At 35.0% G+C, this 139,005-nt stretch overlaps 7 protein-coding genes across 13 annotated transcripts; 4 read left to right on the top strand and 3 right to left on the bottom strand.

Annotated features, from left to right (window-relative positions):
* Window positions 1–7,466: 7,466 nt before the first annotated feature.
* On the top strand, window positions 7,467–13,994 carry LOC107640165 (uncharacterized). Its single transcript, XM_088486789.1, has 9 exons — window positions 7,467–9,062; window positions 9,304–9,410; window positions 9,573–9,720; window positions 9,824–9,900; window positions 10,011–10,145; window positions 10,406–10,616; window positions 10,692–10,910; window positions 11,103–11,170; window positions 13,970–13,994. Exons 1-9 carry the CDS (start codon window positions 7,467–7,469, stop codon window positions 13,992–13,994), a joined length of 2,586 nt encoding a protein of 861 aa, XP_088342915.1.
* Window positions 13,995–31,000: 17,006 nt separating this feature from the next.
* On the bottom strand, window positions 31,001–38,212 carry LOC107640164 (kinesin-like protein KIN-7E). 3 transcript variants are annotated; one of them, XM_016343714.3, is made up of 15 exons: window positions 37,682–38,212; window positions 37,499–37,599; window positions 36,452–36,867; window positions 35,866–35,955; window positions 35,611–35,711; window positions 35,413–35,526; window positions 35,265–35,346; window positions 35,064–35,131; window positions 34,903–34,968; window positions 34,686–34,810; window positions 34,207–34,543; window positions 33,257–33,364; window positions 32,192–33,163; window positions 31,699–32,018; window positions 31,001–31,588 (listed from the first exon to the last, which is right to left on the bottom strand). In XM_016343714.3, the coding sequence occupies exons 3-15, from the start codon at window positions 36,660–36,662 to the stop codon at window positions 31,267–31,269; spliced, it is 2,916 nt and encodes a 971-aa protein (XP_016199200.2). In that variant the 5' UTR covers window positions 36,663–36,867; window positions 37,499–37,599; window positions 37,682–38,212; the 3' UTR covers window positions 31,001–31,266. The 3 variants fall into 3 exon arrangements, with proteins under 3 accessions (XP_016199200.2, XP_088344177.1, XP_088344176.1); XM_088488051.1 differs by lacking the exons at window positions 37,499–37,599; window positions 37,682–38,212 and adding an exon at window positions 37,148–37,405; XM_088488050.1 differs by lacking the exons at window positions 37,499–37,599; window positions 37,682–38,212 and having other exon boundaries at window positions 36,452–37,081.
* A 28,299-nt stretch (window positions 38,213–66,511) lies between these two features.
* LOC148563401 (uncharacterized) lies at window positions 66,512–72,133 on the bottom strand. Its single transcript, XM_088488660.1, has 21 exons — window positions 71,956–72,133; window positions 71,048–71,323; window positions 70,444–70,934; window positions 70,148–70,371; window positions 69,963–70,040; window positions 69,810–69,875; window positions 69,663–69,731; window positions 69,513–69,587; window positions 69,386–69,439; window positions 69,063–69,149; window positions 68,915–68,983; window positions 68,768–68,833; window positions 68,589–68,684; window positions 68,400–68,465; window positions 67,826–68,309; window positions 67,652–67,738; window positions 67,408–67,536; window positions 67,183–67,317; window positions 66,935–67,047; window positions 66,771–66,864; window positions 66,512–66,685 (listed from the first exon to the last, which is right to left on the bottom strand). The coding sequence occupies exons 1-21, from the start codon at window positions 72,131–72,133 to the stop codon at window positions 66,512–66,514; spliced, it is 3,111 nt and encodes a 1,036-aa protein (XP_088344786.1).
* A 1,156-nt stretch (window positions 72,134–73,289) lies between these two features.
* On the top strand, window positions 73,290–74,462 carry LOC107642938 (glyoxylase I 4). Its single transcript, XM_016346450.3, has 3 exons — window positions 73,290–73,506; window positions 73,584–73,701; window positions 73,778–74,462. The coding sequence occupies exons 1-3, from the start codon at window positions 73,343–73,345 to the stop codon at window positions 74,078–74,080; spliced, it is 585 nt and encodes a 194-aa protein (XP_016201936.1). The 5' UTR covers window positions 73,290–73,342; the 3' UTR covers window positions 74,081–74,462.
* Window positions 74,463–94,519: 20,057 nt separating this feature from the next.
* Window positions 94,520–96,859, top strand: LOC107642937 (B-box zinc finger protein 18). 2 transcript variants are annotated; one of them, XM_016346449.3, is made up of 6 exons: window positions 94,520–94,735; window positions 94,928–95,044; window positions 95,274–95,370; window positions 95,454–95,569; window positions 95,665–95,907; window positions 96,557–96,859. In XM_016346449.3, exons 2-6 carry the CDS (start codon window positions 94,952–94,954, stop codon window positions 96,560–96,562), a joined length of 555 nt encoding a protein of 184 aa, XP_016201935.1. In that variant the 5' UTR covers window positions 94,520–94,735; window positions 94,928–94,951; the 3' UTR covers window positions 96,563–96,859. The 2 variants fall into 2 exon arrangements, with proteins under 2 accessions (XP_016201935.1, XP_088342295.1); XM_088486169.1 differs by lacking the exon at window positions 96,557–96,859 and having other exon boundaries at window positions 95,665–96,111.
* An 18,481-nt stretch (window positions 96,860–115,340) lies between these two features.
* LOC107642936 (putative serine protease EDA2) lies at window positions 115,341–119,894 on the top strand. 4 transcript variants are annotated; one of them, XR_015883164.1, is made up of 15 exons: window positions 115,374–115,440; window positions 115,597–115,794; window positions 115,886–116,017; window positions 116,105–116,260; window positions 116,610–116,792; window positions 116,933–117,049; window positions 117,170–117,223; window positions 117,330–117,401; window positions 117,545–117,750; window positions 117,919–118,013; window positions 118,327–118,401; window positions 118,537–118,620; window positions 118,840–119,005; window positions 119,142–119,243; window positions 119,353–119,894. XR_015883164.1 is itself a non-coding variant. In XM_088486168.1 (13 exons), exons 2-13 carry the CDS (start codon window positions 115,648–115,650, stop codon window positions 118,953–118,955), a joined length of 1,437 nt encoding a protein of 478 aa, XP_088342294.1. In that variant the 5' UTR covers window positions 115,341–115,440; window positions 115,597–115,647; the 3' UTR covers window positions 118,956–119,134. The 4 variants fall into 4 exon arrangements, 2 of the variants coding, with proteins under 2 accessions (XP_088342294.1, XP_088342293.1); XR_015883163.1 differs by lacking the exon at window positions 115,374–115,440 and having other exon boundaries at window positions 115,511–115,794; XM_088486168.1 differs by lacking the exons at window positions 119,142–119,243; window positions 119,353–119,894 and having other exon boundaries at window positions 115,341–115,440; window positions 118,840–119,134.
* Window positions 119,895–120,714: 820 nt separating this feature from the next.
* LOC107642935 (PHAF1 protein At3g51130) lies at window positions 120,715–126,645 on the bottom strand. The gene is made up of 15 exons (XM_016346447.3): window positions 126,308–126,645; window positions 125,877–125,959; window positions 125,589–125,663; window positions 125,125–125,192; window positions 124,937–125,042; window positions 124,776–124,836; window positions 124,522–124,688; window positions 124,315–124,377; window positions 124,117–124,164; window positions 122,699–122,812; window positions 122,509–122,608; window positions 122,321–122,400; window positions 122,029–122,133; window positions 121,873–121,925; window positions 120,715–121,059 (listed from the first exon to the last, which is right to left on the bottom strand). The coding sequence occupies exons 1-14, from the start codon at window positions 126,402–126,404 to the stop codon at window positions 121,878–121,880; spliced, it is 1,215 nt and encodes a 404-aa protein (XP_016201933.1). The 5' UTR covers window positions 126,405–126,645; the 3' UTR covers window positions 120,715–121,059; window positions 121,873–121,877.
* Between the last annotated feature and the right edge of the window lie 12,360 nt (window positions 126,646–139,005).

Genomic DNA, 139,005 nt, shown 5'->3' with positions numbered 1-139,005 from the left:
TCGGCCTCGCTGCGATCCACATGACTGGCTCGGCGATTCCGTGGTTTCAAATGTCACAACGCTCCACTCAGTTTCGTTCATGGACGCAACTCAAGCGTGTGATTGAAATAGAGTTTGGCCCCTCCTTATTCGAGTCTCCCAGAGAGCTCATCTTCAAGCTGCAACAGCGGGGTTCTATAGGTGACTTCTACACTGAATTCGTAGCTCTTACTAATAGAACTCATATCGAACCTGCTGATGTGTTACGCGACTGTTTCATTAGCGATCTCCAGGACGATATTAGACGTGAGGTGAAAGCTCAATGTCCACCCTCACTGATGCGTGCTGTAAGCTTGGCTAGCTCTATAAAGACAAGTTTTTGACATCCCCGCGACACACTTCAGGTCTGGCAGCCTCTAAGTCCCTATCACAAAGCTCTTCTAAGTCCCACACCAACTCAGAAGCCAGCCCTACCACCACCTAAAAACCCAATTCGCCATTTGTCACCAGCAGAGATTCAGAGTAAACGAGGGAAAGGCCTTTGTTATTGGTGTGATGATAAATTCACAGCTGCTCATAAGTGCTCGAATCGACAATTTATGCTTATACAAGTGGCGAATGATGAGAAAAATGTAGTGGCGAATAGTGGAAAATATAGTTGTGTCTGAAGAAGATATTTTACAACAGTTCGATGCAGAGGTGATAGACCGTCACATTTCTTACAATGCCATCCATGGCACGTCGGATCAATCCACTATTTGAATCAAAGCTCACCTTGGTGAACTAGAAATCCAAGCGCTCATTGATGGTGGGAGCTTTGATTGCTTCATCCAGCCGCGGATTGAACAAAATTTTTGAATCTCTCCATTAAGCAAACTCTGGGAGTCCAAGTTATTGTGGGAACTTTTGACATTATGCAGGTTGAAGATCGCATTCCTTTGCTCGAGGTGATACTGCAGGGCTATAAAGTGTTGGTCCCTGATGTATTTGTTTTAAATGTTGCTGGTGGTGATCTTGTCATTGGAACCGCTTGGTTGAAATGATTGCGAGCCCATATTGTGGACTATGAGGCAGCTTATATTCGTTTCATGCATGAGGGTAGTTTGATTACGATACATCGGGAAAAGGCTAATGTTATAGCTCAGGAAGAATTCTACCATATCAGGAGACTTGTGCATACCAATTCTATTGCTGAGGCTTTCACATTACAGCTGCAACCTCAGGTTGAAGTTGCTCATTCTTCCTTGCCTCTGCCTAGCGACATATACACTGATTTGGTGAAACTACTGCACTCATATGTTGGGGTGTTTGCGCAGCCTTCGGGCCTACTCCTACAGCACTGTTATGATCACTGTATTCCTCTACTCAAGGACGCTGAACCTGTTAAGGTTAGACCCCACCACTACCCTCACAGTCAAAAGGCTTAGATAGAATTGATGGTCCACTAAATGCTAGATGACGGGATTATTCAACCGAGTCGGAGTCCCTTTTCCTCTCCAATATTACTGGTCAAAAAGAAAGATGGTACATGGCGCTTCTGTACAGACTATAGAGCCTTAAACAATATCACCGTTAAGGATAGTTTCCCAATTCCTACGGTTGATGATTACTTGATGAATTGTTCGGCGCTTCCATTTTCTCCAAGCTTGATCTTCGTTCTGGTTACCACCAAATTCTGGTCAGCCCTGAGGATAAATAAAAAACAGCATTCTGCACTCACCAAGGTCTTTACGAATGGTTGGTCATGCCATTCGGCCTCACTAACGCTCCAGCAACATTTCAGAACTTGATGAATGATGTGTTCCGACCTTACTTGCGTAAATTTGTCTTGATGCCATTCTTGTTTATAGCCCCTCCTTTACTTTACATTTACAACACTTGGAGACTGTGTTAAAGTTATTGCAACAGGAATGCCTTTATGCTAAGATGTCAAAGTGCTCTATTGGAAGCAATGGAATTGATTATTTAGGGCATACTATCTCACACAATGGCATCCACATGGAGAAAGCCAAGGTTCAAACTATTATGGAGTGGCCTCCACCAACCAATGTGAAACAACTGAAGGGATTTCTAGGTTTAACCGGGGACTATCGTTGATTCATTCGTCACTATGCCTCCATAGCTAGTCCTCTTACTGATTTACTGCGTAAAGATGCCTTTGCTTGGGATGATAGAGCCACAATTGCTTTTAAACAATTGAAAGCTGCCATTACATCCAAACATGTCTTAGCTCTTCCAAATTTTGAGCTACCATTTGAAGTTGAAACTAATACCTCAGGGACAGGGGTTGGTGCCGTGTTGATTCAAGAGAAGCATCCTATAGCCTTCTTTTCAAAGAAGTTGTCTCCTTCGCTGTAGAAACAATCAGCTTATGATAGGGAGTTCTATGTGATTACGAAAGCTGTAGCAAAGTTTCAACATTATTTGCTGGGAAAGAAATTCATAATTTGTATTGAACAGCAAAGTTTTAAGGCATTAGTAGGTCAAACTCTACATACACTTGAGCAACAAAAGTGGCTCCACAAGCTACTTAGGTATGATTATGAGATACAGTACAAACCGGGGGCATGAAAATATTGTCACTGATGCCCTTTCATGCTAATTTTTTGCAGCTTTGTCTCATCCCAATGCAGAATCGATGGGACTCTTAAATTGAAAATTAAGGCAGATGCGCAATTGCAAGAATTGTGGCAGCAATGTCTTCAAAACAAGCAGGTTGATCCACACTATACAGTTTAAAATGGTATTCTATTATGGAAGGATAGAGTAGTGCTCCCTGTAGCCAGCAGCCTCATTCCTCTTATCCTTCATGAGCACCATGATAGTTCAGGTGGGGGACACTCTGGTATCGCTAAGACTCTTTATTTGATCTGCTCCTAATTCTACTGGCTATGCATAGGGACATTCGAAATTATGTCCAGAATTACTTGATATGTTAGTAAGCTAAGGCCGAGACTACCAAGCTAGCATGGCTTTTTGTAGCCTCTCCCAAATATGGGATGATATTTGCATGGATTTTATTACATCCTTACCTCCTTATCATGGATACTCGGTGATCATGGATGTGATTGATAGACTCACCAAATTTGCCCATTTCATTGCTCTGCGTCGTGATTTTGATATTAAGACCGTTTTCGATGCTTTCATCAAGCATGTTGTTAAACTCCATGGTTTTCCCAAGTCGATTGCCTCCGATCGTGATGAAGTGTTTATTAGTAAATTTTGGCAGCAATTGTTCCGAGCTCAAGGAACCACTTTAGCGATGAGCTCAGCCTATCACCCGCAAACGGACGGCCAAAGTAAAGTCTTGAACAAGACTTTGGAAATGTACCTTCGTTGCTTATGTTTTGAGAATCCCAAGCGCTGGCTTGACATGCTTCCGTGAGCACAATTTTGGTACAATTCCACTTATCACAACAGCATAAAGATGGCTCCGTTCAAAGCTTTATATGGACGTGATCCTCCTTCCTTGGTCGGATATGAAATTTCAGTAAAGGATGAGATTCTATTACAGGAACTGTTGTTAGCTCGGGACAGTTTGATTGATCAATTTAAATCTAACTTGTTACACTTTCAAAAATTCATGAAGACTCAAGCTGACAAGCGTCAGCGATTCGTGGAGTTTACAAAAGGAGATTTAGTATTGGTTAAGCTCCAACCATACTGGCAGCACTTTGTCGCATTACGTCACAGCCAAAAGTTGGGATTGCATTATTTTGGACCCTTTCCCATCTGTAGAAAGTTGAGTTCAATAGCTTATCACCTGAAGTTACTAGCCGAGGCCAAAATCCACAATGTATTTCATATTTCTGCCCTCAAAAAAATCAGGGGCGAGCAATATGAGAAATACTTGTCACTGCCACTCCGGTCGAGTGAAGAAGGCCCTATTCTTAGTCCGCAAGCCATTGTGGACCACCGAGTCATCTTGAAACATGGCCAAGAAGTGCAACAATTGCAGATACAGTGGGGACAAGGTACATGGGCTGAGAAAACTTGGAAGGATGAAACAAAATTCCTCCAAGGTTACCCAGATTTCAACTTTGAAGACAAAGTTGAGGTTGAAGAGCGGGGTAACGTAACGAACAAGGGAGCAGTAACTAAATGGGAAAACAATATAGTGGGGCAAAATGACCATAATAGGACAGAGTTAGTTAGAGAAAGTGGACACGCAAAGCATGGTCCGGATGTTCAAGGTGTGAGACGCAACAGCAGAAGATGCACTATTAGTAAGAAATTGGAAAATCATGGACGATAGAAAATTGTGGTATTTGCCTCTCTTCTTTCTAAATTCTCTTTCTCCCTCTTTTCCTTCTTTTCTTATTATAAGTCTCTCTTCTCTTCCTCTCTTAAGTTCTTGTAAAGAGTTCATGGCTGCTACCCTTTTATTTGCCTCAATAATTCCAAATTTTCATAGTTTCTTAATAATTGTTTTACTTTCTCCTCCCTTACTTATGTTTTGTCCATTAATTCCTTCACTTATTAATACAATTTCACTACAATTTTAAGGCATATATCATTGTTAATTATTATATTGCATCTTATAATTTCTGCACCTTTTCATAAGTTGGCAAGGGGTTTAGAATGATTTTAAGGAAGTGAGATAAGATAATGGTTTTCTTTATAATAAAATGAAAAAAGTATATGAATGACAATTTGAAGAAATAATAGAAGATAGAAGAAATATGTCACCTAACATTTTTTTATAGGAAAGGGGAATATAATAAGAAAAGAAGAACTCAAATCGCTCTTAGGTATGTCCAAATTGTGTTAAAAGAATCTAACTCATGTTTAGGTGAAACATTCAATCTGAATCGTCACTTTACAATCCCTATAAAATTTTCTACGTTTAGGATTTGAAAATGAAGAATGTTAAAGAGTTATTAGAATTTATTATTTTTGGTCAGTAGTTAGCCATCAATGCTTAAAAATGTAGGCTAAAGTATGTTGTTGGTTTACTATACTAAAAAAATTGAGTTGATGGCTAAAAGTGATGGTCAAAAATAATAAATTCTGATAATTTTCTAGCATTTCTATTTGGAAATACCTATTAGATATAAATTTAGAGATTGGATAACTGTAGTTTGAGATATTTATGAAAAACTATTAGTATGTTAGACTGATTAGTTACAACGCGATTTTCTACTATGAACTTGTAACAGAGTTATCTACCTAATTAAATTTGATTATGTACTGAATTCAAAGAATATTCAAATCCAATAATTATAAAATTTATTATGATTATAATTTATATCTTAAAAGTTATTTATTGTCGGTTAAGAATTTACTAAAATTAATATTTTTAAATTTTAAATTAAATATATTAATTTTTTAACAGCATTATCTTTTAATTCTTTTTATTATGAATCTAAATTTTAAACTATTATAATTTTAATTAATTAATTATTAAATAATAAATATAATTAAAATAAACTGGGATGTTAGTATGTTACCACTAGCGTGGTAGAGGAAACCATCTAGGAAACATGTAGTTAATGTGGGCAGAGTGACAACGTGATTGATGAGTGTAGCGTTGTAGGCCATTCAATTTAACCATAAACATGTTACAGTTTGTGACAGAATTGAATTGCATCAGGTAACGTTTTATTGCTCCATTTTGATGAGCAAGTCAAAACAAAGTCTTTATTGGTGAACTGAATCATAACGGGGCATACCCAATAACTGAATAACACACAAATATCATTTAAGATTGGACCAGCTTCATTTGTATTGTTTTTCAGATATTGGAAGGGTTGTTGGTAATGGCATAGACCTGGGTCTTCCTAATACTGAAGCATCAAAAAATATAATGGAAATAGTGGACTGGAGCTTTGTGGAGAGAGCACCAATGGGACCAGCTTTCCATTTGCATCATCTCTCTCTTGTTCAATAATTATTCCCTTCAAGACCTTCCTTTTAATATTGTAAAGTAGTAGTAGTATTTTACTATTTTAGTATTTTTACATGAACAAAATATTTTCCGTCTGTAATTTATTAACATAAATATATAAAATGAGTTTTTTCAAATTTTTTTAGAAAAAATTTAAGAGTCAGCAAAATTTATTTTTTTACCAGTATTTTTAATTATTTATTAATTTTTTTAGTCTAATAATCTAACAATATATTTTTAGCTCACATTTTTAAATATTATTGATTAATTACTGACAAAAATAATAAATTCTACTGGACCTTTAATCATTTTTTAAATTTTATCTGTTATTTGTTGATAAAAAAAAAGAGAGATAATTTTTTACAATATTAATTAAATAAAATTAAAAGTCAGTTTTAGTTTTTTCTTTTTTCTATCTTGGTATTAGGTATTTTAGGGTTGTGTTTTTCCATTTGCAATAAATATATATATATATCATTTAAGTATTTAAAAAAAAAAATTCTTATAGTTATCTATTACATATGATATATAGAGATAGAAATAGATCAAATTAGATTAGATTTTATTTTTAACAGGCCAAATTTATCACATAGTTAATTAGTCTGAATTTGACGTATAATTTATATATAGACTTTTTTTATTAATACTAAATATGACGTGTTATTGAACCTGTCTTAGTCCAAAACTTTTGAAAAGGCTTGACAAAAATCTTTTTTAGTAAAATAAAAATAATTTAAAAATACTTTTTTTAGTAAAAATTATTTATATATAATATATCAAATTTAATGTTTATAAGAATTTTTAAATTTTTAAAGTATTGAAAATATAATAAATTTAAATATTTAATAATTTTATTAATAATAAAAAATTATTATATATTTATTTATATTTTAACATGTCTATCAAAACTAACAAACCAATCAAACTAATTAGTACATCTGAATCTAGCCTTTAACATATTTAGGCTTTTATAATAATCTGAACCTAAAGATATTTTGTAATAAGTCAAACCACATTAAACCAAATACAAATTAAGTTGTAGGCTCTTTATAAACGGTCTAATTAACCTATTTTCACCCCCTAGTTACACATTCTTGAATAAATAAGCCACAGTATAACTCTACAACACCACAAATCTTAAGGTCTTCAAGTAGGGGTGCTCAAGGCCCGGTTCAGACCCAAGGCATATTTTGCCTGATTTCAGGTTTGCCATTTTTTTTATTCAATGTTATTTTCGGGTCGGATTATGCTTCAAGTCATCTGGTCCGCTTAGAAGCCGTTCTTTATGATAAAAAAAATTATATTTTTGTATAAAATTAGTAATGTTATATTACATTTTATACTTTAATTAATATTTTTATATTATACGGTTTATTTTTGCTTTAAAATAATTTATCTAGTATAAATATGATATAATATTTATTAAATTTAATTTTAAAAATAAAATTTTATTACTTTAATATATAAAATTTACAAATTTGTATATATTAATTTTGCATCGAGTCAACCTGGTTTAATCTGATATATTTCGAGTCACTTTCGAATCAAATCAAAAATAAATTCGATATTATGTAACTTTTTAACTCCGTACTCAGAGAGAATGAGAGAAGGAGAGAGCGGGAACGAGTGTTTGAGGGCGAAACACAGTGAGGATGGCGGCCATGCCGTCGGAAGAGATAAGGGGGAGAGTGTGGGTGGGGGTGCATCCGGTGCCAAGAAGGATTTTTCACGAGAGGGTTTTTCAAATCCTACAAAGATCTCCTTTAGAGATAAAGTCATTGGTCCAGAGAAATCGAAGGCGTTTGCACTTGCAGGATCTCTATCTGGGGATAGTATAGCCATGGTGGTGGGCAAGCAGGGCGATTCCCAACCTCCATGTGTAAACTTCACTGAAGAAGCCAAGCTTTGTTTGGCAGAGCCTTATCGAAACGCTTTAGTGATCAAGGTTCTTGATAAAAATTATAGTTACACAGCTCTTTCACACAAGTTTCGGATGGTTTGGCGCATCAAAGGTGGCTTTGATCTGCTTGATGTGGGGTTTGGGTACTTCATGGTAAAATTCGATGCATGTAAAGATCGTGAGAAGGTCATGCTTGGTGGCCCGTGGTTGATTGAGGGGCACTATGTTACTGTAAAACCGTGGGATATAGATTTTCGGCCACGTAAGCAATCCTTCGGGTCTACGCTTGTATGGGTTCGGATTTCGGGGCTCCCAATCTGGTGCTATCAGGAACAGGCCATGATGCGTATTGCTTCTGCAATAGGAGTTCCCATCAAAGTGGACTTAGCCACTAAATTGGCTGAGAGAGGACGATATGCCCGAGTATGTGTTCAAATAAATTTAGGACTGCCAGTGATCAAGCATATCATTGTGGAAGGCGTAACTCATGTAGTGGAGTATGAAAGTTTAAATTTAATTTGTAACTCTTGTGCACGTTATGGTCATGATATGGCACAGTGCTTGGGTAGAGACTTTAGGGAAGGAAAGAGTGCTGATTCCGATGCCACCAAGCCACGGGACGGTACAAAGGCAATGCCACATCCTGAGACCAAAATTCACAATTCAAATGAAGTAGAACCTAATGTGGTAGGTGGTGTTACTGGCGAGAATCCTGCATCGAATTTGCAAGATGATTTGAAGGCTAATAATTTGGAAGGAAATAATGTTGAGGAGGCTTGCATGCATGATGAACCAGGCTGGGAGCAAGTTGTGAGGAAAGGTAAAACCAAGCTGGGTCAGAAGCAATCTAACAAGGTTCAAAGAGGCATTCAATCTAGAACCGATTCAGGTAGAGTAATCAGGCGCACCATTCACTTCTCTCACACGAATGGATCCAGCTCCTATCGCGCTAGGGTCGGGTCTCGAGTCAAGGTCGGACACAGCACTTCCCGTGTTGGTGAGACGTCGATCTCCTCAACCCCACACACCCCAGTGCCTTGCGGGTCCTCTCTCCGGAAACGACCAAGGCCGAGGTCCCTACAGAGCTCGCCAGTTGAGAAGAATGGAGGCACGGTGGTGGAAGCATCGTTATGTCTTCCTGCAACCGTGAAGGAGGGTGTTACCGTGGCGGTTCCATTGGAGAAGGAAGGCGCATTGCCGGCTGTTACTGCGTCGGTAGGCGGGATTAAGGAGATATTCCATGGAGATCCGGCAAACCTGAAGGTCACGGGAGTCACTTCCGCTGGGCAAGCCTCGGTTTGAGGTTGGTGAAGCACTTTGATTTCCTTGTTTTATATTTTTATATTTTATATTATGGATAGTTTAAATATAATAGCTTGGAATATTAGGGGTGCTTCTAATAAGTTAGCCCGGGTGAATTGTAAAGAGCTGGTTAGAAAATTTAAACCTGTAATTTTTATTGTGGTTGAAACTCACTGTCCTTTTCAACACTTGAAACTGTTCTGGGAAAGACTTGGTTATCGCCCTATTGGTATAGTGGAGGCGTCAGGACATAAGGGGGGTATCTGGTTCCTTTCTGCAATACAGGGTGTTCACTGCAAATGGGTTGATGCTTTCGATCAGTGTATTACAGTTGAGGTTCAGGTAAATAATGTGATTTGGAGGTGCAGTGGTATCTATGGTAGTCCTCAATTTAATACTAGAGTTCTGCTATGGGATTATCTTGTTACTCAGTCTTCGTCTTTCTGCGGGCCATGGATTGTTCTTGGTGATTTTAATGAAGTACCATTCTCTCATGAATCTAAGGGTTGCCTCTTCTCGAGTCGTCATGCAGATCAGGCTTGCTGCCTCTCTAGGGGATAGTAATCTGTTTGACTTGAAGACTATTGGAAGACAGTTTTCTTGGTACAGAAGGGTTAAAAATAGTGTTGAGGTGGCGAAAAAACTTGACCGGGTTTGTATCAACAGTGGCTGGCTATCTCTCTTTCCAGAGGCTTACGCAGAAATTTTAAATAGGTTTCAGTCTGATCATTGTCCTATCCTAGTACGATGTACAGGTCGTCCCCAACCGAAAAAGAATAGACCTTTTCGGTTTATTGCAGCTTGGGCAACTCATCCGGGGTACAGAGATATTGTGAACCAGTCATGGCAGGCTGGCTACAGAGAGATGCATGGCAAGCTTTCAGAAGTGCAAAAGAACTCTTTGGAGTTTAATTCTAAAGTGTTCGGCAACATTTTCGTTAGGAAATGCAAATTGGAGAGACAGATTAATTTCCTTCAGAAGCGACTTGACGTAATGGAAGATTTGTCTATGCGGCAAAAAGAAAAACAGCTGATTGAGGAATTTAATAACACGTTTGTGCAGGAGGAACCTCTATGGTTTCAAAAATCCAGAGAGCATTGGGTAAAACTTGGGGATAGAAATACCAAGTTCTTTCATGTCCAGACTCTTGTGCGGAGAAAGCATAATAAGATTCATGGTCTCTTTCTTCAAGATGGGGTGTGGGAAACGACCCGGATGTCCTTAGAAGGGAAGCTGAATCCTTCTATAAACGCCTATTCTGCCAGTCGGAGGATGTAGACTTAGGTTGTCTTGGTGATGTGCCGCTGCTTTCCCTGAATGATGAAGTCTGATGTAGCCTCACAGCACCAGTTACTCTGAAAGAAGTTAAGTCGGCTGTTTTCAGTATGCATTCTTTTAAGGCGACGGGCCCTGATGGGTTTCAGGCTTTCTTCTTTAAAGAATACTGGAAGATTGGTTTTGATGTTTGGACTATGGTTCGTCATGCGTTCTCTGGTTTGGATATGGATCCAAGGATGATGGAAAATCTTGTGGTTCTTATTCTGAAGGTAGAAAACCCAGTTTCCATGAAGGATTTTTGACCAATTAGTCTCTGTAATATGGTTTACAAAGTTATAATGAAGGTCCTGGTCAATAGACTTCGCCCCCATCTCAAAGAGATTATTGGGCCCCTTCAAGGAGGGTTTATCCCGGGGAGAGGAACCCCAGACAACATCATTGTAGCACAAGAGGTTCTCCATTTCATGAAGAAGACAAAGTCAAAGAAAGGCACCCTGGCCTTTAAGATTGATTTGGAGAAAGCGTACGATAGAGTGGATTGGGGATTTCTGAAACAAACCCTGGTGAGTTTTGGCTTTCTTCCTCCGACAGTCATTCTGATTATGCGTTGTGTCACTGCTTCCTCACTGTCTATCCTCTGGAATGAGGATAGATTAAATAGCTTTACTCCGAGCAGGGGTCTTAGGCAAGGAGATCCTATATCACCGTATCTATTTGTATTGTGTATGGAGAGATTGTCCTGTTCTATTAATCAGCAAGTTGATAAGGGCTTGTGGAAGCCGGTTGCGGTTTCTAGAGGGGGTCCAAGAATTTCTCATTTGATGTTTGCCGATGATTTGCTTCTTTTCTGTAAAGCTGAAAAACAGCAAGTTCAAACTGTAATGGTAGCTTTGGAAAATTTCTGCAGAGCCTCTGGGATGAAGGTTAATGTGGAAAAATCTAAAGCGCTATGCTCCAGGAATGTTTCAGCGACAAGAAAAGAGATTTTTACTGGAGTCTCCTCCATCAGATTCGTCCAGAACTTGGGCAAGTATTTAGGGGGTGAACCTTAATCACTCTCGGGTGACACGCGCAACTTTCAACGATGTTTTAGACAAGATTCGGGGAAGGCTAGCCAGCTGGAAAGGGAGATTGCTTAATAAGGCAGGCAGACTCTGTTTGCTCAACTCGGTAGTGACTGCGATTCCTACTTATCGCATGCAAGTATCTCTCTTCCCTATAGGGGTAACTAATAAGATAGAATCCATGATGCGAAACTTTCTATGGAAGGGTCAAGCTGATGGTAGAGGCCTGAATCTAGTTAACTGGAAAGTGTTGGTCACTCCTAAGAAGTTTGGAGGTCTGGGAATTAGAGATCCTTTTTATGCCAATATTTCTCTTCTTGAAAAACTAGTTTGGCAACTTTTTCACCATCCCGACAAGCTATGGGTTTAACTGTTGACGGAGAAATACCATTCTTCTAAGGATGATTGTTTTAGTCGGTCTCGAGGAAGGGGATCTTATGTTTGGAAGAGTATATGTCGAGCTTGGGATATCCTGAAGGAAGGTTTTAGTTGGTGCATTGGGAATTTGGAACAGAACTTTTGGTTTTCTAAATGGAGAAGAGAGGGGCGACTGTGTCAGGAGATGGATTATGTTCACATTTCTGATTTGGATCTCAGGATCTTGGACCTTTGGTCATCTGGACAGTAGAACCTTGAGAATATCTATTCTCCTCTGAATTAGTCTCTGCAGAGCAACATTAACTCTTACAACCCAGATGTTCAAGCTGGTTCAGAGGTTGGTTGGTGTTGGACTGGTACGACCTCAAAGGTTTATGATGCTCATAGTGGTTATTTGTGGCTCAGTAAGAAGATGTTTAGTTGGGAGGATAGGGGTAATTGGCTTTGGCTTTGGCGTCAACATGTTCCGAAAAAGCACAAATTTTTGGTCTGGCTATGTCTTCGGGAGGCTCTTCCTACTGCTGCATTTCGTTTTAGAAGGGGCATTTCACACAGTAGCTGTCCACGATGTTTCTCAGGTCAGGAATTGATTTTACATTGTATTCGGGATTGTCCAAAAGCCCAACTTGTTTGGCAAGCTTTAGGGATCTCCGATCAACCAGTGGATTTGATGAGTTGGTTCTTACATAATAGCAAACAGCGCCCCTTTAGATTCTTTTCTGGTCTCTGGTGGATTTGATGTTCGAGAAATAACGAGATCTTTCATCCTCACGAGAATTGGACCACAGACAAGGTGATTGGTATGGCTTTGTCCTTAGAAAAGGAGCTCCGAAATATTTTTGAGTTGCAACGACTATCTATCCCCTCAACCATTAGTGGCTCTTGGATTCTCCCCTCAGTGGGTATCTTTAAGATTAATTGTAATGCTAGCTATCCTGGCAGTGGTGCTCGAGTTGGTTTTGCTTGTGTTAGCAGAGATTGGAAAGAAAGGTGGCAATGAGGTTGTCTGGGAACAATTGAGAGTCGTAGCATTTTGCAAGGAGAGTTGTTTACTATTTGGAGAGGTTTTCTTTTAGCATGAGACTCGGGACAAAGAGATATTATATGTGAGACAGACTGTGTGGAGGCTTTTACTATTGTCAATAATTTACAAGATTGCTCTGGGTTTATTGATCCTTTGGTGTTAAAAATCCGAGATATCATGTCTTGGAAATGGCGTGCTGATCTTCGGTTGATCTTGAGAGATGCAAATACAGTAGCAGACATCATGGCAAAGACTGCAATGAGGACTATTTCTCCCCAAGTGGAGCTTCCATTGCCTTGGAAGAGGTTTGGGAGTAGTATTCAACAGGACTGCCTTTCTTAAGCAGTTTCTTGTTTTTTTTTTTCTTTCTTAGTTCTTGTTTATTTTCTTTTAAGTCACCAAAAAAAATTCGATAACCTTTTAGGACCGGAGTCAGAGATCCGGCCCATAAACAACCCTACTTTTAAGGTAGAATTTATGGCAAACATTAAATGAATTAACTAAACCATTTTAAATAGTCATAAAGTAACAAAAATAGAATTTTTTTTTAAGATTGAAAAGATGATTTAGAATAAAAATAAAAGAATACAACACTGTAAAATGGATTATAAAATTTTACTAAGATACATAATTATATTAATGTTATATATATAGGAATTTTTAAAATAAATAAATCAAATTTTATATTTATATTTATGTGTATTTTTAGAATGATTTATATTTATATTTTATTATTTGTCTTGTATATATGATATACGATAAGATAAGTAATTGCTAGGGGTGAGCATGGTCCGACCCGACCCAAAGATCCGGCTCGGTCCCGAACACTTTAGGGGCTAATTTGGTGTGATTTCACTGGGTTTAGGGTCAGGTAAGGGTCTAAAAAATGGACCCGGTCATTATTTCGGCTCAGGTTCAGGTTATGGCTCAGGTCACCTGAACTCGGCTCGGTGGTCCAGTCATCATACACAATTAATATTTTGTATTATTAGTGATGGATGATGGCTATTCTTATGTGGAATTTAAGTATTGTAAACTTTAATATTTTGTGTTATTAGTTATTATAAGACTATAAGCTAATGTTTTATGTTTAAAATGCATAAGATTTTAGACTAATGCATAATATTATGTTATTTGTATTGATTTAAATATTCAGTACTATTAGACAATATAAGTATTGATTATGGTTATGCTTTAATTTTAGAGAAGTGTTGGTTCTTGTTATATTTTTCTAAGTGAATTTTACCATGTCAAATAATGGTTGGAGTCTTGGAAATTTGGATATTTTCACATGCTAGCTTATAAGAAGGTATCAAGGTAATGTAATATTAACGGCCCGATTTTCACCCGGTTTTTACTCGGTATAATCGTGACCCGAAAGTGTATAGGTTTCATCGGGTTTAGGGTCGGGTTCGGGTCTAATAAATAGGCCCAGTATATCTTTCGGATCGGGTCTGGGTCACATCAAACCCGGTTTCACCCTGCCTATGCACACCCCTAGTAATTGCATTGTTTTGTAAAAAAGAAATACACTGTCTATTATAGGGACAAAGACAAAAAAAAAGGGGGGGGGGTGGAGGATCTCTTACTTTGATAAATACCAAATACTAGCAAAAGAAAAAGAAGAGATTGGGGATTCACAAAAAACAGTGCTCTATAACTTGAGTCATTCTTTGTTGGAGTTTCCTTACTGTTTCCACAATTACTGTTGCTGCCAGTTTCTCACTTTCAAAGACCTCCAAATTTCTCCTGTTCCACAACGCCCAATACAAAGATGCAAGAAGGGCCATAGAAGGTTGTCCTCTTTCAATGCCTTTACTTGCCATTTGCTACCAAATTGCAAACTCCATGGTTCTATTTTGCACTATAACATTCACAAAAAGAGAGAAAGACCAAACCTCAGGAGCAGGACCGCATTGCACCAAGGCGTGAAGGATGATTTCGTTGTCATTTCTGTATAGTGGGCACATTGCTGAAGTATTTGAGAATTTTTGGTTGATCAAATTGAGTACAGGTAATTTTTCATTAGCTGTTTTCCACAGAAATTTTTTTACTTTGGATGGTAATTTTAACCCCCAGATTGATTTCCAGAGGATTGAACTCGTCATCACCGTTGGAAGGTGCTCAACTGGTGCATGAAAAAAAATCATAAGCCACCCAATACTCCGATGCCACATCATACTGCTTTCTCTTATTCCAGGTTCATTCAACCTTGTCCTCACCATCGTCATTTAGTGGCAGGGAGAGAATTTGCGAACTGAACTCAGGAGAAAACACTCTTTCAACTAGCTTTTTATTCCATCTTCTGTCAACTGTAAGTAAATCATGTACCCAATTGATGTCTGTTACTAAATTGTTTTTGTTACCGAGTCTAAAAGGGTAGGGTGGGGTAACCATGGGTCATCCCAAATACGAATATTTGTGTCATATCCTATACTCCATTTCAAACCCTTTTCTACCACTTTTCTTTCTTCTAGTAGACTTTGCCAATCCTAGGAAAGTTAGTTTCCTTTATCTGCCAAAAGGAGGTTAGTGTATTTATAGTATTTTCCTTTGAGCATACGCCAAGTAGCGAATTAGGCTTAGTAGTAATTCGCTAAAACTGTTTCCCTAGCAAGGCTAGGTTCTGGGCTCTGAGATCCTTAAATCTCACTCTGTCTTTTTTGGGTCTGGTTATACAATCTCAACTAACCCAAGCCATCTTTCTCTCCATTCCCTTCTGACCCGACCAAAACCGTCTTAGAATGCTGTGTATTTCTTCTACTAGAGAAACTGGAAGCTTGAAATATGAAAGCATATATATTGGAATAACTTCTCCGACAGCTTTATTAAAACATGTCTGTCACCTGCTGATAACATATTCCTCTTCCAAACTTGAACTCTTTTATGAACTTTATCCTTTATTGCACCAAATGTAGTTTTTTTAGATTTCTAAATAATGGATGGAAGATCTAGATATTTATCTTGGACTTTCACATGTTTTATATTAAGTAACTCTGTTAGCTGTTGCCTTCTAGTGAGTGGGGTATTTTGACTGAAAAAAACTGTTGATTTGTGGAAGCTAACTTTCTTCCTGCAAAGCATCTCATATTCATTGAGTAGAGATAGGATATTGCTGCATATTCCTCATTAGCCTTCCCAAATAAGATAGAGTCGTCAGCAAAGAGAAGATGATTGGCTATTGGAGACCTTCTGTAAATCTGAATCCCTGAATAGACCTATTTTGATATGCCTTGTGTAACAGATAGGATAATCCTTTTGCAGAGAATGGAAATAGATAAGGTGATAAGGGATCTTCTTGCCAGATACCCCTTGTTGGCTTAAAAAATCTATAAAGTTGACCTTCTACAAGAACAGAATAAGAAACAGTAGTGACTAGTTCTCTGATCCAAGAAATCTATCTGGTTCTAAAACCCATTCTCTCCATGATGATTTATAAAAAATTTCACTCAACTCTATCATATGCTTTACTCATATCCAATTTAATAGGCATTTCACATTCCAATCCACACCTCTTAGTTTTGAGGTAGCGCATACATTCCTGAGCTATTAGAATATTGTTAGAAATTAATCTGCCCTTTAAAAACACACTCTGGTTTGGACTTATTAACTTATTCATAAACTCCTGAAGTCTACGTAATAGAATTTTAGAAATAATCTTATAAAAGATTGAGGATAAGTTAATATGTTTGACTTGTGACATGTCTCTAGCATCCAGGATCATAAAGATCAAGCAAATCTGTGTATGGTTAAATGTCTTGAGTATTTTACCTCCACCAAAAAAGTTACGAACTGCCTTAAAATCATCACCATCCACAATGTCTCAATAAAACTGAAAAAAACCGTGTTGTGAAGCTATCCTCACCTGGAGCACTTTGAGGACAAACGCTAAAAGTGGATCTCTTAGTTTCCTCCATAGAGATTGGTCTCATTAGCCTCTGGTTCATGAAATATGTAATCGGAGGACTGAAATAGCTGAATATGTCACCATATTCTAATAGGTTAGCAGATAAAAATATTTTCTTGAAATAACTTTCAGCACCAGAGTAATATTTTGTGGATCTGAAGCCATCTTACCATTGTTCCGAACTAGTCCTGAAATTTTATTTTTTCGGTTTCTAGCTTGGAACTTCTGATGAAAGAACTTGTGTTGCTATCCTCTTCTTTCAGCCACTTGTATCTTGATTTTTCCTTTCAAAAACATTCTTCTTTTGATAGCTCTTCTTCTAATTTTTTCTCTACCTCTAACACCTCTGTCCCACCAAAATAACTCGCTGTCCTCAACTGTTTCAACCTAAGATTTAGTTATTCAATTACCTTTTTAGAGTTAGATTTGTTATGATGTTGTCATTGCACTAGACGGTGTCTACAACACTTCAATTTCTATGCCAAAACGTACATAGGTGAACTATTAACTTTCATACTCTAAACTTCCACTATCAGTGTCCTTATATCCTCAATCTCACACCACCGCTCCTGAAATTTAAATCTTCTTTTGATAGACCATCTTGAAGGATTCGAATCAAGTAAGAGCGTGAGTTGACCATTTTCTGATAATCTTCTGACCACCACATCTACATAAGTCTCCCTCCAAGCCATTCTAGCCATAAAACGATCAAGCCTCTCTCTAATTAACACCTCTCCACCCCTCTGATTTGACCATGTGTCGCTGTCATATTCCCTCCCTCTTTTTTTTTTCATAATTTGTAATTATATTGAAATCACCTAAGATGATAAAGCTACCCAGGAATTGATTGATTCGATTCAGTTTATTAGTGCTCAAGTAAACTCCAACTAACCTCCAACTCACATTCTTATTCTCATATTTAACCGAAGCAATTATGGAAAAAGAGTTTTGAAATAGAGTGTGTACCTCCACATGATCTTTCCATGCTAGAGCCCTCCTGATATTTCATTCGGGTCCACTAATGTGAAACTTTGATATCTGCATGATCTGACTTTACGTTCTACCATTCGAGATTGATTTTTAGTTTCACAGAAAAAATTATCTCGGAGGAGCCGGATTGGCACATCCCTTTAAGATTGTGGACTGTCAGTGATCTCCCCAAACTCCGACAGTTCCACATTAGGACTCTCATGGTGCATTGGGTGCCACTAAACAACTGGCACCTTTCACCGTCTCTTAACCCATATCTCCAATAACTCCTCTAGTTAATGATTCTGAGACTATCTCTATTTCAGCTTCTGCCCTTCTTTTAGTTTCGGACATCTCCATCCTTCTATGGTTTGATCTAGCCATCTGTCTTAGCTTTTTATATTTGATGGAGTATTTAGCAGTAGGAGTACTTAGCATGCGGGTTTCAGTTAGGACCCCTATGTTAGTATGCTTCGTTTAGAAACTACTTGTTCCTCCCAACTAAATCTAATTCGAGCTTATAACCATAGCATCCTCTATACTCCTATCATTCTCCTTTTTCTCATCACGTCTTTTGTTTCTGGCAAGACTCTTGACTCCTTGGTTGTACCTTTCTTGTCTTTGACACTCAAGTTTAAAAATCCATCTATCAGGCAGTTGGGAGCGATTTTTTTCTGCGAAAGGGCTGACTCGCTTGATTCCACCCATATACCAATTTGATCAGCTCTGATCCATTCTCCTATCTTATCCTCCCTTAACATATTTTTCTTCATATCCTCCAAAAATATAACACATATTTTGTGGTCATGGCCTATAGTTGTACAGTACATACACACCATCCCTAGCCTTTCATACCGAACCGCCATTTCAATTGGAGGTCTCCAGTGACCTTAAGAGAGTCTTTTACAGCTCGGTTTCCATCAATAACCACCCTTGCTTTGATGATATGTGTCTCTCTCCCTTTAACATCAAACAGTCCCATATGTATCACCTTACCAAGCCCTTCACCAAGCTTTCGAGCAACTTCCAGCGTCTTAAATGTTTTAGAAATTCTCCAAAATTGGGCCCATATTGATATCTCATTGATTAGTTCTTCTCCAATGCACACCCTCACTTTCCAACGCTGGACATGAAGAGCGTAGCCCTTGAAGAGTTATGGGGTGCCTCTATCAATTCTCATAATATCCCACTCGTTATCGAAGAAAAATTGGAATTGATTGTGATCAATCTCCTTTACTCGAAACCCTACTAGTCTCCTCTAAATTGCTTTAAGCCCCCGTCCATGGTTCTGTTTGAAAAGGATTTATAAGCAAAAAAATCTTTCAACTAGACTATTAATGCAGTTGTGAATAACCCCCTATATATCTTTTTCTAACAATTGTATTACATCATCCCTTTTTTTATTATTCAAAGGAACAGAACTAATTAAATTTCCTCCACTTTCTACCATGATTCAGGGAGATAATGCTAAGAGAAAAGGATAGAGAAGAACCTATGTTATATGATAACTCTGAATTAAGAATGAAATTGTGGTATGTGTAAAAAACGTTGATTTTGATGACTCAGAAATTCTGTTAAGTTAAAAATCCTAATAGAATATATTGACTCTTGACTGCACTTTTCTAATTCTAATTCGTCTGTCACCTTGTATTTTATAAATTTAAATAGGCGTAGAAGGTAAAATAAATATAATTTATTTTTATTTAAATTTTATTAGTTTAATTTTCTCTTTTAATTTAGTCCATTTTATTTAAATTTTTATAGTTTATATTATATTAATTTAAATTTATTTTTTAATTCCACCAAATTTAAATTATTGTAATTTGATGCATCGAAGAGTTATATCAAAAAATTATCCAATTAGATTTGTGTTTATATAATTTTTAAAATAATAATTTTAAAAATTAATTATTTTTACAAACGTATCAATACATAATTGACTTTATATAACGTTTTTTTGTAGTGCATGAAAATTTAATTATTAGAAATATTAGCTCTAACTTATAGGATAATAAAATCAGAATATGCTGTGGGAATAGATAAAAAAAAAAGAATATGCTGTAGGAAGAAACGAAAAGGTGATTAAGAGAACTTTCAAATCTTGTTAACAAATACAACGATAATTGCATATTCTTTTAAATTATAGTAGTTAAAATTGAATTGATGATCGAACTGATCAAATTATTAGTTTATTAATTTATTAGTTTAATTGATGAGTCATTGATTAAATCAATAGAATTAATTTTATATAAAAAAAAATATAAAATAATAAAAAAATTAAAATTAAAATTTAAAATTTTTACTAATATTTTAAAACAATCAAGTTTTAATAAATTATAATCAACAAGTTATAATCTAATTACTATTAAATATATATATAAAATTATAGTATTTTTCATAATAAAAATTTTTTAATTTTATTTTTTATATTAAAGTAATTATTTTTTACTTTAATAACTAACTAATTAGTTTATATTCATTATATTATTATATATTATATGTATTTATTAAAAAATAATATTAATAAATATTATATAATCATAAAAAATAATTATATTGTAATTAATAAAAATATTTGATATTTTTATTTATATATATTTAAAATAATTATATTAATAATTATGAATAATAATAAATATAACTAATTTAAATATAAATGAGTATAAAATTAAAATAATATCTAAAAAATTATTGTACATTTTTATCATATAATTAATAATTAGCGTATAAAAATAACAATAAACAACATAGTTTAGTGGCAAGGAGAGTGTATAATCATGAAAGAAACTCAAATTTAAACTATATTTTCATTAATTTTTAAATTTTTTTCGAACAGTTTGATTGGACCAATTTTCTATTGATTTTTACCGGCTTTTAGTGGTTCTTGACTGATCCGATCCGCTTCTTACAACTATGTGTTAAACCCACAAAGTTTTAGAAATTTAGAATATTTTTTTTAAGATTTTTTTAGTGGAGTATACATGAAGCAATGGGCTCAGCCCAGGCCCGCAGGACGTCACAGGGAGAAAGGGGCGAAGCTGGGTGCGGCGGCTTAATAAGGAATGGTAACTGCTATTGGGTTGCAGAATTTACCTACAGAATCGGGACTTGTTTGGCGTTCATGGATGAACTTTGGGGGGTTGCGAAAGGTCTCTAGATGGTGTGGACAATGAGAGTGCGGAGGGTATTGTGGAATGTGATGTTGGGGGTGTGGTTAAATTGTTCAGTAATGGAAAGGAAATTGCAAAATATCTCAAATCCTGAAATTACTTGTTAGAAGGATAAGTGAGCTATTAAAGAGAGAATGAAATATTTTTTTGTACAAACATATATAGATGTTCAGAACTCCGCCTATGTTACACTTGCGGTACATAGCCGGTCCCAAACCCGGATAAAGGAGGAAGGTTGTGTTAGGTCTTCGACAACTAACATAAAACATAGTCGAACTCTCATGACATGAATCAAATATATTATTGCGCTAAAGCTAGGTCGTTGCTGTATGGCTCGAGTACGGTGTCAAATGAGCAAGAGTCGCTGCATCGGTGCCTGGATGTAGTGTTAAATGAGCAAGAATTCTCGCGTTTTCGTGAATGGACGAGGGTAAATAAGCTAGTTCACAAAGTAAAAGGTAAAGGTCGGAGCGACAGAAGGCTGAGATTTGGGACATGGAACATAGGCACTCTAATAGGAAAGTCCATGAAGGTGGTGGACACCATGACAAGGAGGAAGATTAACATTATGTGCCTACAAGAAACAAAATGGGTTGGTGCGAAGGTTAGGGAGTTGGATACTTATGGTTTCAAACTTTAGTATATAGGAAAGGTGAAGAATAGGAATGGGGTTGGTATTATTGTGGATAAGCAGTGGAAGAAGGACGTAGTGGATGTCAAGAGGGTGGAAGATCGGATAATCTCTATCAAACTTGTGGTGGAGGGAGGTGCTTTTCATGTGATTAGCGCACCGCAAGTGGGTTCGGATGAACAACACAAGATAAGGTTTTTAGAGGATCTAGAGAGTTTGGTCCAAGGCATACCTTCATCATATAAGATTTTCTTAGGAGGAGATTTAAATGGCCATGTTGGAAGAAAAGTGACTGGGTATGGAAGTATTCACGGAGGCCATGGTTTCAGGGTGATCAATGCCGAGGGTAAAACTATTTTGGACTTTTTCTCAACCTTTAACCTTCTCATCGCAAATACATGTTTTAAAAAGAGAGACGAACATCTTATAATCTATAAGAGTGGCATGACAAGCTCTCAAATCGACTTCTTCTTGTTGAGGAGAATCAACCAAAAATTTTACATTAATTGTAAAATTATCCCGGGGGAGAGTTTGACAATACAACATAGGATGCTCGTCATGAATTTTCGTGTTGAGCAAAAATTGAGGAAATGAAATCATACGAAGAACCCAAGGACGAGGTGGTGGCAGATGAAAGGTGGGGAACAAAGAAGCTTCCTAAGACGGGTAGGAGAAGAGGCAAAGTGGGATGGGAAAGGAAGTGCGGAAGAGATGTGGAGGGAGATGGCAGAATTTATTAGAAGAATAGCAAAAGAAAGTGTTGGTGAATCTAAAGGAATAGGACCAAGATACAAGGAGTCTTGATGGTGGAATGTGAGTGTACAAGAAAAGATAAAGATAAAAAGGGAGTGCTTTAAAGAGTGGTCTTTATGCCACAATGCAGATAATTGAAAAAAATATAAGGCGGCTAAGAAAGAGACAAAAGTGGTTGTAAGTGAAGAAAGAACAAGAGCATATTAGGGTCTTTAGTCTCTACCAGTCTTTGGGTACGAAAGAAGGAGAAAAATGTATATATAGAATCGTAAAGAGTCGTGAAAGAAGAACGAGAGATTTGGATCAGGTTAAGTTCATAAAGGATAAGGATGGAGAGGTGCTAGCTCAAGAGGAGAAGATTAATGAAAGGTAGAAGAACTACTTCTAGAGTTATTTAATGAAGGACGGAAGATTCTTCCGAGCCTTGGTCGGTTATGCACAAGGGAAGAAGATCAAAACTTTGACTACTATCGAAGGATTTGAGTATTCAAGGTAAAAGAGGCTCTAAAGAAGATGAAAAATGGCAGGACAGTAGGACCTGATAATATCCCGATTGAAGTTTGGAAGGGCCTTGGAGGGAAAGGCATCAACTGGTTAACCAAGCTTTTTAATGAGATTTTAAGGTCAAAGAAGATACTTGATGAGTGGAGAAAAAATATCTTGGTACTTATCTACAAGAATAAAAGGGATATACAAAGTTGCGGAAACTATAGAGGGATCAAGCTCATGAGCCATACCATGAAGTTATGGGAAAGGGTGATAGAACGGAGGTTGAGAAAAGAGACACAAGTAACAGAGAACCAATTTGGATTTATGCCAGGCAGATCCACCACCGAAGCGATATACCTGTTAAGAAGGATGATGGAGAGGTATCATAGTAATAAAAGTGATCTACATATGGTGTTTATTGATTTGGAAAAAGCGTACGATAGGGTGCTAAGGGAGGTTTTATGGAAGGTTTTATAAAAGAGGAGAGTAAGGATCACATATATTCGTGTAATTAAAGACATATATGATGGGGCCACAACTAGTGTGAAGACTCAAGGTGGTGTGACAGAAGAATTTTATATTGGTATAGGATTACACTAGGGATCATCGTTAAGCCCATATCTTTTCACATTAGTCTTGGAAGTACTCACAGAGCACATCCAAGAGCCTGTGCCATGGTGCATGCTTTTTGCCGATGATATCGTCCTTATGGGAGAGTCAATGGAAGACCTAAATAAGAAGTTGGACTTATGGAGAGAAGCTTTAGAAGTGTATGGTCTGCGCATAAGCCGTAGCAAGACGGAATATATAGAATGTAAGTTCAGTCTGAGAAGGAAAAATCCTAATATAGAGATGAAGATTAGAGAAAACATCCTACCAAAAGTTAAAAGTTTTAAGTATCTTGAGTGCATCATACAGGATAATGGAGAGATTGAACAAGATGTAAATCATAGGATCTAAGTAGGTTGGTCAAAATGGCGGAGTGCATCTGGTTTTATATGCGACAAAAAAGTGCCTTTAAAACTTAAAGGTAAATTCTATCGCACTGCTATAAATCGGTTATGCTTTATGGTACGGAGTGTTGGGCGGCCAAAGGGGAGCACGAACATAAGCTGAGTGTGGCAGAGATGAACATGTTGAGATGGATGAGTGGTCATATGCGATTGGATAAAATAAGGAACGAAGATATAAGGGAGAGAGTTGGAGTAGCACCCATTGTGTAAAAGATGGTTAAATCGCGTCTCAGGTGGTTTGTACATGTGAGAAGAAGACCAACAGAACACCCAGTCAGGAGGGTGGATGAGATGGAAGATGAATAAGGGGTGAAAGGCAGAGGAAGACCTAAGAAGACCATCCATGAGGTGGTCAAACGAGATCTACATGTACACGGTCTCTCTGTAGACATGATACATGACAGAGTATAATAGCGTCATTTGATTCATGTAGCTGACCCCACCTAGTGGGACAAGACTTTATTGTTGTTGTTGTATATATAGATGTACAAATTGTTTGGCTAGGAAAAATATAGAATTGGACCATGATTTTTTATTCTGAAATCACCCATTTTCCGGAGTTAGCAAAAAATCTTCCACGGGGACAGTAGAGAAACTACCTTACCCCGTTTTATATCTAGTTTGTTTAATTTTGTTCCTTTTGGCTACGTTTGGTTGATGTCTTGAAATAATAAAGACATAGACACAAATACACATGAGTACATAGACATAAAAGACACTCAATTTTTCATCTTGTTTGGTAACTTAGACACAATAGAATATACAACTTAAAATTTTATTAAAATGTCAATTTTATCCCCATCATTCTTCTCTATCACTATTTTTGTCCAATCCCTTCTTTATCATCAACATCAATACCACTATAATCTTCAACCAAATACAAAAATAACAATATGCCAATCTAAATTAAATTTAATAAAATCAACAAAAATTTTAATTTGTTGCATATCTGTAAAATAAAATACACAGATGATTTTTTTTTAATAAAGGGATAATAAAAGAGGAAAAGATTAGAGACGTTCTTTCTGAAAAGGATGAACGACGTTGGTTGAGAGAGGATGTGGAGGGAAGCGCCGTCGAAGCTTGAAGCCGCCGGCGAATCTGGATGACGATGGATCTGGACTCCTGTAGCCCAAACCCTTCGAGGAGCAGAAGCAACGGTTCTTGATGGAGGAGCAATGGCAATCGACGGCAAAAAAAAAAATGAACGCAGAACATTCATCTACATAATAAAATTAATTGTAAAATCAGAATATTCACCTACATAATCCCATAACAAAACAAGATTTACAATATATATTCTGAAAAAATCTAAAAATAAAAATAAAGAAGCACAAGAAAATAGAAACAAAACAATGGTAGTATAATGATACTCACATTAACATTAATCAAATTACAACAAATTTAGTATCAAAATTTAACAGTCAAACTAAACTCAAATAATCAAATCTGTGTTCAAATATTATTATCTAAAAGAGAAAAAATCTTTGAGGTAAAGTTGAAATAGATAGAACAATGGGTACCTGCAGCACCCACATTGACGGCGAGGAGGGAGGGGCGATGCGGTAAGACCCGTGACAAGGAGGGAAGGAGGCACGGCGAGATGCAGAAGCGCAGAGGCAAGAGGCAGAAGAAAGACAACACAGTGGTGAGAGGAGAGGTTGAGTCGGCAGAGTTCCAAGTGAGGGATGCGGCTAGCAATGGCGGCAAGGAGATTGAGGAAGGCCGGAGGCGAAACAGTGGTCTGACTTCTAAGAGAGAGAGGAAGAAGAAAAAAAAAGAAGAAGAAAGAAAGAAAGAAGGAAGAAGATCTGGTAAGAAGAAGAAGGGAGTTGAGTTACTGACGAAGGAGAAGAGAAGGGCCAAATGATTTGGATAAATCTAGAATTTTCAAAAAATTCTAAGGATAAATTTGTCCAAAACCTTAGTTTAATTTGTGTCTCAGAATGAAAATTCGTGTCTCATGATTTTGGAGAGACACAAAATACACGTATTTTATGTACTCTTATGTGTAACCGTGTCTCTCTCTTTTTTGTGTCTCACAAAACAAACAACACACATGTACTCCCGTGTCCATGTCTTTGATGAACAGGAACACTAAACAAACACTACCTTTGGGCTTTGTTATAATAATAAAAAAAAACACTTCATGTCTAGAGGTCAGAACTCCATTAAGATCTTTTTACCATAACTCATAAGCTTGTCGGTGAGTGGTGACTTTATTACAGTTCACTTGGTTGGTCTGTAAAAGACACTCCTTCGTGAACTTCCCACGGTTGATCCTCCAATCTCAATGCTGCATGCTTTTTTCATGGAACTAACCTAGTGTTGGTACCCACGGTTGAGTCGAATTTGATTTTGTTAATATTTTTTACTATTAGCTTCTGATTGTTTAATTTAATTAGGATAATCTTTTGTTAAGATCCAGAACTATTTGTTCTGCTCTACTCGAGATATAGTTAGATGTTTAGTATGCATAACCAAGTAGTCAATAATTTTATTTGATGCATGCAATAAGACTAAATTTATATTTAATATTGAGCAACATGCTTAAATTTAATTTTTGTTACTATTTTTTTATTAGTTATATATGTCATGCATATTTATAGATCAAGCGATTTATTTTTGTATAAATTAATTAATCAAAAGATACTTATGTAAGTCTTGAATTGTTTTCAATTTCATGCCTTATATTTTGAATAATAATTGACCTATATAACCAAGTCATTTAATCAACTAAGTCCAACCAAATAACTTTAACTTAATTCATCTCCACTCGCCACTACCTTTAACAAACTTTTGACTTAACGCGTGAATATATATAACTGTCTTTTTCATGCGGATTTCATTTTTCTTTTTGAATTTTTTCAATATTTTCTATATTCTCTAAGTTCTCTTCTTTCTGTGTGTTCTCTTCTTTCTCTACATTCTCTTCGTTCAATATCAATGCTATTTTATCTGATTTGAAGCTTTGAACAGGTATTTCACTTTTGAAAATAATGAATTATTCAAGTTTAGACTGTTAATTGAACCATGGCGAATTGAATTATTGTTTTGAATCAAATCAAGTGGATGGTTTAGGGGTGCACATGGGCCGGATGTAGCCGGGTTTGATGTGACCCAGACCCAACCCGAAATATACACCGGGTCTATTTATTAGACCCAAACCCGACCCTAAACCCGATGAAATTAACACACTTTCGAGCCACAATTATACTGGGTGAAAACCGGGCCGTTAACATTACATTACGTTGATACCTTCTTGTAAGTTAGGGTGTAAAAATATCCAAATTTCTAAGACTCCAACCATTATTTGACATAGTAAAATTCACTTAGAAAAATATAACAAGAACCAACCCTTCTTTAAAATTAAAGCATAACCACAATCAATACTGAAGCATAACCACAATCAATACTAATATTGTCTAATAACGCCAAATATTTAAATCAATACAAATAACACAATATTATGCATTAGTCTAAAGTCTTATGCATTCTAAACATAAAACATTAACTTATAGTCTTATAATGACTAATAACACAAAATATTAAGGTTTACAATACTAAAATTCCACATAAGAATAGCCATGATCCATCACTAATAACACAAAATATTAATTGTGTATGATGACCGGACCACCGGGCCGAGTTCGGGTGACCCGAGCTATGGCCCGGACCCGACCCGAAATAATGACTAGGTCTATTTTTGAGACCCTTACCCAGCCCTAAACCCGGTGAAATCACACCAAATTAGTCCCTAAAGTGCTCGGGGATAGGACGGGTCTTCGGGTCGGGCCGTGCCATGTGCACCTAATCCCTAAAATCACTTAAGGCACATATCACGGTATCGAATGGTATAAAGGGAGAATTAATATTAATAAAATTAAGGTCAAAGAAGCATGTTTTCAATCATAGCACCAAATCAAGAAGGAAAACGTAAAACATGCGATTAGTATGAATAAGTGGGTAAAGAGTTTATAAAAACCACTCAATTGAGCACAAGATAAACCATGAAATAGTGGTTTATCAGCACCCTACTATGGTTTGCAATTCGTTAGTAGTTTATGATTTTGTAGTTGAATAATTTTGTTTTTATTTGTAAAAACTGTTATTCATGGTTGATGGTTTGAATTTAAATGTAATGTAGGAATTCTGAGTCTGAATTATTATTTTGATGAATCTGTTTCGTTTCCAGTTTCAGTGTATTTGAAATTATAAATTGATTTATTTTGGAAATATTTTCAGTGTATTTTCAGTTTCTGTATGATGTTGAAGAGCATCTTGTGCCAAAGATTGAGATGACTTTTAACACGCTTGAAAAAACTGAAAAATTCTATAAAGATTATTCTAAACTTGCTGGTTTTTTTACGAACATTCGAAACACAAATGAAAAAGAAAATAAAATTAAGAACCAATTAATTATATGTAGTAGAAAAGAAAAATGAAAATCAAACATATCCCCAACTCAGAAACAAATCATTCAGCTGGATTAAATTGTCTTGTAAGAATTTATATACATATATTGAAGGACGTTGCTAATATATGATTTATTTTTTACATTTGAACCTTTTAAATAGTAGATCAGTGATACCATCAAATTCTGACCATTATTATGGACATATTATGAATTATTGATTCAGAGATTCAAGAGAATAAGATAAATTTCTCGGTGTTTATGTGAAGGCATTTCGGTGTTTTGTAACAATTTTGATGTAATCTATGTACTATTTTTTTTTTATGGAAATGAGGTTTACTTTTTATATTTTCTTGTTTTGTTCCATTTTATTATATTACTGTTTGTTTTGAAATTAGTTTCTTCAATTTTTTAAGGAATTTGTTTATTTTAAATATACAATACACAAACAATTCAATAGTTAAGCAGTATAAAAATTCAACCTACACAATTTCTATATCTTCTTATGAAAATTTATAGAAAAAATTCTAAGCATTCTCGATATTTATTTGAATAGTTTTCGGTGTATTCGAACTTCGATGTATTACAGAAATTATTCTTTTTTTGTACATTTTTATGAACTTGGATTCATTCATATTAACAGGATTTTAATACAGTACAGACATGTTTATAGAAGTTTAAATTTGCAAAAAAATTTTATGAAAAGCTTGGATTGAATATTTATAAAAATAGTGTTTGTTTTAACTATACATTGCACAGATAATTTCGTAGACAACTAGTATAAAAATTCTTAATAATTTACAACATTCAAACTATCTACTATCAATATCTCCTAATGAAAGTTTACAGTAAGGACGTAATAATGCAGCAGATGGCTTGGAGAGCATTATGGCTTCAAATTCTTGAACGGCTTTATCTTTTAGTTGATTTATTTCGTCAAAGAGAATGAGTGAAGCATATTTGACTCTGAAATGATCAATTTGCTCCTACAGTTTAAAAAAAAAATATTTATTAAACTCTATTAATTTAGTAATAGAGAGTTATCTATTTGTAACGATAATTACCTGTTTCTAATTCTTCCATGCATATTTTTTCTTTTTGATCTTTTTCGGATCAATTATTTCCAGTCATTTCATCACATATATTGCACAATTCCACCTAAAGACAAAAATGAAATAACACATTAAACTGGGACAGTAACAAGAAATACAGTAAATTAAGTTAATAGGTAACAACAACATCAAGTGCACCTCAATTCACACATGAAATACAAACTAAATACACCGCTATTATTTTTTTATTGCATCACACAATGTCAGTTTAAAAAGACATGAAACTCAATCTAACATGCACAAAATAATACCAAAAGCACTACAACAAAATTCTATGGACTAGTTACAACAAATCCATGAACAAAATCTCTCAAGATGGACAAAAACACATGCAAATCACTCAAACATGTACAAAATAACATCAAAAGTACTATAATATTCTGTTGTCTAGTTACAACAAAAAGAGGACAACAACACCAAGTGCATCTCAGTTCAGACAAAATACACTGAAATACAAACTAAATACATCGCTATTATTTCTTGATTGGATCATATAATGTCAGTTTAGAAGGACATGTAACTCCATCAAACATGAACAAAATGACACCAGAAGCATTATAACAAATTTCTATGGGTTAGTTACAACAAATCTATGAACAAAATTCCTCAAAAATGAAAAAAAAAACACATGCAAATCACTCAAACACATACAAAATAACATCAGAAACACTACAACAACATTTTGTTGCTTAGTTACAACAAAAAAAAGGACAACAACACCAAGTGCATCTCAATTCAGACAAAATACACCGAAAGTTATTATTGATTACTACACACGAACTTAGTTCAAAATATGCAAACACTCAAATATGCACAAAAACACATTCAATGCAATTATAAGTTAAACTATACGAGAAACACTACGTAATATTTTTACACCGATCTAATAATGTTATCACCAAATGAACAGTTTAATGAGAACAGTAATATGTACTTGAACGCAAGAACACAAAATGAATCTACTAAATAAACATAAATATGACTATCTAGTATTTCGCGATCGAAAATGCGAAAGAGAAAAGTGAAAAAAATGGATGATCAGTGAACAGTACCTTTAATAATCTTTCGTTTTCTATTTCTGTGTTTGTTGGTGAAGTTTTGGAACGTAACTTTAAAATTTTCTTGAGGTTTCACAAAGATTTTGAAAGATTGTTGAGAGATTTTGAGCGCTGTTTGAAATTTGATCGAGGGAGAAGAAGCATTTTTTATATTAACGTTCGCACTAGTGAAAAGTTGCGGGAGTGCGTGTTTATACGCTCTCTAATCTGAAATTGGTTTTTGTTGAGTTTGGGTAAATTTGATTGGATTTGGTTGTCAAAAAAATTTGTATGTGTAGCATAACTGGTTGAATAATTCTTGATTGGTTTAATTACTCTGTTGGTCCTATAATTTCGCAAAATTTTCAATTAGGTCCTTATACTTTTTTTCTTTTTAATTTGGTCCCTGCACCAAATTTTTTTTTCCAATTAAGTCCCTCTTAGTAGTAATTGGCTTCATTTTATAAGGACCTAACTAAAAAAAATTGGTGCAGGGACTCAAATAAAAGGAAACAAAAGTATAGGGACTCAATTGAAAAAAAATTTAGTGCATGGACCCAATTAAAAGGAAAAAAAGTATAGGGACCTAATTGAAAATTTCACAAAACTATAAGACCAACAAAGTAATTAAACCTTCTTGATTTGATAACACCATTTAGTAAAATAATAATAAATGATGAAAGAAGATAATGTGACAAAGGTGGTGCTAACATAGCACACAAAACCATACAACCTATTCAATATTTGTGATGTTCACCAGCACAGAATCTACAACAATTTTTGGAAAAAAAATTACCTTTGAGGAATTGCACATCCCTTACAAGTTACAAACCAATTTACAATCAGTTCAATAGGAATATGAGTTAGCAACATACAAGTGAAATCATCCTCTTGCCCCTGAAAGAACAATGTGTTATTTACATGGCCGTAATCAACCTTCCTAAAGAGTGATCCAAACTCACAAAATATTCCTCATGCTGCTTGTCCAACTAAGAGATTTCCTGTTTGTGGGGCTTGGGGCAAAGTTAAGTCCAAACATCTCCTTAAAAGCTTGCTCTGGCTGAACTGAACCAACCAGCTTTGCAACAATGGCTGCACTCTCTCTAACGTGCTCCATGTCCTTTGTGTCACTCCATAGACGATTCGCCAACTGCACTCTCCTATTCTTGGAACTCAAAAGAAGGCCCCATTTCAAGTAGAGGTTCTCTCTTTCAGACTTGGACAGCCTCCTCAGCATTTGCTTGCACAGCATCTGCCTCTCTTTTTTAATAGTTCTCATGCTGGTTTTCAAGAGAAAAAGCATTATTAATTGGCTTCTTGTTACAAAGAATTTAACATGACCTCAATCCTTATATTTCTTATTACTTGAAAGTTGAAATGATGTTGTTACCTTGACTGAGCTGTAAGAATTCTTCCATCTTCCACAGTGTGTTTGCCTTGGGAGAAAGTCTGCTTAAGATAGGATAGCCTTCTATGCTCTACTTCCATGTAAATAGAATCTGAGGGATCACCTTGGAATAGAAGGAAAAAGTAAGTCCTGTGAACCAATGAAACATAACAAGCATCCCAGAGTTCAACAATCTCTCTTTGCAGCCTCTTGAATTCTGAAGGCCAGTCTGGACTACTGTCTCCTTCAGCTTGCACTGGGTCCACACCAACGTCTTTGAAATTCTTTGCAGATACTGCAGGATCCAATCCTGTCTTGGACACCTACCATGCAGAAATGTGCTACTTATATAACTAACATGGTTAAACAGCAATGGTTGAAAAATAAAAACAAATGCTCAAATGGATCCGGTATCTGATAGTTGACCGTCAAGCTGATAAAAGACAAATAAAAGGAGAGAAAAGAAACAAATTTAAGAAGCATGATGGAAGCTTACCTCATGGTCAGTTGGTGAATTCATAGTTTTCAGATCTTCCTCTTCTTTTATTTGTGGAGTTGAAGCTTCAGGACAATTGCTCTTAGTTTCCTTGTCAATGGAGGATTCCACATTCTGTACATCATCAACGGCAGAAGTTTCCACAGAATTCTCACCGGCATTCCATGGGGGCAGCCTCTCCAAATAGGTGTTTTGGTCTAGGACATAAGCCTTGCTTTGAAGTTCATCAGGTCTTCTAGTGAAGTGTTTTTCATTCCCTATTGGGGTTGTGCTCTGAATACTTTCTTCGTCATCGAACCAATACGAAGATGAATTCCTCATGAGACTTGCTCTACAACTTCTACTTCTGCTAAACCTCAAGCTTCTAGAACTAGATGTACCGATTTCTCTGAGCCAGGGAGAAGCATAACTTTTCTCTGGGGAGGGAATAACAAAATCTTGGCGCAAGTGGTTCACCCTTTTGTTTTCCTGTAACCCAGGTGAATATGAATCCAGATCTTTTTTGTCTCTTCTATTATCAGTTTCAGCCAATGCTGAGGTATCTGTGTTTGCAAAAGGAGATGATGCAATAGAATCAGTGTATGTATTTAAGCTTGAAGCAACCACTTTTGGTTGTGTGTGTGGGTTTCTAATTAGCTCCTCAGACACAATGCACTTAACATCCTTGCAAGAATCCTCTTCTTGCTGATCATCGGCATCCTCTTCTTGTTCATCTTCAATGTTCTTCCGATCATCTCGAATGCCTATATGTGAGACCACGAGCGGAGCACTTCTCATTCGAAGATTCTTGTCAAGGTCAGGAAGTTGGAACAAGTTATCATCAGAGCAGATACTGTGTCCATCCGAATATGCAATAAAAGACCGTAAACTCTCCTCGCAGTCAACACTCAATGAACTTTGCTCCTCTGTTTGATTTCCAAAATCCCACACATTTCTCACACGTATTTTGGGATATTGAGAATACACACTATCCTGAATGTTTGGCAAGAAAATTAACAGTGAGAAGTTATTCCACCAATTAAATTAATACTTTAAATTCTTTAGCAGGATAGGCCATATACTCACAAATTCTGTTGAAGACTCGCCATCTCCAATTGCTTGGAGGATCATATCCTTAATTTGAGTTTGTGCAACGTCCCTCTGCAAAGTCAGCTCTTTCACCTCTGTCTTTAACTGCATGTACAATTAACATAGTTCATGTATATGGCCAAAAGAAATATATGCTCAAAGATATCAAACTATAAATAAATATTAAAAACAGTAGTCTCTTTTTATAGCTGAAATCAAAGTTAGCTTGAAAAATAGCTATTTTATGACAACAATAAAATGTAATGCTTTCATAAAGTGTTTAGCATATTTCAGTGAGCATGGAAAACATCAGCTGAAAGTCAAAATATTCTAAATGTACTGTGACTAAGGGATATCTTAAAAAGGAAAAACTACAAAAATAGAAACAAAAACAATTAACTCAAGCTTCTCTGAAGATTATGATGGATTACCAATGTGCCAAGTAATGACCATAAAGGCAGTGCCAGAAATGAAATTTAAGGTCCAATGGTTTTTTTTACTAAAGACCATCAAATAATCCGTCATCCACCACTGGAAGGAAGTAAGAAAATCTAGTTTTCAATCTATCAAATTTTTAGCCGAGGTAGATATATTCCATGAAAGAATATATGGTGGAATTTAATAATACAAAATGGTAGTTCAATATAAGTATAAGGATTGAAGTAGGTGTGACCAAGGAGACAAAACAATACAGGAGGTATGTGACCAGACCTGGATAGAAGAACAATACAGAACCAACAACAAATAGTTGAATGAACAATCCAGTAACATGTACTACCCTTATAAACGATACAAATTTTCCATATGTAACATGATGGTTGCTATAATTTATCGATTAATCTATCTAGAGTTTATTATCATTTACCTAGACGTGATGTCAGAATAATACAACATACTCCATCGGATCATAAAATTAAAAAACACAGGAAACAAGTCAAAAACCTTACCATCTCAATTTCTTGATCCTTTTCTCTCAGTAATGCTGCACAATCAGATGTAGAGTGGGCTGACCCTGAAGTTTTCAATTCACTTTGTAGTCTGGCCAACTCCTTTTGCAATTGCTTGACCAGTGCTTTGTCAGACACTACTACATTAACTTGTGCATTAGTTGACACTTCTTTGGCACAACTTGCAAATAAGAGAGTGTTTCTGGTTTGTTCAACATGAATCCGTGCAGGGCTCATGGTGCAGATGATTGCAGTTCTTGCATTACCCCCTAACGACGACTGCAGTATGCGGGTTAGCTTTGAATCCCTGAAAGGAATATGTCCATTTCTCCCCTTGCTGCAACCAAATTCAATTGCATGTGAGGCAAAAGATTATGATCTTGGCTCAAGACTCAAGAGAACTAAAAAGTTCCAGATATTATGTATACATGGTCTGGAGAATGTAACAAGACATTGAAACACAAACTTCACAAGCTAACCTGAGTTTGCGGATAACAGTTCCTAGAGTTAGTAAGCTGCGATTAATGTGGCAACCTTCTTTCAACCTTGTGCCAGCTGAATTTGTTTGGGAAGCGCGTTCACTTCCTGCAAGATCCACAAAATTCTGTGCCCCCCGCCCCCCAACAAAAAAAAAATCATTTGATTTCCTCATAGACATAATAATTATTTCCTACAAAATGAGCAAATTAATCATACCACTGAAGCAGCCAGAGAGCTAGACTTGTCATTTCCAAGGAATTCACATGCAGAACTTTCAATTGTCTGAAGAAACCACATTGTTTAGGAAATGTAAGAAAGGTCTACCATGAAATTTCACAAATTTTGCGGCCTTTGACAAAAACAATAACATATAATACCAGTCTGAGAATCTGATGAGATCTGGAGCTTGCTTCATTCAGTGATGTCTCCCCTATCTGCCTCTGAGCTGAAAAAATGCAATCAATTTGGATAAGCAATCAGCTCTAGCTGGATAAAAATTTTGTAACAGGGAAATAGAAAAATAAAGAAATCCAATCTAGGTAGTCCTTTGAAGCAAGAATAGCTCAAACCATCATTACCTTCACAGAAAGAAATAAGCTCTTTAAAATGGTTCCAGTCTCTCATAGTTGCCTCAGTCAGTCTTTCAATAACTGTCCCCCTCTGTTAAAATGATAAACTGTTAGTGACATGTACTTTTGCTACCTCTTTTGAGATGAAGACATGTACCTCTGGATCGTCAAGAAGTCTGAGAGGAGTACTATCTGTACTGAGGAGGTCCCTGACAGACTCATTATAAATCTCAATTGCCGAAAACTTTAAAACAAACTCTCTTTCTGTATGCTGTAAAAAAGGAAAAATCTAATTAAAAAAAATTAGTTTGGAGAAAAACACAGCATTGCAGGCAAGCGTTAGCAGTTCAATTACCTTTTGTATGTAATTAAAAATGTCAGCTACAGTGTATTCAGTTACACCGCTCATGGTATATGTCTTTCCGCTGCTTGTTTGTCCATATGCAAAAATGCTTGCTGATCAAATAGAATATTTAAGACCATAGCCACAAGGGATAAAGCAAGAGAAGATATCAACATTGAAGTTGAATGAATGCTGATGCTGATGAAGGAAGAAAAAGAAGATGGGAGAAATAAGATAAGAAAAGATAGAGAAAGAAAGAGAACTCACAATTGATGCCATTGACAACAGAAAGCGCAACTTCCTTAGCTGCTTCTTCGTAAACTTGCCTAGTGGAGGCATCTGCCCTAAATACTCTGTCTGCAGCGAAAAGAAATGTGTGGATCAGAACATGGAAGCAAATCTTATCACAGTCCATGTAACTGACAGTAACAAAAATAGGCTTAACATGATCTTGGCAGAATGAATTCAGTGACAAAACAAATTCACCAACTTCAACTGCATGCATGGATATTACCAGTTTCGTAACATACATTGTAAATATTTTCTGCCAAGAAGAATGATGATATCAACAAAAAGAGACCACACACACTGAATAATAATCTGGAAGAGACATAAAGCCATTGATTGATAGTAGCATTAACAAAGGGTATGAACAGCAGCAATTATGGTAAATTTCCACCTTATACTCCAAGACAAGAACATTCATTCATTCGTTAAACACTGAAGAAATAAATTGAAAATAATATGATAAACTCACGCAGACAGACAGGCATATAAAAACCACAGCTGCTGGCTGAATTTAAGTAAGAAGCTAAATCATTGTTTTTCAAATACAATAGTTATGTTTTCATACCAAATGTGTATGCTGTTGGGTACAGGGACCTATCAGAAGCTGAAAGATTGCTCCTGTATATGATAGTGGTGTCATTAATACATTCCCATTCAGGAACATCATTCCTTGCACGCTCCTTGTCATTGAGAGGTCGAAGGCGAACAGAAACAAGAATCCGCTCCTCGCGGTCTGCAGGATCTTGCATTGCCTCCTCCCCTCCCACAGAACCCATCCTCACCCACCTCCTCTAAACTCTAATTCCAACTATGAGAATGATATCACACGTCATTGAATTTGGAGCAACCCAAATGCTACTTTTGTATTCAGTTAATCTAGCACTAGTTTCTTTCTGAATGCTTCATGAAGCTTGCTGTGTTGCATTGTTGGGATGGTATGAAACACTAGGGCCACTCAAGATTTTTGACCCCAATTATTATCTGCAACAAAACAAAAAAAATAATAATAGTAATCGTAGGTTACAACTTCATTTTAGCAGAGAAAAAACATATTAATATTATATGCAAATTTATATTTAGAGGTGTAATTGACTAATATCACAAGGTCTTCCAATTATGAGAACAGAATGCGGTGGTTTCTGTATTCTAATATAAAAACTTGGACTTTTATGAAATGGTCCCCATTCCATGGAACAGACTGTCAAATTCTTCTTCACATGGAAATATAGAAAAACGTCCAATTTTGTTAAAGAAAATTTACCAGAGGTGATAAGGACTTAAGGATTCAGAATTTTTCAAAGGAACATTCTTCATCCTAATTCATTTGCAGATGAATTCAGAGACAGAGAGAAACAGAGACAGAGACAGAGACAGAGAGAAGATCTGAAAATTGGGTTGTCCAAAGTGACAACAAAAAAATGAACGGGTGCAATTGTTTCAACAAAAAACCCACTCTAAAGATATTTTTGGCAGTTTTTTCAGCTTCTCCTAATTTTAGTTTGTGCAACACAATGCAAACAGAACTCGAGAGAAGATTCCAGAAATAGAATATATGGAAGAAAAAGAAAAGGCAAACAAATTTTTTAAAAAAAGAAAAAGATATACTATATACCATTTTGAAGCTAGATTCTGGTGATGGAATGTTACTCTGACAGCAAATTCTGCTATCACATTTTCTTCATGAAACCAAATTCTTGCATTTTTGTTCCTTGACTGTTGATAACACAATGTGAGAGTTCAAAATTCAAATAAAGGAAACACAAATTGAACAAAAGGGGAACTAACGGTTTCTCACCTCATGCAGGAAATGAAATGCTATCTCAGAATGAAGAAAAGATCGAAGAGAACATTCTGAACTATGAAGTGCGATGCATTGCAAATGCAGTGAGGTGAGGAACATAACAATGATAAGCGAGCTTGAATGTAAAGAGAGAAAGCAGAAATGGCTTTTTCTTTCTCTGTCCAAAAGGGTTTTGTGTTGCTTTGACGTCTCCCTCCTAATTTTCTTCTTGTTACTTCGTTGCGTTGCGTTGTATATTGCATTGATATAAATAATAAATAATATTTTTACCGCGCTAAACACTATATTATATTTTGAAAATAGTAATGACTTAGACTCATGAAATTACCAATCTACCCAAATTGATACATAATTTAGAGGAGGGGGGCATACATGAGCTGAATTTATGAAAAGGTGAAGAATGCTTTAAACCATGCCACTTCAAATGGCGGTGTAGCACATGGTGCCTTTTCCCCCACTTTCCACACAGCTAACAAAGTGTACCATAGTCACTAACTACTACTGCAGTTTTCTACTTTTCTATTTAGAATGAAGAGGAAGAATAATGTTTTTTAAGATTCGCTCATCTATCTAACAACCAGATTGGTTGTGAATTGAATTGTGATTGTGGCATACTGGCATCATTTATTACTCACCTTTTCATTTGTCCTGTTCAAATTATATATTTATAGTTCTTACTAATGGATTTTTTTAAATAAAAATTTACTAAGACACACATTTAGATATTTACTCAATTATATTTTATTACTTATTCTATTATTAGATAGGACGAATTTATTGTACACATATTTTATTTTTGGAAAAGATTACATAGGTAAAAAACGATAATAGTGTATCTATTTTACAAACGAAATAAGACAACACGATCATTGTAAGTTTACCTCGCCTATGATAAGGATGAGATATATTCATATATGTATAATTATCTCGTCCATGATGAAGACGAGATACTTATTTAAAATGTTTATATTTGCGGACGTGATATATATACATGCGACAAGAATTTTCAGCTATATAAAAAGCTCATTTATGTCATTGTAGCACCAATTTTTTTTTAATTCTTTTCACATACTGAAAATGTCTAGTACTGATATGTTGTTGTAAGTGTTTATGTAAATAATTGTTTTAAACTCTTTCACTCGACACTCTGTAAAATTTGAAAAATCTAATATTCAGAGGAAGGTTACAAGAATTGGGTATAGATTTCTCGTGAATTTAGTAAATTGAGGCTTTAAGTTTAAGTTTTTTTGGGTTGTAGGTGATGAACACGTACCTGCGATGTTTGAGGCCATAGGAGAATTCTAGCACATCAAGTCATTGAGCTATACGTCGAGATCGTTGATATTGGCGATGGTGGAACTAGCCCGTCTACCCGCACCTAAGGCTGGAAGTGAGTCAAGCCAACTCGAGCTCGACTCGTTAATAGCTCGATAAGCTAAACTCGTGAGCTGGTGTGCCAAGTTTGAGCATGGAATTGAACTCATAAATTAAATAAGCCGAGCTTGAGCTTTAATAAGCTCAGCTCATTAGCTCGTGAGTTAACTCGATTATATATATATATATGCATTTAATCTATACTTTTAATATTATATATATACATATGAAATAGTAATATATAATTATATATATTAATTATTTTAATTATTTAAAATTTTATATTTATTTTTTATATATAACTTTGATGTAAGACATAAATAAAAAATTTATAATTTATTGATAGATAAAAAATATATAAAATTGATTTTTTTAAATATTTTTAAAATATATAAGTTATAATTTATTGATATAGAATTATAGATTATATTCCTATTATTTGAGCCAGCTCGTAAGCTCGAACTAGCTCGTGAGTTTTTGGTGAGTCGAGTTTGAGCTTAAAAAATAGGCTCGATTGTTAATGAGTCGATATGGGTGGCAATATGTACCCTACCCGCGGGTACCCAACCCGACCTCACCTGATCGGGTAGAGTTGCCAACCCGATCCGCAGCGGATACGGTAGGGTGCGGGTAGGGTTCTCGTGCGGGTCGGATAGGGTGCGGGTTGAGCCTCAACCCTACCCGACCAACCCGCACTCTATATATGTTTATGTTATATACTTATATAAAAATATGTTTTAAGTGGATGTTGAACCAAAGACCTCTCACTAAATGCAAAATATCCTTAACCACTAAAAGAAAATTATTAATTGATAATTTAATATCTTTTTTTACATAAAAATCAGTTCTATTTTAAATTATCATCAAGTTATATAATAATATTGTTTTTTTTTATAACCTGCGGGTAGGGTCGGGTACCCGCGGGCTAATAACGGATAGGGTTAGGGTTGGATCCAAACCCTACCCTATCCTACCCGTTGCCACCCCTATGAGTCGAGTTATGAGCCAAACTTAATTTTTGTGAACCGAACTTGAACTTGATCTAACTCGACTCAGCTCGGTTCATTTCTAGTCCTAGCCCTTAGACCGGGCACCAATTGTTACATCTCCGTTGCATTACGCTACACTAACTAATCACATAGAGGAGAACTCTAAGTCAAATAAGAAATATATCGCTAAGACCAAAAGTTCCTCGGATAGTTCTGAGGAGGATGAGTTTGCAGCAAATACTTTGGGATGAAGATTTGTCTTACCCGCACCATTGTTGTGTGCCTAGTTACTATTACACACTGGACCTTGATGCGATGGAAGAGGATCTATTTTGTGGCATCGGTGCAGTAGGTGATGATTACAACCTGAACTGGGCATTTAATTTCGAGTGAGCCACTGGTTTATTAGTAGAAAAGTTGTTCATATGAGGATGAAGAATTATAAAATTCGACGGGCTGTGGATTATAGAATAGAGGAGTCTGATTATACTAAATACCACTGTCAATGCAATCAAACTTCAATTGGGTTATACGCGTCACTTAGATAAAATATTGGTTATTGATAAATAATTAGTCTCTCTAAGGTACGATAATAGAACCTGTGATGGTGCTATGGTATAGTAGATTTGCCTAAGATAAAGTACCAACAGTTGCAATAGATATGACTGAACTTTAGTTCTGTAAAAGAACATGTGACATTAAAAAAAAAATCAAAACTAACGACGCTAATGAACTAACTAGGATTTTTTGGAATAAATAAAATAAATATAAAATAAAATATTATAAAAATATCCTAACTAACTATTTTGATTTCATTAAAAAAATAAAATAAATTTAAAAAATTCTAACTAACAATTTCGATTTTTCAAAATAACTTAAATAATTTTTTTTAACAATAGTTTATCATGCCACAAAAAATTTAAATAATTCAAACTAATTAGAATAAAGCTATTAAGTGAGATATAACTATCTACGAGATACGTGTAAAAAATAATTACTCCAACAAATGTTTATATCCGTAATTTTTATATTTTTTATTATTTTTAAAAATTCCGCTTCCTAATACATGTTTTAAACATATATTTTAATAGCATTATAAAAAATATTTTATTAAAAATTATTTAAATGTGTTATTAAGATGTAAGATAACTGCGCTAATGAGTAATAACTCAAATGGCATAATCTCTTCATACTCAATTAAGAGGGTTCGAGTCTCCTATCTTTAGTAAAAAAAAAAAAGATGTAAGATAACTGCCAATAAGTTATATCTCAAATGACATAGTCTCTCCATATTCAATTTAAGAGGTTGCGAGTTCGAGTTTTCTATCTTTAGTAAAAAAAAAAAATATAAGATAACTTATTTATTTTTGTCTCATAAAATTCTTATAAGATAGAAGATTATTGTTGTGGTCCCGGTTAGTTGAGTGACTATTATGTTATCATCTTAAATTTGATAATAAGAGGTAAGATATTCTCCTTGTGTTTGAAAAATGATGAATACCTTTGTTTGAGTATTACGTTCTTCAAAATTATTCTCAAAGGTGAGGAAACTAGAAAAAAGGCACTGGGGACCTTTGACCAAAAGAAGTAATAAAAAAGTTCATAATCTAAGATGATATCTTTTCAAGAACAAGCCATGTGCATGGTGTGGTGGAGTTGGAGGTGTAGTGATAATTTATAAAGTAACTGGGAGCTAAAGAGGCCCATATAATATAACTCTCATCATATGCATGTGTAGTTGTGTACTCACTCTCTCTCGTATGAGTGTCACATTATCGGCTCCATTGTAGAATACAAAACTACATTTTATGCATTTCGACGAGTTTTGGACTCGTAAGTCCTCAAATAGTATACTTACACGTGCATCTCTCATTGACTTCATCTCTCCGCTTTATATTTTTTTTCAACCGTTTTCTTCCTACTCAAATTATTATGCAGCCGACAGAAAAAAAAGAGAGAGATAGATTATATATATTGAAAGAATCTTCAAGCAACTAACAAATGCCTTCCATGGGTAACAATTTTTATTCTATAAATGTTAAATCCCTTATTAAAAAATAACTCAACAAGAGAAACTAAAATAATGCATTATATAACGGACCGAAGCATGTTTTGGAACTTAAAGTTTGGTCTAATACAGTATAATAAAAGATATTTTCCAGATCGGTAATACTAGGAATCTAAACTTGTGAATAAAATAAATTTAGATTATTTGAATTAATTTTTTTTATTTTCTCTCAAATATTATTTATTTCAAGCCATCTAACTAACTAGACATAAGGTTATAATTATAGGAGTCATTTAAATAAAAACGTGTAAAATGTTTTTTTTAATGTTTTTTAGTAACTAAAATTTAACACATATAATCGATTAAACCGTACGTGTTATTTTTATCAAAATTAGGCTAGACAAATTAATTTGACTGAAAAAATAGTGAATCAAATCTTGAACCATTCTAAATTAATATTATTTTTATAGAAAATAACTACAATATCTTTATTATAAAAAATGACTAAAATACTCTCATATATATATATATATATATATATATAAAAGAGCTAGAATTTAGGATTCTCAAAATTAATATAAATATAATAAGAGTATTTTAGTCATTTTTTATAATAAGGGTATTATAGTCATTCTTTATAAAAGATAATATTAATTTAGACCAATTCAATATTTGATTCACTATTTTTTCAGTCAAATTAATTTATGGGTTAAGTACGATTTTAGTCCCTAATGTAGAGGCCAAAAATTTATTTCGTCTCTGACCTTTTTTTCGCTACAAAATGGTCCCCAAGATTTCAGTTTGTTTTAAAATCGTCATTTTTTCTAAATTTTTATTTTTATTACCAAATTATCCTTAATAAAAAATAAAAAAATAAAAAAATAAAAAAAGAAAGAAACGCGTAGAGTAAAGGGGAAAGGGGAAGGGGTTACGCGAAGGGAGAAGGGTCCTCGCCGTCGCCGTCGTCGCCGCTGCTCTTCGCTGCGGCCGCTGCTCTTTGCCGTCGCTGCTCCTCATCGTTCGGTCCTCGTCGTCTTCGCTGGATCTCACCGCCACATCTCGCCGCTGTTCCTTTTCCTGGCTCGACATCGACGGCAACAGATCCGCGAGGGTGGACGTCGCGCGCCGCTCGCTGTTTCTGCTCCTCCTCCTCGCTTGGTCGCCGTCGTCGCTGCTCCTCGGCGGTTTTTGGTTTCTTCTAGTTCTGCTGCTTCTGCTTCTGATTATCAATTCTTCTGGTTTCTATTTTTTTTTTGTTGTTTTTCTGATTCTATTATCTATTGTTTTTTCTGAGTTTTGATGATGATGATGATTTTTTGAGTTCTGAATTTTTGTTGCTCTTTTATTGTTGTTCTTCTTCTATTTGTAGCTGCTATTGTTGTTGTTGTTCTTTTGATTCCATTGTTGTTCTTTGCTTCTGGTTATTGTTGTTGTTGTTTTATTGGTATTGCTTCTGTTATGCTTTTGTTCTGCTTCTGCATCTGTTCTGCTTCAATTTCTGCATTTAGATTATTTTGGGGGAGAAGGAAAAAAGGTATTTTTGTCTGAAGGACGATTTTAAGACAAACTGAAACTTTGGAGGACCATTTTGTAGCGAAAAAAGGTCGAAAACGAAATAAATTTTCGGCCTCTACGTTAGAGACCAAAATATCGTACTTAACCCTTAATTTATCTGGCCTAATTTTGAGAAAAATAACATAGTTTTTTTTTTTTTTTTGAAACAAAGGAAGCTCAACACATTAAAGTGGAGCAAATAAAAGAAAAAAGAAGACACATAACTAGCTACCAACAAATAAACCAACCCCTACTATCCCCAGTACTCTCATCCTCCCCCAGGATCACCACCACTCCATTCCGTGTAGCTCATCAACGTCCTTGTGTGTATGACCTCCAGGCTTGCTCTTGCATTCTTGAAGATTCGTGCATTCCGTTCCAACCAGATGTTCCAAATCACTGTAAAGAACACTGACATCCACATCTTCTTCCCCTGTTGTCTATTATGCATTCCATGCCAACTCTCAAACATTTCTTTAACAGTTCCGGGAATCACCCACTCCCTTCCTAGTAACCTCAGCCACTTGCACCACACCTGCCATGTTACCTCACACCTAAGGAATAAATGCTCAACAGATTCTAATTCCTTGGTACACAGTACACACATACTATCCCCCAGAATGTTGACTCCTAGTTTAGTCAGCCGCTCCTTGGTGTTAACTCTACCCACTAGCACAAACCACCCAAAGAGCTCAATTCTCGGAGGAACGAAACCTTTCCAAATGGAACTCGTGAAGCTATAACTCGTTATCTCAGCTGATAATGTCTCCGCTTGTATAGCCTGGATCACAGAACTAGTAGAGAAAATACCTTTATTTTCAAACTTCCACACCACATTGTCCTCCCTACCTGATGACAACCTCACTGGCCTTAACCTCTCATGCAGTTGATTGACAAGCTCCAGCTCCCATTGGAACAGTGCCCTCCTCCATTGAAAATTCCAAATCCAATCAAGCCCATCCCAAAAACCACACTCCCCGATGACAAGTCCTTGCTGACTGGAAATAGAGTAGAGTCTCGGATGACTTCCTTTCAGAGTACCACCTTGAACCCAGTTATCTTCCCAAAATCGAGTCTGCATACCATTGCCTACTTCCATTGCCAGTCCACTTACCACTTTATCACGAATTCGCGGTTCTTTTATATTCAGCTGACATATGTCCTTCCAAGGGCCATCCTTTACTGGTAAAGGCTGAGTTGCTAACATGACATCCGGGTTCAACTTATTACACGAACACACAATCTTCTTCCACAGCGGGCAATCCTCCTTTGAAAACCTCCACCACCACTTAAACAGAAGCGCTGTGTTTCTCAGCACTGCATCACCAACCCCCGATCCCCCAACCTTTTTTGGAGCCTGAACTATCTCCCACTTTACCATAGGTATACCATAGTTCCCGTTCTCCCTGCACCACATAAAGTTCCGTTGTAAAGCAATCAGCTTGTCCGCTACCGCCTTCGGCATCTTGTATAGACTAAGGTAGTAGATGGAGAGACTATTCAGCACCGATTTGATAAGGACCAGCTTACCTGATTTAACATAGATTAATTAATTATATGTGTTAAATTTTAATTAATAAAAAATATCTTTAAAAAAAGACATTTCAAAAGTCTTTATCTAAAGAACTTTCACAATTATATGCATAAAATTTTAGTATTAACACACGTGATTTAAAGTTTTAAACAAAAAAGAATAAAGACTCATCATGTGCAGTTATATTTTTATATAAAATTAATAATTAAAAATTATAAAATAATAATTTAATTAAATTTATTAAATTATTTAACAATTTTTAAATATCAACTTACGGTTTACACTGTATGCGAGTTTTCGAAAAAAAAAAAAGTCATTGAATTCTGTTTTAAATTCAAATTCCGCCTCCGCTCTTTTATTATTTTCCTCTCTCTAAAAGGTATGCATGAAATAGTCCAATGCATCTTATTCTTATGCAAAGCTACAAAATCATTTCAACAGAAGATATATGTCACATAAGTACATGGTCCATGACCTGCTCAAATCATGGCATGTATCTATCTTTATTGTAAAAGTCTTAAAGACGTGACCACAAGTTCTATAGATAGATGAGGGGTGGATGAAATTCATTATCGGATACAACATGTTGGAGAGTATGGTAAACAGCACAATATATATATTATGAAAAATGAAATTCGAATTATATATAGTATACCAGCAATTATATATTCGAAGGGTCATTAGCCCTGTGTGACCCCATTATATGAGACACCGTACCCCACAAAGTGAGAAATAAGTTATAAGTAACTGTTATCGAATTTATAATGACTGTGAAGCATGAACCTTCTTCTTTATATTCTCAAGGCTATAGAAGTTAGTATATTTAATTTTTTTTTATCACTTTTAATCATTAACTTAATTCCTTTAGTTTAATAATTTAATAATATATTTTTAGTTCACATTATTTTTTATTATTAATCCGTCACTATCTAACAAACAATTGATGACGCACAAATTAACGAATAATCATAAAATATTTGAACTTGAAAAAAACAACTGATTAATAAGATTTACGAAAATATTATAACTAATAATAAAAAAATTTTGCTAACTTATATCCTTAGAGCTAATCTATGTCCTTACGGTTAATTTTACCTATCGATTATGAATTTTTGAATTATTTAAGATATATTTGATCTACTTAATTAATATTATTATCTAATTTTTTATGACTAAATTGACCTTTAAAAATCTCCATAACATTGCTAAAGCTTTTCTCCAAAATTGTTAGGTGCAAAATTTAATTCTTGACATAGTTAAGCTCACGCACATGCAATTCTTTTCCTTTTTCTATCATTGCATAACATCTATAATCCATTTATACTTTTATAAATTACCACCTACGAAAAGATCTTTAAAATTACTGGAAAATAAACATAAAATTAGGAATTAAATCCCTTCAAATTTATTGTCTTCAATTTATCCAACAAAAAATAAATGAGTTGTCAATGAATTTAATTCTCTGGCCATCTCATGAAAGAAACCAACCATATGTCATTATAACATGATAACAAATAAAATTAAGACTAAATTTAATTTAATTAAGATTAAAGAAAAACAAAATATCTATGATTAGTTAAAAATGTGGTCAGATAATATTATCTTATCCTTTAAATAAAGGACTAGATTTATGCTAATACCTTTTGAAATGGTTTTTATAGGTATAAATCTAACAACCATATATTTGTGTAGAGCTATTTTTAATATCAATCCTCAAAATTAAATTCTTCAATTTATTCTTGTTGTTGTTATATATATATATATAAAAGTTAGCTAACATGTGATTTTGGAATTCATGTTAAAATTATTAATTAAAAATATATAAAGAATATAAAATTTGTTGTGATAAGGTAGTTTACGTGGATGTTTATTTTTAAGAGAGAATGAAATTAATAATGTTAAAAAAGTTAAACTTTTACAAGTATAAATAGGAGGCTTAATCAGAGGCAATACACACAACAATAAAACAAATTTTTTTCCTTCCTTATGTTACAAATATTTTTCTCTCTCTTATTTCTCTGTAGTTTTAAGCTATAATAATTATAATATTAGTAAATATATAAATTACTTATATTATAGTGAGATAAGAGCATATTTATATTTCTCTATTTTATATTTATTATATCTTCCTTATTTATTTCATAACACGTTATCAGTACGAGACTCTGATTAAATTTTAGGAAGACTCAGGTAACAAATTTTCATTATGTCGAAACTCTCTTATCCTGAATTTAATGTTCTTGATATATCTAGAAACAATTACTTATCATGGATACTGAATGCTGAAATCCATCTTGATTCACTGGATCTTGGAGATACCATTAAGGCTGAAAATAATACATCTCAAAAGGATAAAGCCAAAGCCATGATTTTCCTTCGTCGTCATCTTGACGAAGGATTGAAAAATGAATATCTCACATTAAAAGATCCTGCAGATCTGTGGAAAGACCTTGAAGAAAGGTATAATCATTAAAAGACGGTGATACTTCCTCAAGCCCGATATGAATGGACGCACTTGCGTCTACAGGATTTCAAATCTATAAATGAATATAATTCAGCAATGTTTCAAATCACCTCACAAATGAAATTATGTGGGAAAAAGATAACTGATACGATATGTTAGAGAAAATTTTCTCGACCTTCCACGTCTCAAATGTGCTCCTGCAGCAGTAGTATCGGATTTAAAAAATATTTTGAGTTAATTTCTTGCCTTCTTGTTGTTGAACGCAACAATGAGTTGCTTTTAAAAAATCATGAAGCGCGCTCAACTGGCGCCGCCCCATTTTCTGAAGCAAATGCGGTAAATCATTACCCCAAAATAGGTAAATGGCAAGGTTTTAGTAGCAAGAAAAATTATGGAAGGAAAAAGAATTATGTTCACAAGAAATGATCTCACCAGAAGTGGGATAAAGAAATAAACAATGGGCAAAATAAATCAACAGAAGATAAGTATTTTCCGTTGTGGTGGAAAGGGTCATTGGTCGCGTACCTGTCGTACCCCAAGGCACCTAGTGGATCTTTATCAAGTATCTTTGAAAAAGGATGATAAAGGAAAGGAAACAATTTTCGTTTCAAATGATGCTAAAAATTCCACCACTCATTATGACGTATCTGATTTCTTTGAGGATCTTGAAGGAAATATTGGTCATTTGATCAATGATGGAATAGTTTAATATGTGAGATTGTTAAGTATTCATGTAAATAGATAAGGGAAATTATAATGTACAGATCCCCAATTTTTAAAGATTTACAGATTTTGGATGGAAAGAAGGCAACGACAACACGTGTCCATGAGCCATGCAAGTGGGTGCAGCGTGAAATTGTGTAGAGAATGATTTGTGCCCACCACAGAGCCGAGCTTCCTTCGTTGAGGCAGGGGAAGGCTCGTTTGGTTTTAAATTTTTTTTTTTTTTTGACAAGCTTCATATAAGTGGACCAATACAAGCCTTTGCAATGAATAGGTCTGGAGACAAAAAAAATGATCAAATGATGTTATACGAAGAACATATAATTGAAGGGTTTCTGACCCAAATTAAAATACATATATATATATATATATATATATATATATATATATATATATATGATAAAAAAAATTATTAATTTAATATAATAAATATGAGTTAAACAATATTTAATATGTGTTCGGCACTGTTATATTAAAAATAGATGTATGACATAGTCAATTTTGCCAAAAAATTGTAATGAAAAATTCTTTTAAAGGTAATATACTTTAGATTTTAGAATTCAGAGTGTAAGGTTTAGATTTTGAAAATTAGTGTGAACGAAATCAGCGGTAGAATTGAGAGTTTAGGATTTAGAAACAAAAATTAATTTAATATTTGGTTTAATTATTCTGTAGGTCTTTATAGTTTCACCAAATTTTCAATTAGTTCTTTATACCTTTTTTTTTTCTTTTCAATTGGGTCCCTATACATTATTTTTTTTTTCAATTTAGTCCTTGTTAACGTTAAACGTTAAAAAAATGTTAGTGAATTGTGAAATTACTTGTATACCCCTAGGGACCTAATTGAAAAGAAAAAATATATAGGGGCCTAATTGAAAATTTAAAAAAATTATAAATATTCAATAAAAGATATTCCTATAATTCCTATTTAATGATTCTACGACATAAAAAATATTTCTATAATCTCTTTTATTTTATCACTATCATTTTTTTCTTATTTATATACAAATTGTACCAAAATTGTACCAAAAATACCGTCTCTTTTTTTTTTTTACTTTCAAAATACCTTATCTTAAGAATATAAAAAAAATAATGGTTAAAATGAAACAGAGAAATAGTAGTAATAAGTATAATATAAAATTCAATTTTCATCACTCAAGTATTTATTATGACCAACATAATGAAAGAACTTGCATATGGCATATGGTAACAAGAATCATTGATAGAATAATAAGTAAAATTGTTTACAAAAATTGAGTTCTATATAATTCCTCAAACAAGAGAACCAATTTGGCTGACAAAAACTCAAAAACAAGTATATTGAAGAAATGAATTTTCCTTATGGTAATAAGTATCATCAGAAAGAAATCCCTAAAGGCTGCTTGCTCTAGCATAAACAGATATTCCATCTCCGTTAGATATGATCTTTGCCATTGCAACTGATGCCAAGTGACGCACGGGCCGTCGACAACCAAAAGTGAGCAGGGAATACAATGCATCCTCACACTGTCTTTGTCACAACAAAATATTTTCCTAGGAGAAAGAACCACAACTTAAGTGATTTTTGTTACAGCATCGAAGCTCCAAGATTTGTCGCTAACACTTCCAACCTTGATTCATCTTTGTTCTGTCGACTGTTGCTGGTAGTGGATGAATGGCCTTCTTCTAGTGGCGACGAGCATGGGAGGGACGCCAAGCAGAGGAGATGCCGCAAGAGGGGACCTTACGGTGGATCCAGCGGGAGCTTAAGAAGTTAGGGCTACTGGGTTAGGACGGGGTGAGTGTGGGACAAAATAATAAGGGATTTTTTGGGAATTTTTAAAATATGATGGTATCTTTGATTAGTTTTTTTTTTTTTAATATGAGAATATTCGTTTATTTAACAGAATATTCCGTTATTTTAAACATTTTTGTTACGATAGGGACTAAATTGAAAAAAATTATATGGTATAGGGACTCAATTAAAAAGAAAAAAGTATAGGGACTTAATTGAAAATTTGGTGAAACTATAGGGACCTGCAGAGTAATTAAACATTAATATTTTTATGTATTACTTTTTGCACCGTAATATAAATTTGTCGGTGTCCATCATTAGTTTGCGGTATAATTATTGAATGCAAAACTTTTAGTCAAGTGTGCATTGTTACGGTGACTTATTTTTTCTTTCTAAGTATTAATGTTAATTAAAAGGAGGGAAAAGAAAAAGTGAGCTTGGTTAGTATGGATGTGGCTATGCTTCCAATGTGAAAATAAAATTGTTGACACATAGAATGTAAAATAAGAAAACAGCCGGTCTTCAATGTATTCTAAGTGGAGGTGATGAAATAGTGGAAGAAGTAATGATGAGACAAAATGAAGATGAGATTCATGATTAACACAAACGAGTTGTTAATTCATTGTGATGAAAATAAAATGTCACATTAAACTGCAAATAGGAGAGCGTAAATACTCAACCGTAAACTTAAGCCCATAAACTTCAACCATGAGCCCTAAACCCCAAACAGAAAAAACCGAAAGAACGGAACTCGTATCCCTAATCCACGAAACACGATTCGTATATCCGTGAGAGATGAAATGATGTATACAAATTTCTAGAAGACGAATCCTGAACCGTAAAAAGTCAATTAATTTGTTTATTTCCTTTGGAGACAGTACACGGCAAGACTAATTCTGCTAGCTGAACCCCGCATGCGCAACCCGAAATTCCTTACCGCAAAAATGATGAACCATCGGCGGGGAGCCCAAGAACCAAATTCTATGAACACCATATCCGAAATCGTAAATCGCAATTGATTTGTCTATCTTGTTTGGTGAAATAACACCATAACACTGTATGCTGGATATAAACCCTAAGCCATGTAGGATGAGATGTGAATCTTGAATTTGAATATGTAAACCGAAATTCGTATTCCGAAGTCTGTTAGCTTTAAACCATGATCTGATAAACCGGTCAATAGAGTGGATTGAATCTTAGTTAAAAGAACCGAACCAAAAAAAAAATATTGATTCACTACTTATTTAGTTTAACCAATAAGTTATTGATTGAACCGATAAAATCGATCTTGCGTGGACAAATATAATCAATTTTTAAATTATTTGACTAATATATCTATTAAAAAAAACTTAATAATCTAAAACAAAAAAAAGTTATTGAAATTTTATTTATTTTTTGTTTTATATTTTAAAAAATATAGGAGAATTTTATTGTCAATTCAATAAAGCAATCTCATTTTAAGAAAATGATCTTTTAAAGTAAAAACATAAGATCTCAATCATTATTGAATTTATAATTTTCATAACGTGCGAATTTGTTATTTTGATTTAAAATTATATTAGAACCTTATTTTCTCATTTTACCAAATTTTTCTCTTTAAAAAAGTATAATCTTTCTTTCCATATATGTTACTAAATAATCATTTAAAAAATTATTCATCTTTTATACAATTATAAAATTGTCTCTTTATTTTAATATTCCTAGCAAAGAATACTTTTAAGTTTTAATTATGGTTGTTGTTCATACTCTACCCTAATGCAATGGCCAGGTCCAATTAAGCCAACAAGGTCCAATCCAAAATCCACCTGACCTCCTGAAGAGGTCGGATTCGACACGTGCTGGCAGATTCAAATAAATAACTGCCCCAACAAATCTCTCACCTATTTCTTGAAGAGATATCTCAACAACCCTAAGATAAAGGGACGGTTATCCACCATCAGAAGTGGAACTACTTTAACGGTGGTTATTAGTCCATCACTTATAAATACATTGATGCACTCAAGTAAACCTAAGTTCCAATACTTTTAAACCTGCTTAATCCCTTGCTAACTTAGGCATCAGAGTGTCATTACAGGTGCCACCCCCCATTCTCCAACACACATACCAATTAACTCGGACAGCAGCCCCCAAGCGTAAACTAAGTCGGAGATCGCCTACCATAAGCTTTTGGGACCTCTAATTTAGCTCAATCCACTTATTTCAGATTTTGCCGTGGAATAGTTGTCAAAATCGAAGCTAACTCCAAAAAAAGAATTAACTTATAAACATATTTTTTTTAATCTCAAAAAATTAAAAAGACCACAAATTCAATTTAAGTTTGATTATTCATATTTTGATTGCACATTTAGTTATCAAGTTGATTATTAAGTGTTAAACATTGAATTAAAAAAAATAAAATTAAAATAATCAGATTACCTTTTCATTATCAAATATTAAAAATAAAATAAATTAAAATAAAATTGACTTTTAATAAATATAAACAACAACAAATGTATTTGGTAAAATAACTTTTAAAATTTAAAAATACTATAATAAACGTTAATATAAAAATTAAATTTAGATATTAATTAATGTATGAGATTATATTAAACTTTTTTAATTTTGACAATAAGAACAAGCTAACTTTAAAAAGTTTTATCTTAAGTGCTTTCAAAAGCACTCATAATTTTAAAAATTGCAAGTATTAGTATATGAGCTTTTTAATTTACTAGATGCACAACGAGATACTTGTGCTTTTGAAAAATACAAATATCTTTTTAAAAAATTTTACCAAATCAAATCCTAGTTGAAAAATGCTATTTGTATACTAGAATTAGCCACCAATGTATTTGTGTATAAATACATGTGTGGTTTAATTTATTTTCAATGTGTATTTATATTTTAACATGTATTTTATACTGATAACTGACTTTGGTGGCTGATTTTAGTGTACATGTAACATAATCCATCTTAGTTATAATCCAATCCTTTTATATTGAAGATATATAGTCCAAAGAAAATTAAAAAAGATGAGACATTTTCGGTATATCTTGCAACCCAATTCCATGTTTTGTTATTTCTCTATGTGAAGAAAATTTTTTATAATAAAATTAATTAATTAATTAATTTATCTCTAAAATAAATTAAATTAACTTTATTTATGAATATATACATATTTGTTTGGAACTGTTTTATTTAATTCTTGTTTGATATTCGATTACAGATGTTGATTAAATTTATATTAAAAGATTTTAATTCAGAGAGTAGATATGATTTTTCTATAGAAATGAGTTCGAATTGAGACTTATTAATTTTGTTTCTCTTTTTGTATGAATATGTTGACGAATTTAAGATATAAAAGACTATTTTATGTTATTTTGCATATAGTAATTTGAAATAATTATTTGTAATATAGTAATTAATAATTATTGTTTTGATATTGTTATTATATTTATCAAGATAATATTCTATGTAAGATGCAAATTAAAAAGATGGAATATATTGTTTCTGAAAAATAATTATTTTTTAAAATTTAATTAAAAAAATTTCAATTATTCTAATTTATTATTTGATTGTTACATGATATATCATCTAATTTTTTTTAAATTGATATTTTATCTTTAATAATGTTATGTGATCAAGTCATTTTAACAATTAAGTATTAATTTGTTTGAAGCAAAATTATCAAAAATAATTTGTAATATTATTTGTGTATGCTCATCCCCTAATTAAAATAAAATAAATTCAGTTAATATTAAATTAGCTTTATTTTTGTCATTTTTTTTAAGTTGTAATGTTCGAACAAATTTAAAGAAACGTCTTAACTGTTATTTTAAAATATTATTCTTAATTTATATGTACAATTATTTAGTTCTTAAAAATTCAAAATATTATAACAGAAACTTTAATAATAAATTTCATCTAATAAAAAGAACACTCTGTTTTTGAGCATCTCACCTTTGTCAATGTTCTTCCGCCAACCATGCTAGTTGTGCTTTTCTCCCGCACATTCATTTTTTTCCTTTATTATCTATGAGCCATATAATAAAAGATCAAACATCACATGACCCAACAACCAATCAGGCCTAAATCTCCAAGCTGGCACTGACGAAAAGCAAAACAATGAAAATCTCGTTCGGCTCAGCTGATCCCATAAGCGCCCATATATTGCTGACATTCTGCTTCATCCTACAAAAGGAAAACAACAGGTGTTAAAAGGAGATACATTGAAAAGGAATATCTGTACATCTGTATAAATTTAGATCTTTACACTAGAGTGACCCAATAGATAATGTAAGAAACTTATTGTTAAGTTTTATTTAAGTTTTAAATATGATGTACATGAAGAATTCAATTTGACTGTACATGTATTACTATTCGTTTTATTATTATTTATCTTTGAAAAAAATAGTAAGGATATATAACGAAGATGTATGCCTTGCGGATAGTCCAAGTTCCCACACCATTCTCAAAAGTGATATATATTTTACCCATCTTGTGCCAAAAAAAGAATATGTTAATACTATTATTGGCTCACGCAATGTGATAGAAGGCTTCAGAAGAGCTATAATTTTATTTTTCGGAGGAACAAAATTTATAATAAATAATGCACTATTGTCTACTAATTCTCTAAGAAATTTATTGAGTTTCAAAGATATTTGCCAAAATGGATATCATACTGAGACAATGAATGAGGAAAATCATGAGTACTTATGTATCACAACTCATGATTCAAATAAGAAGGTTATATTAGAAAAGTTACCCTCACTTTCATCTGGGTTATATTATACCAAAATTAGTGCAATTGAATCACATGCCATTGTAAATCAGAAGTTTATTAGCCCAAATGAATTCATAACTTGGCATGATCGATTGGGTCATTCGAGAACAACTATGATGCGGAGAATTATTGAAAACTCCCATGGACATTCACTAAAGAACCAGAAGATTCTTAAATATAGTAAAGTAAATTTTGTTATGCTGCATGTTCTCAAGGAAAGTTAATTTTAAAGCCATCACCAGTAAAGATTGGATTTGAGTCCCCTGATTCAAGGCGATATATGTGGACCTATTCATCCACCATGTGGATCTTTTGGATATTTTATGGTTCTAATAGACGCATCTTTGAGATAGTCACATGTGTGCTTATTGTCTTTTCGCAACCTGGCGTTTACGAGATTACTGGCTCAAATTATTCGATTAAAAGCACAATTTTCAGAAAATCCAATTAAAGCAATTCGTCTTGATAATTCTGGTGAATTTACTTCCCAAGCTTTTGATACTTATTGTATGACTAATGGAATAAGTGTTGAACATCCAGTAGCTCATGTTCACACACAAAATAGGTTAGCAGAATCACTTATTAAACGCGTCCAATTAATTGCTAGACCCTTACTTATGAGAACAAATCTCCCAACCTCGGTTTGGGGGTATGCTATTTTACATGCCGCAGCACTTATTCGTTTGAGGCCAACGAGTTACCATCAGTTCTCTCTTATGCAATTAGCTTTTGGCCAGTAGCCAAATATTTCCCATTTAAGAATATTTGGGTGTGCGATATATGTTCCCATTGTACCACCTTCTCGCACTAAAATAGGACCTCAAAGAAAATTGGGGATATATGTTGGATATGATTCTCCCTCTATAGTGAGGTATCTTGAGATATAAACTTGAGATGTATTTAAATCCCAGTTTGCGGATTGTCATTTTGATGAATCAAAATTTTCAACATTAGGGGGAGAGAATAAGCTTCCTGAAAAGGAACTTAATTGGAATGCATCATCTTTGATGCATTTGGATTCTCGATCAGGAGAATGTGAACTAAAAGTTCAAAAGATTATACATTTGCAAAGGATAGCAAATGAATTGTCTGATGCATTTTTTGATATAAAGAGGATAACCAAATCCTATATACCGGCTGAAAATGCTCCGATTCGAATTGATGTCCCAGTCGGACAAATTGCCACTGAAGTAAATTCACGCTAGAAGCGTGGCAGGCCTGTCGGCTCCAAAGAAAAAAATTCTCAAAAAAGAAAAGAGGTAAATACTATTCCTGTTGAAAAAGACATAGTAAAGACACTTGCAGTTATCCAAAATTCTGATATAGTTTTAACGGCAGAAGACGTTCATGTACCTGAAAATTGTGAAAATGACGAGATCTCGATAAATTATGTCTTTACAGGAGATAAATGGGACCGAAATATGACAATTGTCAATGAAATATTTGCATATAATGTGGCATTAAATATCATGCATGAAAGTAAGGATCTTGAGCCAAGATCAGTAGAAGAATGTCGACAAAGAAATGATTGGCCAAAATGGGAAGAAGCCACGAAGGCTGAGTTAGACTCACTTGCAAAACGTGAAGTCTTTGGACCTGTAGTCCGTACACCAGAAGATATAAAACCTGTTGGATACCGATGTGTATTTGTGAGAAAACGAAATGAGAAAAATGAAGTTGTATGCTACAAAACTCGACTCGTAGCACAAGATTTTTCACAAAGACCTGGTATAGATTATGAAGAAACGTATTCCCCTATAGTAGATGCAATAACATTGCATTATTTGGTCAGTTTATCTGTATATCATAAACTACATATGCATTTAATAGATGTGGTAATAGCCTACTATACGGCTCATTAGATCGTGATATCTATATGAAAATCTTTGAAGGATTAAAGATATCTAAACCATCATTCACAGGGGTTATACTCAGTCAAATTGCAAATATCTTTATATTGTCTAAAGCAATCTGGACGAATGTGGTATAATCGTCTTACTGAGTATCTGGCCAAAAATGGATTCAAGAATGATGATATTTGTCCGTGTGTTTTCATAAAAAATTTGCATCTGGATTCATTATAATTGTTGTGTACGTTGATGATTTAAATATCATTGGAACTCCTGAAAAGATTCCAACAATTATAAAAATTCTAAAAGAAGAGTTTGAGATGAAAGATCTTGGAAAGACTAAATTTTGTCTCGGCATGCAGATCGAGCATAAAAAAATAGAATCTTTATTCATCAAACAACATACACAGAAAAGATCTTGAAAAGATTTTATATAGACAAGTCACATCCATTAAGTACCCCAATGATCGTAAGGTCTTTGGATGTGGAAAATGATCAATTCCGTCCTAAAAAAGAAAATGAAGATATCCTTGATCTTGAAGACATTGGGGTGGAATCAAACAAATCTTTCAATATCTTTATGGAACGGTGGATATGGGATTGTTTTATCCATATGGATCCAAGTCACAATTAGTTGGCTATGCATATGCTGGATACTTGTCTGATCCACACAGAGAGAGATCTCATACAGGATACATGTTCACATATGGTGGTACAGCTATATCATGGAGGTCCACGAAAAGACGATTGCAGCAACATCCTCTAATCATGCTGAAATACTAGCGATACATGAAGCAAGTCGCGAGTGTTTTTTGGCTCAGGAGTTTGATTCAATATATTCTGTCATCATGTGAACTGATTGACTATAAGATAGCTCAAACTGTCCTGTTTGAAGATAATACAGCATGCATTGCTCAACTTAAAGGTGGATACATTAAAGGTAATAGAACAAAGCATATTTCTCCCAAATTCTTCTTCACTCATGATCTTTAAAATCAAGGGACAATTGATGTCCAACAGATCTGTTCAAGTAACAAAACAGGCAGATTTATTCACAAAGTCACTCCCAAAATCCTCCTTTGAAAGATTGGTACACGAGATTGGGATGCGCCGATTTCGAGATATTAAATAATGTCGACAAGAGGGGGAGATTGTACTCTTTTTTCCTTGGTCAGGTTTTTTTCCATTGGATTTTTCTTGGCAAGATTTTTAATGAGGCAGTCTCTATCACAAAAAATTTTGTACTCTTTTTTCTTCACTAAAGTTTTTTTTTTCTATTGAGTTTTTTTTAGTAAGGTTTTAATGAAGTATAATCCTAAATGGACATCTAATAGGGAGTGTTGTGATAAGGTAGCTTATGTAGATGTCCATTTTCAAGAGAAAATGAAATTAATAACGTTGGAAAAGTTAAACTTTCACAAGTATAAGTAGAAAACCTAATAAAAGGCAATACATACATCAATAAAACAATTCTTTCTCTTTCTTTATGTTACAAATATTTTTCTCTTTCTCTCTCTTTTATGTCTCTGTGGTTTTAAGCTATAATAATTATAATATTAGTAAATATATAAATTACTTATATTATAGTGAGATAAGAACATATTTATATTTTTCTATTTTATATTTATTATATCTTCCTTATTTATTTTACAATAAAAATTAATTTTTAATACATTTATTGTGTATTTATGAAAATAAAATATTTAAAAATTATAGTTATTAGTAATATTAACACGTGTCCAAGCTAAATCCATAAATTATTAAATGAAACTCAAAATAAAAGTGGTTTCGGAGTCTGTTTCTTTGAAACTTCCTTAATAAGTAATCTTAAGAGAAGCATTAGCAAACCCCTGTTGGTATGTTGTAAACGATGAACACATGATGGTCGCAATTAGGTGAAGTTAATGTGCATTAGGTGAAGGGATGATGTTCTTAATTGCTTTAGACTTGTCTAATTAAGTCTGATATTGAAACTTTGAAAGCCGACAAAAGAATCCAAATGGCTTGAGTTGTTAATGCGTTAAATTAACAGCGATTTATAGCCTAATAATTAAAATTTCTCTTTTGGTCCTTATACGCGTCGATTAGGGGTTGGCGAACCTGAAATCACAAATCGCAACCGAAATTTGGACGTATATTTGAACTAGTCAACTTGACAATATTCATTCTCACCACAAATCAATTATCAAAGTTGACTATAGTATTTACAATTATATTATAGACATCGTAAATTTTTATTTAGTCTGTATACTTTATAAAATCATAAAAACTAATAATTTTGGCGACAATTAAGATTATGCCATTTATTTTGTAAAAAAACCAGTATTTTAAGTAACTTTTTAAATATTTAATTATAAGCTGTCCTCTTGCCCATTAATTTATACACAATTTTCTTAAAAAAATTATCAGTGGGTGTCAACTTTTTTTTAAAATTAAATTGGTTCCCAACTGCCAATAATTTTGTTTTTGTCGTCGAGGCGTGAAAGAGCAAGGATGAGTATTTAAAAAAATATAAACATGGCTACGGGTATCATAATGGGCCTTTTTTGGACAAGGGCCGGTAGAGCTTCATTGAAGATCTTTTACCGCCAATGGGCTCCCAAAACGATATAACTTTTCTTTAATATAGGCCCAATATTACACAAAGCTCATCTTCGAGTATTTAGTCCAGATAAGTAAGAATTGGGGGCTCTCCAATCTATTTGATTAAAAAAAAATAATAAATAACGTGTCAAATATGAGGGCACTTTCTATATTAGACACAACCCCCTCCTCTCAATAAGTCAATATATATAAAGAGAAATGGATATTCACGCAATTAAGATGTAGATAGGAAAATGATAAGTATTGTGTTAAACAAATATCTCGAAAAGAAAATATAGGAAACTAATTTTTACTTAGTCAATATGGTTAACGCTCACATACAGTATTTTCATGTAAAGTTATAGTTAGGAATTTTAAGATAATAATTTAGTTAAATATGTTAAATTATTTAATAATTTTTAACTAATAATATAAAGATAACTATATATAAATTTTTATTAGTCAATATTAATTAATTTCAGAGTTTATATTTATAATTTAATTTTTAGAGGAGTGCTATACATGTAAGTCATTTTTGTTTATAAGTCTTACAAGTTGAGCTTAACACGCACGTTACTGAATCATCTTCGCGTGTTTCATCTTCGTTTCTTTTTTTACGAAGAAGAAGAAGAAGGAAGGAAGAAGAAGAAGCGTGAAAATGGCGTGAATATAAATGACTTGTATGATTTGTATGGAAAAGCGTTCTCTCTTTGCCTTCGATCTCCTTCTGTTTTTTTGGATTTTCATGGCTTCTGAAATCAATTTTTGAAATTGTTTTGAAGATGATGGAACTTCAGAAATACACCCGAACGATTACAAAATACACCCAAACGATTACACAAATACATCCAAAGGATTACAGAAATACACCCAAACAGTTACAGAAATAAACCAAACGATTACAGAAATACACCCAAAGGATTTAAGAAATACACCCAATATAGGGAGAGACAGTATATTTCTTCTTGAAATCAATACACCAAAGGATTACAGAAATACACCCAAAGGATTACAAAAATACACCCAAAGAATTTAAGAAATACACCCAAAATTCGTTGAAGTACACCTTATGCATAATTCAGAACTCTTTCTCTTTTTCCTCCTTATCTTCTGCTGCTTCTTCTTCTTCAAAAACGATTTCAGAGCTTGATGTCAAAAAACAATGGAAATCGAGAATAACGAAGAAAGAAAACAAAGAGAAAAGCACGTAAATGAAGAAGAAGAACAGGAAGAGGAAGAAGAACGTGCAGCAAGAAGAAGAAGAAGGAGAAAGAGAAGGCAAAAAACGTACCTTGAATAATGTTTCTTCGTTTTTTCTGGTGATTTTGATGAAGGAGAAAAAGAAAACGAAAAGAGGAGAAGAAATTTCAATAAAAAAAGAGGGAGGAAGAAAAGAAAAAGAGATACGGAAAAAGAAGAAGAAGAAGAAGAAAAAGAGGCACAAAAAAAAACGTGAAACGACGTGTTTATAAATGACTTGTATGACTTGTATGGAAAATCACTTGTATGTGGAGAATTACTCTAATTTTTAAAGTTAAGAATTCATAATTTAGGATATAAAATTTAAGATGATCAAAATAATTTTAAAAAAAAAGTTATTTTATGTTGACAAAAAAAATTGATCTTTTATATTCTATTTCAAATTATTTAATAGTTTTAAGAGTTAAGTTATCTTGTATTTTAAGAACATATGATAAGATTATTAATTGTAAACTTTTTAATTAAAAGTATAAAATGTTTAAACTTCTAATGTATTCATTTTACATGTATTAAAAAAATTAAAATTTTTTACTAATAACAATCTTAACATATACTCTAGTTAAATTTGGCAAAGAATTCGATGATCCTAAAACGTTTGGACCATTAAATGGTCTTATAACAAAACATATTTTTAAAATTTTTTAATAACTGCTAAATAGTCTTTATTTAATTTTAATTATAAATTAGTCCTTTGTATATTATTTAATTATAAAATCTATTTTTTATTTTATAAATTATTTTTTTATCATTCATCTATCATGTTTATTGAGAATAAAAAACTAAAATAATAATAAATTAGATCTTCCATTAATCGTAATAAATATTTTGCAATCGTAATCGATCATAATTTTATTATTGATCCAATTACATACGTATTGGGTTGGAAAAATCGTGTTTGTTAGAAATTCAATCGATTGGATGCACAAACCAATCGATTGAAATTCAGGCTTCCCAAACTTCAATCGATTGGAATTGATATACAATCAATTGAATTTTGCAAGATATGTGGGGTTTTTTTTATTCAATCGATTGGTCATATTATCCAATCGATTGAAATCATTAAAGCAACCTGTGTTTAGTTAATTCAATCGATTGGTTCTGTTACCACTCACTAAATTATTATTTTCGATAACCCCATTTTTTCAACTTTAATTCTCCCAAATACGAGTTTTTTTATGCAAAGCAAGTTGGCCGCACTATAATTTTTAAAATTTTTTATAGAGTTCGCCTAACTCCAGACGAACTTCACTTCAAATTCGGCTAACTCAATTTCTTAAACTTCACAATAGACAACGGCAACCATTATCATCGTCTCCAGAGTACATAGGAGTACACAAGAATATTGGAGAAATAATAGTTTTTTTTAATTTACAGTGAGAAATTTTTTTTGTTAAATATGGCTTATTTCTGTGTATCTGTGTATTTTTAGATACGATGATAATGATTGCCATTAATGTTGAAAAAGCTATACTTATTGTTTGTATATTTTTGTGTGCTCTTATGTACTCTTGTAGACGATGATAATGGCTTAAAAATTTGAGTTTTGTTAGCTCTATAAAAATTATAGAGTTTCGGGTCAGACGAACTCTATAAAAAAAATATAGAGTGTGGCTAACTCGCCCTAAATTAAAAAAAAATTGGGATATTAAAGTTGAAAAATAGAGTTTTGGAAAATAATATTTTTTTAAATCATATTTTTTTAATAGATCTTTTACAAAAGTAAAAATGTAATGTACTGGAAATTTTTCCATTGGTAAATTTGTAAGATGTCAGGTATATATACGGACAACTAACAAGAAGAGCTGGTATATAACCAAGATATGATGGATGAACAATATGAATACGAATAAGATTTTGGAGATGAATTTACTGAGGAATAACAAAACCAATCGATTGAATTAACTACACCCAGATTGCTTTGATGATTTTAATCGATTAGGTAATATGACCAATCGATTGAATTAAGAAAAATTCCACATGCCTTACAAAATTCAATCGATTGAAGTTTGGGAACCCTAAATTTCAATCGATCGAATTTCTAACAAACACGATTTTTCCAACTCAATACGTATGTAATTGGATTAATGATAAAACGGAAAAGCTCTACATACAAGCCCTAATGGCTTGTATGATTTACAAGTTCATTAAACAATAAAATCAAAATATGTGCTGCTTCAGGTACGTTGATTACACGCGCTATATAACATCGCGCGTATATCTAACTACCAGATTTAAAATATTTCTTTCCTTTTTCGTTTTCGTTATTTTGAGATTTCGTTGTTCTTCTTCTTGCGCGTCTTCCCTCCTTCTTCTCCATCGTTCTTTTCCTCTCCTTTTCTCACTAGCATCTTCTTCGTTTAGGTACCTTTTTCTCTCTCTGCAACTCGACCTTCGTTTTCTATTTTTGATTTGTTGTTTTCTGAAATCAAAGTTTGATCTCGTTTTGAAGATAATGGATCATTCAACCTCAGATTCTCAGCTGAATGCAGGCGAAGTGGATTATGAGTCAGAATCTAATGAAGTTCCTGAGGTTTGATTTACATAGGATTAGTATGAATTTTCTTTCAGTAATTTGTATAGCATTGTGTAGTTGAAAAATTGCTGAACATTGACTGTGAAAGTAACACGTTTACCTGAATCTGTCGATTCAATGTATTAGTTGTGATTAATTACCTGGAATTTGTAGCAGACGCTCGGGTGTAGATCAATTCTTGTTTGGGTGTATTTTAGCTAGAAGTGTGGGTGTATCTACACTTTACTGGTTTTTTGTTATTTTAATTGACTTGTTGTTGTTCAGGTGTATTATATCAGACATGATTGGGTGTGTTTTTAGTTTTTGAGATGGTGTATTCTGCAGCCTGTGTATTTACAGTTTATGGCTTTAAAAGTCATTCTGTAGTTGAGTTGTTGCGGTTCGGGTGTATCGTATTAGACATGATTGGGTGTATTTGAATCATATCTATGCGTGTATTCACAGTTCTGACACGGTGTATTTTGCAGCCTCTCTCGGTTGTTGATGACGAGCTTGTTCCAAAGGTTGGAATGACCTTTACCACCCTTAAAGATGCTGGAAAATTTTACAGGAACTACGCCAAGGCTGCAGGTTTCTCTTCAAGAGTTCGGTGCACAAATAAGAAGGGAAACGAGATTAAGAACCAACTGATTACATGTAGCAGAGAGGGAAAATGGAAATCTAAAATATCTCCGACCGAAAAGACCAATCCGACAGCCGGTCTAAACTGTCCTGCAAGAATTTATATACACACATTGAAGGATGTCGGTGCTTGGATCATTTCAAAGGTTGTGCTGGATCATTCACACCCCTGCTGTCCAAGCAAAGCAGAGATGCTCAAACAGCACAGGGAACTAAGCATGTCCATTCGTCGTACGATAGAGAACAACGAGGAGGCCGGTATCAGACCAAGCAAAACCTACCAATCATTTGTTGCTGCTGCCGGGGGTCACCGCGAGTTAAATTTTATCGAAAAGGACGTGAGGAATTACATTACCAGGGAAGTGCGGAATGTTTCCGAACAAGAAGATGCAAAGGAATTCGGGAAATATTTGTTAAGAATGAAAGAGAAGAATCCGAATTTCTTTTTTGAGCTCCAACTCGAAGAGGATCAATCGATTAAGCTGGCTTTTTGGGCCGATGCAAGAAGCAGAGCCGCCTTTGAGTATTTCGGAGACGTCATTTCATTCGACACCACCTACAATACAAACAGGTAACAAACTGCCCCTGTTTATGATGCTAAATTAATTATTTTTACTAATCCGCATCAGAAGTGTATATTGGCTGTTTCATTGGGTGTATGTGAAGCATTTGTTAAGGTGTAACTAATGATTTTGCATTCTGGACCATGGTAATTTGTTTCAGGTATAATTTGGTCTGTGGTTCTTTTGTCGGGGTGGATCACCACGGTCAGTCAACACTTCTCGGATGCTCTTTGATGAAGAACGAAGAAATTGAATCATTCAAATGGTTATTTCAAAGCTGGCTTCGTTGCATGGGAGGAAACGCTCCGAAAGGGTTTCTCACCGATCAGTGCGCATCCATGAAAAGGGCTTTAGAGGCCTGTATGCCAACAACAGTTCACCGCTGGTGTATTTGGCACATCATGAAGAAGATTCCAAGCAAATTAAACGGGTACAAGGGACATGCCGATATCGAACAAGAAATGAGCCAAGTTGTTTGGAACTCTCACAGCAAAGACTCATTCGATAGGAATTGGAATGATTTTCTGCTGAATTTTGGTCTTGCGGACAACAAGTGGCTTTCAGGTAATGTCTTTTTAAAATCTGCAGCAGAGGTGTATATTGCATGTTCCCTCGGGTGTATTTACAGCCTGTGTTTGGGTGTATTATGCAGATCTGTACGAAGACCGTCACATATGGGTTCCTATCTATCTGGATCACCACTTCTGGGCAGGGATGAGAAGCACACAAAGGAGCGAGAGCATGCATTCATTTTTTAACAAGTATATCACCTGGAACAGCTCGCTTATTCAGTTCGTCAAACAATACGATAATTGCCTCGGAAGCAGGGAGCAAGCAGAGAGAGAATCAGATGCTGCAGATTTTCATACGCTCATACCGTGTGCAACCAAATCCTGCATTGAAGCTCAGTTTCAAGATGCGTACACTCACGCAAAGTTTAGGGAAGTCCAAGCGCAATTCAGAGGAAAGGCGAATTGCATCACCAGATTAAAGAATTCCGCTCTAGGCTATTCAGTATACGACGTCGGAGAACAAGTTTCCAGCTCAATATTCAACAAGTTCGTGGTTACTTACGACTCAGTGGCAGCCGAGGTAAAATGCCAATGCTTATTATTCGAATCGAGAGGGATACTGTGCCGTCACGCACTAAGCGTGTTAAGCTTCGAACAAGTAAGCCAAGTGTCACCGAGATACATACTGGAACGATGGAGCAAGAAGGTAAAGAGGCGACACACACACATCAAGAGCAGCCACGACGAGCCACTAATGGAGCCAAGAAGCAAGAGGTTCGACCAATTGGTTTTTCGTTCGCAAAATATCTGCGAATTTGCCTCCGAATCGGAGGAGCTGACTGCAATTCTGCACCGTGCGTACAATAACGTCATGGCCGAGATGGAATCATTAAAAGCCAAAAGGAAGGGGACATCTTCTTTATCCCACGAAGACGCCAACTTGGAATCCGTTAACGAGCTTCAAAGCCCGCCAAGGATTCGAACAAGAGGACATCCAAAAAACAGGCTAGGTTCAAAGCTGGAGAAACAGATCGCAAATGCCACAAAGAAGAAGAAGACGAAAGTTTTAAGCGAGGTAAAAGTACTGTTCTTTAAATTTGCGGCGATTGAGTTTATTTTTCTCGTTAATAGTTTAGGTAATGTGTGTGTGTTATATTTCAGATAAACCTGTTTGATGCTGCATCAGCGGCGCATTCAAATTGCAGCCAATATCAAGGACACGTTATGAGTTATCAGTTCAGGGTACCAGCAGCAGGGGATAACTCGTTGGGTGTATAGTTTTACAGAATATGGGTGTAAAAGCACCGTTATTTTGGGTGTATTTTCGTTAATTCACAATTTACATATAGACACATATATAGATACATATAGAACAAAAGCTGTAAAAATTCTCAGGTTATGAGTTTATATTTGATTTGATGTTTTTCTTCATATTTTAGTACATGTAATTCATACATTTTGAATACAGCACAGACAGTTTGGGTGTATATTTTATGCAATCTTGGGTGTATTATTAGACTTGCGTTGGGTGTAACAGTTTATATATGCCTTGATTTTTTCCTTCATATTTTACCACCTGTAATACAGCTTTTGAATACATCACAGACAGTTTACCAGCACAGATAGTTTAACTATGGGAAAAAATATACATGGAATAGAAGTTGTTGATAAATGCCAAATATTTACATCATTTGTTCAATTTACAAACTATCAAGCAGTTGGATTACCCAGTTTCTATATCAGCAGAATTAATCTGACAAAACGGCCTTAATAATATAGAGGATGGCTTCGACAGCCTTATAGCACTACTCTCTCTAATTGCCCGATCTCTCTGTGTATTCATCTCACTGAATAGTATCCGGGAAGCGTACTCCACTCTATAGTGGTCCACCTCCTCCTACAATTAAAAAGTATATTCTGTTTAAACAGCAATATTAATTCAGTAAAGTAATACAGAGTTATATGGTTCTAAAGGCAGTTACCTGTGGCCAATTATCCCATTGATACTTCCCCTTTTTGATGTTTTCCGGCTCAATTAACTCCATCCACTTCATAACGTACACAGCGCAGTCATAGCTAAAAACGAAGAAAATAAATTACAAATCTCATTTACAAAAGTTTAATGTTCAGAGTCACAAATTTATACCTTGTTTTTTGGCCAGATATTTTAACATATGGTGATTTAATTTCCTTCTCCCTCTCCCCTTTCTGAAGAGGTTCCCCGCCGGCATATGTTATCAATCTTGAAAATACGTATCCCTTAAATACGAAAACAAATCAGTAATACACCCGAATGAATGGACAAGATACACCCAACTGAATGGACAATATACACCCATCAGAACTAAAGAAATAGACCTATCTATTAAAGTAAAGAAGACAGATGCAACTTACAGTGAATTTATTAATGGCCTTTCTCTCATCGGTGGGAGCTTTTTTGTGTAGCGGGTCAAGTATTTGACATTTCCGCTTTCTTGTATTTATCAGCCATAACCACCAATGCCCCGAGTAGCAGACAGGGGCAAAAATCTGAAGGATTGCCACACGTGAACAGTGTGTTATTTTATTTTGCAAATAAGTAAATAAGCATACTAACAAATTTAGCAAACAAAAACTTACATATGGGTGCGAAGTCAATTTTTTTCTATCTATGAAGGGAATGAAACTCGGGTAGGCTTCCACCCTGAATTCCTTTTTCGTTTTCGGTGATACGAATTCCCCGTTTGGGTGATCCGAAAGTGCCATGCACTGCAAGAATTGCGAAACAAGAAATGAAATACTAAACTTACACCTAATGGAACGTAATAAAGACACCCAAATCAATACAGAAAATACACCCAAAGTTTGGAGAAGTAACACTTACCACAATATCGGGGGGGAGACAGTATATTTGTTCTTTAAACCTCTTTTCATTTTTGTTGTTGAGGATGAGGCAGATGGCAGATACAATCTAGAAATATATGCCAAAATCAATTTTACATTAATAAGCATTGTAATTGACTTTGGTGTAAAAAGATTAATGTTATTCTAATATTACCTGAGATTCTATATCACTTTTTGCCTGGAGGGAGGCAATGTGCATTCTCATCAAAATGTATTCTCCTTGGCTAATCAGAGTGCACATTTCCTCGTACTCGTTAGTATTGCCATCTGCATCTTCCTTCAGTCTCGTCCCCCAGATGTAGCACTTTTGTTTCATATCATCTGGAATTTGATTCATTCCCCCAGGAGTTTCAAACTTTGCAGAACTTTCTCCCCCAGTCTCCCTCTGAATTTGTGGACTTGTGTTTTTTCCCTTCGCCGTGCTGCTTGCTATTCTTTGGACCAAACTGTCCAATTGTTCTATCAAATTCGCAGCTTCTGGAGATTTTTTCCTTTCTGTCTCCTGCGTTGACGCCCCCTCCTGGCTTGAATCAGTCAATCCAAGGCTGAATGATGGCACCCCTGGATCTGTTTTAGGAACATAGGACGCTGTCCGTGCCATCATCAACAGGGCAGCAGCGTCTTCTGCGTCTGGATGACTGTGTCATCATCTATAAGAATAAGAATAAGAATAAGAATAAGAATATACGGATGATAAGCAAAGATTGATTTTAGTCTGATGAACTTACATTTTAGTTGGAGCTGGGGGAACCGTGGGTGTGGTCTCTTGAAGTTGTTTGGGGATTTCAGGAGTGCTGCACAGTTACAAAAAATTAATCACGGCGTAAAAAAAACTAATCAGGAACAATATACACCCAAACTGTTAGCTAATATACACCCAAACTCTAAACAAATATACACTCAATATTATTTCTTACGTTTCTGTAGTCCCTTCAATCTGTAGCATAGGGGTTGGTTCAAAATCTGTCTCAGTGGTTGTTTGGGATGCCGGCACAAAAACCTGAATCGGGACTCTAAACAAGAAGAAAAATGAAAGGTTAACAACGCCTTTGAAAATAATAAGGTTATAAGGTTGAAATATTATTGGAAAACTCACATTGCAAGCGCTTCCGACGGTGTCTGTTCCCTCACAACCATCATATTCGAATCAGACGGACTCAACCTAAAATACACCCAAAGAAATTCAAGAAATACACCCGAACAATTCAAAAAGAAGACAGGCTTTGTTTTTTTGAGAACTTACATACTTGCAGTTTTTGCTTTTTTTTCCTGCCTTTTTTTTCTTGAATAAAATAATAAAGGGCTTTTTTTTCTAAAAAAAATATATACAGAATTAGAAGTAGAAGGGTAATAGAAGAACAAAAGTAACGGTTATTTGAAAGAGAAATTACATGCTCTGTGACGGCTGGTTTACACTACTCTGTTCTGTGTGTCCTTGAGAGGAAGGAGCATCACTTCCCAAGTTCACAGCCGGTATTCTAAAACAGATTTGATGTTATTCAGACAAAATAAGATACATGTATAAAATATACCCAAATGAATGCACAAGATACAACTAACCGAATGGACAATATACACCCAACACAACAAACTTAATATCCCAACTTATTAAACAACATACACCCAACTTGATCCACAAAATACACCCAAATGGTTCCACAAAATATACCCAAATCATGATAACAAGATTTTATTAAATAATAAAGCTTCTTACGTTTCAGACGACACATAGCGACCTTCTATCGATCGCAGGTTAGGTTGGTTCTCCCTGCAAAACAAGAAACAATTATTAGCATACAAAACACACCAAAATATGAAATAGACAGCCCAGCAAGACATACCCCTCTGCAGAAGATTTATCAACATTTTTCCCTAGCCATTCATCTAGTTCGTCACTTGATATTTCATATGTCTCACTACATTCATAAAGGAAGACGTTAACAAAAATAATTACGATGATAGACGGTAATATAGCTTACGAGGTACTGTACCCGTCAAAGTATTGATCTTCTTTAGGAGGTGAATCCTCCACAACAACTTTTTTCTTTTTTGGTTGTGTTCTGGGTGGAAAAAAAAGAGTACCAATCAGAAATAAAAAATTAATTTTATCACAGAATATTATGCAAAGAAGTGCTTACTTTTTTGGTGTTGTTTTTATTTTTTTCTTTTTCTTCTCCTTCTCTGCAGGTGATGATTCTTCGCTCCTATAAGTTAATAATAGACACTTCAGTTAATACACGAAATCTTTATAATGAAGCCAAAAGAAAGGAGTAATAATTTCAGGACATTACTCATCACTTGGTTCAGATTCAGATTCTGAATCAGAATCTGACTCCTCTTGCCTCTGCTTTCTTTTTCTGGAGTCCATTCTGGAAGGCAAACAATGATTATTTAGAACATACTAAAAATACACCCAACGTGATCAACAAAATACACCCAACTCGAAAAAGAAATTACACCCAAGTATGGTACTTACTTTTTCCCCTTTTTGTTGGGGTGTTTTCTTGCTGAATCCTCTGAGTCTTGTTGAGTCTCAGACTCAGAGGTAGAAGTGTCACTGTCAGTAGCTGTTTCTGTCTCCGAAGACGATGTTGGACTCGCCTTCCTTTTTTTTGTTTTTTTTATTTCTTGTTTTTTTTCTTTTTTTCTTTTTTTTTTCATTTTTTCTCTTGCTCTTGTCTCCGCCATCTTCACAATCCCCTGAAACATGAGATATTTTAGCTAGCAGCATTCAGGTAAATAAAATACAACCAACATATTATGTTTACTTACCAAAATTTTCTCTCTTTCTGCAGTCATTCTTTCCACCAACTGCTCCTTAGTCCAGTTCGCAATCCAAGGCTTTGGTGGTCTTTCAGCCCTCTTCTTGCCTTTGTTTTCTGAAAGATGAAAGTATATTATCATCAGGACAAAGAGGCAGCCATCAATTGTCTTCTTCTTCTTCTCCTGGTAGTCTGTGATGCCCTTGATTATGAAGGTCAAAACATGTCCCCCCCAGTTTCTCTCCGATATGCCGTCCATCTTAAAAATTGGGGCCAGGTGCACGGGCGATATTTTGTTTATCGTCGTTGGCAAAAGGAACGCCATCTGTATGTAGAGGATGAATATCCTCTTGAACATCAGGCGTTCCTCTTCACTGCCAACGCCGATTTCCATCATTTCATCGGTAAGACTTTTGAGGGTCTTACCCTGGAATCTTCTATAAATTATTTTGTCATCGTCAGAAAGTTGCTTATACTCAACTTTCTCAGGAAACAGATTTCCTACAAAAAGGAAAACAACAAAGTATCAAAATCGGTTCAAACACACCCAAGCATCAACCTTAAATACACCTAAGCATGAACTTAATATACACCTATAATTTTGAGCTAGTTACCTGTTGCATTGATGCCAAGCGCATCACCTATTGTCTTTGGTGTTATTTGGAAAGAACCATATCCTGTCTTCAGTTTGTTCTCCCCAAATTTGAAGTTGTTTGCCAGTTCCCTTAAGAGTTGGTGATCCACCCTTAGTGGTGGGATGTGCATCAACTCTCCAAATCCGAGATCCCTGACAATTGCCTTCTTCTCCTCAGTCATGTTTCTGAACTTATCACTCAGGAGATGTGTGGCACACTTAAGGTCCTTTGTTTGGTTTCTTGCTGCCATTTTGTCTGAAACGAAAAATACACCCAAAGACATCAGTAATATACACCCATATATATGAGTCAGATACACCCATTAATAACAGTAAGATACACCCATAGATATGATTCAGATACACTCATTGATAACAGTGAGATACACCCATAGATATGATTCAGATAAATCCATATATATCAGTCAGGTATCACTCAAACATGCTTCAATATCAAATTAATTGAGATATTAGTAAGATACATGCATATATGAGTCAGATACACCCATTGATAACAGTAAGATACACCTATATGTAAGAATCAGATACACCCATTGATAACAGTGAGATACACCCATTGATATTATTCAGATACATTCATATATATCAGCCAGATATCAGTCAAACATGCTTCAATATCAAGCCACATTACAAGTTCAAGCAGTATTCACCCCCCAATCTACGGAATAAACCCCCAAAAATCAACAACAATAGCAGGAGAACTTATTACAAGAACGTAGAACGACGTAGAACTTAGAAGAACAACGTAGAACTTGGAAGAACGACGTAGAACTTAGAACAGTGTAACAAAGAAGCAACAATAATAGTAAACCCTAGAAGAACAACGTAGAAGAAAAGTAAAATATACAGTAATCTTAATGAACTTACGTTGAGTGTTGTTGCTTTGTTTTCTCTTCAGATTCTTCACGGAGATTTTGATGTTGTTTTGATGGAGGTTTCGAACAACGATTTGTATATTTTGAACTTTAATTTTTGCTCGAAAATGGGAGCGTTTCCTTGTTTTCGAAGCGTTTTGAGAAGTGGAAGAAGTGGAAGAGTCTGCCATACGTAACCGTTTGTGTTGAGCGCGTGATTTTGACGCGCCATGTTATGTTTCTTTATGCGTGTGTCTTCGATTTGGGCTGGGCCAACTTGGATGCTTGTAAACTTGTATGTGTAGCAGGCCCGATTATAAAATTATGATTCAATTAAAATTACAAAATATTTATTACGATTAATGGAATATCTAATTTGTTATTGTTTTAGTTTTTTATTCTCAATAAACACGATAGACGAATGATAAAAAAATAATTTATAAAATAACAAATAAATTTTATAATTAAATAAGGAAAAGTTTAGGGGGCAGCAACTTTGTTAAATTTTGGCTAGCATGTAACCAGCAAAAAAAAGTGAGCTATTGGATAAAATCTCACACTATTAAAACCATCATTGATGACTATTTGATGGCTACAAATCACAAAAGTTGCTGCCCCGTAGCATTTCTCATTAAATAATATATAAATGACTAATTTATAATTAAAATTAAATAAGGACTATTTAACGGTTATTAAAAAACTTAAAAAACATGTTTTGTTACAGGACCATTTAATGGTCCAAAGGTTCTGGGACCATCGAATCCTTTGCCGTTAAACTTTAATTTTAGCCAATGAGTTATAGCTCAAATGGCATAGTCTTCCCATACTCATCTAAGAGGTTGCGGGTTCGAGTCTCCTATCTTTAGTAAAAAAAAAAAAAATTAGTTTTAAACTATTATTTTTGAAGGTAAAATATCTTCATTACTCCGTATGTTCTTAAAAAGAAAAGAAAAGAAAAGATATATTGTGTGATAGGCAAGGTAAAAGTAAGAAAACAGGAATGTGAAAATTTTGGCTTGGGAAGCATCGAAGAAATTTCTTAATAATTTGAACCCCCTACGTTGTTGTATTGTAGTACTAGGGTCCGTTGTATTAAGGGGTTGGAACTTGACTAATAACAAGATTCCAAGGCCCTTGTGTGCCAACTTGTAAGCTTAAAGAATTTCCTCTGTACTTTCTATACTTCTAATCACCACCATGTTTAACAGCTAATTGTAAACACTTTATCATAACAAACAAAACAGGCCCTTTGCATTTTCCCTTCATTCAGAGGAACCTTCCAGGAAGGCTCCTATGATATGTGCAAGAAAAATCACTCGTATATAATAAGAGCTTGTTTAGTCTGTGAGATTCATCATATCAGATCCTCAGTAACTCATCATACACAACAATTGTGAAAAATGGAGATTGTTGAAGTTGGAAGCTGTGGGGCACTTCCTCTGCTCTCATTGAACCACGTGTCTCTCTTGTGCAGATCAGTATGGGACTCTATGAGGTTCTACGAGGATGTTTTGGGTTTTGTTTCCATCAAGCGCCCTTCTTCTTTCAAGTTCAATGGAGCATGGTAATAAATAATTTACAAATACCTAAATGTTATTACTTTCCTTTCCTTTTCATAATCTCCTTTTACATGTTTATTAGGTTGTACAATTATGGGATTGGGATACACTTGATTGAGAATCCAAACATAGACGAATTTGATGCATGCATGAATGAAGCAAGGCCTATTAGTCCCAAGGACAACCACATCTCATTCCAGGTATGTAACACTCTAGAGTCTAGAGGCATGATTATTAAGACATACATTGCATTAATTATGTTTGGGTTTTGGGCAGTGTACGGATGTTGGACTTGTTAAGAGAAGGATAGAAGACATGGGAATGAGGTATGTGACAGCTTTGGTGGAAGATGATGGAGGGAACAAGGTGGAACAGGTGTTCTTCCATGACCCTGATGGATACATGATTGAGCTTTGCAACTGTGAGAATATCCCAATCATTCCTATTATTTCTTCATGCTCCTTCAAGCCTAGAACTCACAGCTTCATCAAGAAAGCATCACCACCTGCCAAGTGTGGATTCATGGAGAATATCATGATGGAAAGCCTGAGCATGGACATGATGAACTTCTCCTTTTAATCAATCTTGTCTGTCTATACTCTATATAGTTTTTTCAACTCATTTTTAGATACCAACAAAATAAATAACATTATTTTATTCTGTGTATCTAAGAATGAAATGATAAACTTATAACTATATGAAAATATCTCATGTTAAAATGCATGAACTCCACTTCCTTCTTCTTTTGTTTATGTAAGATATAAGCAAAAGATTGTTCCATGAAAGCAGAGAAGAATGTGGGTGGGTAAGAAGATAGAATTGTTATTAATTATTTGTGTTTCAGATCTACGCACAAGTGCACAAGCCTTTGGTACGCCAAGGAAGAGTGGACCAAAAAAACCAAACTATGTTGTGTCATATGGTGTTTGAAATAATAATAAAATGAAATTGTGATTTTTCATTGCTGTTCACACGCATATTTAATTTGTCGTTTTTCTTTAATTTGCAGCCTACAAATAACGAATTGCTTCAACAACCACCGGCAATGGCATAACGTTACCACGTAACAAATGCATAATATTTTGTATCTTGTAAACACTATCGCACTGGCACATCTGCGAAGAGCTAAGATGTTGCAATAAAAACTAAGATTAGAGTCAATTGAAGCTAGTCTAAGTTAGTCTTTTCATTTCTTTTAGTGTCTTTCACTCTTCTGAGTTCGAGGGCGAATTTTAATGCCGATAAAACAAAAAAAAGGTTAGAAGTGCAGTGTTTGTTGTTGAAAAATTAAATGGTTAAATTCTTAAATTATAAATATTAAATTTAAAAATTTAAATTATAAACTATAAATTTAAATTAATATAAAATGTAATAAATAAAGAATTAAGAATTATTTAATAAAAAAAATAAGAAACATTTGAAAATAAGATGAGTTTGAGTTACGTTTGGAAAAAAAATTAAAATTAATACCACCTGGTTCACTGGTTGTAATATATAGTCATTTTTAAAAAAAAAAATCTGATATTCGGAAGATAAAAAAAAATCCGATTATTTAGCATAGAAGATTTTCAAGTGAGTTGAAAAAGGGGTTGAATAAAAAAACTAATCTTAAAACTAAATAAACAAATTATGCAAAATTCTAATTTTAGAAAATTATTTTTGATTTTATTTCGTCTCTTAGCGTAGAATAGATTAGAATTGAAATTGTAGAGAGTAAAAAAGAATAAGAGTGAGATCACTATCTATTTAGTTTGGCTACGAAGTGTAATATGATTTACGTTCAGTTTTCACTATAACTATGGTAGAATTTTTACTATGATCAATTTGGATTACAAACTAGGGGTGGCAAACGGGCCTAAATCCGACGGGTCGGCTCGCGTAACCTGCCAAAAAAGGTGGGTTAGGCTGAAAAATTGGGACCGCCAAATAGGAAAAGCCCGCCTAACCCGCACCACTTAAACCGCGGACTTTGGCGGGCTTCCCCGCCGGACTTAGTATTTTTTTAGTAAGGAGTATTTTTACAATTTTTTTTACCAAAACCTAACTTCTCCCAACCCAACTTACAAGAGAATGAAGATGAAAATTGAGTGTTTTGGATTATGTTTATTTGGTTTTAGAGACAATATTTATAATTATGTTTTGGATTATGTTTATTTTGCTTTGGAAACAATATTTATAATTATGTTTTGGATGAAAACTTGGTTTATAATTATGTTTATTAGATATTTATAATTACAAAGACTTTAATGTTTGTGAATATAAAAATTATAATTTGTTTATACTTTTAGAAATTATAATAGTTAAAAGTAAAAAATCAAAAAAATTTTTTTTATGCCTTTATATATATTATTTAATAGTTAAAAATAAAAAAAAGAGGATATTTGGTGGGTTTAGCCCGCCAGCCCGCCGTTAGACAGGGCAGACTGTGATTCTGGGACCGCCTCACTAGACGGGGCGGGGCGGGACATGCCAGCCTGCCAAAGAGCGGGCTTCTGGCGGAGCGGGGCGGGGCGGGACGGGCTTCCCCGCTTGCCACCCCTATTACAAACACCGATACTAAGAGATTTACACTCTTGTAACTTCACCTAAACTATCTTAAACTTAGTCACTCACCTAAGTACTAACATAACCTAGTTAAGGAGAATCAAATGTACTATAAATTGGCACTTTTTTCGAAATCAAAACCCTCAGACAAAGTAAAAATTGACTTTTGTGTGCACTACTTTCTTTCTTTGTCTTTTGTAACTTTTAGAAAATTTAGTTCTAAACAAAGGAGAAATCCGAACACATTCAATAAATAAAGAATGAGGATAAAATGTTTCAGTTTTAATTCGAATTGTTGCCTTCTTCATTTGATCAAATATTTTTTTATAGAAGTTGATATCTTCTTTTTAATGTTGGAATGATTTTCCTTCTTTATCAATTAATCATTGCACTATTTATTTAGTTATTTCTGTTGACATTGAAATGAAAATACTTTCTTTTTTTATCTTGATAATATGCAACAGTTGTCCAAACACTCATGATAATATATTTTTAAATTTAACTTGATATCTTTAATGATATTCTTCTTACTGATGCTAATTTGTGCAATCTCATCTTAAGAGAGGAATTGGAAGCTGTCCTAGATAGAGAGAAGGTGTTCTGGATGCAAAAAGCTAGGAAGAATTGGATTGTAGACGGAGACCGTAATACAAAATACTTTCATACTAAAACAATCATAAGAAGAAGAAGGAACAAGATTACCAAAATGAGATCACATGATGGTATATGGATAGAGGATCCAAATGCTTTAAAATCTTTAATAGTGAATTTTTTCAAAAATTTATATCAAGAAGAACAAATAGAACCACACACACTCCAAACTCTTTGTTCCTACCCACCCTTAGAAGCATATATTAGTAACAGCATTAGCACCCCCTAACATTATGGAAATTAAAAAAGCTATATTTAGAATTGGATCTTTGAAAGCTCCTGGAGTAGACGGATTCCCACCTCTCTTTTACAAGAAAAATTGGGATACAGTCCAATCTTCACTATATCAGCACATCACCCAAGCATAGAATAACCCAAGTAACATGGCTGATTACAATCATACTTTGATAGCTCTGATTCCAAAAGTCCAAAGTCCCGAATTCATCAACCAATTTCGCTCAATAACTTTGTGCAATGTAAGTTATAAATGCATGACAAAAATCATTGTTGAAAGGATGAAACCAGCTCTTGAAAACAGAATTGTCCCCTATCAAGTAAGTTTTGTGCCGAAGCGAAAAATACAAGATAATATATTGATAGCAAAAGAAGTGGATCATATCATGAAGAGGATGAAGGGAAGAAGAGGCTTTATGGCAATAAAATTCGATTTTAAAAAGGCATACGATAGGCTGTAATGAAATTTTTTGGAGAGATGTTTAGAAGAATTTGATCTCCCTAGCTCTCTAACCAGACTGATAATGAGTTGTGTAACTACTGCTACTTATAACGTGCTATGGAATAGGGGTATGACTGAAACTTTTCACCCATCACGTGGCATTAGACAAGGCGATCTGATATCGCCTTATCTGTTTGTCATTGTCATGGAGAAGTTGTCACAAATTATAGAGGATCATGTTGAAACCAAAGTATGGAACCCAATTATAGTTGGCAAAAACGGTCCACAAATATCACATTTACTCTTCGCAGATGACTTGTTAGTGTATGCAGAAGCTACTGTGGAGCAAATGAAGATCGTGAGCAAGGTGCTGGCCGAGTTCTGTACAGCCTCAGGATTGAAGATAAATTTAAGCAAAACTGCAATAGTTTTTTTCAAAAATGTGTCTGACGAAACCAGAAGGGCTATCACAAATCTAAGTAAGTATAGTGAAAATGCTTGCTTAGGGAGATATCTAAGGGCGATGCTCACTAACCATAGAAAGGGGAAGGACAAATTTAAGAATGTGTTAGAGAGGGTGCAAAATAAATTAAAAAGGTGAAAGTCACACTGTCTATCACTAGCAGGAAGACTAACACTAGAAAAATCAGTCCTGGGCACGATAGCCAACTTTGAGACGCAGCATTCCAAGATCCCCATCGGAATATGTAAAGAGATTGAAAAAACTCAAAGAAAATTTATTTGGCGAGAAACTAGCAACCAAAGGCGCATCCATCACATAAGCTGGAAAACTCTATGCCAATCGAAACAACAAGGAGGTATGGGATTTAAAAGACTACAACTAGTTAATGAAGCTTTTATGCTTAAAGTGATTTGGAGAATCTGCACCGAGCCCACTACCCTATGGGTACAAGTCTTAAACAGCAAATATGGCCGAAATCAATTAGGACGGAGTGGAGCAATTTCTAAGAATACGAATTCTGCCTTCTGAAAAGAGCATGTTAGAATATGGGGTGTTTTTAGTACTAATACTGCTTGAGTTGTTGGAAATGAAAAATTAGTTAACTTCTGGAAGGAACTGTGGGCCGTAGAGGTAAAAGGCTTATTGAGAGAAGTAGCAAATAAAAAAATTCCTGAAACCATATTAGAGAAGACTATTGCAGAATTTGTGAAAGAGAATGGCACTTAGAACAGGGATATTTTACAAGATTTTTTCGGCCCGATGATGTGGAATAAAATTAATACACTTCCGTCTCCAAAAAAAGAAAATGGGAAAGATAGAGGAAGTTAAAAATTGTCAACAGATGAAAAGTTCACAGTGGCATTAACATACAAACTACTATCCAATCAAGAAAGAACAGGAAGGGATACATATTGGGAATGTATTTGGAAATGGAAAGGACAGGAGAGACTAAAAGTTTTTGTATGGAGAGCTGCTCACGGACGACTGTTCACAGCAGTAAGAAAAGTTAAAGTGTTCGGCTCAGATTCAAAGTGTCCCCTTTGTAAGGAGGTAGAGGAAACAACCTTACATGTTCTTAGGGACTGCTCAAGAACCACTTGGATCTGGTTTCAACTAATTCTACCTAGTGCGATTCCTATATTCTTCTCTATGGAGTTCCAAGACTGGATCAACTTAAATCTGAGGAATAACATGGGAAGAGGATCTCAAACAGAATGGCGAGAGGAATTTATTACTACATGTTGGTGGATTTGGTATTGGAGAAACAAGGAAGTTTTTAATCCACCTTTTACCAGACCACCAAATGCTGTCAAGGTTATAAAAGAGGCGATCAAAAGAAGCAAAAAAACTTTTGACAAAAAAAAAAGTGGTATCCAATGAAAGATGGTATGCTATCCTGGTAAGATAGAAACCGCCAAATTTGGGATGGGTAAAATTTAATGTAGATGAAGCAAGGAAGGAGGAGGAGCGTGCTGCTGGATGTGGGGGTTTGATTAAAAATCATAAGGGAGAATGGATTGGAGGATTTGAAGCCAGAATAGAAGAGCAAGGCAACATCGCCCATGTTAAAATTTGGGAAATACTCAAAGGAATGGAAATGGCATGGGATCTCGGTATGTGGAGGATGATAATTGAAACGGACTCGAAAGAAGCTTATGATTGTATTAACAGCGGTGAAGAAGAATGAAGATATCACAATATCCTCATTCGGGACATTCTCAACCTCAAAAATAGGACCTGGAAAATTAAATTTCAACATACTCTCAGGGAAGGAAACAAATGTGCCAACTGGCTAGCAAATGACAGCTTAAAGTTAGATACATGTTCTTTATTCTTGGACATTCCACCTGTTGAGTTAGGATCTCTTCTTGTTGATGATCAAAATGGGATGTCTGTGCCTCGTGAAACTATAGCCTTGTAACCCTTCTCTCTTAGGCTTAGACCCCGTTTAATAACAAAAAAAAAAAGTAGCTTTTAAGTATGTGTCAATCTAGCTTTTTTTTTTTTTTTGTATTAACCTAATTTGACCGAACTATAAAAAATTAAAAATTCTAAGTGTGTTATTTTTTAGTCAACTATTTTGTTAAAACAACCTAATTTTACTCTTCACTCTCTTTTAGATTTTGTAATGGGTTATGATAAAAAAAATACACACGCACACACAAGAGTTTTTCTTTTTTTTTTTTCCGTAAAAAAAAAATATTTATTCATAAAAATTGCCAAATATATAGTATTTATAGATAATAGCAAAAATATTAGTTCTATAATAAAAAAATAAGATAATATTCTCTATATTAAATTATAAATTGGGAGATAGATTTTTTCAAATTTTTTTTTTCAATTGTTTGATAAAGTGTGATCTCTCATCTTACATTCTTTAAATAGCACAAAAAAAATATGTGAGAAAAGATATTAAATAATAAAATATCACACTTTATGAAATAATTGAAAGCAAAAAATTGAGAGGATCTACTTCCCTATGAGGAGAAGTACAATATTCAATTACAAAGATTCTTAACAAGTAAAAATAAATATAAAACTCAGTCTCTTTTATTTCTAAACCTATACAGATGTACTGTAACACAATGAGATAATTTTTTTTAAGAGATAGATCATAACATTTCTATGGTTTATAAAAATTTTCATGAACAACTTTTTTTTTAATATCATTTTTTCATATATGTAGAACATGTATAATCAAATTTAAAATACCTATAAAAATAGATCATTACACTGTAAAAGAAAAAAAATTAATCACTTTAAAATTATTAAAATTTAAATCTCTAAATAGACACTAAATACAGAAACAAAAATAGGAAAATGAAAAGAACAAAGAAAGAAAGGAAAAAGAATGATTAGGTTAGGAGAAAAAGGAAAGAATGGAAGGAGAAGGAATGGAGAAAAGGAAGAGGAGACATAAGGGCAAGAACAAAACTATGGAGAAAAAGATGAGGGAGAAAAAAAAAGAGCAAATGAGAAGAGGCAAAGAAGAAGCGAGAAGAGGAGGGCTACCACTGCCAAGACTGGGATAGCGACAACAATTCTTTATCACTGATGGCCTTGTCGAACTTGTAGAAAAGAGTTTTTAGAAGAGAAAAGAGAGAGATCAGAAGCGTGAACTTCAAGTGAAATTAATATTAAAAGAGTCTCAGTTATTGATGATGCTCTTTTTCGTCAAATTTTTTAAAAATTAATTATCGAATGCATCTAAACCAATGAATATCAAACGCTTCAAATCACTATGATTATTACTTAAAATTAGATGAGTATTGAAAACAACGTCGACAAATGGATAAAAAAATAGAATTTATGTTCTTGCAAATTAAATTAGAGATTTTATTGTTACGCTAATTATTTTTAATATGATCTTAAAGTAGGTATAATAATGATATACTAACTTAGAAACATATATTATACACATATGACTTCGAGTTTGGAATTAACAAAAATTGTCAATAGCAATTTCTAAAATTACTATTAAGTGAAATCGCAACTCACGATTTCAATTTTTTTCTTATATAAGTTGTGATTTGTTTTTTGTAAATTTAGAAATTTGTTTTACAAAAAATTATTTTCTTTTTTTAGTCTTTTTCCAAAATCATATTACGTACATATTATGGTTTATAATTTATTTTTAAAAATTCAGACATTTGTCATACATAAAATCGTGACTCGTGATTTTTCTTTTTTTTTTAAATAAAAATTACAAAGTTGTCCCTTATGATTTCTATTTTTTCTAATAATCTCATATTGACATATTTAACCAAATTAGTCCATATTATCATAAATCACAATTTTATTCCCAATATAAAAAAAATTAGCCTTAATACTTTTAAGAAAAAGTTACGCATTTAAATAAAGAGTAAACTAGTAAAATGATATTTGAAAATTCATATAGCTTGCAAAACAAATTCCAAAAAACACTAACGACAAATAAACCATCAAAAAATTTAAAAACATGATAAAAAGATCTAAATATTAAATATATATTCTAAAAAATAATTTTAGAGATCAACTTTTGATGTTGTTACGGATCCGGCCCACGGATCCTACACCCAGAACGGTCCCCGAACCCGGCTACCAGGGTCCAACCCGCTTTGCCCTTCCAGAAGGTTCGGAACCAGCCCACTAGAGCTCCTAACCAACTTTCGAATTCAAACGTCTCCCTTATCTTAGCCAAATAAGATAAGATAAGATAAGATAATTCAAACGTCTCCCTTATCTTAGCCAAATAAGATAAGATAAGATATTCACCATCACCTATAAATAGAGGACCCAGGTCCCTCCAGGTATTCATTCATTCCTCACACTTTCTACCTCTTAGATCCATTCTGACTTGAGCGTCGGAGTGTCTTTGCAGGTACCACCCCCCATTGCTCCAGGCAAGTGATCCGGCATCTGCCTCAACCCGCAAGTTCTCGATCCATCTCTCAACCCGTACCAGAGACATCTTGTACATTGGCGCCGTCTGTGGGGACTTCGCAACGTTGTGGCAGCATGGCGAATAACCCAGAAGAGCAATCATCAAACTCAGATTTCTTGGGTGTAGCTGAGAGCAAAAAGGAATAATATTTTCTTAACTTGCATCACCTTTGCAGGGATAACACGCCTTCGCCCTACTCCAACGGCGAAATCCCAAAGGAATAATATTTTCTTAACTTGCATCATCTTTGCAGGGATAACACACCTTCTCCCTACTCCAACGGCGAAATCCCAAAGGAATAATATTTTCTTAACTTGCATCACCTTTGCAGGGATAACACACCTTCGTGCAGGGATAACACACATTCGCCCTACTCCAACGGCGAAATCCCAAAGGAATAATATTTTCTTAACTTGCATCATCTTTGCAGGGATAACACACCTTCGCTCTACTCCAACGGCGAAATCCCAAAGGAATAATATTTTCTTAACTTGCATCACCTTTGCAGGGATAACACACCTTCGCCCTACTCCAATGGCGAAATCCCAAAGGAATAATATTTTCTTAACTTGCATCATCTTTGCAGGGATAACACACATTCGCCCTACTCCAACGGCAAAATCCCAAAGGAATAATGTTTCCTTAACTTGCATCACCTTTGCAGTGATAACACACCTTCGCCCTATTCCAACGGCGAAACTCCAATGGCGAAATCCCAAAGGAATAATGTTTCCTTAATTTGCATCACCTTTGCAGTGATAACACACCTTCGCCCTATTCCAACGGCGAAACTCCAATGGCGAAATCCCAAAGGAATAATGTTTCCTTAACTTGCATCACCTTTGCAGTGATAACACACTCTCGCCCTACTCCAACGGCGAAATCCCAAAGGAATAATGTTTCCTTAACTTGCATCACATTTGCAGTGATAACATACCTTCGTCCTACTCCAACGGCGAAATTTCAAAGGAACAATGTTTCTTCGACTTGCAATCACCTTCTTAGTGATAACACTCTTTATGCACCATCGCCCTATTCCAACGGTGAAATTCTAAATCCTCCAAGCCCAAAGTCTCACCTCCCTTTAGTGGAACACCTCCACCTCTTGGACCCTCTCATTCACCACTCCCCTCATCCGTCCCTCCAAGCGCCATGGCCCCATCTTCTCCCTCTATTTTGGCTCCATGCCCACCGTTGTTGCTTCTTCTTTTGAACTTTTTAAGCTCTTCCTCCAAACCCACGAGGTCACCTTCAACACCAGGTTCCAAACCTCTGCCATCCGCCGCCTCACCTATGACAACTCTGTCGCCATGATCCCCCTTCGGACCTTACTGAAAATTCATAAGGAAGCTCATCATGAACGACCTCCTTAAACGCTACCACCCTGGCCAAGCTTAGACCTCTCAGGAGCTAAGAGATCAAGAAAGTTCTCAAGGTTCTTACATAGATGCGGGGGACAGCCAAATCGTGGCGGCATGACGGAGAACTTCGAGGAGCAATCCTCCACCTAGCACCCCAACTTCCGAACTCCAAGATAACACTTCTTCCACCCACGGGAGGATAATAAGCGCGACACATCGCCAACCAACCCCAACCCAGCAACAACCAAGAGAGGACAACCGTCCCCCACTGAAGCTCGGCCACCCGACGGCCCAGGAGAGAAGGCGGTCCAGATAATCCAAGAGCTGTGCCTCAGGGTGTAAGACCTCAAAGGCCGAGTTACACCCAAAGAAAAGCACAACGCCGAAAAAAACGGAAGTCACGCAACCTCTAGATCAAGATCTCGCCATGAAACCAGGCACGGTGGATCGCCAGAACGGCGACATGCCAAGAGATACAATCGTAGCATCTGCCGTGACCACGGATATGACAGGATGCCTGAACGACGACACAGCAAAAGGTATGATCGCAGCGTCCCACGCAACCCGGCTCATCAACATGAAACGGACAACGACCGACGACATCAAGAGGCCAAACGCACAAGAAGTGACCACATGATAATGGGAGCCATTCCCTTCACTGAAAGAATCCTGAAAGCAAAACTCCCTAAAGGCTTCGACAAACCTACGGATATGAAGTACGACGGAACCAAGGACTCCCAGGAGCACCTAACGGCCTTCAAGGCCAGGATGAACCTGGAAGGGGCCGCTGACGCGGTCCGAGGTAAGGCCTTCCCAGTAACCCTAGCCGGGCCAACGATTAAATGGTTCAATGCCCTCCCCAACGGATCCATAACTGGCTTTCACGATATCTCACGGAAGTTCATGGCCCAATTCACCACCAGAATTACCAAAGCTAAACACCCCATCAGCTTATTAGGGGTCACACAGAAATAAGACGAATCCACACGAAAATACTTGGACCGCTTCAACGATGAATGCCTAACGATTGATGGACTCACGGATTCCGTCGCAAGCCTCTGTTTAACCAACGGGCTCATGAACGAAGACTTCCGCAAACACCTCACCACCAAGCCAGTATGGACCATGCACGAGATCCAAAACGTCGCCAGAGACTACATAAACGACGAGGAGGTTAGCCAGGTCGTCGCCGCCAATAAACGGCAACACGGCAACACTCCACACAGCAACCCGACTTCCCTCCATAATCCGATGCCCAGAGAAAGTCAAAGAGACCAACCCAAACAAACCAATACAAACCAACCACCCAGGATCGGGAAATTCTCGAACTACACCCCCCTGACAGCCTCGATTACCAAGATATAGCACCAGATAGCGAATCGGGGTATTATCCCGAAAGCCCGACAACTCAGAGAAAGAACGGGCGGCAACAAGACCCTTTACTGCGACTACCACCGAGGTTACGGGCACAGGACACAAGACTGTTTCGACCTTAAAGACGCCCTCGAACAAGCTATAAGAGACGGCAAACTCCCAGAGTTCGCCAAATCATCAGAGAACCAAAACGCGCGGAAAAAGACAGGTCGCCTAAGAGGGAAGGACGCAACCCGAGAAAACAAAAACAACCTCCCAGGGAAAGTCCAGAAGACGACCCGACCATAGTAGTAAATGTCATCACGGGCAAGGATGTGTCAGGCAAGTCAAGATCAACACTAAAAAAGGACCTCAAAGTCTTGGCTGTCAGAGATCAAGCCCCAGCTGCCACAGCCAACAAAACGATAACTTTCTTGCCCGAGGATTGCCAGCATAGCACCTCGGCCGAAGACGCACCTTTCGTCATCTCGGCGAGAATCGGAACAGGACTAGTTCAGAGAATACTGGTGGACACCGGTGCAGACTCGAACATCCTCTTTCGAGGTGCCTTCGACAAGCTCGGGCTCCGCAATGAAAATCTCCAAACACACCGCAACGGTGTCACGGGACTCGGAGACAACTTCCTCAAGCCAGACGGTTCCATCATTCTTCCCCTTACCATAGGGACGGGAAGCCAGAGGAAGACAATCCTGTCCGAGTTCGTGGTCCTCAAGAACTCCACCGCTTATAACGTCATCATCGGAAGAAAAACAATCAACGACCTCTCCGCCGTCATCTTTACCAAATACCTTCTAATGAAGTTCACGGCAGAAGATGGCTCCGTCGGAACCATCCACAGAGACCGGGAAACCGCGGTAGAATACGACAACATCAGCACTAGCCCTACGGAAGAGATCCCGAGACGCGGCAGGCATCTTCCTTTCCGATCTCGATGCACACCAAAATTCACGCAGAACCATGGGAGGAAATGACAAAGAAGCAAAGTAGGGCCTTGCAGACAAGGTCAGGAGTATAGCACACCTACGTGAGCTAACCCTAAAATAGAGAATAAGCCTAAGGTACAATGGCAGCACGGTACGACGAGACTTCGGACCAGGAGACCTCGTCTTATGACAAAACAACATCGGTCTACCCACTCCCAATAAAACGGATATTAAAATAACAAAACGGATATCCAAATAACAAAACGGATATCCGAATAACAAAACGGATATCCAAATAAGCAAACGGCTACTCGAGAATCGATCACCCCGAAGCCAATAAAACGGATATCCAAATAAGTAAACGGCTACCCGGGAATCGATCACCCCGAAGCCAATAAAACGGATATCCAAATAAGTAAACGGCTACTCGGGAATCGATCACCCCGAGGCCAACAAAATGGATATCCAAATAATAAAACGGATATCCAAATAAGCAAACGGCTATCCGGGAATCGATCACCCCGAAGCCAATAAAACGGATATCCAAATAAGTAAACGGCTACCCGGGAATCGATCACCCCGAAGCCAATAAAACGGATATCCAAATAAGTAAACGGCTACCCGGGAATCGATCACCCCGAGGCCAACAAAATGGATATCCAAATAATAAAACGGATATCCAAATAAGCAAACGGCTATCCGGGAATCGATCACCCCGAAGCCAATAAAACGGATATCCAAATAATAAAACGGTTATCCAAATAAGTAAACGGCTACCCGGGAATCGATCACCCCGAAGCCAATAAAACGGATATCCAAATAAGTAAACGGCTACCCGGGAATCGATCACCCCGAGGCCAACAAAATGGATATCCAAATAATAAAACGGGTATCCAAATAAGTAAACGGCTACCCGGGAATCGATCACCCCGAAGCCAATAAAACGGATATCCAAATAATAAAACGGATATCCAAATAAGTAAACGGCTACCCGGGAATCGATCACCCGAGGCCAATAAAACGGATATCCAAATAACAAAAATAGTGACTCGTGAATCGATCACCCGCAAAGCCAACAAAACGGGAATCCAAATAAGCTAAATAAACAAAGTCTTAAAATCGGCCCACCAAGAGGCCTAAAATAAGTTCACAATAACGGCCCAAAAAAGGCCACACAAAACAAGTATGAGCTGACGGTCTTCCAACTCGCGGAAAGCCATACTGACCAACATCCTACCAATTGGTGCATGATGACGTCACGCCCTTTTCAGGCCCCTCACAGTCTCCCGAACTACAGAGAATCGGACTCTCCAATGACTTAGCATTGAGACCAAGAAAGCATACTCTCATGCTCCGGGGGCAACTGTTCCAGACCCGATCTCCGGGCCCTTCTTCGGAACGGTCATCAAACCCGGCATGTGATGAGACGCCCAAACAACGCGCTCCTCGCCTGACCATGAAACGGCTAGGAACTCCCCAAATCCTCGACCTCGATCGGAAAAACCAAACAACGATCTCCTTGCCAAACCACAACGGCGAGAAAAATATTTCTCCAGCGATGAGACCGAGCACCCTCACTCTCTCGCTCCGGGGGCAACTGTTACGGATCCGGCCCACGGATCCTACACCCAGAACGGTCCCCGAACCCGGCTACCAGGGTCCAACCCGCTTCGCCCTTCCAGAAGGCTCGGAACCAGCCCACTAGAGCTCCTAACCAACTTTCGAATTCAAACGTCTCCCTTATCTTAGCCAAATAAGATAAGATAAGATAAGATAATTCAAACGTCTCCCTTATCTTAGCCAAATAAGATAAGATAAGATATTCACCATCACCTATAAATAGAGGACCCAGGTCCCTCCAGGTATTCATTCATTCCTCACACTTTCTACCTCTTAGATCCATTCTGACTTGAGCGTCGGAGTGTCTTTGCAGGTACCACCCCCCATTGCTCCAGGCAAGTGATCCGGCATCTGCCTCAACCCGCAAGTTCTCGATCCATCTCTCAACCCGTACCAGAGACATCTTGTACAGATGTAAATTTTTGCAATTATTATTAGAAAAATAAAATATTTTTATCTTTAAAATTTAGTAATTTTTTGTTAAGTAATTTTTTTAAATTTTTATTGTGAATGATCACTATTTTTGAAAAATAAAAAAATTTAGAGATCAAATTTTGTTTCGAATTTTTGTCTATACCTTCTAAATATTTACTTAAATATTGTCACAAAAATTTAGATCTAATGAATAAACCATTTGTTAAATATAAATTTTTTTTGTTACTTACAAAAAATATAATATTTATTAATTTTTTTGTTGTATTTTTAAATAATTCAAAAACTATTTTGTTGATAACATCTTTAAAAAACTTTTTTGTAAGTGACTAAATCTTTTGAGTACCAAATTAGTGGTTAATTATTAAATAAATTATAGGTCAAAATTATCCAATTACAATATTTTCAAACATATATTTACTCTATATATAGATCGTTACAAGTTGTAGTGGGTCGCAGTTTATTTTTAAATTGACTGTCATCATAAATTATGGAACCCAAACGCAACTTACAAGTAAAAAAAAAAAATTACATACAATTATTTTCATTATGTAACAATACTTAACTATGAATTTCACGGAAAAATAACTTTATTTGAGTATTTACTATTCACCAAAACGAACATATACATCCTCTGGTGATTTATATGGTATTTTCATTGGAAAATATGTAGTATTTGTGTATAAGCCGTGGAATAATGTTTCTACGGTTTATATTTTTCTTTTTTTTATACATATAAATAAACCATCACTCTTTAGCGATTTGTATTGTATTTTTTATTTTTCTTTCTTGTAAATTTGAGTCCTATAATTTATGACCACGGTCAATTATTACATAAAATATGAATCAATTTATTATTTATGTATAAATTTTAAAATTTTTACATCCTATAACAATTTATTAGAATAAATATAAGACTAAAATATAATCATTTTAAAATATTATAATTGGATAATTTTAATTTCGGATTTATTTAAATATTCAGTGTGCTCTATCTTTAATATACTTATTTTCTTAATTAATAACACAATCTTTCGAATAAAAACAAAGAACAAAAGGAACAAGCTAAACAGAATTACAGAAATCACGATTTATTATTTTTGCTTGAGTAAAAAAATTATGTAAATAAATAGCATTTATTATTTTTTCTGTTGTTTTTGGGTTTATTACATAAATTAATACTATACTAAATTTTAAAAAAGTATATATTATTAATAGAAATAATGAGTAATATAAATGAGAAAACTATTTAAATATCAAGTCTAATATCAAAATTAAGACTCAGAAATTTAATGCATAATAGGTCACCTCCAGAAAATGGAATAGTAGGCCAGTCAGTGGGGTTGGAGATTCCTTATCGTGTGGATATAATTCACAGACATGAAATATACAAAAGGATGATAATATAATTTTTTTTTTACATTGAGACGTTTATGAATATTATAAATATACAAAAGGACAATAAGCAACAGAAAAATAATGAATTGGTTAATTAGTTAGTGTTAATATAACTCAACTACAAAACAAATAAAAAAAATTAGTTTTTTAATATTTCTAATGGTGAGTTTAACTATTTTCCCTTTTTGCCGTTTTAAGATGTCTCTTATAATATCTTGTTATAATATTTATCCATTTTCAAGATAATGGTCAATTTAGATACTTTTAACGAGAAAAAATATAACGTCTGAATTTTTTTAAGTTTAATTATTTTATTGGTTTTTATAGTTTTGCGAAATTTTTAATTAGATTTTATATTTTTTTTTCTTTTTAATGTGGTCTCTGTACCAAATTTTTTTTTCAATTAGGTCTTTTTTCATAATAATTGGTTTAATTGAATAAAGACCTAATTAAAAATAAAAATTAGTGTAGAGACTCAAATAAAAGGAAAAAAAAATATAGAGACCAAATTAAAAAAAAAATTTGTGCAAAGACTTAATTAAAAAAAAAAGTATAATGACTTAATTAAAAATTTTGTAAAACTATAGGGAATAAGAGTAATTAAACTATTTTTTTAAAAAAAAAACACTTGTTAATAATACCAAATAAAATCTTTATTTAAATAGTAAGGTTTTAAATTTTTCATAACATTAAAATTACATAAAATATTTTATTAGAAATTTGTTGAGTAATGAATACTTGTTAAAATTTAAAAAAAATGTTTTATTGAATAAACATAAGTATTTATGTATTCAATACAAATAAGCAAAGTATGAAAACGACTAAATTCTTTTAATTTTATGGAAGAGATAAAAAATCTACTTTTAATATCCACTCTTAGAGTAAATCATGAGAAGACGGTATAACGACTAAATTATTTTAATTTTATTGGGATATAGTGGAAGAAGATGTGTTCTGGACTGTGAGGAGTTTTTTTTGTTAAAGGTAGAATTTTAAAAAGTTTTAAACACACTAATATTTGTCTAGTGCCAAAGATCTCAGATGCAAGCGATATGACTCAGATAAGATCTATCAGTTTGTTCTCGATTGTTTACAAAATCATTTCGAAGGTACTGATCCACAGACTCTAAGGTAGCGTTTGGTGGAGAGACAGAGACGGAAAGACAGAGACTAAGAGACAGGGATTGAAATAAATATCAGTATTCTGTTTGGTGCAAAATGGGAGACAGGAATTGAAACAAGAATGAAACTCTAATTTAATTTGTACAAAGGGTAAAATTGGAATTAATTGATTGATATGAAAGTATTTTAGGTATAAAATGTTATTAAAGTTTCAGTCTCCATCTCTAAAAATTTCAGTCCCCTGTGTCCCTACTTTTTGGAAGTATTGAAATACTAAAATTTTAGAGACAGAGATAGAAATTTTAGTACCAGTCTCTGAACTAACAAACACGATACTGAATTTCAGTCTCTCAGTCTCTGTCTCAGTACCTCAAAACAAACGCTACCTAAAGGTGTATGAATAAGGTAATTAGCGCTACTCAAAGTGTATTCTTAAAAGGTAGACTTATTTTTAATAACATTCTTATAGTACACAAATGTATGCACTATATGAGTAAAGCCTACGACAGGGTGGAGCGAAGAGGCATTTTCTATGGTTTATTATGGAGAAGTTGGGCTTTGAATCGAGATTCATTGACTGGATTCGTGAATTGTTGATAACCGTTTCTTACTCTATTGTTGTGGAAGGTCAACCTTATGATTTTTTTTAAACCAAATATAGGCATTCATCAATGTGACCCTCTATCCCTTTTTCTTTTCTTATTATATGCAGAAGGAATTTCTTTTTTGCTACACAAAGTAGAGCAAAACAGTCTCATTCGAAAAATTCAGATAAATAGAAAATGTCCAACTATAAATTACTTGCTATTCGTCGATGATTCCATTCTATTCGGTAAAGTCTCGAAAAATAGTTGTGCCTCTATTATAGAATTATTGAAACCTTATGAAAGTTGTAGTGGGTAAAAAGTTAATTTTAATAAATCTGTCCTGTTTTTCAGTAATAACACTCCAGAGCTGATTAGAATCTCCCTAAAAGTCAAGTTAAATATTTCTCAAGTAAATGCACAAGATAAATATTTGGATCTACCTTTCCTTGTCAACAGCTCTAAGAAAGCCACCTTCAACTCAATCAAAGATAAGATTTTCAAAAGGACACAAGGATGAAAAATGTACTTGTTATTTAATGGAGGAAGACAGGTATTATTTCAAATAGTTGGTGAAGCCATACCAATATACACATTGTCATGTTTTAAACTTCTGCACATCTTACTAAATAAAATTCATAGTATTCTAACCCAATTCTGGTGGGGCAGCAAGATTCTAAAAGAAAAATAGTGTGGATTAGTTGAGATAAGATGATTACGTCTAAAAAAGAAGGCAGACTTGGTTTCAAAGATATCAGGACTCAAAACTTGACTTTTTTAGATAAACAATGCTAGAAAATCGTAACTCAATCTAACTCTCTTCTTTCTAGAATACTTAAAAGTAAATACTTCAGATTTAATTCCATCCTTACAGCAGAAGTAGGAACCTTACCTTCTTGGGGTTGGCAAAATATTCTTGAAGGGAGGCAAGTTATAAAGAAAGACATTAGTTGAAAAGTAAGTTATGGTGATATCCGAATCTTTAGCGAAGCATGACTCCCTCCTCCTTACCCCTTCACTGTTCCACCATCTGCGGCACTACTATCAGATAGTTACCATGTGTTATGGGTGAAAGTCCTGTTTTTGTCAAATAAATAGTAGAACCAAGTATTAATCTCAAATTGTTTCTCTCTAAAAATTGCTCAGCGAATCCTCTCCATAACTCTAGGAGAAGGTGAAAACAAAATTTAATGGGTAATGAACAGAGCAAAAACATATGATGTTACATCAGGGTATAGGATTGCTTACCAGTTTTACCATACCTCTATTGAATTTTGTCCGAATTTCATGTAATAGAGGTCAGTTTGGAACCATTTATGGAAGCTGAAAATCCCTCACAAGATTTTATTCTTTGTGTGAAAAATCCTCCATGGTAAGCTCTGCTTCTCATCCACCTGTTGTTCCCATTCACTTCGTCAACTTGTCCAATCTGCAAGTCAGCTCCAGAATCATTCATGCACTGTCTATTTTTCTGTGGAGACGCTAATCTAGTGTGAAAAAAGAGTCAGTTGACTTATCTCATTCCAAACCATAGATGTTCTTTATTCTTCGATTGGTGGAGGAATTCAGTATTATAAATTGAACTTCAAGGAACAAGCTCTCAAAGAGCTCGACTGATTTTGATTATAGCTTGGAATATTTGGAATGAGAGGTGTCGGCGAGTTTTCGAACATGTCCAGGACCCTCCAGAAAAAATGCTAGCAATATCATTTAAGTTGAATCAGGAGCTATCTATTTTACCTTATGCATAGTGCTATGAGGTTTCTTCCCTATCTACTTTTCTATATTATTTTCCTCTTATAATTTCACCTATTTGTGAATATTTAAGAATTTCCATTTTCTATTTTTCTTGTCCTGACTATTAGATATTATATTTATTTTTCTATTGAATATAATACCACTATTATCTTTGAAAAAAAAAACAAAATTGAAAATGACTAACTTGATCACTTATTAGTATTGTATTTAAAGGTGAGTTTTTTTTTTCCTCACACTATTCTTTAGTTGGACAAGTTAAGAATTAATTTACTATAAATTTGAGTTTTATTTAAGGGTTTGTCATTGATTAATAGATAGCACATGCACAAAATAAAATTCGAACCTCTAACACTTACTTAAACAGATAAGTGAATTGATCATTTGACCAACTCAAATTAATTATCGAGTGAATACTCATCCTGATCATTGATAATTTTTTTGAAGAACTACGAAATTCTTAAAAGTAAAAATTAAATTCTCATTTTGACCCTGATAATTAACTTTGTAAAATTGGTTAGCCTTCTGTCAATAATTTCTCTCCAAAACATACTTATATAACTCGTTAATCACTAATATATTCTCTATTTAATTTTTATGAGTAAAAATAATTTAAAAATTACTAATATTTTTTAATTTATTAGAAATAAAATTTAAAAATAAAAAAATTATTAAAAGTCTCTTTTTTTTTTTCGAAATAATGATGAGAAACCGTTTAAGAATTTTTTTTCTAATTATTTAAAGACGAGTTCTAGGATATAACATAATGATATACAAAAAAGTACTTGAGATTTGTATTTATCGTTAGTACATAAAAGGGACAAATTGGTTATAGAGGTTGGAATCTCCTTTAGGATTTGAGGTTAGCTAGTTAACTTTTAATTCCTAATCTCTTACAAACCAGCTAATTGTATTATATATTTATCGGTAATGTATACATTTAGAAACACAAAATAATTCATTTGTTATTACATTTAGAAATTTAGATATAAGTAATATATATTTATATATCAAGTTTCATAATATACAAATATGACAAGAAACAAAAAACAAATTTATATATCAAATTTACTGAAACGTAACCTTAAAAATATTCAATTGTCATAAAAAAATTAATAAAAATAAGAAAAGATAAAAATGAAAAAATTGATAAATTATAACTATATATATATTGTTCTTAGCAGAGATGGAGAATTAAGCAAACTTTTCTCGAATATTAATATCCAAATCCAAACTATTAATTTTAAAATGATAATTAAATTTTTATTTTGTTAATCTCAATATTCAAAGACTCAAATTTCAAAATGCTTGTTGTAGATTTATTATTTATCGTCAAAATTTAATTAAGAATAGAAAAAAAAAAACAATAACACGGAAGACACGCAGGTTGAGCGAGACCTAGCAACGACCTTAATTAAATTAAATAAGAATTGAATCTGTTGATGCAATGAGTGGAAATGAATAATTTTGATATCTGAAAGTAGAGAAAGTAGTGTAGTTTATCCTTGAGACAATTTAACACAAGAGAAGAACATTAGGGGAAGGAGGGGTAGATGGGACCCAGATTAAAAACTGGTGGGTGAGAATGAAGCGAGAGGTGCTGTCAAGTGAGGAGTGGGCTTTGAACTTGTGGCTACCAAGTAACAAAGTTAGAGGGGGCAACATAGTTCAAAAAGGAAAAACAACTCATTTATTGTGTCAATGCTTTCTTCTGGAATCAACCCAAAGCTGAAAGGTCCCCTCCCAATCCCTCTAAATCCTCTCTCTCTTTTCTCTTTTTATGTAATCTAATCTCCCCTAATTCCCACACTCTCTATCATCGTCATCATTAAGCAGGCAGCACCCTCAACCCTCAACCGCCATCACCATACAGAGAAAAACAAAAACCATCGTAGCCACATGGATTTCGTGAGAATCTGTCTTCTTCTGTGCCCCCCGTCCCTCTTTTCTTTATTTTTTAATATATATATATATATATATTCTTGTTTTTGTTGTTGTTATTATTAATTAATTATACAGAGGTGGAAGGTGTGGGTGTTCCCTTCCTCTGCATCTGACTTGAACTTTTTTTGTATTTGTATTTGTATTTGTTCGGTTAAGCAATGAAACTGAGAGAGCTCAATTATGCGAACGCTTTGTGATGCTTGTGAGAGTGCGGCCGCTATCGTCTTCTGCGCCGCTGATGAGGCCGCACTCTGCCGTGCCTGCGATGAGAAGGTTGCTTTGCTTCTTCTTCTCTTATGTTCATTATCTTTCTTAGTTTGACTTAGATCACTCACTCTCAATCTTGTAATCTGAAACAATGGCACAAATTTATGAGGTTTTATCGGTAATGTAGCAATTTTGGCGAAATCCTTTGATAGGGATTCTTTAAAGTTGAAATCTAAGTTTGTTAGTACTTAGTGGTGAACTAATGAGTTAAACGTTTGAAATCTTGGGTCGGCAGGTTCACATGTGTAATAAACTTGCTAGCAGGCATGTAAGAGTGGGTCTGGCAAGTCCAAGCGATGTGCCTCGTTGTGATATATGCGAGAATGCACCTGGTAGGCACTTTCTTTGTGTCAACTATGATAGTAATATTTCTCAATTGACTTTGGCTTATGTGTTTATTTCAATCTGGACGTAGCATTCTTCTATTGCGAGACAGATGGAAGCTCGCTTTGTTTGCAGTGCGACATGATAGTTCATGTTGGTGGTAAAAGAACACATGGAAGATATCTTCTATTTAGGCAAAGAGTTGAGGTGTGTTTCTCCTTGCTCCTTATATTGATTTCTTATCTAGATGGAGGTCTTTCATTTTTGTCATTTAAGATAAGTAATATTTGTGTGTTCCATAGTTTCCAGGAGATAAACCTAGTAACATAGAAAACCCAGCTTCTCAACCTGTGGAACCAGGGGAGACTAAGAGGGGACAAAATCCACTTCCCAAATTAAAAATGGGGGAGAAGCAACAAAACCACAGGATGCCGCTGCTTTCAACACCAGATCCTGATGCTGATGGACATGCCAAGATGGAAACTAAAATGATTGATTTGAACATGAAGCCTAACAGAATACATGAACAAGCATCAAATAATCAGGTAGGAGTTCATGAGGAATAAAAATTTTCTTTTTTGACAGATTGGACATTCCATATATGATAAATTTGTGTTAAACATACATGAGATCCTGCAAACTAATATTTTAGCCTGTAAGAATTTAACTCGTTACACTAGAGTAAACTTACTCAAATGATCTAATTATGATTGGTAGGTTGAACACATGATGGACTTCTATGTTGTTTATGATGATTATACACAAATGGGATTGGATTATAGGAAGCATGTGACATATTCCTCATAGTTTTAAGTTGTTCAATAAATGAGTGTCATCCAAAGAATAAAAGAGTTAATTCCTTTTGACTACTGCAGCTTACATCAAATTTTGTAAATCTGGAACTAATTTTTTTTATTCGTCTTGTTTCCTTTTCTGCCTCTTGTAACCATGAAATTTCAGCTTTCCTTTGTTTTCTAGAATTGGTCTTAGTAATGCTATTGAAAATATAACTCAACAACTCTTCAAACATGATTTCAACACCATATGGTTCATCTTTGCTTCTGTGAACTCTCAAGGGAAGAAGGGATAAATATAGAAGGACAAAGCTTGTGGAACACAATTACTGTGGTTACTTTTTGTATATATACTGATATGCATATTTCTCATAATTTGTTCCTTTTTTTTTTTTTGCAGCCATAAGTCATGCAATTAAACAGAGAAGTTCTGACATGATAATACACCATAAATCTATCAAATGGCAAAACAATTGCATTGTCTCATGCATGCTAGTCACAATGTTGGAATAGTAGATTAGTAGATTAACATACTATGCTAGCAAACGAGGCATTGCGGCACCAGAATCTTTTTAGGAGTTTGTTTGCCCTTTTGAGAATTCAATTTGGTAGATCAACACTTTAGATCTGTACTGCAAAGCATTGTTAACTGCAAATATGTAATCTCTTTCCAATGAAATGTGTGGTAACTTTTATTTCTTTACACACTCTTTTTCATGTCATTGAGCTCCCTTAGAAAATTTAGGGAAAATATTTATTGTTTTATTTTCATTGTGACGTGTTGCCAAATTGCGTATGATGGTAGAAATTGGAGTTTGCTCTTATCTATGAAGCATGGACACTTTATCGTGTCCGCGTGTCGGACACATTTCGGACACGACACTCACTGACACTCGTCCGACACGCGTGTCTGCTGTGTCCAACCGTGTCTCAATAAAAAATAAAAAATTCTTCTCTGGACACGCCTTGACACACCTAAATACCATCACGTGTTCGGGTGTCCAGTCTTATTCTTAACATATATTTTTAAAATAAATTTAGATATAGTATATATTATTATTTATTAAAACAAAAAATATTTTAAATACTTGATATAATTAAAACAAGACATTAAAAATAATTAAAAATTTTAATTTATATTTTATATAAATGCGTGTCCCCGTGTCATGTAAGATTTTAAAATTCGCGTGTTGACGTGTCCCGTGTCATGTCAGTGTCCGTGCATCATAGCTCTTATGTTTATTTATTTATTTATCTCGAAAAGCAACTTTCTAAATTCTAACTCCTTTTTTTTTTTTGAATCAAAGGGAGCTCAACACATAGAGTGGAGTAATTAAAAAACTACAAGAAATAACAAAATCCAATAAACCAACCCCTAGTCATTTTCGGCATGGCCATCAACAACCAAATGGGTCATCACCACTCCATTCCTCAGAGTACCTAAGCGACCTGCTTATGATGTCCTCCACGCTGGAAGTATTATCTCGGAAGAGTCTACCATTCCTTTCTAGCCAGGTTGTCCAGATAACCGCAAAGAACCCAATGAACCACCTCTTTCTGTCTACCTTCCTTACAGATAAATTCGTCCAGCTTTCAAAGTGATCCTTTAGTGTATCTGGAAAGCTCCACCTTCGTCCCAAGGCCAGCAGCCAAGCACACCACACCTGCCAAGTGATCTCGCACTCGAGGAACAAATGAAAAGCAGTTTCCTCAGCCTTACCGCATAGCACACACCTATTGTCCTGGTGAGCAATAACCTGAAATCTACATAGTCGATCCTTGGTATTCATCCTTCCAACCAAGACAAACCAAGTAAACAGCTCAACCCTCGGAGGGACAAACCCTTTCCAAACAGCACGAGTGAAGCTATAGCTAGTGATTTTTTCCTGTAGGACTTCCGCCTGCAAAACCTGCCCAAAGGAAGCAGTTGAGTAAACTCTTGTTTTATCAAATTTCCATACCACGTCATTCTCTTTTTGAGTGGTGGACTTGACCGACTGTAACAGCTCATGAAGCTGGTGTACTAAATCCAACTCTCATTGGAACAACTCTCTCCTCCACTAAAAGCTCTAGATCCACTATAGCCCATCCCAAAACCCACAATCCCCTATAACAGATCCGTGAAGGGTCGAAACCGAGTAGAGTCTAGGAAACATATCTTTCAACACCCCAGGCGGCAACCAGCTATCCTCCCAGAACCGGATTGTTCTGCCATTACCGAGCTCTATAGACAACCCGCTGATCATATTTTCTCTCAGCTGTGACTCACTAATTTGAAGCTGGCAGATATCCTGCCAAGGACCCCCTCTTATGGGAACTGGCTGGCCTCGCAGCATCACAGTAGGATTCATGTTGTTGCAGGAGCAAACAACTTGTTTCCATAAAGGACAATCTTCTTTTGAGAACCTCCACCACCACTTGAACAGCAAAGCTGTATTTCGAATCACCGCATCCCCAACTCCCAAACCACCTGCCTTCTTAGGAGCCATAACTACTTCCCACTTCACAAGCAGTAACCTGTGCCTCCCATCCTCTGTACTCCACAAGAATCGTCGTTGTAGGGAAATCAACTTTTTCGCCACTGTCTTCGGCATCTTATATAGGCTGAGGTAGTAAATAGGCAAGCTATTAAGAACCGACTTAATGAGGACCAACTTGCCCGCTTTGTTGAGAGTCTTTGCTTTCCACAAACTGAGCTTATCTTTGACCTTGTCAATCACCGGTTTTCATGTCTGTACCAACCTCGGATTTGCTCCCAGGGGAATACCCAGATATCTGACTGGTAGTGATGCTTCCTTACACCCTAATAACAGACACATCCTACGAACCCACATCCGATCACAATTGACTGGAATAAAGTTGGACTTTTCAAAATTAATGTTAAACCCAGACATCAGTTCAAAGCATCGGAGCAGTCGCTGATAATTTCTTATGGTCTCCTCCTCAGGAGGGCAGAAAAGAATTGTGTCATCCACAAACTGCAAGTGAGATAACTCAATGTGATCCCTCCCAAATAATAGTGGAGATATACGATCATTCCTTACTGCCTTGCCAATCATTCTATGGAGAACATCCACAACTAAAACAAACAGAAATGGGGACAGCGGGTCTCCTTGTCGCAAGCCCCTTTCCATTTTGAAAGGCTTCGTAGGTGACCCATTAACAAGAACCGACATAGATGCAGAGCAGACACACTCCTTAATCCACCCTCGCCATTTCTGACCGAAGCCTATCTTCTGCAGTACAATATCCAGAAAGCTCCACTTAACTCTATCATAAGCCTTTTGAAAATCCAGCTTTATTATCGCGGAGCTTTTTTTCCGTGATTTCATCTAGTGCACCGTTTCGCAGGCAATCAGCGCCCCATCATGTATTTTCCTCCCCTTTACGAAGGCACTCTGAGTCTCTCCTACCAAACTCGGCATCACCTTCCGCATCCTCCGAACCAATACTTTAGAAATTACCTTATAAACACAGCCCACCATACTAATCGGCCGGAGATTCTTAATTTCTCTGGCTCCAGTAAACTTCGGTGCCAGCGTCACCCAAGTGACACTCGAATCGCTAAGTAGCTTAGATGACTGGAAAAAACCTAACACCACATCAGTGAACTCCTTCCCTAATTCATCCCAGCACTTCTTGATGAAATTCATGTTGTACCCATCACTATCTGGTGCCTTTGTTGACTCACAATCCCAAATAGCCGCCTTTACTTCATCAGGTGTTGGCATCACCTCTAACTCTGTTGCCTCTTCCTCATTGATTTGTTGAACAAGCCCTTCCCTGAATCCAATGATCGGAGAAGTCTCCTGGTGGTACAACTTCTTATAGAAGTCCCGAATAGCAACCTTAATCCTTGCTTGGTTCCTGACCATCCTCCCATCGACCATTAAGGCATCAATCCGATTGGATCTTCGTCGCGCTGAGGCTAAATTGTGAAAGTAGCGGGTGTTTTTATCCATGTCCTTTGCATGACGAGATCTTGACATCTGCTTCCAATGCAGCTCCTTTCTGATATACCATTTCCTACAAAAGCTCACTAGTGCCTTCCTCTTTGCTTCAATAGTTCCATCAGCCACTCCAGTACTAGCTATGTCATCCGCTTTTTTGATTTCATCCTCAAACTGTGTAATCCTTCGGTCTATGTCCCCAAATTTCTCTCTATGCCATCTGCTCAGCGGAGTTGTCAGAGCCTTTAACTTGTCCAGAAAATGTTCCTCTCCTAAGCTCCTCCACTCCTCCTTTACCATCCTCAAGAAACCATCATGCGTAAACCATGAGTCCAAGCTCCGAAAAGGTCTTGGCCCTCCTCTATACCGAGTATCGTCCAGAATCATTGGACAATGGTCAGATAACCCTCTCGGCCCCTCTCTCAGCCTTGTTCCCGAAAACTCTTCTAACCACTCCAAACTAACCAGACCCCTATCAATGCGGCTACATGATTGTCCTCTGAACCAGGTGAACGAGCGATCAGTGACTGCTAAATCCACTAACTCCATATCCTGGATCCAAGCTTTAAACTCTGTTGCTGACACCGGCAACGAGGTAGCGCCCTTCCTTTCTTCCAGATGAGTTATCTCGTTAAAATCCCCATATAACAAAACGGAACTTGACATAACCCAGATAAGAAGCTTAGCTCTTTCCACGTGACCAGCTTTTCCGCCCTATCATGCGGACCATAAACTAGGCAAAAAGCACAAGAAAAATTATTTTTCAGTAGCACACCCTCCACACATAACCAACGAGCTCCTTTATAGCAGTTGTTCATCTGAAACATCGTTTCATCCCACAACAAAAGCAGTCCACCTGAAGCACCAACCGACCCAACAAACTCCCATTTAACCGCACCATCACCCCACAGTTGCACTATATCAAACTTATTCACAACTTCTTTCTTCGTCTCTATCAAGCCTAGCATATGCACTTTAAACTTCTTCCGAAAACTATTTACCATGCTCAGTTTACCAACTCCCGCCAACCCCCTAATATTCCAGGAACTAAATATCATTGTAAAGCACTTATACACACCTTTTTTCGATTTTTCGGGTGACTCCTTCGTGCCTTTTCCTTCTTCTTTGCCAGCTTTTTCTTCTGAGCTATTGCCTCATTCTGTGCTTGAAGTATTGTCATAATGTCATCTTCTTCATCATACTGCACAGCTCCAAATTCCACTGCAAGCTCCCATGCTTCCAAACTTTCTTCCATTTCAGTTGTCCATCTTCTCTCAGACGATTCTGTCTCGGCTTCACTTCCCTCATCACAACGAGCAGTTCGCAAACTCTCAGAATCTCCCTCCTTACCCCCTGTCCCTACCTCTGCTGCTACATCTATAATCCCCTGAGAGTCACGTATAGCCCCGCCCCCTGTAGAACCTTCACAACAATTCATCATGACACATGGCTCGTCTGACCCACTCCCCTTCCATGTCTGTGTCACAATTCGGGCTCCCTCACTTAATTCATTCTCTTCCAACTGACAGCACAACACACCATATTGGCTGCGCTCACCAGCCACTGCAGATTCGGGACCCCCGTCTAGTCGGTTCGTTGCCAACCCACCCTCCACCGACGGCACCATCCCTGCAGCAGATCCCCCTGACCTGGCTCCCCGCTCCTCTCCCCCCGGTGGCTCTCTTCCTTTCCCCTTCCTCGCATGGGACCTGCCCGATGCACACAGTGGCAACCCCCGCACTCTCAGGCTCGCACCACTGCCCCCAGCACAAGTCGCCGACCGGATCAGGCCCCTCTCGCCAGCAGCCGCCATCTCTCCAGCATCAACCATCGCCGTGGAAGACTTCGACCAACAGCCACCCACTCCAGCCGGTGGCATCGCATAGATCGCAGCCTCCGACTCGCAGTTCCCGCCGGCCTCCCTCCCCTTTTCGCAATCAGCACGTTCGCGGCGCCCTGATCCACTACGAAAGCTTCGCAACACCGACCTGGAGGAGCGCACTTCCCAGCCCTACCCGATAGCAAACCCCCATCCATGTTGCCTCCAACCCGCCCGCTACTAGGTCCAAGGGAGAGGTCCGTTCCTGACCTGGAATGAGGCATAGCGTGTGGGCCTCGGATGTTGAAGCCCAACCCTTCACCATGTGGCTTGCTTAATTCATTATGGGTCATGGATCTTTGACCCAATTCACTGGGCTCCATAGCACACAAGCCCAACCGCAACTTACTTGTAATCTCACCTACATCAACCACCTGATCCCTCTCATAAGCCCAGGATTGGATCCTTTCTGACATGTCTTCTGCCAAATCAGCCCTTTCCCTTCTGAGAGCAAAAACCGTATCTCTTTCTGTTACTGTGTTTGAATTTAAAAAACTGTTACTCCATTCATCAAAAATCACATGATCAGTTACAATTCTACCCTCCTCCACCTCTTTCGGCCTATTCAGCAGGGCCACCGCCGCATCCGTTGTGTCACCCCCTCCCAACTGCATGGAACTTTCATGACGATCGGCATTACTGGCAGACTTTCCATCATGCCCTTTCTCAGCCTCGGTTGCCAAACCATCCGAATAGCCAATTGCACCGCCGCCCACCTCCTTAACAAATATCTCATACACAGACGAACCTACAGATAATTGGAGACTTTCTGAAATAGTTTCAAACCGCCATGTATAAATCATCATGCGTCCGGCCCGGAAAGACGTGCCCACAGCTATTCCATTATCACAAACTACCACCTCACCCCACTGCCCACCAATTGCGCGGAACGTATCCTCCGTCCATACGTGTAACAGAACACCATAACACTCAATCCACACTCTTCTCTTGTCATATCTATCATGCTCATTCCAACGGCACACATTATGAAAGAACTGCTGCAGCCCATCCCCGCACCTTTCCAGCGCCTCCTCCGCACTCTTTGCACTATCAATATCAACAAGACCTTGTAATTCCCCAACTCACATATTCTAACAACGTGTGGCCATACCTTCCGGGCCAATTCATTCAATAACCTGAAGTCAATTGATCCCGTGGCACTCCCAATCACACTCCTCTGCAACTATTCCAGGTTAGTCGTATCTGCAGAGACTTCCAGCCCCTTAGCCCCCACTTTCGGCTGACCCTCCGTAGGAGCATGTGTAGAAGGATTCATGGTCTGAGATGGAGGAATCCCAACTGTACACTCCCTTCCTTCAGGATTGACCCCCACCTGCTGGTGCTGCATCCGTCCCTCAACCAAAGGCTTGCTCTGTCTTTTAACCTCATCCCTCCTGTACTTAGCCTCTCCGACGAAAATTTCTTTAACTTCATGCGATTCATCTCTGCAATTGCCTTCAGTGCTCCTCCCTTCGTAGTATACCATATAAATGCAAACAGGTATATCATCCCATTTCTCGTCTTTCTTGCGAGATATATGTCGTTGATCCTCCCCGTCCATGAAAACAGTCCAAATAGCTCCTGCTTCGAGATATCCCCTGATAAGCTGTCCACAAAGATGCTGAACGAATCCCGTTCCAGACGAACGTACTCCTCTCGATTCCAAACCCTTGGATCCTTTGCTTGACCGGAAGGTAACCTATACCTCCCCTGCCCAGTGTATTCCCACCCCGCTCTCACTCTCTCCCTTCCGCTCATAATTCCAACTCCTTTTAACTCAAAATTAAATAATTAGATCGTGTGAATTATTTTACTAATAATAATTTGAACATCATATACTATGAACGCATATTTATTTTCAATATAAAAAGAGGATTGAGTTATTTAGATTGGCCTTATTTTATTTATCACTCGAGATTCAGTCTCTCTCTTAAGAATTTTTTTTCTTACTCCTAAAATTTGAGGTATTTAGATTGGTCCAAAAACGTACACCATAAATTCTTAATAAATAAATGACTGTATAGTTGGATAAATATAATTACAAAAAGAATTCTTCAACAACAACAACAACAACAAAGCCTTGTCCCACTAAGTGGGGTCGGCTACATGAATCAAACGACGTCATTGTGCTCTGTCATGTATCATGTCAACAGAAAGACCGTTTACATGTAGATCTCGTTTTACCACCTCATGAATGGTCTTCTTAGGTCTTCCTCTGCCTTTCGCCCTTTGTCCATCTTCCATCTCATCCACCCTCCTGACTGGATGTTCTATCGGTCTTCTTCTCACATGTCCAAACCACCTGAGACGCGATTCAACCATCTTTTCCACAATGGGTGCTACTCCAACTCTCTCCCTTATATCTTCATTCCTTATTTTATCCAATCGCGTATGACCACTCATCCATCTCAACATCTTCATCTCTGCCACACTCAGCTTATGTTCGTACTCCCCTTTAGCCGCCCAACACTCCGTACCATACAGCATAGCTGGTCTTATAGCGGTGCGATAGAATTTACCTTTAAGTTTTAAATGCACTTTTTTGTCGCATATAAAACCAGATGCACTCCGCCATTTTGACCAACCTGCTTGGATCCTATGATTTACATCCTGTTCAATCTCTCCATTATCCTGTATGATGCACCCAAGATACTTAAAACTTTTAACTTTTCGTAGGATGTTTTCTCCAATCCTCACCTCTACATTGGGATTTTCCCTTCTCAGATTGAACTTACATTCCATATATTCCGTCTTGCTACGGCTTATGCGCAGACCATACCCTTCTAGAGCTTCTCTCCATAACTCCAACTTCTTATTTAGGTCTTCCATTGACTCTCCCATAAGGACGATATCATCGGCAAAAAGCATGCACCATGGCACAGGCTCTTGAATGTGCTCTGTGAGTACTTCCAAGACTAATGTGAAAATGTATGGACTTAAGGATAATCCCTGGTGTAATTCTATACCAATAGGGAATTCCTCTGTCACACCACCTTGAGTCTTCACACTAGTTGTAGCCCCATCATACATGTCTTTAATTGCCCGAATATATGCGATCGTTACTCTCCTCTTTTCTAAAACCTTCCATAAGACCTCCCTTGGTATCCTATCATACGCTTTTTCCAAATCAATAAACACCATATGTAGATCCTTTTTATTACTACGATACCTCTCCATCATCCTTCTTAATAGGTATATCGCTTCAGTGGTAGATCTGCCTAGCATAAATCCAAATTGGTTCTCTGTTACTTGTGTCTCTTTTCTCAACCTCCGTTCTATCACCCTTTCCCATAACTTCATAGTATGACTCATAAGCTTAATCCCTCTATAGTTTCCGCAACTTTGTATATCTCCCTTATTCTTGTAGATAGGTACCAAGGTGCTCTTTCTCCACTCATCAGGCATCTTCTTTGACCTTAAAATCTCATTAAAAAGCTTGGTTAACCATTTGATGCCTTTTTCTCCAAGACCCTTCCAAACCTCAATCGGGATATTATCAGGTCTTACTGCCCTGCCATTTTTCATCTGCTTTAGAGCCTCTTTTACCTCGAAGTCTCGAATCCTTCGATAGTAGTCAAAGTTTTGATCTTCTTCCCTTGTGCATAGTCGACCAAGACTTGGAAGAGTCTTCTGTCCCTCATTAAATAACTCGTAGAAGTAGCTCTTCCACCTTTCATTAATCTTCTCCTCTTGAGCCAACACCTCTCCATCCTTATCTTTTATGCACTTAACCTGATCCAAATCTCTCGTTCTTCTTTCCCGGCTCTTTGCGATTCTATATATACCTTTTTCTCCTTCTTTCGTGCCCAAAGACTGGTAGAGACCCTCATATGCTCTTGTTCTTGCTTCACTTACAGCCACTTTTGTCTCTTTCTTAGCCACCTTATATTTTTTCAGTTATCTGCATTGCGGCATAAAGACCACTCTTTAAAACATTCCCTTTTTATCTTTATCTTTTCTTGTATACTCGCATTCCACCACCAGGACTCCTTGTCTCTTGGTCCTATTCCTTTAGATTCACCAAAACTTTCTTTTGCTGTTCTTCTAATAACTTCTGCCATCTCCCTCCACATATCTTCTTTTCTTCCATTCTCATCCCACTTTGCCTCTTCTCCTACCCGTCTTAGGAAGCTTCTTTGTTCCTCACTTTTTATCCGCCACCATCTCGTCCTTGGGTTCTTCGTATGATGTCTTTTCCTCAACTTTTGCTCAACGCGAAAATCCATGACGAGCACCCTATGTTGTGTTGTCAAACTCTCTCCCGGGATAATTTTACAGTTAATGCAAAATTTCCGGTCGACTCTCCTCAACAAGAAGAAGTCGATTTGAGAGCTTGTCATGCCACTCTTATAGGTTATAAGATGTTCGTCTCTCTTTTTAAAACATGTATTTGCGATGAGAAGATCAAAGGTTGAGGAAAAGTCCAAAATAGTTTTACCCTCGGCATTGATCACCCCGAAACCATGGCCTCCATGAATACTCTCATATCCAGTCACTTCTCTCCCAACATGGCCATTTAAATCTCCTCCTAAGAAAATCTTATCTCCCAAAGGTATGCCTTGAACCAAACTCTCTAGATCCTCCCAAAACCTTATCTTGTGTTGTTCGTCCGAACCCACTTGCGGTGCATAGGCGCTAATCACATGGAAAGCACCTCCCTCCACCACAAGTTTGATAGAGATGATCCGATCTCCCACCCTCTTGACATCCACTACGTTCTTCTTCCACTGCTTATCCACAATTATTCCAACCCCATTCCTATTCTTCACCTTTCCAGTATACCAAAGTTTGAAACCAGAAGTATCCAACTCCCTAGCCTTTGCACCAACCCATTTCGTTTCTTGTAGGCACATAATGTTAATCTTCCTCCTTGTCATGGTGTCCACCACCTCCATGGACTTTCCTGTTGGAGTACCTATGTTCCATGTCCCAAATCTCAACCTTCTGTCGCTTCGACCTTTACCTTTTACTTTGTGAACTAGCTTATTTACCCCCGTCCGTTCACGAAAACGCGAGAACCCTTACTCATTTAACATTACATCCGGGCACCGATGCAGCGGCTCTTGCTTTGACACCGTACTCGAGCCATACGGCGCGTTGCTTCCGGGCAACGACCTAGCTTTAGCGCAATAATGTCTTTGATTCATGTCATGGGGGGTTCGGCTATATTTTTATGTTGGTTGCCGAAGACCTAACACAACCATCCTCCTTTATCCGGGCTTGGGACCGGCTATGTACCGCAAATGTAAAAAAAAATTCTTCAAAGTAAATCAAAACAATATTATTTTGCTAAAGATTAAAAAAAAGTTTAAGCCTAACAGTAAATCTTAATCTTAAATCCTTGACAAATAAATAATTATATGATGCTGTATACATAATTTACAAAATGAATTAAAAGGATGATTATATAATAGTATAGATATAGTTAAGAATAACAATTATAATTAATAATTAATTCCAAATTAAATTGGACATCCTTGGAAGGATAACTAAGATATACATTATCACCATAATTAACCAAAAAAGAATATGAATAATAAATCGACTCTATTAATTGTTGGAATGATAATAAATATATCCATTATTTACCATAATTAACCAAAGAATATCAGTTTTAGATATACTTTAGTGATGCAATAACTCAGATAAAATTAATTCAATTTAACATTAATTTAACACGATAATCTTTTGTAGATATAGATTGCTTTTCTATCGTTAGTATATATAAATTAGAACAAGTCTTTAAATTCATCTCAAAATATAGTGTGAAATTATTAATTTCAAACAGAAAAAAGGGTCACCATGCAGTGACTATATCACTTATTTATCTGTAAATAAAATATCATTGTTAAATTATGCTATATGAATATCAAGAGTCAGCTATCAAATAGAGATACATATTTAGTGTTCATTAAAATGTTTAATTATATTTCTGTAAAACTATTTGATTATCTGACAATGATAGATTTGATTATTTTATTATAATGAGCTTATTATTTTGTTGAAAAATATATAATTTATGAGTTAATAGTCAAATTAGTCTCTCAAAAATGGTTTGTTTTTTAAATTTATCCTTGAAAAATTTTATCAATCAAATTGGTCTTTCAAAGATTATAGATTAATTATTTTTGTCAATTAGTCACTTATTAATAATTTTCGTAAACGATTAATGATATGGAACGTTAACTTATATCATATATGACACTTAATATATTTAATTAGATGCTAAATAAATATACAAAGCCTTGTCCCACTAGGTGGGGTCGGCTACATGAATCAAACAACGTCATTGTGCTCTGTCATGTATCATGTCTACAGAGAGACCGTTTACATGTAGATCTCGTTTGACCACCTCATGGATGGTCTTCTTAGGTCTTCCTTTGCCTTTCACCCCTTGTCCATCTTCCATCTCATCCACACTCTTGACTGGGTGTTTTATCAGTCTTCTTCTCACATGTCCAAACCACTTGAGACGCGATTCAACCATCTTTTCCACAATAGGTGCTACTCCAACTATCTCCCTTATATCTTCGTTCCTTATTTTATCCAATCGCGTATGACCACTCATCCATCTCAACATCTTCATCTCTGACACACTCAGCTTATGTATGTTCGTGCTCTCCTTTGGCCACCCAACACTCCGTACCATAAAGCATAGCCGGTCTTATAGCGGTGCGATAGAATTTACCTTTAAGTTTTAAAGACACTTTTTTGTCGCATATAAAACCAGATGCACTCCGCCATTTTGACCAACCTGCTTGGATCCTATGATTTACATCCTATTCAATCTCTCTATTATCCTGTATGATGCACCCAAGATACTTAAAACTTTTAACTTTTCGTATGATGTTTTCTCCAATCTTCACCTCTATATCAGGGTTTTCCCATCTCAAACTGAACTTACATTCCATATATTCCATCTTGCTACGACTTATGCGCAGACCATACACTTCTAGAACTTCTCTCCATAAGTCCAACTTCTTATTTAGGTCTTCCTTTGACTCTCCTATAAGGACGATATCATCGGCAAAAAGCATGCACCATGGCACAGGCTCTTGGATGTGCTCTGTGAGTACTTCCAAGACTAATATGAAAAGGTATGGACTTAAGGATGATCCCTGGTGTAATCCTATACCAATAGAAAATTCCTCTGTCACACCACCTTGAGTCTTCACACTAGTTGTGGCACATCATACATGCCTTTAATTGCACGAATATATGCGATCCTTACTCTCCTCTTTTCTAAAACCTTCCATAAGACCTCCCTTGGCACTCTATCATACGCTTTTTTTCAAATCAATAAACACCATATGTAGATCCCTTTTATTACTACGATACCTCTCCATCATCCTTCTTAATAGGTATATCGCTTCAGTGGTAGATCTGCCTGGCATAAATCTAAATTGGTTCTCTGTTATTTGTGTCTCTTTTCTTAACCTCCGTTCTATCACCCTTTCCCATAACTTCATGGTATGACTCATGAGCTTGATTCCTCTATAATTTCCACAACTTTGCATATCCCCCTTATTCTTGTAGATAGGTACCAAGGTGCTCTTTCTCCACTCGTCGGACATCTTCTTTGACCTTAAAATCTCATTAAAAAGCTTGGTTAACCAGTTGATGCCTTTTTCTCCAAGGCCCTTCCAAACCTCAATCGGGATATTATCAGATCCTACTGACCTGCTATTTTTCATCTGCTTTAGAGCCTTTTTTACCTCGAAGTCTTGAATCATTCGATAGTAGTCAAAGTTTTGATCTTCTTCCCTTGTGCATAACCGACCAAGGATCGGAAGAGTCTTCTGTCCCTCATTAAATAACTCGTAGAAGTAGCTCTTCCACCTTTCATTAATCTTCTCCTCTTGAGCCAGCACCTCACCATTCTTATCCTTTATGCACTTAACTTGATCCAAATTTCTCCTTCTTCTTTCACGGCTCTTTGCGATTCCATATATACCTTTTTCTCCTTCTTTCGTGCCCAAATACTGGTAGAGACTCTCATATGCTCTTGTTCTTGCTTCACCTATAGCCACTTTTGTCTCTTTCTTAACCACCTTATATTTTTCTCAACTATCTGCATTGCGGCATAAAGACCACTCTTTAAAGCACTCCCTTTTTATCTTTATATTTTCTTATACACTCGCATTCTACCATCAAGACTCCTTATCTCTTGGTCCTATTCCTTTAGATTCACCAATGCTTTCTTTTGTTGTTCTTCTAATAACTTCTGCCATCTCCCTCCACATCTCTTCCGCGCTTCCATTCCCATCCCACTTTGCCTCTTCTCCTACCCATCTTAGGAAGTTTCTTTGTTCTCCACCTTTCATCCGCCACCACCTCGTCCTTGAGTTATTCGTATGATGTCTTTTCCTCAACTTTTGCTCAACGCGAAACTCCATGATGAGCACTCTATGTTGTGTTGTCAAACTCTCTCTCGAGATAATTTTACAATTAATGCAAAATTTTCGATCGACTCTCCTCAACAAGAAGAAGTCGATTTGAGAGCTTGTCATGCCACTCTTATAGGTTATAAGATGTTCGTCTCTCTTTTTAAAACATGTATGTGCGATGAGAAGATCAAAGGTTGAGGAAAAGTCCAAAATAGTTTTATCCTCGACATTGATCACCCCGAAACCATGACCTCCGTGAATACTCCCATACCCAGTCACTTCTCTCCCAACATGGCAATTTAAATCTCCTCCTAAGAAAATCTTATCTCTCGAAGGTATGTCTTGAACCAAACTCTCTAGATTTTCCCAAAACCTTATCTTGTGTTGTTCGTCTAAACCCATTTGCGGTTCATAGGCGCTAATCACATGGAAAGCACCTCCCTCCACCACAAGTTTGATAGAGATGATCCGATCTCCCACCCTCTTGACATCCACTACGTCCTTCTTTCACTGCTTATCCACAATAATTATCCTATTCTTCACCTTTCCTGTATACCAAAATTTGAAACTAGAAGTATCCAACTCCCTAGTCTTTGTACCAACCCATTTTGTTTCTTGTAGGCACATAATGTTAATCTTCCTCCTTGTCATGATGTCCACCACTTCCATGGACTTTTCTGTTAGAGTGCCTATGTTCCATGTCTCAAATCTCAACCTATACTAAATAAATATATTTATAAAAATTTATCAATTTAGTATTATTAGGTTATATTAGAATTAAAATTTATATAATTATAAAAATAGAATAAATTGATAGATTTTTATAAATATATTTATTCAACATAAAATTAAACATATTATGTATCATATATAAACATACATGAATACATAACTAATTTGATAGTTTATTTTTTGTTATGAAATATTCTTTATAAATTATTGTGCCTAATGTGTATAAAGTCCTGCAAAATAGACTCTTATATTAAATCAATCTAATTTTTAAACATGTTAAATTATTATTATTCCATCGTATAATATTATTTAGATGGCTTTTTATGTGGAGGTCTGTTTCAAATTTTAGATTAATTATACATTCAAAACCTATAGTTTCTCCCATACAAAATCAAGGGCAAATTACATTCGTTTTTCATAAAAGGCAAAAAAAATCAATCATGTTAGAGATATACTAAAATCAGTTATTAATATAAAATATATATTAAAATATAAAATATAAATTAAAAATAAATTAAATTATATATATATATATATATATATATATATATATATATATTTATATACAAATATATAATAATTAATTTTAGTGTATAAATAATATTTTTTAAAAAAATATACTCATCTTATAACAAGAAGAGAGGAGATCAATATTAAAAAAAATTCAAGCCAATAGATTAAGTAATTTAAAAATTTTCAATATAATTTTTTCTGTTTTTCAAAGATTATAGATTAATTATTTTCGTCAATTAGTCATTTATTAATAGTTTTAGTAAACGATTAATGATATAAAATGTTAACTCATATCATATATAACACCTAATATATTTAATTAGATACTAAATAAATATATTTATAAAAATTTATTAATTTAGTATTATTAGATTATATTAGAATTAAAATTTATATAATTATAAAAATAGAATAAATTGATAGATTTTTATAAATATATTTATTCAACGTACAATTAAACATATTATGTATCATATATAAACATACATAGATACATAACTAATTTGATGGTTTATTTTTTGTTATGAAATATTCTTCATAAATTATTGTGCCTAATGTGTATAAAGTCCTGCAAAATAGACTCTTATATTAAATCAATCTAATTTTTAAACATGTTAAATTATTATTATTCCATCATATATTATTATTTAGATGGCTTTTTATGTGGGGGTCTGTTTCAAATTTTAGACTAATTATAGATTCAAAACCTATAGTTTCTCCCATACAAAATCAAGGGCAAATTACATTCGTTTTTCATAATAAGAAAAAAAAATCAACCAGATTAGATATATACTAAAGTCTAAAATCAATTATTAATATAAAATATATATTAAAATATAAAATATAAATTAAAAATAAATTAAATTACATATATTTATATATAATTATATAATAATTATTTTTAATGTGTAAATAATTTTTTTTTTTTTAAAAAACATACTCATCTTATGACAAGAAGAGAGAAGATCAATATTAAAAAAAAAAACAGGATTATTGTTACATATTTAAGTATTTTTTCATTAAAGTTTTTACAAGTAGGTCTAATATCAACAAAAATTGCTCTCATTAAAAGAGTGTCATTACATACATACATACATACATATATACATACATTCTCCTCTTCTTCTTTCAAATTCACGCATACCTCTCCTCCTCCTCTTTCTCTTCTCTTCGGTTATCGTCATCACCAATAACACTAACATTTTGTTAATGAATTGTTTTTTCAATCGAATTAAATGGAATACAATTACTAAATTGAATTGAATTGAATTGAATTGAATGGACGCAGGTGTTCTGAATTGAATTGAATTGATAATCTCTAAATTATAGATACAGATGTTTTGAATTTGATTTATATAATGATAATGTTCCGTTCATTTAGTATTATACAATTGTTTCACCTTAATAACGTGTTCGGTTCATTATGCAGAAAGCTGTTTTGAATTTGATTTTATATACTGGATAATGTTTCGTTCATTTAGTACTATACAATTGTTTCACCTTAATAACATGTTCGGTTTATTATGAATTGAATTGAATTGAATTGACGTAGGTATTCTGAATTGAATTGAATTGATAATCTCTAAATTATAGATACATGTGTTTTTAATTTGATTTTATATAATGGATAATGTTCTGTTCATTTAGTACTATACAATTGTTTCACCTTAATAACGTGTTCGGTTAATTATGTAGAAAACTGTTTTGAATTTGATTTTATATAATGGATAATGTTCCGTTCATTTAGTACTATACAATTGTTTCACCTTAATAACATGTTCGGTTCATTACGAATTGAATTGAATTGTTTTGAATTGAATGGACGCAGGTGTTCTGAATTGAATTGAATTGAATTGATAATTTTTAAGAGGAGGAGAAAAAAGAAAAGGAGAAGAAGAAGGAAAGAAGAAAAACCTACGGTGTGCAAATTTAGAAGAAGAAGAAAGAGGAGGAGAAAAAGAAGGGAATGAGAAGAACCTGCGCGAATTTGGAAGAAGAAGAAGAAGAAATACGAGGAGAAGGAGAAAGAAACGGAGAAGGAGCGCGTGATTTAAAAAGTTGTTACAACAACTTGGACACACTTGGATAAGAATTTTGCTTGGATGTAGAGTTTTATTCTAAAAAAAATTCAAGCCAACAAATTAAGTAATTTAAACAATTTCAATATAATTTTTTGAGAAAATACCATTTCCCTCCCCTGTGAGATATTAAAATGACACTTTCCTCTCCTCTATTTATAAAATCATTAAAATGTATATTCTCCTCCCTTATAACTTTTAAAAAACTTCATTTTTAATCCGTTTTAAATTTTTTGTGCTAATTAATGTTAACTTTATCCATTTTTCAAAAAAAAATAAATTATTTTTTATAAAAATATCCTTTAACAAAAATTTTATTTTTTATCATTATATTTTGCTTACCAAAATACTCTTTAATAAATTATTTTTTATTGATTAAATTGTATTTTTATCAAAATATTTTTAAAAAAATTAATAATTAAAATTTTTTTCTAAGATATCCTTTAATAATTTTTTTATTATTAAATTATAATTTTACCAAAATTTTCGTTAACAATTTTTTTATATTTTATTATTAATTTTCTGATATCAATATATATTATTTTAACATTAAATAAAAAATCTTAGTAAGATTATTTTTTAATGTAAATATATATTAATTGTTATACATATTAACAATAGTAAGATTTTTTTATTTAATATTAAAATAATAATATTGATATCGAAAAATTAATAGTAAAATATAAAAATAATTGTTAACAAAAATTTTAGTAAATTTAATAATTAAAAAATTATTGAAAGATATCTTAAAAAAATAATTTAATTATTAATTTTTTAAAAAAATATTTTGGTAAAAATATAATTTAATTAATAAAAAATAATTTATTAAAAAGTATTTTGTTAAGCAAAATTTAATGACAAAACAATAAAATTTTTGCTAAAGGGTATTTTTGTAAAAAATAATTTATTTTTTCTTGAAAATAGATAAAGTTAACATTAGTTAATACAAAAAGTTTAAAATAGATTAAAATGAGATTTTTTAAAAGTTATAAGGGAGGAAAGTATACATTTTATAAATAAAGGAGAGGGAAATGTCACTTTAGCATCTTGTAGGGGAGGGAAGTGGTATTTTCTCTAATTTTTTTTTTGTAGTGACGACTTCAATTAAAAAAATTTTAATTTTTATAAATTAAAAAAAATTTCTTTTTATTTTCAATTTTCATTCAAGATAATTAATTTAAATTGTTTGTCCAAAATCAATTAAATTATTCATGAAATTATCCAAATTAAATGAAAATAGATATCAAAAGTCAATAATTCAATGTCACTTTCGATAAACACAAAAGAGTGAGTCATAATAAAATTCACAAAATTCCTCTAATAATATTATCGTGATTTTAACTAAAATTAATATAAACTGCATTCATTATATTGATGTGGACAATATACTAAAATTTTGTATACATAATCATTAATTCATTATACAACAATTTCTCATCATTCAATGATCAATAGATTGATAAAAATCTAACTTTATAATAAGGTGAATGTGCTTATCAAATTGTATCTAAATTACTAAAAAAAATAAATAAATAATATTTAATAAATTTTATATAATTTATTTTTTATTTTAAATATTTTTTTTTTTTTTAAAATAATTTAAATAATTTAAACACCATAACAAAGGTACCATAGAACTCACCTTATAACAAACATAAACTTAAATTACTCTAACAATAAATAGATCAATACTGGCGGCCTGCCCAATAATATATCATCAAGTTTTGATGCTCATTACTTAAATGGTTTTGTAAATACAAGAAAATTAATTAGAGGATCATATATAAATAAAAGAAGCTCTTAATCTGTAATTAATGTAAAATGTTGGTTCTTGAGTTTGAGTTTGACCAGTGAGGTGCAGGGGTGGGTGGCCATGTTTAACTAACTTTACCGTACAACAGAACTGCGATGAGATATGATCCCAACACCGAAGATAAAGTGATGAGTGAAGAATGATGAAGTTGATGACCCGCTATTCTCTCTGTGTTTCTCTCTTGATCTTCATCCCCACACTCACACACTCTGCGAATTCAAGCACCAACTATTTGACCACTCAACAACTCTGGTTCTCTCAAACCCTCGATCATTACTCTCCCTATGTCAGTACTTTCAATTTCCAGATCCTTCATCTTATAATTCTTTGCGCCAATTCATCTGCATCACGCTTTTTCATAATTACGCTAATCGCAGTCGCAGGATCGGAGCCAATTCCAGCAAAGATACTATGAGTTCCTTGACTTTTTCCGTAGTCCAGATGGACCCATTTTTATGGTAATCTGTGGTGAATATACATGCAAGGGGATCAAAAACGACTATATTGCTGTACGTTTCAATCTTTCCGCTTAAATATGCATTGTTGTTGGTGAATTGAGATTATAAGTTTTGGCTTTGCCTTGTAACACACTATAGGTTTTGGCAAAGAAGTTTGGAGCAGCTGTGGTTTCCCTTGAGCATCGCTATTATGGAAAGAGTTCTCCGTTTAAACAGCTCACAACACAAAATTTGAGATATCTTTCATCTAAGCAAGCACTCTTTGATTTGGCTGTTTTTCGCCAGAGTTATCAGGCAAGTTAGATTTTTTCTAACTTCCTGTTTGATGACATGTCAGAAATTAACCAGTAATTCAGTAAAGTAGTGCCTTTAGGGACTAGTTGGGAATTAGTCAATTAAAATCAAATTGTAGAATGCACAAGCTCGCAGATATCGGTGAGAAAGGAGTTCATTGATTGTTAGTAAGCTCAAGATTGACCTTATCATTAATAATCAATGACAATGCCCAGAAAATGGGAATATTTTATGTCAATTTGAGTGAATTTTATCATACTATCCTTCAGGTTTCATGATGCCTTAAAGAGTCTGCAGTGTGGATTAGCTTATTGCTCATCATTTTAATTGCCTATTGTACTTCTTGTAGGAATCTTTAAATGCAAAGCTTAATAGAACAAAAGAAGAAAATCCATGGTTTGTTTTTGGTGTCTCATATCCTGGAGCACTGAGTGCATGGTTTCGTCTTAAGTTTCCACATTTAACATGTGGAAGTCTTGCAAGCTCTGCAGTTGTTCTTGCTGTTTATAACTTCACAGAGTTTGATCAGCAGGTGAAGATAGTGATTTTTCCTTTATGTTCATACTCTCACCATATCTCTTTTTTACAGATTTTCAGAAGATTCCATACATTGTACAGTGTTCCCTTTGGTTTAGTTTCATTCAAGTGTTGAGTTCTGTCTTAAACATGCAGGTTGGTGAGTCGGCAGGTCCTGAATGTAAAGCAGCATTACAAGAAACCACTAAACTCATCGATCAAAAACTAGTAACTAATGGAAAGGCATTAAAGGCATCTTTCGATGCAACTGATGTATGCTTTATTACTCTATAAATCATATTATTATTTACCCACACGCATGAGCTACATAGCCCAATAGATTTTTATGGTATGATTTGCATGATGCCTGTTGATCTTTGCCTTGCTATGCAGCTCAGAATTGATGGTGATTTCCTGTACTTTTTGGCAGATGCTGCTGCTACAGCGGTAATTGATATGATATCTGCTGTTTCATTTCTTCAAGTCAGTGAAATATCTTGTATTCAAGTTCACTTTTTCCCATCGCTCTTCCGGTTTTTTATGAATGTTTCAGTTTCAATATGGAAATCCAGATAAAGTATGCAAGCCTCTTGTTGAGGCAAAAAAGGCTGGGGATGATTTGGTGGTATGCTTTTCAAGCTAGCTTCTTAGTTCCGTATTCTTAATTTAATGAATTATACACTCATGTGTCAATGTCTCTGGTCCTCTTCCTGGTAGGGATGGTTACCTCTTTGGTAATCTGATTTCACATATATTATCATTTTACAGGATGCTTATGCCAAATATGTAAAAGAGTATTACCTTGGAGACTATGGTGCTAGCGTACAATCTTACAACCAGAATTACTTGAAAAACACTACTGCTAGTGAAGACAGTTCTGATAGACTGTGGTGGTTTCAAGTTTGCACCGAAGTAGCATACTTTCAAGTGGCTCCCTCTAATGATAGTGTGCGCTCCTCAAAAGTTGATACAAGGCAATCTCCTTTTCTCCATTGTTAACTTTGTATACTTCTTTGTTTGTTGACAGGATTCCTTTCCTCATTTTTTGCATATCACACAATGGCTTTCATTTTTCCAGTTTTGTGTATACTTTGTGATCATGATCTCATAAATTGTAAAAAGTAATTTCTTAGATATTGCAGGTACCATTTGGACCTCTGCAAAAATGTATTTGGAGAAGGCATCTTTCCTGATGTTGATTCAACTAATATATACTATGGAGGCACCAAAATTGCTGGTCAGAAACTTCCCTTGCCTAAATGTGTCATTCGGTGCAAAGCTTTGTTTTATCGTTTTGTGTTAAGTGAACATTCATAAGCTATCTTTATCAGGCCTTAATTATTGTTGTTGTGAACTTAGAAGAACCTAATGAAATGGGAGTCTTTATTGTGTTTGCATATTTTAGTTTGAATTAGCCAATAAAGTAATCTATTAGAACTTTTTTATTAGCATATTTTACATGTCTTTATGGTTTTAGTCTGAATATCATGTTATATTGTCATGATGAATTTGACTTCTTTTATCTACCCTAATGTAACGTACATGGACAGGTTCAAAGATAGTTTTTACAAATGGTTCCCAGGATCCTTGGCGCCATGCATCAAAACAAGCGTCATCCCCTGACAGTGAGTTGGAATGAACTATTTTCAATTTTGAATAATTCCCTTCTTTATTAATGATATTACTCTGGCACAATGTCAAAATTGCATTTCTTTCAAATCCAACAATTACTATTATCAAATTGCGGTTGAACTTTTCAGTGCCTTCCTATACAATCACGTGTTCTAATTGCGGCCATGGAACTGACATGCGTGGATGTCCTCAATCTCCTTTTAACATTGAAGGTATATATCGCTTCTACACCGCCAATCTTAAACCTACAGTATTTCATTGCAGGATCCCAACAAATAGATTTAGCACTGCAAAATAGAAAAAAATGACAATAACATGATAATTTCTTGTAGAAAGCAAACTCAAATTAGTTGCCAACATCACCTTTTTTGGTTTACTTTTTACGATACATGATTATGCTCCTGCATTTTGATAACGAAATTTCATTCTAGGTAATGAGAAGAACTGCACCTCCCCTGATGCAGTCCACAAAGTCCGGCAAAAGATTGTGGAGCACATAGACCTGTGGCTTTCTGAGTGCCAGGACACGAGCAGGAGCTGTATATAATTATTCTTAGCATGCAATAAGATGATGTAGGACAACAAAAATTCTGTGAAGTAATGAATTGTGAATCACGATTGTGAATTATTTGTTATTTATTTCTCGTTCACTCTTAATAGCTTTGGAAATTAGAAGTGAGATTTTTGCCTGCTATTTTAATAACATCATGTTATGTTCGATGCTTATGACAAGGTGAGGAATTTAGTATCAGCTCACTACAACGTGTTTTGACAACCTTCATGACCATGAGAGCTAACTTCCATAAAACACCATGATTTTTAAGTGACTACATAGGTAAGTTCATATCATTTTTATTCAGTTTAGAGATAGATTATTGATTATCTAATATTGAACTATATTGAATAACGAATAATCACTGTTTATATAACTCCATTTATCATAGACATAGAGAATCAGTTAGGCTTGAGGAGGATTCCCGCCCTCAAACAAGACATTGTTAGCATACCTTTGCAACTTCAAAAGTCCTGTCAATGCCGTAATTACAGTCGTTTTGTCAGCATTCAGCAGTAAGAATGGTGCAAAGCAAAATCGAGTTTGTGAAGAGTCCAAGTTAGTGAGTTACGTACCATTTTTCCGAAAAAAAAGCTCCTTGCAGTGTTGCCACTTGCCACCATGACTCACCATTTGAGCCGGGCAACGAACTAGACCCTGCTGGTGCTTACTATTAGAACTCTGATGTATATGCAGTTTTCATTCTATTTTTTCTTGCCAATACCAAACTCATCCTGTAACATTTGGCTCAGTTAAAACTTAAAAGCACAATCACACGTGATATTTCTCACTGTAATTTTACTAGAAATTCTTTGCAAACTTCTCAGCCTGTTAAGAATCTGTGGCCAATCTGTTAAATACCTTGAAGACTGTTGTACGAATATTGAAATGAATGGAACAAAAGATTTAAGAATTTGATGTCATGTGAATAAATGGTCAAATCATTCGAATTCCCAAAGAATAGAGATTGGTTGTTTGTTATTATTATTTTTTTTTTTTTGGGGCCAATGAAATGTGCGTCATTAACCTGTCACATGCATATGGGGCCAGGCCAAGCTATCAACATGAGTTTATTGCGCCTTTTTTGGTGGGTTTGGGGAGAAGAGAAAGAGAGGGAAGGGGAGAAAGAATGAAAGAAGCCGAAACAAACAAACAAACATCAAGATATTCCTTGACAGTTGCATGTGATGTAATAGTGCTGCTAGTGCTGTACTATTATTGGACACGATTAAAATGTTCACTTTCACTGGTATTCAGGGTTACGGTTCAAATTATACTTCCCTTTTCACTTTAGCCACGAAACTTACATTCCAATTCCATCATGTCCCAGGCATTGAGATCATTCCATGTTCAAATTGTTCGTGGGTAGCTGGAGTGAAAAGAATACGTAAAGTGGTTCCATCTTCACGAATGGTTTATCTAACTGGAAATTGACTTTAAGAATACTTCCATTTAAGCTTAATTTTCTTAACCAGAATTCTTGACACAACTCGAACAAAAATAAACAAGACGTTGTCATTCGTATCTGTTTAGAAGACGTAATTTTTGTCATACATTTCCCATGAAAATTTTCATGCGAACACATTATTTTAAACAAACATTTAAATGAAAAATGTTTATATGAACTTTTTAATTAACCATTGAGATACGTTACATCACGAGTAAAACAAAACGAACTACAGCATATGGATTACAGCAAGATTCTAATCGATTAATTTAAGCGTATACTTATTGGAGAAGGAAAAGAGATAAGTTTGACCAAGAAACATTGATTAAAGCAGGTAAAGTAACCGAGAGTCACACAACGTGATGCTATCTGACACGTAAAGCAATAGAAATTTATATGTATAAACTTCGTGCAAAACGTCAAAGTTAGAGAAGATCACATTATATTACAGAATTCTAATATGTACAATTTAATACCCAGCTGTACAATTGTCAATTTGCCATAGCTCCTTGCCACGTCATGACGATGACAGCTGAACCAAATATTTTTGGAGAAATTCCCATTTACTCCATGGAAGAAATTTCGTACAAACCTAAGCTGCCATTCCTTGTGAAGCTTCATAAACCATGATTGAGAAACCTTTTAACACAACTGAGAGAGAAATTAAGATTAACCAATAGTCCATAGAAATTGCAATGCACAAGGATAAAAGATGACTAATGCACGTGTTCTGCAAATTAATCAGTATGTTTTTCCAATAAATGCTGGTCCCTTGATGCTTGCCCAGCAATTTTAAATAGTCACTTTAGCTTAGAAGTCTCTAAATCGATCCAAAAAAGCCTGAAAATGTGTCATATACACACAAACACACCATTTGGTCCAGACATGTCAGGCATACATTCATTCAGTGCTGATGTGGGGAACCAACTTTCAACTTTGTCTGCATGATCGGCAGCCAAGTGGTTTATGTTTGCTTCTCCCCAAAAGATAAGTCACATGACTGGCACGTAAACAGTCACATAACAGTGGCTTCTAGGGAGTAAATGGGGCACCTTTTGATCATACACAAGTCAAATGGGTAACCACATCTGCTCACCAGTTACCACCTCATCACTTATAGCCCATGCGGACCCAATTTCAAAATTTTAAGAACCCAATCGGAAGCTCTTAAACAGTAACCAGAGACTACCATTAAAAAAAAGGTAAAACTATCAATCAATGCATTTATAAGTATACAACAGTCTCACGCTGGTGCAGTCACATGCTTCTATTTTCAGACTTTTTAAGATAAGGGATATATAATTAGATATTTTTGTAATATTTTTTTACATGAGAAGTACATTGAAGTTAAATAAAAAATTAAATCTAACAAAATAAATCTAAGTTGGTAGCAACTAGCTTCGATTCTTGCGTGTTTGCGATTTAGTATTTACACAAGTCAGACAGATAAAAAAAGATGTGTACCATGATTATGACTGGAAGAGAGTTATGGTTGCAATATAACCATTCTTCATCACCTGCTTAACATCATAATGGTATAGATTAGCAGTCTCCTTTTAGCATCATATAGGACTAAATTATTAAACAAGCAGCGGACTGTAATTGCAAAGAATGCCATACCTCAAAGGCAATATTTTGATAACCATATACAAGAGTAGAACCAAAAGGGTTACTTGCAGAACCTTGAGTTTGGATCGCAGCTCGCCCGCAATCCCCAAGTATTTCCTAACAGAATCAATTGAAAGCTATTAATATACACCAAAACTTTTGTTAACCAATATAAAAAACCACATCAAAGCTTGTCAGTTTACACAATTATTTGTTCTTTCGAAATCAAACTGTATTATTCATCTTCCATAAAAGAACATCGATATATGGGTATCCATTCAACTTGGGAGGGATAGAATATCACCTTTACGTGTTCCCACTTTGTACTAGGTGTAATAGCTCTCTGCTTGCTGTTATTTACTTCCTGAAAAGATTCTCCGGCAGCTGACAAGGAAAATAATAATTTATACTCTTGTTTTGCAACAAAAATTCACCCATAGCAGCTAATGAAGGCCAATTTAGATACAGCATTGTAAATACAGGATTGCTTACAATCTGAGCCATGGATAACGAAGTTACACTTGATGTATGAATTGAAATCGGCATGACCCGGGTAATTAGTATGTAACACAAACTTCTTTATTTTATGAGTCTGAAAAAACAACAGACTTCTAGTGAGTTCAATTGTCATTTCTGTCCGTGTATAAGAACAAAAGGATGTGTCATTATGCAAACAACAAACCTGCCCATCAAATAAGATGTCCAGACCACGAGTAAAGTAATTATAAAAGTAATCACCACAAAGAGTTGTTCGAGGCCGAAGATCTGAGGCAGAATGAATAACCATAGGATCTACCTGCAGGGCGAGAGTCAGGATCAATAAAAGATACTCATCCCGAGCAGTTTAGTTCTAAAAGGATAGTTAACAGTAAATCTAGATTTCTACTCCATAAAATAAATGACTAAGTATCTAGTGGACATCAGTGCTCCGTCCATGAAGCTCTGTAATTTACATTGGAACTACGAGGAGAAATAATTAGCTTCATATTCCTATAGATGATAACTCCATTTTGGACAACCCCACATTCCCACCTGGCCATGTGTTTTGAGCTTAACCATGAACTTTCTCACCCGACTTCTTTGCACTCTCTTTACACCTTAACCAAACCAAATTACCAAACATATGCGCAGCCTTAAACATGCAGCAATAGGTTGCCAAGCTCCGTATATGATCCATTAAATTAAAGGCAGAACATGTTTTGAATTTACACTTGAAAATGATGGTGCAGGGCGGAGGAATCTGGTAGAATTAATAAGGAAGTTATCTTGTCTTGGTCCTTATAAAATTTTCATTTTGGTTTTAGATCCGGTAAAATATGAAAATTATCTATTTTGGTTTTCATGGTTAATCGGTTTGCTTTGTTGAGTGTTGATGTGATGTGACAAGTAAACTCTATTTTTTATGCTTTATTATCTTAAAATATGGCATAAAATAATAAATCAATTGCTCTAATAATTTTGTTATATGCATTTAAAATATATTCATGAATAAAATATGTAAAACATATTCATTTGAAAGAATTTACTTAATATGTTATGATTTTAAATTTTTAATATCATGAGAAAATAAATAATTAAAATAATTTAGTTTTATGTACTAGCATATATATAGATTTTTTTAACATCCAATTAGATGTTAATGTTATTATAAATATTAAAGTATTTTTTAATATGATATTAGGTGTAAAAATTAAGGGGAAAAAACAAAAAGTAAAAAAGAGAAGAAACAACCAAGCAAATGTTACTATAAATATTAAAGTATTCTGTTATATGTTAATTAGCTGTAAAATTAAAAAGGGGGAGGGGGAGAAAAAAGAGAAGGAACAACAAATCAAATAAAAAACAAATAATACAAGTGCATGAGAGGAGATTTGAAACATGGTTCATGGACTTACAAGTGCTCTTTACTAACAAGCAAACCATAAATACACCTCTGAATACATGAACTGTAAATAAACATAAATTCAAATCTTCATGGCACACAACCAATAAAGATGCAGGGTTTATCAAAATTTTTAGATATTCTATATATTGATAGAATGCCACAAAAAGACCTACAAAATCATCACATTTCATATACAAAATAGTAATCCAAGGAACCTGCTTTTGATGAATGCCACAGGGACGACCTAGCTCAGTCCACACATCCTGAAGAAACAGGAAGTACAACATGAACTTTGCTTCAGACGAATAATACAAATTGAGGGGAAAATGACCACTGAAAAACATGCAATCTCAGAAAGTAATCCAATAAAAGCTTAGCTCAAATGGACCTATTGTACGTAATATACATCCTACCTGAGGACACGCACCAAAAGGAATGTGTTGCGTGCCAACAGTGAAGTGCAATTCTTCCCCCAGCTATACAAAACAAAAAAAACAAAAACAAAAAAACTGAATTATATGCCATTATAGTCAATTTACCAAAATAGCCAGAAAGTTTGTCTATAACAATGCCATCTGAGAGAATCATCCTATAAACAGATAGAGGACTCAGAACCGAACCTTAACATGAACTTCTTCCATATAAATGCTGCCAGCAGGTAAAGGAGGAGCAGAAGCCTTATCCATCAAGGATCCCACACCAACTTTCTTACCAGAGGAACTATCATATATGGACACACGGCAAGTTACTGGTGTAGTGCCATCAGGAAACTCCAATGGCAATTCAACTTTCATAATGAAAAGGGGCAGAGTTAACAAATTCGAATAATAATATATAGTTCTATGTTTCAATTTCACGATGATGTAATAAATACCTCCCCCATCATGACAGCAATCTGTATACTGACTTGGAATAGGAAATGCAAACGACAGCCCCTAAAACCAAACCAAGGAATTTATAGTCTAAATAAAATTGTCAAACTGTAGGACAAATTTAAACACAAATAATTAAGCATTTGACATCTCAACCACATACCGGGTAGAATAGAGTGTATATGCCTCTTTCCTTATCGAAAATTCCAGGATATGTGGGCCCAAACAGGGCATATACAGCAACGAACGTGGCCAAAGTCGACGGTCCACTAAAAATTGGGAAGACGATCAATAACACAAGACATTATTTCACAGGAAGTAGATGCTAAAATTAGAGGCCCACAAACTCACCCAATCAACGAAGTCGAGTACCGCATTTGAAGACGCTTTACATCATATATTTCAATAAGGCGCAATCTCTAAAACAATAATGGAAAATCAGGTCATTATAAATTAGGTGGAGACTATAGCCTCAACACAACAACTTTAACCGATTGAAAGCGTAAGGGTTACATACATCAGAAGCTACTAATATTCTGTAGGAATTCTTTGCACACTTTTTCAATTTGAATTTTGAACTATATTTCCAACTAAGTTAGAATGTTTTGATCTTGATCATGAGACACCCATAAAACAAACCAAACAATCAAATAAGTTGTAACCTTCTAACCTTGCACTACTAGCTAGTCCAGCACTCAACGTGTCAAATAAATATATAATGAACGAATATCTCCAAGACTTCAACTGAGCCACATCATCTAATATTATGAGTTACAAATAAGCCTCGCTGGGTAATTAGTTTGCGGAAACAATACCTGAGACCAGGGATCAAAACGAAGGTGAAAACCATGGTCTGGAAAGCTTATAACAATATCCAACTTAAGTGGTTCCTGTAATTGCATAAGAGCGAATATAGATAAGTTTGATACAAAATAGAACAGAGACACCTCGCAGAGGTGAAAGGTGAAGCCATAGCATTATAGCCTGCCAAAAGCATTCTGCCAGTTCAACAGAATCAAGGAAACCCACTATCTCCACGAGATTAAACTTCGTTATACAACACAGTCAACAATAACTTTAAGTCATGAACACATGAAACGAACCTCGTCATAATACTTAACATGAACCACATCATAAATGTTCGGCTGATTCTCTATCTGAGCAAATGCTTCACTTATCGGCATCCCTGAACACCACCAATAAATGGGGATAACCTAAATTAGCAAAATCCCAATAATATCGACTCCTCAACAGTGCCGGAAAAAACAAACAAGCTGACTATCGTAAGTGATAATAACCAAAAACCTAATCGATCAAAGTCAAAATTAAATCACTGCGCCTTCAACACAAGTCCACCTAATCAATCAACTGAAGATCCACCACTGCTATAATGCAATAAGGAAACCGAATGGATCAATTGAAGTGAAAATCAGAAAATCCATTGGATCCTTCTTCAATACGAATTCCCAATTCAAAGCATGAACACGAATTTTTTATTGTTTCATTTTAAAACGGAATGGAATTAGGGGAATACCAAGAGAGAAGGGTCCGATTCCGAGACCGGGTCGGAGATCGAGAACGATGGCTCCCATGGCAGTGCCCTCGCAGCGCCGTCTGGGTCTCTGCAACATATTGGGTATTTGGATTTCGGAGGGGTATTTTGGGAAAATAATTCCGTTACTTTCGGGATCGAAGGCCTAAGGATAACACGGCGAGACGCGGCTTCAAATTGAATTGAATGTATAAATATGATATGATGGAAATGGGGAATGGGTTTCTTCTTTCTATTTCTTTCCCTTGTTCCCCTAAACAACTAAGATACGTATAACTTGTATAAGATACTTCAAATTTCTATTGAAAATTTGTATACATATTACGAATTTGAATAATTCTATTGTGATAAGAAGCTGAGTTGGATGTCCATTAATATATGGGCGGCTCAGTTTTTTAACGAAGGAAATTTTTGTTCTTCAATGAGAAAGTATAGGGAGTCAATGACCTAAGCGTATAATGTGCACAATGAAGGTTTAGAAAGTATTAGAGATATGATTATTAATGTTACATTATCTTGTCAATTTATACTTTTGGGATGAGTGGTTTTAGGACATGGTATTAGAATGAAAGTCAAGAGTTTGAGTCTTTTTGGTGAACCCAAAATTAGCTTTTTATAACATGAGATATTTATTATCCCTGTACACATTGTACGCTTAGGCTATTGGCTCCCTAGCACTACTCTTCTTCAATAAATAAAGTGTGGAAAAATAATGTTCCATATATGTATAAATAGGCTTAAGCCTTTGATGACATACATCAATAACAACAATGTTCTCTCTTTTACTATTCTTTTTCTTATATACTTTATTTTAATATTATTCAATACATAATTATATCTATTATATTGATATAATAATTTTAGTGAACATTTCTACTAGAGTTATCTAATTATATTTTTTATTTTATATTTGTTACCTCTTTTTTATTTATTTATTTAGTTATTTTATAACACGTTATCAGCACAAAGCTCTAACGAAGTTTTAGGAAGACTTCAGGTAACAAATTTTCATTATGTCAAAATTCTTTCATCTTGAATATAATGCTCTTGATATATCTGAAAATAATTATTTATCATGGATACTAGATGTTAAAATCCATCTTGATTCAATGGATCTTGAAGATACCATTAAGGCTAAAAATAATGCATCTCAGAAGGATAAAGCCAAGGCCATGATTTTCCTTCATCGTCATCTTGACAAATGAATATCCCACATTAAAAGATCCTGCAGATCTGTGGAAAGACCTTGAAGAAAGGTACAATCATGTGATACTTCCTCAAACCCGATATCTTAGAGAAAACTTTCTCAACCTTCCATGTCTCGAATGTGCTCCTGCAGTAGCAATCGAGAAAAAGGATTTTAAAATATTCTAAGCTAATTTCTTACTTTCTTGTTGCTGAACGCAACAATGAGTTGCTCTTAAGAAATCATGAAGCGCGCCCAGTTGGCGCCGCCCCATTTCCTGAAGTAAATGCGGCAACTTATAACTCCAGAAGAGGTAAATGGCAAGATTTTGATAACAAGAAAAGTTATGGAAGGAAAAGAAATTATGTTCATAAGAAAGGATCTCACCAGAAGTGGGATAAAGAAAGAAACAATGGGCAAAGTAAATCAATTGAGGATAAATGCTTCTGTTGTGGTGGAAATGGCCATTGGTCACGTACCTGTCGTACCCCAAGGCACCTAGTTGATCTTTATCAAGTATCCTTGAAAAAGTATTACAAAGGAAATGAAACAAATTTTGTTTCAAATTATGAAAATTCCACCATTCATTATGATGTATCTAATTTATTTGAGGATCCTGAAGGAAATATTGGCTATTTGATCAATGATGGAATAGTTTGATATATGTATGTGTTTGTTAAGTATTCATGTGAATAATTTTACTGTGCATGTACTTTTACTCATTTTATTATTATTATTATTTGTTTTTGAAGAAAAATGGCAAGGACATATTCTGAAGATATTTGCCTTACGGATAGTGCAAGTTCGCACACTATTCTTAAAAGTACTATATTTTTTACCCATCTTGTGCCAAAAGAGGAATATGTTAATACTATTATTGGCTCAGACAATGTGATAGAAGGCTCCGGAAGAGCTATAATTTTGTTTCCTGGAGGAACAAAATTTATAATAAATAATGCACTATTATCTACCAAGTCCCTGAGGAACTTGTTGAGTTTCAAAGATATTCGCCGAAATGGATATCATATTGAGACTATGAATGAGGAAAATCATGAGTACTTATGTATCACAACTCATGATTCAAATAAGAAAGTTATATTAGAAAGGTTACCCTCACTTTCATCTAGATTGTATTATACCAAGATTAGTGCAATGAATCACATGCCATTGTAAACCAGAAGTTTACTAGCCCAAATGAATTCATAACTTGGCATGATAAATTGGGTCATCCGGAAACAACCATGATGAGGAGAATTATTGAAAACTCTCATGGACATTCACTAAAGAACCAGAAGATTCTTAAATCTAGTGAATTTTGTTGTGCTGTATGTTCTCAAGGGAAGTTAATTTTAAGGAACATCACTAGTAAAGATTGGATTTGAGTCCCCTGAATTCCTAAAAAGGATTCAAGGTGATATATGTGGACCTATTCATCCACCATGTGGATCTTTTAGATATTTTATGGTCCTGATAGATGCATCTTCGAGATGGTCACATGTGTGCTTATTATCTTCTCGCAACCTGGCGTTTGCGAGATTATTGGCTCAAATTATTCGATTAAAAGCACAATTTCCAGAAAATCCAATCAAAGCAATTCGTCTTGATAATGCTGGTGAATTTACTTTCCAATCTTTTGATGTTTATTGTATGGCTAATGGAATAAGTGTTGAACATCCAGTAGCTTATGTTCACACACAAAATGGGTTAGCAGAATCACTTATTAAACGCCTCCAATTAATTGCTAGACCCTTACTTATGAGAACAAATCTCCCAACCTCGGTTTGGGGCATGCTATTTTACATGCCGCAGCTCTTATTCGTTTGAGGCCAACAAGTTACCATCAGTTCTCTCCTATGCAATTAGCTTTTGGCCAGCAGTCAAATGTTTCCCATTTAAGAATATTCGGGTGTGCGATATATGTTCCCATTGCACCACCCAATCGCACCAAAATGGGACCCCAAAGAAAATTGGAGATATATGTTGGATATGATTCTCCCTCTATAGTGAGGTATCTTGAGATACAAACCGGAGATGTATTTAAAGCCCAGTTTGCGGATTGTCATTTTGATGAATCAAAATTTCCAACATTAGGGGGAGAGAACAAGCTTTCTGAAAAGGAACTTAATTGGAATGCATCATCGTTGATGCATTTAGATCCTCGATCAGGGCAATGTGAACTAGAAGTTCAAAAGATTATACATTTACAAAGAATAGCAAATGAATTGCCTGATGCATTTTCCGATACAAAGAGGATAACCAAATCTTATATACCAGCGAAAATGCCTCAATTCGAATTGATGTCCCAGTAGGACAAGTAGCCACTGAAGTAAATTTACGCCAGAAGCGTGGCAGGCCTGTTGGTTCCAAAGACAAAAATCCTCGAAAAAGAAAAGAGGTAAATACGATTCCTGTTGAAAAAGATATAGTAGAGACATCTACAGTTGTCCAAAATTCTGATATAATGTTAACGCCAGAAGACGTTCATGTACCTAAAAATTGTGAAAATGACGAGATCTCGATAAATTATATCTTTACAGGAGAGAAATGGGACCCAAATAAGACAATTGTCAATGAAATATTTGCATATAATGTGGCATTGAATATCATGCATGAATGTAAGGATCTTGAGCCAAGATCAATCGAAGAATGTCGACAAAGGAATGATTGGCCAAAATCGAAAGAAGTCATGAAGGCTGAGTTAGACTCACTTGCAAAACGTGAAGTCTTTGGACCTGTAGTCCGTACACCTGAAGATGTAAAACCTGTTGGATACCGATGGGTATTTGTGAGAAAACGAAATGAGAGAAACGAAGTTGTGCGCTACAAAGCCCGACTTGTGGCACAAGGTTTTTCACAAAGGCCCGGTATAGATTATGAAGAAACGTATTCCCCTGTAGTGGATGCGATAACATTGCGTTATTTGGTCAGTTTATCTGTAACACCCTCACTATCAGAAGTCACGCTTCCGGCTGCGCCACTCTGAAAGAAAGAAGTATTACGACTACTTTACATACTAAATACTAAAATAGGAGCCTGTGACTCGACACTGTATCGCTGATTTCTTTGAAAACCGGAAATAAATACTTTATCTTAAGAAAAATACAAGCAAGCATAGATTCATATACAAAACTCCTTACATGATAACTCATAATATAATATACATATAAAACATACAACTCCTATCCCTCTTACAAATTCATAATAACAAAGACGAGGGAAGAAAATAATCTAATTAATACAACAACATATAAACCAAACGCAGTATAACTCTCCTTAATGCCTCTTCATTTGGTTCCTGAAAAGGGTAAAGCTGTAGGGGGTGAGAACCTAACCACATGGTTTCACCATAGAGTTTCAAAGTTGTCATAAGAAGATATTTAATAGGAAAACTATTTTCAAGCTCAGTGATTATCATTGCCTTATGAATCTTTTAAAAAAAAACCAATAGGTAATCGTTCAAAACCTTTTCAAAGAAACAATGTTTAATCTTTTAGAAATCCGAAACATTTCCTTTCTTATAAGAAAATCTCAATCAGAAACCAACCACGCAATCAAACAACACAATCATTAATTCAGCACCAAAGTTCAATCTCAAATGTAGCACGCCAGGACAAACACAGGCAAAGCAGACAAGGAAAGCACAAGTAGGCAGCAATTACAGCAAATAGTTCAAGTAACAGTTACGAACAGTTTAGCAATTAGGCAAACCAAAACAAGTTCAAACTCAAGCAAAGCATACAAATGCATGTGATGCATGCCTGTCCTATGGCTGATGAGGCTCATCTGTCGGTTATCCAGCCAACCCGACAAGTCTGAATTATACTTAGACTGTCCCCCGACGTGCATCCCCAAGAGTCTATGCATAGCTTTTTCTCAAATAATCAATATTACTCAATGGGGGTAACATTCCCGGGAATTTATATAGTGCCCGATCACACACTTACGTCGTAGGGTCAACAGAGTATCGAGTTTTCAACCTGGTACACGTGGTGGCAAGCCACGACACTTAATCCAGGGAACCTCGTATCTCAGATATTTCAAATTCATAAGCCACATAAATAATTCATTCATCATTCATCAATATCTAAGCCATTCTCAATATCATCATCATTCGTCAATCCATATCCCATTTCCAAATTCATTCAAAAATCATATTTCAAATCAATCTTCATCATCCTTCTTTCCGTTAATCAACAATCTCAATTCAAAACATAATTCTTTCTTTTCTAAATAAATCAATCCGAAACAAATAACGTTTAAGAACTAAATCTTTTTAAACAATTACTTCAAACAAAACTTCCAAATTTATAAAATTTCGGCAGCATCTCCTCTAAAACTCGGATTCTGCCACCCTGTTCGGGTCCCAACCAAACCAAACCAAACACCTGTTAATCAGTCAAATCACTTCTAACAACCATTATCACAACAACAGTACTCAACCCAAGGAAATTACAAAATCCAGAATTCAATCAACCAATCCTATAAATCACAATTTAAACCGACTTCAACCAACACCATCAATCAATAGTTAAGAATTCTCGGTCTTCTCAAACAGTTTCAAACCAAACCATTCCCTCAAACACTTTTCAAATCATTTCCAAAATAGCAAATCATTCTCAATAAATAATCCGTTTTCAAATATCAAGTCTTTTCCAAGTTTATTTTAAAATCAAATTCCAATATCAAATCGGGTTTAATATCAAATCAAACTAATGATCTCATTCAACCAAAACAACTCAATTCAATTCATAAGACTCACGAAATCACAAAAATGTATTTTACGCGTTAATATCGATTTATAACAACACTGTAATGTAAAATAGATTTAAGAAAAACCCCTACCTCAAATAGTCGCAAGTTGCATAATTAAACCCATTAAATCCTTATTCTCATGTTAATCGGCAGCAACCGCAGAAATTTCCAATCAACCGCAGGAATCACAGCAACAACCACATATCTGACATAATTTAGAATTAACGCGGGACGGATATTGAGCGATATTAGAACATGATCGATAATGGAGTATTGCGATAAACAAGAACGGAACCGCATAATCTTACCAGGATAAACAGAATAGAACGACACAGTAGCAGCTTCTAAATTGACCGGACAACAGCTCTAATAACGGCCGGAAGCTCTGATGGTCCTGCAGCAGCAGTGACAGTATAATCTGATGCAAACAACCTCAGTAACAACTCACGGTAGAAGCAACTTAACAGAAAAGAAGATCTGAGGCAAGATTAGAGCTTACCAAACTGACTTAGGCCTTGGTGGCGATTTCTAGTGGCAGTGGCGGCGGGTTTCGAGCGGCAGACGCTCGGTCACGGCGGCGCAGCCCCAGCAGTAGCGGTGACGGAGCGCGCAACGGTGGTGGTAACTTTGCGGCGGCGGTAGCTTCTCGCTGCACGGCGGCGCCTCCCTGTTTCCTCCACCGTGAGATCTCTTTTGCTCTGCTCCAAAGACGGCGACAATCTGCGAAGGGGAAGACGTCGGCGAGGTCTTCATGGCGGCGACACAACCAGGCGGCGGCTAGGCTTGTCGGCAACGGCGACTCCACACGCGATGAAGACAGCGACGGTGGCGCCTCCTCCTCGCGCGGTCCTCCTCGGCGCTGGCGCAAACGGCGACGCGACGCAGCGGCTCCCTCGCGACACTCTCCTTCTCTCTCAGATCCTCTCTCTCCTCTGTCAGCAGCGGCGGCGACGGTGGCAGTGACACCCACCGCGCCGCCTCACTCTTCTTCCCCCTCTCCTTCCTTCCTCGATCCCCTTCCTTCTTCCCCTTTCTTTCTCTTTTTTTTCCTGATGGGTTTTGGTTAGACAAAAGGGGGGGTTCAGCTGCTGTTGGTGAAGGCTAATGGCGGCTAGGGTTTCATTAGGAGTAAGGGAAAAATTGTAATTTAATTGGGATTAGGGTATGTGTATAAAATTAAGATTTTGGATTTAATTATAGTAAAGTAATTTTAATAAAATTGAGGCATGGAGTATAAATTTTGAAATCTAATTAAATCTCTAAAATTATTTTAAAATATTATTTGTGGTATAAAAATACTAATTGATTTTCTCAATAAATTATTCTAATTGAAAATTCATGGTAATATAATTAATTTTCTTTATCTTTAACTTAAAGTATTAAATGATATAAATTAAATTATCTAAAATCTAATCATATAAAATTTTTATTATTTCATAACTACCAATTTTATATCAATAATTATAAAATTAGACAAAATTCTAATTTAAATAGCCAAACCCCATTATTTTCAAATTTCTAGAACTTTAAATCATAAATAGGAAAATAATACTTAGGAATATAGTTTAGATAAAAACCTTAATTTATTTCAAATCCAATTAATTGCCTTTAATTATTTTTCAATAAAAATAATTTCTGAAATTAAAACTATAAATAAATATATATAATTTGAGATTAGTTCAAAATAGGACTTTTCAAAAGGCTTGGGTCTTACATCCTACCAACCTTATAAAAATTTTCGTCCTCGAAAATTGATACAAAATGAAAGAGATTTTCATATTACTTCACTTTTGAACTTATTTAAAGAAATGGCAACAAGTCCTCAATATATATATATGGACACAAATAGTTTCAAATACCAGGATTTTCATATGGCATAAAAATATACAGGATATAAATATGATGTGAAACAGAAGTTACAAGACAGGCTTGATGTACAAGATGATATGTTTCAAACATGTGATGGTAAAGCAATGCGGCAAAAGGTTATAACACAAGCTGGGGTTAAAATGATGTGCTTAACGTCCACATACTGATCTTATATCAACTTTAGGGATTGAATTATTCAAACTTCAACATAATTTATCTCCACCATTCTTAACCGTACTTCATTGAGCAACTCATCCGAAAGTTCTCAACTTTGTTAAACACTTTGCAATCCTTACTACTGGTTATAAGTCCCACATCAACAAAACTCTTTCACGTAAAACAAGGTTTCACAACTCCCTGTGATGTCGTACACTTATGAGTTTCACCTTTTGCATTCACCAAACGTGTCCTAAAGGACTAATGTGTCGTTTACTAAGTCTAATGGTCGCACAAAATGCTAAAACTAATCTCGAGTATACTCAGAAGGATAGTAGACCATAGAAAAGGAAGAAAAACAACAAGGACTGTGTTCCCAAGAATTTGAAAGAATTGCTGAAATCACAAGTAGACAAGGATGAACAAGTAATAAAGAGTGCTAGAAAGAGAGTTAACTAATATCTTTAAGGGTAACTCTTGAATCGAAGGAATTTGACAAGACTAATAAAATGAAAAACAATGCTGTATTTTGAAACGAATTCAAGCTGAGACAAGTAAATATGAGGTTTGCAGAAGAAGTATATCCAAACCAAAGACAAAGTTTATAGAACTCAAGAGTATGGTTAAAAATATTTTCAAATGCATTGTTCGTAAAGAATGAAAACTTAAGGGAAAATCATTTCATGTTCTAAAAGAGAAAATGGGTAACAAACATCCTTCAAAAGAGTAATAAAAATGTAAATGTGACATTATTTCAATATAAATTCAAGTGAAAATAGATTACACAAACTTTGTAAATGGAAAGATTAATTTGGCTAAGAACAAAATTGTATTTTCTCTTTTTTTTCTCTTTTTTTTTTAAGCATGTATGAAAACTATAATCTTGTTGGAAGAAAATCTGAGATAAAATTTTACTCATAAAAAAAAAGGATGATGCATTACAATCAAACAGGTTTAAATCACATAAAAATTTTCAAAGTATAAGGTAAAGGAGTGTAAGCTAAATTGAAAGCGATTTTATTAAAACTTCAATAGATATATCGCCCCAAAACAAGTTCAAATCACACCAAAGAGAGGCACTGCTCAAGTAAAGCAATTCTAGTCAAGGACAACTTTGCATAAAAATAAATCGAAACTTGTTTAAAAAGGTTTAAAACAAAACTTCAATAATATACTTGAAGTCACAACTTTATAAGGATGTTCAATAATATTATTATGTACTAAAAAGGAAACTAACTCATTTTAAGAAAGAGACTTAAATTAAAGGATTTCAATTAGGATTCATAAAGTATGTCACTCATAGAAACAAAAAGCTTAAGAAGAAACTTAACTTAAAAAGTTAATTCAAAACTTAAATTTCTTCAAAAGAATTTAAAACCTTTTCAAAAATGGTTCAAAACAAAATTCTGAAAGTATACTTGAAATAACCACCTCGCAAGTATCATTTAAGAAAATCACGATGTGCTTAAAATGAAATCAGCCCATGGAAGAAAGGACCTTTAAATTAAGGAAATTCAAACAAAAACTCATTGGGTATGGATTATCAAATGAGTTTTCAATTAGTCTAAAGGAATACAAAATGCACCAGGAAGACAACTCAATCAATAGAAAATTCTCAAGAAAGAACCTTCGACTAAAGAAAGACAACTAAAAGGACAAATGGTGTATTAGATGGAAACGAATTAAAGTTGACTCGGATGAGAATGAGTTTCACAAGAAATGGAAAACTAAGATTAATGGTAACGTTAAAAAAAATAAAAGAGTAGTTAAAAACAGAATTAAATATGACATCTACAAAAATAAAAAGTTTAAGGAAGAAATTGGTTTATTCATGAGAATAAAGACATGAATCCAACATTTTTTTTTGTAAGAACAACAATTTGCATAAATGATATAGTATGCTAAACCAAATTCGAATAAAAATAAATTAGGTAAAGCTTACCAAACAAAACCAACTGGAAAGAGACAAAAACCTTTCTTTGAAAAATATCTAAATATATAGTCAAATCAGGATATTCGTAAAAATGGTAATAAAATTGTTAGAAAATCAAATTGTATTTAAAGTATATATACATTTCCATAAATTAGTGAAGAAACAAGCGAGGTATTGGAAACAACTAGTTTTAAACTGTATAAGAAACTGTCAACGTTTATATAAAGAAGTACATATCAAATTAAAAGCGGTTGTATATTTCAAATAAAAAACGATTTTGTTAAGATTTAAAGAATGGCTGTAATTATTATCAAATAAGAGGAAAACTAAATTACAATTTATTTACAAAGGACTCAAAATATGAACTTAAAAAGGTGTCCTGCATTAAAACAGATTTAAATGTATATCAAAAAATACATGATTCAAAAAGAAGTGCCTAAATAAAGAAGGTAAATACACCAAGGGTTTTAAACAGGCATATGTAGTTAGGATCAAACAAAAGCGTACGTGAACAAGAGAGTATGATTGAAAGATAATATGTTCACTTTCCAAGAAAAGTATCGCAGACAAGAACCTTAGAGCATACCAAGCAGGAATAAGATACGTGATATTCGCAGAGTTCAAGACACCTAACCGAGTAAACTCAAGAATTACCTTCTAACGTTCCCAAAACCCGCGATTCGCATTACCTATAACTTGCATATTGTCTATGATAACCCATTGGTGCTTCCATATACATAATTCACTAGTGTTAAGCTGGCCAAACTTAATACCAAGAATTATGCAATGCAAGACTAATGGCATTAATCAATAGACCGTCATGTGCATAAAGCTCTAATTCTCGTTATTCAAACAAGACCTACTACATGACATACTCTTAGAGTATGCAATTGAAGCATAATCAGTACATTCCCAAGGCTCTACAGGAAAGACTGCTCTGATACCATAATGTAACACCCTCACTATCAGAAGTCACGCTTCCGGCTGCGCCACTTTGAAAGAAAGAAGTATTACGACTACTTTACATACTAAATACTAAAATAGGAGCCTGTGACTCGACACTGTATCGCTGATTTCTTTGAAAACCGGAAATAAATACTTTATCTTAAGAAAAATACAAGCAAGCATAGATTCATATACAAAACTCCTTACATGATAACTCATAATATAATATACATATAAAACATACAACTCCTATCCCTCTTACAAATTCATAATAACAAAGACGAGGGAAGAAAATAATCTAATTAATACAACAACATATAAACCAAACGCAGTATAACTCTCCTTAATGCCTCTTCATTTGGTTCCTGAAAAGGGTAAAGCTGTAGGGGGTGAGAACCTAACCACATGGTTTCACCATAGAGTTTCAAAGTTGTCATAAGAAGATATTTAATAGGAAAACTATTTTCAAGCTCAGTGATTATCATTGCCTTATGAATCTTTTAAAAAAAAACCAATAGGTAATCGTTCAAAACCTTTTCAAAGAAACAATGTTTAATCTTTTAGAAATCCGAAACATTTCCTTTCTTATAAGAAAATCTCAATCAGAAACCAACCACGCAATCAAACAACACAATCATTAATTCAGCACCAAAGTTCAATCTCAAATGTAGCACGCCAGGACAAACACAGGCAAAGCAGACAAGGAAAGCACAAGTAGGCAGCAATTACAGCAAATAGTTCAAGTAACAGTTACGAACAGTTTAGCAATTAGGCAAACCAAAACAAGTTCAAACTCAAGCAAAGCATACAAATGCATGTGATGCATGCCTGTCCTATGGCTGATGAGGCTCATCTGTCGGTTATCCAGCCAACCCAACAAGTCTGAATTATACTTAGACTGTCCCCCGACGTGCATCCCCAAGAGTCTATGCATAGCTTTTTCTCAAATAATCAATATTACTCAATGGGGGTAACATTCCCGGGAATTTATATAGTGCCCGATCACACACTTACGTCGTAGGGTCAACAGAGTATCGAATTTTCAACCTGGTACACGTGGTGGCAAGCCACGACACTTAATCCAGGGAACCTCGTATCTCAGATATTTCAAATTCATAAGCCACATAAATAATTCATTCATCATTCATCAATATCTAAGCCATTCTCAATATCATCATCATTCGTCAATCCATATCCCATTTCCAAATTCATTCAAAAATCATATTTCAAATCAATCCTCATCGTCCTTCTTTCCGTTAATCAACAATCTCAATTCAAAACATAATTCTTTCTTTTCTAAATAAATCAATCCGAAACAAATAACGTTTAAGAACTAAATCTTTTTAAACAATTACTTCAAACAAAACTTCCAAATTTATAAAATTTCGGCAGCATCTCCTCTAAAACTCAGATTCTACCACCCTGTTCGGGTCCCAACCAAACCAAACCAAATACCTGTTAATCAGTCAAATCACTTCTAACAACCATTATCACAACAACAGTACTCAACCCAAGGAAATTACAAAATCCAGAATTCAATCAACCAATCCTATAAATCACAATTTAAACCGACTTCAACCAACACCATCAATCAATAGTTAAGAATTCTCGGTCTTCTCAAACAGTTTCAAACCAATCCATTCCCTCAAACACTTTTCAAATCATTTCCAAAATAGCAAATCATTCTCAATAAATAACCCGTTTTCAAATATCAAGTCTTTTCCAAGTTTATTTTAAAATCAAATTCCAATATCAAATCGGGTTTAATATCAAATCAAACTAATGATCTCATTCAACCAAAACAACTCAATTCAATTCATAAGACTCACGAAATCACAA

This window comes from Arachis ipaensis, chromosome B5 (genome assembly GCF_059453495.1).
Source record: "Arachis ipaensis isolate K30076 ecotype BB chromosome B5, ASM5945349v1, whole genome shotgun sequence".
NCBI lineage: Eukaryota > Viridiplantae > Streptophyta > Magnoliopsida > Fabales > Fabaceae > Arachis > Arachis ipaensis.
This window is presented reverse-complemented; position numbering and strand designations above follow the sequence as displayed.

Excerpts from the sequence above, each read along its gene's own strand:
- LOC107640165 (XM_088486789.1), top strand. The coding sequence starts at position 7,467 with ATGAGAGAAGGAGAGAGCGGGAACGAGTGTTTGAGGGCGAAACACAGT. Across the intron at positions 9,063-9,303 it reads CTTCCGCTGGGCAAGCCTCG|TGGAGGCGTCAGGACATAAG; the intron begins GTTTGAGGTTGG and ends CTATTGGTATAG. Across the intron at positions 9,901-10,010 it reads ATCCGGGGTACAGAGATATT|GAAATGCAAATTGGAGAGAC; the intron begins GTGAACCAGTCA and ends CATTTTCGTTAG.
- LOC107640164 (XM_016343714.3), bottom strand. The coding sequence starts at position 36,662 with ATGGGTTCTGTGGGAGGGGAGGAGGCAATGCAAGATCCTGCAGACCGC. Across the intron at positions 33,365-34,206 it reads AGGATCAAGAAATTGAGATG|TTAAAGACAGAGGTGAAAGA; the intron begins GTAAGGTTTTTG and ends TTGTACATGCAG. Across the intron at positions 33,164-33,256 it reads GCGAGTCTTCAACAGAATTT|GATAGTGTGTATTCTCAATA; the intron begins GTGAGTATATGG and ends CCAAACATTCAG.
- LOC148563401 (XM_088488660.1), bottom strand. The coding sequence starts at position 72,133 with ATGGCAGACTCTTCCACTTCTTCCACTTCTCAAAACGCTTCGAAAACA. Across the intron at positions 68,984-69,062 it reads AACCAGCCGTCACAGAGCAT|AAAAAAAAGCCCTTTATTAT; the intron begins GTAATTTCTCTT and ends TATTTTTTTTAG. Across the intron at positions 68,466-68,588 it reads ATTGAAGGGACTACAGAAAC|CACTCCTGAAATCCCCAAAC; the intron begins GTAAGAAATAAT and ends GTAACTGTGCAG.
- LOC107642938 (XM_016346450.3), top strand. The coding sequence starts at position 73,343 with ATGGAGATTGTTGAAGTTGGAAGCTGTGGGGCACTTCCTCTGCTCTCA. Across the intron at positions 73,507-73,583 it reads TTCAAGTTCAATGGAGCATG|GTTGTACAATTATGGGATTG; the intron begins GTAATAAATAAT and ends CATGTTTATTAG. Across the intron at positions 73,702-73,777 it reads ACAACCACATCTCATTCCAG|TGTACGGATGTTGGACTTGT; the intron begins GTATGTAACACT and ends GGTTTTGGGCAG.
- LOC107642937 (XM_088486169.1), top strand. The coding sequence starts at position 94,952 with ATGCGAACGCTTTGTGATGCTTGTGAGAGTGCGGCCGCTATCGTCTTC. Across the intron at positions 95,371-95,453 it reads TATATGCGAGAATGCACCTG|CATTCTTCTATTGCGAGACA; the intron begins GTAGGCACTTTC and ends ATCTGGACGTAG. Across the intron at positions 95,570-95,664 it reads TATTTAGGCAAAGAGTTGAG|TTTCCAGGAGATAAACCTAG; the intron begins GTGTGTTTCTCC and ends TGTGTTCCATAG.
- LOC107642936 (XM_088486168.1), top strand. The coding sequence starts at position 115,648 with ATGATGAAGTTGATGACCCGCTATTCTCTCTGTGTTTCTCTCTTGATC. Across the intron at positions 116,793-116,932 it reads TCACAGAGTTTGATCAGCAG|GTTGGTGAGTCGGCAGGTCC; the intron begins GTGAAGATAGTG and ends TTAAACATGCAG. Across the intron at positions 117,402-117,544 it reads AGGCTGGGGATGATTTGGTG|GATGCTTATGCCAAATATGT; the intron begins GTATGCTTTTCA and ends ATCATTTTACAG.
- LOC107642935 (XM_016346447.3), bottom strand. The coding sequence starts at position 126,404 with ATGTTGCAGAGACCCAGACGGCGCTGCGAGGGCACTGCCATGGGAGCC. Across the intron at positions 125,960-126,307 it reads AATCGGACCCTTCTCTCTTG|GGATGCCGATAAGTGAAGCA; the intron begins GTATTCCCCTAA and ends GGTGGTGTTCAG. Across the intron at positions 125,193-125,588 it reads GTTTTGATCCCTGGTCTCAG|AGATTGCGCCTTATTGAAAT; the intron begins GTATTGTTTCCG and ends TTATTGTTTTAG.